The sequence below is a fragment of the Convolutriloba macropyga genome, chromosome 2 (genome assembly GCF_964194025.1).
Source record: "Convolutriloba macropyga chromosome 2, txConMacr16.3, whole genome shotgun sequence".
In the NCBI taxonomy this organism is placed as follows: domain Eukaryota; kingdom Metazoa; phylum Xenacoelomorpha; order Acoela; family Convolutidae; genus Convolutriloba; species Convolutriloba macropyga.
The window spans coordinates 28504143-28648321 of record NC_134469.1 but is presented as its reverse complement, the minus strand read 5'-3'; the positions used below and the strand labels follow the sequence as shown (position 1 = coordinate 28648321).

The following is a 144179-nucleotide window of genomic DNA, read 5'->3' as shown; positions in this document are numbered from 1 at the left end:
GGTTTTTTGCTTCAATATTTTTTCTTTTGTTTTCCTTTTGTTTCTATGATTTACGCAAATAGCTTAAAAGCTTCAATGAATTTCAACCAGCTTTTTAAATATATGGCGGAATGCTTTTAACCTAGCTTTTTCAGCGGCTTGGATAACCTTTTCATTTTATATCTGTATCTGATGGGAATCTGCGCTTCTGTACTCACCTTTATGATAAAAATTGTAGCAAATGAAAGGAAAGTCGGTGGTAGTTGGACTATGAAAAATTAACTTCAAATTATTGAAAAACTTTCTTGCTAGCTAATAATTTTATATAGTTTTCTCGCCAATTTTTCATGGAACTGCTCCGGTCAATGTGCACTAATTATTTCCCTTCAGAAAACGAAAAAGAATTGAAATATCTGTTTCTTTATACAATTTTAAACCAAAACCATTCCAATGGCATTGAGTAAAATTTTTTATCTGAAACCACTAGAAAAAAAAACATAATAATTAATTTTCAATAATTCTGAACTTCTCTGAAGATCAAATTGATTTCAAATGCAAGTTGGATTGAAATTTCTCTAGAGATCGAAGAGTTCCCCGCTCTAGATTGGTACAAACTTGGGGTTAATTCTTTTTACGCCAGCTGTGTACTTTTGGTTAATATGAGTTTTTTTCTTTGCTCTCAAGGGAACTTTGAAGCAATTATTGTGAATTTGTGTTTATCTGATTAATAGCCACCGTCAGCTTCTCCAACGGCTATTATTTAGGCGTTCTTCTTTTTTTTTTAATTTGCTTTATCTTTTATCAAGTTTTTCGTTTTACATAAGTCACGATTTTCACGTTTGACTTCTGGCTTAGGTCACTCACAACTGAATTGATTCTAAATGGGATGAACCGATTAAGGCCTGTCATTAAGTCTTAAATCATTAGATTGTCAAAGTTCATTAGAGTGATCGCTAGCGGATATTAAAAATAGGCTTAATAACCTTCAGTTTGGAAGCTTAATTAAGTATAGGTATAGAGTCTAACTGAAACTGTACACAGAATTAGAACAATTTTTGACACTTAGGAAAATTTTGTGTCAATTTCTATCTTTTTTTTCTGTTTCCATCCCGATGTGCGTCTAGCGCGTCAGCGGCGGCTATTTTCCGGCAATCTGTCGGCTATGTTCTGAATTGCTCCTTTGCTGAAATGAGTGTATTGCTTACATTGTTAACGATGAAATCTCAAAGCACCAATAGCTAAGTGTTGAGGTTTCAGATGGGTCTCCGGGAGGTCGCGATTTGGACCCCCTCTCGAGTTGGAAAAATTTCCAAGGTACTTCCTCTTTTTGGAATGGCCCGACTGTCGCTTGTGAGCAATTAATCTGACGTTAGTCGGTTGGTTGTTTAGTAAAGAAAATTAATGGTATTTGTAATTAATAGCATTCTTTATGTAAGCATTGTGTTTTTTTTGAAAAGTCAGTTCAGTCAAAGCTGAGAAAATTTTGGTAATTAATAGCCGCCCTCATCTTCTCAGCCGGCTATTATAGCGCTCCTATTTGTTTTTTTTTACTTCGTCGAACTTTTTTTCGCTTTACCATTTTGCCGCTTTTTCGACATTTTGCGTGAAATCTTTTTGACTTCTCTAGGCTAGTTTCTGCTAAGAGTGAATTTGAACATCAGTTGCTCAGCAAAGCAATTCAAAATGAACAGAGTCAGTATAAAAAATTGAAGTCAGAAATAGAAACGGGATAAACTCATAAATCCCGATTTTAGATGCCCGCTATTTGAACGTCGTTCCTATAAGTCTTAGTTACCATCTCTTATGCTTTTATGTATTGATAGTAGCCCCTGTAGCCTCTCTCTAAGAAACAGAAGTACGTTATGTTCAACTACGAAATGCCATCAAAATAAATCGGACTTAAAAAATGTTTTTGTACAAAAATCTTTTTTTCGATATCTTCTATTCTTTCAATCCCAATCATGCTTATTTGAATCAACGGCGGCTATTTTCCGGCAATCTGCCGGGTATGTTTTCATGTTTTTAGATTTTTTTCCTTAATGTTCATAACAGCCGCAGAGCAGTATCTAGCGCTATTTTTGGCTTCCTATGTTTTTCAATTGCAAAGTTTTGGTTCCTACCTTATGACATTAAGATCAATTCAAACAATTGTTTTTCCCTTCATTTATGTAATGTCGCCCGAATTGAGTCGTGACGTCATTTTTCTCTCTTAGAGGTGCATTTTTGTTCATTTGCGCCGTAATGTTGCACTTGGCTCTCACTTGACCTCACTCTCACAAATGACTCCTCGCTATCAAAAAGACTTCTTTACGTTAAGGTGAAAGGGTCAAATGATCTAATCGAAAGTTATTTGAGAGGTGCTAATTGAAGCAGCTGTAATTTATGCAGTTTCTTTATCCCAATGTTATATCTCACCAATTGATGAAAAAATAACAAGTTTTTCGGTCTTTTCTTATTTCTTTTTCGAAGCTGCAGATCTTGGACGCTATTGCGAATCTTTTTTGGCATTATAGCCGCTATGCTTAGCCTTTTCATAGTTTTTGCTTTTCTCTGTCAAATTTTTACGACCGTATGACGTCATGATGGCTTTTTGTTCATTCATTCAATCAATTTCGACTGATTGCGTGTGGCGTCATTTTTCATTTTTTGGGAATCCAATTTTTTTTTCATTTGCGTTGTCGTTTTTCGCTCTCAGGGGAGCAAGGTTTTCATTTTCATTTGTTACTTTAATTCACGAAGATAAGGTCAATTGATTGTTTGTCACTCTAATTGAAGTTTAGGCTACTTCAATTGTGCTACGGACTTTTTTCTTACCATAGTGATTTCTTGACTTTTGTATGTTCTGTAGTTTTTTGTGCTGTTTTTAAGTCTCATTAATGACTGGTCTTTATGGCTCTAATGAGGTGTAATAGCAGCAGTTTACTCGTACTAATCGATTTCTAAAGATTCTAACTACTTTGTCACATTTCGTTTTTAGAAATAACGGTTTTTTAGTCTTGCGCCGTTTTATAGATTGTTTTTTCCAATTACTTTATTGTTTTTCATAAATTTGTTGAAATTTGTTTTCAAAAACTGTTAGCGCAGTATTGAGTTTTGCGTTTATTTGTTGAATTTTTTCGTCTTATCAGACAATCTTATAAATGGCACATTTGTTGGCACATAAATGGTCGCATTTGTTGCTACTTATACGTAAAAAGTCGAAACAGTCGTGTAGTTCCCCGCCTATGTGTTCCATGACATTAATTGTTTTGAAAAGACTTCAGCGAATTTTAATTTTTTGCCCTATTTTTATTTAATTTTATTTTGGTTGTCTAATTTTTTCTTCTCATTAATGACAGGTGTCATGGGTTTCTGTTGAGGCTTATATGATTCTCGTTTATGACTCGAAATCTTAGCTTGGTTTTAACGAATTCAAACTATTTCTCCATATTTGCGGATTTTTTAGTCTTATCCATTTTTGTTGATTTTTGTGTGGTCTCGTCGCTTAGCCTCAAAAATAACAGTTCTTTTTGACTTTCCTTTGTGGCCTAATTATCGATATTTGATGGGAGTTAGCTTCTAGCGATCACTTTTTTAAGGGTTTTGTCGATTTTTTGAATCTTGCCTTCATTTGTTCTTTTTACCCTTTTCAACGGAAATTGTAATGTTTTACTGCTGAGATTAAGGGTTTTGCTATATAGTATTCTGTTTGTCTTTTTGCTGCCCATTTTTTTCAAGTTGATTCTGATTTTTGCCAAGTTTCTCAGTTTTTGGTAATACGTGCTCAATCTTAGTATGCATAATGTCAACTTTTATTTATTGTGTTTTTCCTGTTGATTGTCTTTAAAACTTTTCAGGAAAAAGTTTAATTAATTTCAAGATTTTTGTTTTCGGTTTATTTTAAGATCATGTGCTTTATCATAGTTTGATGTTGTAGAAAAAATGTTGATTGTCATGTCTATTTCGTTAGTTAATTCAATTATTTGGATTGAAATCCAGATATCTTCCTCTCATAAACGCCGCTTGCGGAGGACTTATTTTCTCAATCTCTCTTGCACGAGTTTTCAGATCTTTCTATCGATTTCATTTTTAACATTAAAAAAAATGCCAGTGATATCTGCTAAATGAAATTGACCAAGCAATATCATTTTAAAATTTTAATTTGTGTAAGCGGTGTCGCTTATTTTACTTCTATTTTTTTACGCGAAATCTACTAAAAGCAGGTCTCTTTTGTCTGCAGTTGAAAATAAATCGATTTTATTTTGTTTTGTTAATAGCCTCCGTCAGCTTCTCAACGGCTATTATTCAGGCGCCCTCCTTTATTTTTTTATTCACTTTACTTTTGATCACGTTTTTCGTTCTACATAAGTCACGAATTTCTGACTTAAGCGGTGTCACTTATTTTAATTATTTCTGATTTTTTTTCGTAAAATCTACTAAAAGCAGGTGGTCTCTTTTGCCTGCATTTGAAGATGATCGAATATGTTTTGTATTGTAAATAGCGCCGTCAGCCTCTCAACCGTTATTTTTTAAGTGCTCTCCTTTCTTAATTCGCTTTACCTTTTGATCACGTTTTTTGTTTCACATAAATCACGATTTACTGACCTATCTCACTCATTGTTTCATTTGAATGGATTTTAAGTTCTTCCACGCATTGAATTATGCAATGCAGTAATATGTTCAAAGTCAAAAGAGCAAAATCAAAAGATCAAAAGAAACAGGATAAGCATTTAAAAACCGGTCATTAAGACATAGTACTTTAGGTTATCAAAGTTCATAAAAGCGAGTGCTAGCTGGCATTAGTATTATGCTTAATAGCGTTCAGTTTAGAAGCTGAAATAAGTGTAATTTTAGAATGGATCCGAATTTGCTCACCAAATAAAAAAATTGACACTTGGAAAAATTATGTCAATATTTCTCTTTTTTTTCTCTGTTTTATTTTTGTCTCGTGTTTCAATCCCAATGTGCGTCAAGCGGGTCAACGGCGGCTATTTTCCGGCAATTTGCAGGCTATGCTTAGAATTTTCTACTTAAAAGTTTCGTTTAATGTATTATATGTTCTTTTTATATTAAATTTATCCCAAAAACGCAAGTTCATACGAAGAAGAGTAAAAAGTTTAAAAAATGACAAAGGCGAAATTTTTTGACTGATCTGTTTATCATTTTTTTATAGCTGCAAAGGCAAAGCAGTAAGCTGAGTGTAGCTATATTGCGGTGCTCTTGGTTTTGTTTAGTCGTCTGACGCTCTTTTCGTTTCACATTTTTTCTAGGAGATTGTTTCGCTTGACTTTTTCTTTAACTTTTTCACGCTTAATTTCTTGGTTTTTGCGTGAACTAAATTAAATCGCCCTCATTCAGAAATTACGCGTGTTCCTAAAAAAGTGTGTTGTCAGATAAACGGTGGCATGGGACTAATAGACGAGTGGCTAGCGCTTCTAATTATTTCACTGGGAATTGGGTTTCGAACCTCTCCGTCGTGGAAGCACTCATTATTGTTCTCAAAGATACACCCCTTTGACAAAGTTTTTAAGTTGGCCGCGATTGCTTTTTTATAGCTCATTTCTGTATCTGTTTCTATCTGTATTTCACGGCAGGCAAGTCTGTTTTGCAGCTTTTCCAAGCAGTCTGCTGGCTATTTTTAGTAATAAAAAGTCTGTCCATTGATTTAATCAATTTTGCGTGCAAACATTACGGCTGTCGTTCTAATAGTTATATTTTTTCAGCAAATCTAACGATACATTATTTGATTCAACTGGAATTGATGAAATTTTTCATTGTAAGGCAGAGTGGGATGTTTTTGTTTCAATTTCTCGTACTATCTAGTTAATACGGAACAAATCTGTGGAATAGTTGGAATCAAGGAGAGCAATAGCTTTTTTAATCAGTCTTGCAGATCCCAAAATAAAACGTGTCGTTCACGCGAGATCTTTAGAATTGTAGATAGTGTTTCAGGGATGTTGGGTCTTAAAAATTGTCTTTGGGGCGCCCCTTGCAAATCAACTGCTTTTTGACAATCTTCAATTTGATAAATTATTTGTGCTACTTACGCACGGTATGAACTACTGTAGGAACATCAAACTGAATTGAACTCTTGAAAGGAGCCTAACGCGGCATTAATGTTTATCCTCTCTCCAGTTGGGAGTACTTAAACTATTGTTTTGAAAGCAGTTTTTAGTAAATAGTAGAGCACAATTGTTTATTTGCAATACTAGACCAGTGCTCTGAACTAAATGTTGCCAATCAAATATGGTTTTGTCAGGTTGTCCCAAAGGAAACTTATCGTGTGTACCTATTTTTCAGAAAGAACAAGGATGAAAAAAATGTTATGCCTAAAAAGGGCGAAACATATCAATTACTTTTTATGTGTAGAACGATAATTGGGTACCATTGTAAGTTTAGATATTCATACTTCATCGGTGGAAAGGAAATAGCAACTTTTAAAATGAATTCTGTTTAGAGAGACATGTATGATCAGAGGGGTTGCGAATGTCCATCATGTGGCAAAGTATTCTATAACCTATTCCTAGAAGACCTAAAGATTGACACGAAGATTCTCCTTCTACAGAAGATAGCCGGTATCACAACGTTTGATACATCACATGCAGCTGGACAAAACACGAATGGACTACAAGGTTTGTACAGAAACCACAAGAGTTTCATTTTTGAGTCGATATTCAATTTTGAGCACTTATTGGGACGATGAAACGACGTAAATAAGCAGTATAGTTTCGAGAGTTGGTACAAATTGCCTGGAAAATTGAGGAATTGGTTGCAGTTTTGACATCCTATCAAATTTCAGGTGATTTAAGGTTTATTATATTTGCGCAGCTGCAAGTTGACAATAGCTAGATTGTGGTACTATTGGTGTTGTAAAATTCGAAGAATTTTCTAAGTTCAGCTCACACATTTTGCTGATTTCTGAAGTCATCTTTTGAGGCAATTATGCCCCCCCCCACCCCCCAACACACTCACTGCTGCCCAACCTCCCTCCCCCCCCCTTCATCAGCCCCCCATGCACCTCCCAGCTGCGCTCACCTCACGCCCCTTCAATAAAGCTAAAGCTAGCCTCACTAAACCCTGGGTAGCTACTGACGAAGCCAACCGCTCGACGGTCGTTTGAGAGCATTTTGCCCGACGTTAGTGGGTTATGTTCAATAACCGCGAAGTGATTGCAGCTATTTTTGGGGACATCGTGTTTTTTTTAATTGGTCGTCTCCATCGATGATTCATGCAACCATTGACTTTTCAATTTCGTTGACTTCTGCTTTGCAGTTAAAATTGGTGTTCATCATTTGTTCTGCTTTTAGGTCAATTGCGTGACTTAACTCACTCAAAAAAAGACTTCTGAGCTCACTTAATGAACTTAAAATTATATGAACGTTTCTTAGTTAAAGATCAATGGTGTTCATCTAAATTGTGCCAAACTTATTTGCCGTAATTTTTGAGTGTTAGTCTCGAGTTTTTGAATTCAAATATTAATTTTGAAAAAGCTTTTTTGGGGCCTTTTCCATATAGACCGGATGTGTCTCATCAAAATGACAGTCCGAATCTAACCCAAAATTTTTAGTGGTATATTAAAGGGCTGGTGGTCAATCTGTCTATCTTATTAATAGCCGGACAGCGATAGCTGGGGCTATTATCGGCCTTCTCTTGGTTTTGTTATTTTGTCGCGATTTTTGTTACGACCATATGACGTCACAACCACTTGAAATCTGCTTTTTGTTCATTCGTTCGTATAATTTCAACTGGAGTGCGGACGTTATTTTTCGCTCTTAGTGGAGGGATTTTTTTTTCATTTGCGTGATTAAATTTTGGTCACACTTGACTTACCTCACTCTCAAAATTGAATTCCTCACTTTGAAATTGACTTTTATTTACTTTAACTAAAGAGATAAGGTCAAATGGGTGTGTGACTCTAATTGAAGGTTATTAGAGAGCAGCTATTAGAGGCAGCAAAAACTGATAAAGATTTATAATCAAAATATAACATATCAGCCTTCAATGAAAAGACAAATTTTTTGGTCTGTCTTTTTTACTGTTTTTTGGAGACTGCAGATCTACGAAGCTATTGCGGCTATTTTCTGGCAATCGGCCAGCTATGTCTTTAGTTGTTTCAATTTCATGGAAGTCCACAAGCGTCTATCGCAGCTATTTTCAGGCAATCTGCTATGTTTAAATAATCCTTTTGTTCAGGATTTAATCTGCTATTTTTTTGACATCTGACGCTCATTTTCTGTCTTACTTTTTACGCGTCAGATCTCAGGGTCTGTTTTTGTTATGATTTCATGCGCTCTTCAGTTGCCTTTGCGTGTGTGACAATTTTTTACGCTCATTAGATTTGAGTTGTTAGCTGAATTGCATTTTTCAGCGAAATTGACCTCCATTTGGTCACCTCAAGCTTCTCTAAACCATTTCTTGGCCAATATAGGACCACTGGTTATCGAATTAAGCAAAAAAGTTCAGGTATCCTCAAATAAAAACTTAGTATTTTTTAATGACCGTACAGCGACAGCTGGGGCTATTATTGGCCTTCTCTTGGTTTTTTTACGACTCGAAGAGGAGTATTGGTTTTCTTAAGGTTTTTTTTACCGGAACTACTATTCGTTCAGACGCTGTTTTGACCTAAAAGCAAAAGTGAGAAAAATTGCCATGTGAACTAATTTTCTGAGCGAGAGAAGTTTTTTGATCATTCTCTTCGATCAGTGAATGACTTTTTGACTTTAAAAAGTAGTTTTTGACTGAGTGGCACATATAGATAACCGTTTTTAGACGTTTTTTCCTTCTAAGTGGCAGTTTTTTGCTTGTAATTTGGTTTTTTGCAGAATTGATTTTTTTCCATGCTATATTGAAATTTAAACTTCGGAAACTGATGCCAGTGTTTTGCAGAGTCTGAAAATGCGTTTCAAGTTCAAAATTGGCACATATTTTTAGATTTTTCAAGTTAATTTTTGGCTTTTTTCTATTATATTCATCATTTTTGGATCTTTCAGCCGTCTTTTTTTGTCAAAAATCAATAAACTATTGCAACTTTTTTTGATAATTCATATACCCAACGCCTCTTTCTACATCGATGTTTTTTGTGTTTTATACAATTGTACATATGATAATCCGATTTTAGTAGTTTTTTCCCAATTTTTCTGTTTTTTTTGTCAATATTTTGGTTTTAATTACTAGAAATAGTCTTTTTGTGCAACGTGAGAGACTTTAAATTTGTTTCAATAGAAATTCAATCCTTTTTTAGCGTTAAGTTTTTGAAAAACAGTTACAATTTTTGCAGTCCATTTTTCATAAAGTTTTTACCATTTCTTTTGCAAAATGCTTCGTATGTTAGAATTCTGTATTTTCTTTTTTCTTTGATGTATCTTTGTCTCGGAAGACTCGTTGTCTTTTCTATGTATCGAATGCTGAACAATGAAATGTATTCGTTTTTCTTGATTTTTTTGAATTTGATTTTTAACTTTCAAAATCAAGAATTAGTCTTTGTTACGGTGTTCCTTACATTGTGTCCATGTTCCTAATATTCTGGATTGTATCATTAGATTGTATCATTGTCTTGGCACCTACATTTATATTGGTTATATTGATTTTTTTTAGTTATTAAAAAATTTAATGATTTCATTTTTTTCTTAGTTTTTCGTCATTTCTGTGGTTTGCAATTGATTTCATTCTACATGAAGCAGTACTGAAAGTTTTCTAGAAAGTTTTTACCAAAATTTCTGCTTATTAATATTTATTGTATTTTTCTTCCGGCCTTGCTATTGTTTTTATGCGATTTTTTACCTTGCATGTTATTCTGTTGCTCATGTCTTTCATATGATTATTTTAATTTTTGGATTAGTATGAAATCATGTTCTCTAGCATATATACAACCGGGAAGAAGTATATGTTGCTTGTGTTTTAATTTCAGTGATTAGAAACCTATTTGTAGTGGTTTTCTGATTCTTAAATTTGAGTATTCATTTTTGAAAAATTTAACTTAGTTTCTAAGTAATTATTATCTGCCGTTCTTTCGCGATCTTTTTAAGATTAGAATCATGAATTATTAGAGGGCAATTGATAACCTTGTCAGCTTTTTCAGCCTATCACTGTATTTACCATCCTAATTATTTCGAACTTTTTTAACGTTGCCAAACGTTTTCAATGATAAAAAAATTTTGCTGCGTTTTGTTTCTCTGGGTGATAGTGGTTTGAATTTCACCAATTTTTAGATCAGACCTGGGGAGGTATTGAGTTAGTGGTTTAATACAAAAGGCAATGGCTTCAGCTGGTATTATGGTTTTTGGTGAAGTTTTGACGCTTCGAGTCGCTTCCGGAATTTTTCCGACTATGTTTCTTATTTCGGCGTCGCGATTTTTGTTACGACCATATTACGTCACAACCACTTCAAATCTGCTTTTTGTTCAATCGTTCATGCAATTTCAACTGAAGTGCGTGCGTGACGTCATTTTCGCTCTTTGTTCATTTGCGTGATTAAATTTTTGGTCATACTTGACTTACCTCACTCACAAAAATGACTTCCTCACTTTGAAATTGACCTTTATTTACTTTAATTCAAAGAGATAAGGTCAAATGGGAGTGTGTCACTCTAAATGAAGGTTATTTGAGATCAGCTAATAGAGACAGCAATAACTTATACAGGTTTTTAATCAAAATATAACATATCAGCCTTCATCAAAATATATCAGATAGCAGATTTTTTTTAAAAAAACTAGTGTTCATCAAGCTGAAGAAACATTTTTTAAACCAGGTTTCTATTATACAGAAAGTATGACCTTCTAGCCCAATTAAATTCGGAATTATGCGAGAATGATTTCTTCATTCGTCTTAGGCAACGAAATATTAACTATTTTAGGGAAAGACCTATCTCCAAATGGGAAGGAAAGTGTCGAGGAAGAGCTACTGACCATTGACGGCGCCAACAACGGAAACCTTCAATCGGGTGTGCACTTAGAAGGTTTAGACGACTCAGACTCGGATTTAGAGAACCCAGATGATGAAGTTTCAGATTCAGACGTAGACAGTTCTTTAGAAGATGAAATGGACGGTAATCTATCCGAGTATTTGTCATCGGAGAGCGAGTCAGATCCGGAACAAGACGAAAATCTCGAAAGCTCCAATCTTGAGGTTGTTCAACAGGTGTTTGATGACGATGAAATTGATCAGAGACAGTTTGAGAAGATTTTCCTTGAGAAACCTGCGATCACGAAGACACTCGATATTCGTCACAAAAGGGTAAATTTTGTTTGTTTGTTTTACCCGTGACGCACGTCATGATCTTCTTAGTTATCTGATCACGTGCTCCTCTTTTAGTCGACTAATAAGAGGAGATGATTTTACTCTTTTTTCATACCCCCAAGTGCAACTTAAAACAATTTACTAACGGAGGTAAATGCAGGATGTTGAAGCCGTTGCACGGTCCTTTTTTGCTTATTTAACATTGAGAGAATTAAATAATTTTCTGAATGTAATTTAATTGAAGGTGTTTGCTCCTTCTCAAACCAGTTTAATTGCCTCCGGCAGCCTCTCAACGGCTTTTATTTTGGCGCTCTCATTTTAACATTTAAAAGAATCTGAATTATATTCTGGCGCTGTCTTTTTTACGACTTGAGGGGTGCTGGTGGAACGTCTTTTTTATTGCGTCTTTTTGTGAATAGATCTGAATTCTTCAGTTCAACAGCAGTTAATCTAAACTTTGCTAAAGCTGGAAGGATTAATGAATGAATGGAGTCTTGTTTCGCCACTCTTTTCTTGTCAGCTCAAGAGTGGATTTTGTTTATCAGAATGCTTCACAGAATAAATAGGTCTTCAAATTCTTCCTGAAATTGAGATAATTCTCCTCTACTCGGACGTAAGCTGGAAGATGTTCCACACATTTACTCCAGAGAACGCAGAAGACCTTTGGGCAATTTTGGACCTTTGGGCAATTCGTCTTGAGGCGTTCACCGATGTCGAGTTCAGGGTGAAGAGGTCAGCTAGATACAGTGGACACTTTCATCTATGAGACACTCTGAACATGAAGCACGAGATCTTGAAACGTATTCTCTGTTCGACTGGTTGCCAGTGTAGAGCAGCTGGGACAGAGCTAGTACTCTGATCATGATGTCCTGAAACAAATCTAGCGGCAGATCGAAGTACACGATAGAGCTTTTTTAACAGATATCTTTTCATTCTGAAGTAACTTGAGTTGCAATAGTCTAATCTTGACAGAGTATAACATGTCTTCATGGTTTTCCGTTGTTCAAGTGATAAATACTTTCGTATCAAGTACATACTTTTCAATTGAGCATAGCACTATTGGCAGGTTTTATTGAACTGATTTTTTCCAGCGATAAATTGTCATCAAGAAAGAATCCAGGGTTTTCAATTTCCAGATTGTATGTTGATACTTCTTCAAAAACGTAAAAGAAATCCCTCAACAGACTAAGAGTAGATGAGTATGTAACCAGTTTTGTCTTCGAGTTGTAGCCTTTGAGTTTCAGAAATGAGCAAAATTCATTTGTTTCTAGTGTATCCGCAATTTTATGCTTTGAATAGGTTTCCAGGTCAAAGAAAAGTTGAATCATCTGCATAAAAATGATACGTTATTCCACTGGAATCCAGGAAGTCAAACAGTGGTATCAAATAAAGTAAGAACAACTTTGGTCCTAAGATCGACCCCTGAGGTACTCCTGTTGTTATCATTTTGGCATGCGAATTCTCATTTTCTATCATTACTCTTCGTACGTGGCGATTATCGAGGTAGGTCTCAGAAAATTGTTGTACAGAGCCATTTATACCGACTCTGGTTTTGAGATTTTCAAGCAGGACAGGATGACTAACTGTTTCAAAGGCACTGGAAAGATCAAGCGATAACAGTATTATTTTTTCTTGCATCCAATATTTTGAAAAATGTGCTCTTGTACAAAGTGAGTAGAGTGATGCGCTCTACGCTGACTGTTTTTTCGACCAGAAGTTTTTCTCTAGAAGATAATTGTCTATTTGGCATGGCATTTTCGATGAGCTTCGATAAGAGTACAAGGTTGGTTATCGTTCTAAAACTTGAAAGCAATTGCCAGTTCAGATCAGGTTTGCCTATGGGAGTAATTTTTCAATTTTTCAGTTACTGCGAAAAGTGACCAGCTAGTTGATTTGTGCTAAAGAGGTCAGCGAAGAAAGCAGGCTGACTCCTAACAAAGTATTTAAACTGCTCATTGGACAGTTTATCGTCAGGAGAACAACAGTATGAAAAATTCTAAAGTGAGGTAGTAGCAAATTCGGTATCAGCGAGACTGAAGGAGCTCCATTGAGTAGTGACATATCGTAATAAGGTTTTTGTTAATTCTGAACTTTAGAATAGTCATTCTCTATTTTCAAGATGAAATAGTCAACAAACTCGTTCGCAAGTGATTTCTTGTTTTTCTTGTGGGTAATTTCTGCTTTTGGTGGCTTAAGATTTTTTGCAATCTTTTGAAAAAAGAATGACCTCTCTGTTTTCCGAGTACTTGTTTCAGATAATTATCAGGTTTGCTGTCCAGGAGGACACGATAAGAAAAGAGATATCCTTGATATTTATAACGGTTTTCATCTGATGGTTGTTTTCTAACACGCCTTTCAAGTGTTCTTTTCTTACGTTTCATTGAAAAGCTTTCACTGTCGAAATGCTTTGGTTTCCCTGTTTTCGTGGTCTTTGCTTTGCAGGGCACAACTTCTTTTCTATGGATTTTCAACTATTTGAGCAACTATTTGAATAATATATAAACAATATTCGATTAGGCTTGTTGCAGTAGCGGACCATTTGAGAAACCGGTAACATTTTTCATGACCTTTTCAAGAAAAGCATCCAGTGTAACATTTCTCCATTTCCAGGAGACAGCTGTTGCTGTTCTTGTGGTACCTTTAGGTTTCTCTATAGGTAGAGTAAATAACAGACAATAGTGATCGGAGGGTGATGTTTGATTGGAGTTAACTACAAACGGAGAATCTCTTTTGCCAGTCACCAAAGTGTTCCCACTTTGGTGAGTTGCAGAATCTACATAGTTGGCTTAATGAAACTCTTCCAAACAGGACAGTAACATTTTAGTAGCAGGCAATTTTTTTAACGTGAATATTGAAGTCCCTGAGAATGTAGTAGTCACATCATTCTGGTAGAAAGCTTGAGATAACGTCAGAGAGACAGTTCAAAAACTCGGTAATTGATGTTCCTGAATTTTGTACAGCAAAGTGAAAACAAATCTATCTGTCGATAACTCTATGATGGCAATGTCAAGATTTTGTTCTATCAATTCCTCCAGTGCTTCTTAGAGAAAACGCTGAGATAGAGGAAACCAATGCGGCCTCCGGCCTTTTCTTGCCTGTTTAGACCATAGAACGAGTATTTTGGAGACTTGGCCAAATTAGAGTAAACTAAGTATCTTCCTTTAGCCAAGTCTCCGTTATAAAGAACAGTGAAATTTCATATGCAAGAGTAAAGTTTGGTAGAAAAGCTTACTTGCTGCAAATAGATCTTGCATTCCATAGTCAAACTTTGATTGGTTTCCAAAATTGCCAAGTGTCAGGAGACGGGTTGATTGTTGGAATCCCTGTTCGAGCTTCTTCACTGAGAAAATATTGACTCAGTATTACATGTTCCGGCCAAGTTTCAAAATCTTCCATGGTCTTTTTGCATTCTTCTTTCACAATTAAGTGGGACAATGTTAAATGTTTGCGCTTGCTGGGTAACGATCTTATTCCAATCAGATCAATGTTTATTTGTTTACAGTAGTCAGTAACTTGTTGGTTGGTTACTTTATAATCGATTCTACTTTACAATTAATGCAAGCGTGGGAGGTTTCGTGGAATGGGCTTGACCTTTGAGACCTTCTTGGTTATCTTTTTTGAAATTTCCAAGCACAACATTCACAGATTTCAGGACCGACGACAATTTTTTCGTTTCTTTTAAGATGATACGCTTGTTTCTGAGAAAACTCGATCACGTCTAATGAAAGCTGGTCTATCAAGTACAGTTGATTTGCTCCGAGCAAATTAAGCGAACGTTCTGGTTTCCTGCACTCGATTCCAAGTTGGGGATGGTGCTTTGCTTGATGCGAGCCACCTCAGCTTCAGTGACGTCAATACGTTTCAGTTTTGTAGTTATTTAATCAGTGATACAAAATATACTAAGCTTGTCGCAGGTAGAGCAATTCCAGGTGATACTTCACAATCGAGGGGCATTTGCAGTCACATCCAGACCCAGGCAGGCTTGTGCTATACACTTGTCTCCGCACAAATCACATTCCAAGGAGTTGTCGGGACTCAGAGTTGAATCACAACAGCAACCTTTGATCTCGTTGTGGGACTGATGAGCATCAGCCCACTCATTAGCCATTTTAATAAGAAAAAATTAATTTAGTTATTAAATTAATTTTAGGATGCCACTATTGTGCATTCTAATGAATCTTAGGATCAGAAAGCAACTTGTTTGTCGGTTCGCTGAAGACGATAGGAGTTCTATCACTAGAAAGCCTGCCAAGCGTTAAGTTTGTAATTAAATAGTTTTCGAGGTTTAAAGTTTTGTGTACATTGATTGATGTGTCAATAATTTTGATGAAAATGTTAAAAACTGCTGACCAAAATTCGTAATTTCAGTTCAGGGCTATGTAAGTTCACCCCTTGTTCTAAACGGTATTGAAGTGAAAATAGAAAACTCATGTCGTTATTTAGGCGTAATCATTGACAATAAACTATCATTCAAGCAGCATGTAAATTGCATTATCAATAAACTCAGTAGACAATGTGGAATACTGTGTAAGTTAAGACACTATGTTCCCCGAATGCTTTTACTACAGTACTATCAAATGAATATAAAGCCAATAATTCAACATGGCCTTTTAGTATATGGCTGTACATCTTATACAGCCCTTGTTCCTATTGAAGATATGCAAAGAAAAATTATGCGTATAATTCATTTTAAATCTTTCAAAGAGAGCGTTGCCAAGATAATGCTGGAAACTAACACCCTGACAATTCATGAACTTTGTTTACGAGTTAGTTAAGTTTTTTTTCCCGCTCTATCCTCAAGATGCACGCAGAAAGTTTTCTTAATAATTTATTTTCTTGTGAAAAAACAAGCATTTATTCAACCAGAAGATCAACTAAAAAACTATCTAAGTGTTCCAATGACAAAAAATAAATTACAGCGCTGCTCTATAAAGTATCGTGGAAGTAAACTGTATAAACTTTTGCTTGAAAATTCCGTCATCGACGGTGAAGACCTTACAAATCAAAACTTTTCGTCGACTGTTCATAGGATTAAAGATAATTATATTTTAGGAAATCAAGAGCTGTCAAGGGAAGTCTTCGGTCTGTAGTCGTAGAAATAATCATTAGCCATTATTCAGTTATCTATCATAGTTTCTAAGACCCTTTCTTCCTTAAAATATAAATAATCGAAAAATTTTTGGGCTAATTGTTGGAAACCCTGTTATCCTTGATGCGTGCTTTGCAAATTAAGATGATCTTAGCAAAAAATATTTGCGGTGCCTTCGTAGAAGGCACCGCAGTTCGATTTCTGCAGTCAAAATTTGATTTTTCTAAGTTCTAAAGATATTTTTTTAGGAGTTTTTGTCTTCTAATATGCAATTTTGTCAACACTTCCCTTTTTTTCTCTCCTTATTACTGAACGAAGTTTGTGTGTTCTCTTAAGTCAGCTCTTAAATACCATAGAAGCCGGAAAACAGAAATGAGTTGTTATAATATTTTTAAATTTTGAATTAATAACATTTTGTTTTGGAAAATCCAGTTTTTTTTTAAAAAAACATGAATAATGTTTTAATAACGTTTCTCGTCAATGATGAAATTAAAAATGTTTCTCGTTCTTCTGGGCACGCCGTGAAGTAGGTCGAACGACCTCGTTGCGTGTCCTATCCTTGCTTTAAGTTCAATATACTCTGCTGATTGTGCTATTTTATTTAATTTTTGTTATTTTGTATTTATTTTTTTTATTTATACTTTGCAAGCGAGGATAAATTAACTCTCTCTCTCTCTCTCTCTCTCTCTCTCTCTCTCTTTCTCTCTCTCTCTCTTTCAAGTGCAGCTTCCTATGAGAGTAATAGAATTAAAAATATATTGCAGCTGTTTTAGATCGGTATCTATCATGATTTATTTTGGATTCATTTTTTTGCTCTCGAACGAAGTTTGAAGCAATTATCGTAAACTTGTTGGTCTTCTTACGCAATATTTTCGCTTGACCACTTTTCACTTTCTTTCTAGAAGATTCTGACTTTTCAAGTAGTTTTTTCAAGCTTCACGTCATTTAGTGGGGTTTGAAATGCTCTCATGCTGAAATGAATTTTGTTGCCAATCTAAAATTGATAATCGGTTGCGTAACAACGCCGTTGTGGCTTAGTGGGTAAGGTGTCTGTCTGCTCTCCTTTATGTCGCGGTTCCGAACCGCTATCAGGTCTGAGTCGTGCACCCAAAAAATCCTAAGCTACACCCCTGAATTTAATTGCCTGTCGTTCGAGAACAATGCATCCGACGTTGGTCGATTTGCTGAGATTTGGAGCAATTGCGTTTTTTAAAATTGCCCAGAAATCATGGGACTAGTTTGGGTCTCATCGTGGATTTTTACAAAAAAAGGGATTCAACTTGTATTGACCCGCTGTCTTTTCATTTTTTTTTTTGCTTTTTTTATGCGAATTACAGACAAGTAAAACTTCATATCAATTAATAAAAGGTCCCGTGTATGTTAAACCAAGGCCAAATGAAAATGTTAGGACTTCAGAAAAGTGCGTATAGATTTTGCGTCTTCGACAAAGTGATTTTATCGCTGCATGCCGATCTCAGATATATTGCTGTGTTTCTCGTTTTCTTTTAGCCGTTTGACGCTTTTTTTTTGTCTTACATTTGTTCACGCAACAAAGCTAAAGGAGTCCAAAATTTCAGAATGACTTCTTTCTGTCACTGAAGATTTTAACTTGACGCCATTTTTCACTCTGTCTAGTAAAAGCCTTTAGGTTAGATGCTAATCATACTTGACTTAATGCACTCTAGAAAATGACTTATTCACTTTCAAAATTACGTTTGAGTTAAAGGTAATTAAGTAAAAGATTAAAAAAACCCTAAATTTATTTAAGGTCCCTAATAAAAGGTTTTCTGTTGTGTGAATTTGAACAACCTATATTATTTTATCATTTTTAAGTATTTTTCATATGGCAGCAATCACTTCTTCAACTCTCTTCGGTCTCGATTTTTGTCTGTTTTCTATGACCCGAAACTTCTATTTTGCAGCGGTTCCGGGCGTTCTGGATATTTTTGTGAACTTTTATTGAATTCCAGAGTTTCGCTGTACTTGACCTTTTTGTGGTCGTTTGACATATTTTGACTAATAACAGGTCTCATTATCGCCCTATGGAGATGCAAGTGAAGCGTTTTAATTCCTTCAATTGTTTTCATGTTTGAAAATGATTCGTCTTCTAAACTATCTGTGCATTTTCGAACTGTGCCTTTCTTTTTCTCAAATTGTAACTGAGTCTCGTTAATTGCAAGTCCCATCCACTTAATCATAATTGCGTTTGATATTTTGTTTTGACATATTCGCTTTAAGAAAGGCCCCATTGATGTTCAACTGAAGCCTCAGTTAATTCTTATCAGATAAAATCTTATGATTTTAATGACTTCAACACTGTTTTTGTAATATGAATGAATTTTTGTGTTTTGTCTGTTTTCATGTTTTTTGTAGTATTGTGACAGTCTTACTAATTACAGGTCCTTTTGGCTTCCTAAGGAGCTAGATGTAAAGCTATTTAGCTTTCAATTTGAAGGCTGATGATATTTATGACTTTTGAAACCATTTGGTTCCAAAGAGCTCAGTACGTTTGAACATTGCCCCTTTTTGTTCTCCTTTTTGTCGAAATGTTTTTTTCCATGCAATTTTGCTTTTGCTGTTAATGGTTTCAAAAAACACAGATTTTCAGTGTTTGCCTTAATTAATATTTTGTCGTTGTTGTTGTTGTTAATTGCTCTGAAACGAAAATTGCAGCAATTATATTAGTCCTGTCGGTCTTTTTTATGCGATTTTTCGCTTGACCGAATTTTCGTCTGACCCATTTGACTTTTCGTCCTCAAAAACGGGAAAAAAAGGTAGCACCCAGCGGGATTTAAGTGCTTTCAGAGCGTTTCAGCTCACTAGCGTCCAAGTATGCGATTCACAGAAACTGTTTAGGAGACTTATTCTTATGGTTTTAAGTGTCTTTCTTAGAGGTTGAAGACCCCCCTCTGTTGTCCCCCACTCAACCCCACTATTGCCCCACCCCACCCCCCCCCCCCATCAGCCCCCGGTGCACCCCCCCCCCCCCCCTCCCCGTGGCTAGCAACTGACGAAGTCAACCGCTCGCCGGTCGTTTGAGAGCAATTCGCCCGACGTTAGTCGGTTATGTTTGTTGTTGTTGTCTTTTATGTTTGTCTTTTCTCGTTGTCTGATTGGTGGCAGGTCTACTCGTACACCATTTTTTTCGAACAGCATGTAAATTTTTGAAAATTTTGTTAGCCTTCTCGTTTGTTAGACAATTAAATAAAAATATGTAGATGAGTGGGGCCGGGAAATTATGAGCAACTGCACATTACCGAGCGTCCTTGTTTGATTTCAGTACGTACCTGAGGGGACTTATGGATAAAAATTGATTAGAAGTCAAAGCGAAGTGCGGTTTGCTATGTGCCCAGATCAGATCGAGCACTGCTCGAGATCAGATCGAGCAGTGGTCAATCAGTTTTCGTTCCGTGTAGTGCTCAATCTTTCCTATTGCATAATTTTGCAGATGGCTATGTGAATGTTGATGAATACCATCTTTGAAGCCCTGGTATACGAAAAAGACTGATTTATATAAGGTATTTTATAAAAACAGACTGTGGAAGCGAAAGGAGGTACATAAGTATAAATCAACACACGTATAGTAATGTAGTTGCATCGTTGGGGAACTGATATGATTCTAAAACATGAAAAGAAGATAATGAAAGGTAGGAAAGATATGTATGAAGAAACATCTCAATGAAAGAAGCCATCTAAGAATCTTGGAAATCAAAAACTCGGTAATACAGATAGGATGTTTCATGACAAGTCAAAATGCTTTAAGATATAGTTTCATGCTTAGTGATGAGTGGGGAATGTTCCAGCAACATCTGACGCATGAAATTTGAGCTCATTAAAATCAAGCTACTTTTAAATTATCCTGCGTTATTTTCTCATTCGTATCTCGATACGTCTGTTCCTCCAGATGTTGCTGTCATTTGCCGTTGATGCTGGAATGTCTCAAGAGAACTAGTAACCTTTTTATGTTTCAGGAGTTGAAGGAGCCATTTGTACACGACCTCTCAATTACTCGCGATGGTAACGTTTTTGTGGTTGACATCAACAACAACGTAGTCAAGTGTTGCGATTCCGAAGGGCTCATTCTTAAGAAAACCCCGAAAAAATGGACTTTCAAACCCATCAGGTTGTGCGAGCTCTACACGGGTGAAATGTTGGTGGTGGAAATGAACAAATGTGGACGTGGGAAGATATCATCGCTGAAGAGGTCTCTCAGTAACAAAGACGGTGCAAACAAAGAGGTTCTCAGGTCACTCAAGAAGATTTGTGTTGTACGTCAGATGCCGGAAGATCGTAAGAGGTTCTACTGTGGTGACTCGGCCGGATTTGTTCATCGTGTGAACCTGAAGAGTCCGGAGATGTACCACAAGTTTCACTCGGTATTGCCCAGAGTGTATCACATGGCTGCTGCAAATAGCTTAATTGCGGTTAATGATGGAAACGTGCAAGGTCAGAAATGTTCATATATAAGGAAATTCTGGAAATTTGATCCATGTTTGTTTGTATGGTAATGTTAAAGAACTAGTATAATAATGGTAACTATCTTGAAGTAAATTAGCAAAAGCTACGAAAAATTCAGACCTTGTCGAGCAACAACTGTGTGGATGCAGTTCTTATTGATGGTTGTATTGATGATGCCTTAGCATTTGTGTTTCAAGCTGCTAATACTGCCTAGGGACGACATCCAAAATAGTGCGCATATTCGACGAGCAAGGCAATCTTCAGTGGTCTTACTCAGGGACCAAAAACCACCCCTTCATCTACCACGGAGACATGGTGTTCCACGGAGACTACCTCCTCATCTGTGATTTCTGGAGCTCCAAACTTCACATGCTCTTCTTGCCCAACGAGACACCGGCACGCGTTATGAATCTGAAGCAGGACCTGGGACTGGTTTTTCCCAGCTCCATCACAACTACGGTGGATCATAAGTTGGTCCTGGCAGCCCAGAAGGCAGGAGAGAAAGAGAAAAAGAGCCTAATCTTCACGGTTGATTACCTCTCATAACAGAGTTTACGTGGCTATCAGATGCTTTATCGAAATTTCCTTACAATACACGTTTGCTACGTTATGTTGACATTCATGAATTAAATTTTGATTTTTTTGCTATTCAGTTACAGATATTTACTAGTGACTAGTGCAATAATCTGAACGATTTTGAAAATGATACGATTGCTTGCAGTTAGTTGCTCTCGTAAGAAGTTAAAAAAAAGAACACTGAATTCCGAACCATGTCACGGATTATACAACTGATGTTAGTCCGGCAGTGTAAATATTTACAAATTACTAATTACTTCAACATTACAACAGAAAATATAAGTGAATTGCATTTTCGTGGCATATTAAAAGAAAAAAAACGCATTAAGTTTATACGTTTTTTACGTCAACCCAACAACAGTAAGTCTAGTCCATATTTCCAAGTTTAAAGTCAAGCCATTTTGAACAACTAACCTTCCACAAACAAGGGTTCAAGTTAAAAACTGAGCAGAGGGAAATTCTAAGCAGCTCGGGGAAATTTTTTGTCTTGTATAGCCAATCTCACAAATGCATTCTGCTGGAAACAAATTTCAGGTTCCGGAACATTTTTTTGTCCTGCTAGATTCATGAAGACTACAAGTGACTAATGGACATCGAGTTGGTGGTGTAAAAGCAGGTCGTAAAGTTTTTTTATTTTCCAAAAAAATTGTAATCTTTTTGTTCGCAAAAACAGTTTAACGAGCAGTAGGTGACTGCGTTTCATATCTTGAACAGGTTCAAATTTTTGTCTAAAATATGTTGCCCGTAACACCCAGTTTAGCTGTTTTTCCAAGGATACTCTTAGATTCTGCTCAATTGCATGGATGACAACTGCTGAATAGTGCAAATGACTTAATACCAGTGCACTTAAGACGAGTCAAAACTTTTTGTGGGATAGATTTTCTAATAGCATAAATTGTTTTTATTCCTTGGTCCATTTCTCCTAGGATATGTGTAATTTCCCACTTGAAATGTTAAGTTGCTGTCTACGTGAACCCCTAGATTTTTTACTTCAGGTTTCTCGACTATGGAAATTGAATTTATAATGATCTCCTCATTGAAGTCTTCCTTTTGCTCTTACCAAAAATTATGAATTCAGTTTTATGTGAGTTGGTGTTCCTGAAAATATTGAATTAGTTTGTTGGTGTTTTTTTTCTAACTCGGCCTTGCTTTTGTCATTGGATGTACTTAAAGTTAAAATAACAGTATCGTCAGCATATTGTATAAGTTTAGTTTCTTTTTCAAATGGTTTTGCCATATCTTTAATATAGATTAAATAATAGCGGGCCAAGTACTCTTCCTTGTTTTACAGCTCTAAGAAGCGTTATTTCATCTGATATAAAATCTTGTAGTATAACAGATTGGCGACGGTTTGTAAGGAAACTTCTTATTAGATTTTTTGAGCTTTCATCAAAAACTTAATTGTCCAACTTGATATTCAAAATTTCGTAAATGATTGAATCAAAAGCTTTTGAAAGATCAAGGAAAGTGGCAGTGACAAAATTGTTTATGTCATTTTTGCTTTTGATGAATGCTGTGCAAAATTTTGAGGAATCAATTGTTGAGTGTTTTCTTCTAAAACCATATTGATTTTTACTTAGTTGTCGTGAAGGTACTGACCAATCTGATTACTCAAGATGGTTTCAATATTCTTATATAGGCTCGGGGTAATGGAGATTGAGCGAATTATTAAGTTCTTCGGGGTCTTCTTACTTGTACAGTGGAACGACTTGTGCTTGTTTTTTAGTTTCATTGGCAAAGCAAGATTTTTTGTTATAGTTCAGAAAAAAATTTAGATGAGGTACAATTACAGAACTTGAGTCTTTAATAGACCATGCTGGAATGTTTGATGGTCAATTGGTTTATTTTTGCCAGTGGTGTAATTGCATCATGACAGTCTTTTTCCGTTGCAAAGTGAAATCTAAGTTTTTTGGTTTAGAATTTTCGTTGGACATCTGTAGTGGAAATTCGGGGCCTTGTAACTTTCCAAGTGAAGAGAAAGGATAGTTTAGTAGGTTACCGATTTTTCTCGTTTGCGTTATGTAATCATCAAAAACAATTCTCAAACTGAAAATTCTGGGTTTCAGAGTTTCTTATCTCATTTATCAGCATCCACTTTTTCCTGTCATTTTTTTGCTGCTTCAATAAGCTTCCTATGAAACCTGTAGAAATCATTGTCATTAGAAATACTGAATTTGTTTTTTAGAACTTTTCATAGTCTTTATCTTTCAAAAATCTAATTCGATTGATCATCATTTGTCTTGACTTTTTGAACGTAAAAAAATTTTGTCATTTCTAATAAAACACTTTTCAAGTGGAGCGTTTTGTGACAGTGCTGCCCTAAAATTTTGAGTAAAAACTTGTAGTGAGCAGTCCGTGATATGTGAGCAGTCCGTGATATTGTAATCAACACGGCTTTCGGTATTGTTCGCCCTGTTTAAACGAGTAGGAATGGTTTTGTTCTTGACATGCATGTCATACTGAGGTATTACTGTTTCGAGCTTAGATTTTTCAACTAATCTAAGTAGTTGATGTTTTAATCATCAAAGGAAGTATTATCTATCCGTTTTTCGTAATTGCATTATCAATGTTATTCGCTAGATGGTCCAAAAAAGCGTTGCTTTTTTGTTTACTGGGAGTATAGTTAACATTCAATAATACAGACGCTCAAGTTGGTAGCTTCGATTTCCATAAGCTCCCGAATTTATCCGTGCCAAGATTTAAATTTTTGCAAACTTTTGGAGAAAAAAATCTTCGGCACAAGTATTGTAACTCCACCACCTTTTCTGGTTTTCATTCCGACCGAAGAAATACGGTCAGTTCTAAAACAACATACTCGTTCTTTGTCAGGATTGAAAAAATTTGTGTCATCATTTTTACAGAGCCAGGTTTCTGTGAAAAAAAATGCATATGGGTCCCAGATCGTGTACTAGAATGCATAGTTAATCTTTCTTGCTGAGAATGCTTTGTACATTTAGGTGATAAATTTCAATTCAGTCTCTTTTCTATGAGTTATCCTGATGGACTCATTGCATTTTAGAACAGGTCCTGGGTTTGTTTCGATGTCACCAGCCCTTAGAGGCATTGTTAAGATAATGAAATGATGAATTAGACTAACAAAAACTCAAAACCTATAATTATTAACCTTGTTTGTGGAAGGTACATTAAAGCTTTATCAAGGCCTTTGATAAAGGTTTTTTGTTTTTTAGTGAGTAATGTTTTCCACTGTTGACGTGGGAATTCTTGAGACCAAGAATAGCAAAACTAAATAAAAACATTGCGATTGTTGGGTTGTCGAACAGCAACTATTCAATGTCAATGTTTGAGGCAATTTTTATTAGCGTGTGTCTTTTTAAAAGCCGCACAGCGATAGCTGGGGCTATTATTGGCCTTCTCTTGGTTGTTTTTATTTCGTCGTCATGATTTTTGTTACGACCCTATGACGTCACAGCCACTTTTTGTTCATTCGTTCATGCAATTTCAACTGAATTGCATATGTGACGTCATTTTCTGCTCTTAGTGGAGCGAGTTTTTTTGTTCATTCGCGTGATTTTATTTTCGGTCACACTTGACTTACCTCACTGTAAAATGACTTTAAAATTTACTTTTCCTGAATTTGTTTACTTTAATTCAAAGGGATAAGGTCAAATGGGCGTGTGTCAATCTAAATGAAGGTTGTTTGAGATCAGCTAAAAGAGGCAGCAATAACTTATACAGATTTTTAATCAAAATATAACAGATCAGCCTTCAATGAAAATTTTTTGGTCTGTATTTTTTACTGTTTTTTTTAGACTGCCGATCTACGAATCTATTGCGGCTTTTTTCTGGCAATCTGCCAGCTATGTTTACGAATTGAAGAGGAGTATTGGTATTACATAATTTTTTATTTGGCTGAAGCAAGTTTACTCACGAGTTTAATTTTGACTTTCTATTCAATCATTTAGCTCTGTTTTTGAACGTTGGACTCTAGCGTAGTAATTAGGAGCTCCTCGTAATATTCTGTTTGAAAAGATCATTTTGAGAATTTTTGATCCTATGTAAGTCCCCATATAAGTGTAACATCTGAGCGATTCATAAAAAGAAAAGTAATTACTTGCTCTCGAACGAAGTTTGTAGCAATTATTTGTCCTGTAGTCTTTTTTTGATGATTTTCCATCTGACCCATTTGAATTTTCGTCCTCAAAAATGGGAGAATTAGGTAACGCCCGGAGGGCATTAAGGGCTCTTTGCGCCTTTCGATTCTAAGCATGCAATTCGCCGAAACGGTTTTGGAGACAAGAATTCACGGTGTGACGGGCGGTTCTTACAGTTGTAGAGTTTGATCTCCACTCCCACCCCCCCCCCCACGGCGTTGTTCAGTTATGTGTTCTTTTTTGTCGATGTTTCTTTATCGTTTTCCGACTGCAGTTCTACGAAGCTATTGCTGCTCTTTTGTGACACTCTGACAGCTATGTTCTGATAACTGACAGGTGGAAGACTATTGCTGGGCATGCTCAATCTGTTTTTTATCTCTAGCGCAAGCATAGATTCATCCCTAAGACCATGGTTCTATGAAGCATGACCGCCATGCATATCTCAAGTTCTCCGTTTTGAATTTGTAAGAACCCAGCTCTCGAATTGTTTTCTTTGAAAACCGTTTTCCTAGCGCTGCAGTTTGAGGTGATGATTGCTATGATCACCATTGCAGAAGTAATAGCAATAGCAGTTGTTTTTCTCCCTTGAGTTTTGGTTTTTGAATAGGTCGTGTTAAAGCTGCAAATAAATACGTTCGTAATTTGTTGATCTAGGTTTATGACAATGTGCGCTGAGATAATTGTAGTACTTTTCATTTAAATAATTGATTGATCGATTGTGCCCAGTGACAAGTGAAGCTCCAACAACTTGCCTGCTTTTCCCGTTTATCTGTTTGAGAGATAAGCTTGGTTCCAATAACTTCCGGCAAAATAAATCCAATAACAGTGCGTTGAAAATAAGTTGACATATTTCAAGTGCCTGCTGGAAATTTGAATGGCTACAGTTTTTGCGTCAAGCAAGTATTTCAGTGGCCACAGCAGATATCAATCCTTTTTTAATTAATGTTCAATACTGATAAATCGTCATTTGCGTTTATTTTTATGGGCTTGAACCTACTGCAACTCTGACTTTTTGGATTCTGTGCTATTTTGTTTATTCATTTCAAAAATAATTTTTTACGGTGCGCTCTTTTTTACGACTAGAAGAGTATTAGTGGAGCGTCTTTTTTGACGGTAATTTTGTCGACGAGTGTATTTGGAACAGGAAGTGAAAGGTGTGAAAACAAGGTGTTTAGGTAAAATTTCTGAAGAGTTGAGAAACGATAATAGAGTGGTGTTTTGTTCATGTCGCTTTTTGGAGAGAAAGAGAGAGAAAGGAAGGTGTGAAAAAACTTTTCACTGAGCGAGTGGAATTTGATCACGTGTGGCTTTTTTAAAGTTGTTTTTTTAGCGTTTACTCAAAAATCTTCAGTCAAAAGTATATATCTCTCAATTATCGAAACTGGTAAATGGAAGCTTTTTTTAACCATCTGCGTGGAAGTGCTTTTGAAAGCTTTTCGGCCATCCGAAGCAATTTTTAATTTTTTAGTGAACAAAGCCTGAAAAATTGCATTTAATCGTTTTTCAGAGAGTTTGTTTGAATTTTATTGAGAATATGGTTTTGGTTTTTTTTCCTACACCTTCAACTTTCTCATTGCTCCTTTTTTTACTTTTGAACCTGTTAAGTTGGCAATTGGTAATATCTGGTTACGAACTACCTGTAGTCATGTATTGCAAAGTCTTTCCATCAGTACTTTTGGAGTCGCAACCTAAATTAATGGACAAATTATCAGATGCTTTTCAGTTTTTCGGCTATGTTTTCCTTTTTTAAGATCTCTGGACACTTTTTTCGAACTTTTCTTGTGAATGAGGAATGAAATTGGAGTAGTGATTTTTTATTGAAGTGAGAGATTGGTGTTTAAACAAATTTTTATTTTTTGAGAGCGAATTTTTTTTCACGTTCTGCAATTTTTCCTGTTCTTGCTGCTTTTCTCGTCATTTTTGAACACTTCTAAACGGTGATACGTGCATTCTAAGAATGCACAGTTGAAGTTGTTTAAACGGCCCAAAAGGCAACTAATTATTTTTTAAGACTAATAGTTTTTCAGGTTTTTTTGTTTTCTTGAATTATATTTCATTTTTTGGAGTTTGCCTGTTTTTGTAGTTCGTTTTGTTGTTTTGACATCAATGACTTATCTCGAAGGGATATTCTAGTTTATTTGCTGGTTTGAATTGAAATCTAATGGTTTTAACGAATTCAACAGTTGTGTTCAAAAAGTATTATCGATTTTTTGATTTTTTCGCTCTTTTTCGATATTCTTATTCTGTCACGTGGTTGGCTCTCTTTTGAGTCTCGTGTTGATCGATTTGAATGTTTTCGTTCATAACTAACGGTTTTCACGACTTTAAAACGAATTACTTTCACAAATCATTAGTCTTTTGGTCTGTACCGCTTTTTCTGTAACTTCTTCATATTAATGATATGTCTCCTTCGCCACTTTTATTAAGTATATGTGAGCTAATATATTGCTTTCGATGCAAATTAAGGTTTTTTGACTTTGACACCGCTTGTTTTCAAAAATTATGGGCAATTTTTTGATTTTGCGTATTCTTGTGTTCATTGTTGTCACTTAGGCTGACTCGTTTTATTCATAGCTATCAGTTTTCACGACTTTGACGCCATTTATTTTAGAAAGTATTTGTGAGTTTTTTGGATTGGAGTTTGTCAGTTTTTATTATTTTTTTTGTTGTTCTGTCGCTTAGTCGTTAATGATAGTTCTCATTTGCTCTCTACTTATTCATAATTGGATCCACTTAAGGTTTTTTGCTAATAAATTTTATCTTTGACGCCGTTTTTAAAAATTTTATAAATTATGATTGGTGCCTGCTTTTGTTGCTAATTTTGTCAATTTTATTTCGTGGTTCCCGACTTGTTTTAGTTAACGTTGATAGGTTCTTTAAGTCAATTATAGAGTTGAAGCCCAACAGGCTGAAGCCTGATAGTGTTTTCTTCAGTTTTTTTTCAATTCTGAATGGTAATTCAGGAATTGTCCTGTGTTTTTTACAAATCAAAGAGTTTGAATTGTATTGGGGTGCTGACTTTTTTACAACTCAAGGAATTTGAATTGTATTGGGGCGCTGTCTTTTTTAAAGATCTGTTCAAACATTTTTATGAAGTCAAAATGGGGTAGTGATTTTGGCCGCGGCGAAACAGGAAGTGGAGCGAAAAAGTGAGTGGTTTTGCGTTTTTCTCGCCAGTGGTTTTTTGTTACATGCGGCAATTTCTCTTTGATTTTTACTGTTTTTTTGCGATTTTTTGGATCATTTTTTTCTTAATGGTTTTCCCAATTCATTTATTGTTCATTCTAGGCGTAGTTCTTTCGTTTGAACCAAATTTCCCTTTCTGCCTAGAGGTTTTTGTTCCCATGCGGCATTTTAAACTTTGATGTTCTATTTTTTTATTTTTGTGATCTGATTTTTTTGGAAAGGGTTTCCCAATTCACTCTTAGTCCGTTTTAGGTCTAGTCTTTTGTTTAGTCAATGAAAATTCTTTGAATTGTAGGTCAGGACTTGTCCTGCTATGTTTTTTATTTCAGCCGAACTCAATTCACACCGAAGCTCGCAAATGCATTATCTGAACTCAAGGGTACAATTTGCTCCTGAGACTGCGGATTTTTAAAGCTTCTTCTGTTCCGTGGTTGTAATTATGTCGCATTAAAACAGGAAAATTGACGGCCTAAAGTTGTTACAATGTGCTAATGATTAGAAGTGTACTTGAAGTCGCAACTGACCGCTTTATTGAATTACTGATTACATTGTTTGAAAGGTAATTTTTGTTGCATTCTCCACTCTTTAAGCAATGCCAAGTTGTATGAAGTTGAATGGTACAACAGTTTTTTGTAGTCATTCTTTTAGCAATGATTTTTGTCGCGAGGTGGTGGAGAGCTTCGCCTGCAAATTAATAATCTGCCATCGGACTGATAGGACAAATTACATAATCTGCGATTCGTTTTGTAGGTGCTTTTATGGCTGTGCTGAAAACTGGTGTCACATTTTGCCTGCACAGCTGTTTTCTGCCGATATTAAGTTCGCACTAATCTGGGGGCTGCTAACTCCATATGAAAAGCGTTTAAGATGCCTTATGGCGATGGATATCACCACCAGCAATTAGGGAAAAACAAGCCTGAACATGGGAGCACTTGACCTCGTTAAATTTTTAGACTTCTCCTTTTAGGCTCCGAGGAGACTTGGATGTTCTTTTTCAGATGGATATAGGTTTTTAATTTGTTTCGGTTGTTTTGTTTAATAACCGCACAGCGATAGCTGGGGCTAATATTGGCCTTCTCTTGGTTTTTTACAATTCAAAGAATTTGAATTTTATTGGGTCGCTGTCTTTTTTACGCTGTCTTTTTTTAAGATCTGCTCAAACATTTTCATGATTTTTGAAGTCAAATTGAGTAGTGATTTTGGTCACGCCGAAACAGGAAGTGGAGTGAAAAAGCGAGTAGTTTTGCGGCGTGAAAATTTTTTGCCCTAAATTTAAAGTAGACTGAGAAAACGGTGTTGGAACAAAAATTCGCTTTCTCGCTAGTGGCAATTTCACTTTGATGTTTACTGTTTTTTCGTTTTTTGGATCGGATTTTTTTCTAAACCGTTTTACCAATCCATTCATTGTTCATTCTAGGCATTGTTCTTTGTTTGCACCAAATTTTTATTTTTCGCTTCTGGTTTTTTGTTCACATGCGGCTTTTTGACATTGATTTTTTAAAAAATTTTTTCATCTGATTTTTTGGAAATGGCATTCCGAATTCACTCATTGTCCGTTCTAGGTCTAGTTTTTTTGTTTAGTCAATGAAAATTCCCTGATTTGTACGTCAGGACTTGTCCTGCTGACTTTTCGTTAAGATCTCTTCACACATTTTTATGATTTTTGAAGTCAAATTGGAGTAGTGATTTTGGTCACGCCGGAACAGGAATTGGAGCAAAAAAGCGAGTGGTTTGGCGGCGTGAGTTTTTTCACTCGCATTTTAAAGTAGAGTGAGAAAACGGTGTTTGAACCAGATTTCTTTCTCGCTAGTGGTTTTGTACAAATGCGGCATTTTGACACTGATTTTCAGGTTTTTTAAATTTTTTGATCTGATTTTTTCCATTTCCATTTCTCACCAAATTTCCATTTGTCACTAGTTGTTTTATTCACATGTGGCATTTTGACATTGATTTTCTGTTTTTTAAGTTTTTTAACTGATTTAGAACTGGTTTTTTAGAAATGGTTTTTCCCAATTCACTCATAGTCTGGTCTAGGTCTATTTTGTTGCTTAGTCAATGAAAACTCTTTGAATTGTACGTCAGGACTTGTCCTGCTATGTTTTTTTATTTCGTCGTCGCGATTTTTGTTAAGAGCATATGACGTTACAACCACTTCAAATCTGCTTTTTGTTCATTCGATCATGCAATTGCAAGTGAATTGCGTGCGTGACGCCATTTTTTGCTCTTAGTGGAGCGAGTTTTTTTGTTCATTCGCGTGATTTTATTTTCGATCACACTTGACTTACCTCACTGTAAAATGACTTTAAAATTTACTTTTCCTGACTTTTATTTACTTTAATTCAGAGAGATAAAGTCAAATGGGCGTGTGTCAATCTAAATGAAGGTTGTTTGAGATCAGCTAATAGAGGCAGCAATAACTTATACAAAATTTTAATCAAAATATAACAGATCAGCCTTCAATGAAAAGAAGAATTTTTTGGTGTTTTTACTGTTTTTTAGACTGCAGATCTACCAAGCTATTGGGGCTATCTTCTGGCAATCTGCCAGCTATGTTTACGAATTGAAGAGGAGTATTGGTTTTACATATTTTTTTATTTGGCTGAAGCAAGTTTATTCATGAGTTTAATTTTGATTTCTTTCTATTCAATCATTTACCTCTGTTTTTGAGCGCTGGACTCTAGCGTAGTAATTAGGAGCTCCTCGTAATATTCGGTTTGAAAAGACCATTTTGAGACATTGTCTTTGCTGGCGCTGTGGAGCCATTCAATTGATTTTTTATTCTGCGAGCTTAATAGAGGCACCAACCTATGGACAGGCTAAGGCCTTTTTGGTGACCTCTCGAATGTGTTGCATATCTATCTATACACTAGTTCGGAAATAAATTGTTATAATCATCTGTCTGGGTCATTTTTTGCTTGCTGCATTGAAGTCGCTCTTTTCGGTAGGCTTGTCTTTGCCTGATTTGCAGTGTTAAATTCTGTTCTAATTAACATTTACTTGCTGCTTTGCCGCCTTTTGCCGTTTTGCCGCGTGGCTTGCATTTGAAAACTTCAATGCGTATGTTCCATATGGTTGATATATGCACCCTTCACTGACATTTTTAACCATTTTGGTTTATCGGTGAAAAATTTTAGTTGGCTTTTATTACTTCTGGTAACTACTTTTAATTCGTGAACTTCCAAATGTTCTTATCAATATTTTTCTACGTAGTAAAGCAGAAGTGAGGAAATGCTAATGAGGCTTTTATTTTCAGCCAAAAATCACTTGAACGGAACAGATGAGAAAATCAAGCTATTCCTGTAAATTGAAAATTGTGAAAAGTACAATGCTGTGAAATCGTTTTTCTATGTACAATTTCGCGGAATTCGAATGGAAAAGAATTAAAATGGCATCTTCTTCTTTTAATATTTTTCAGGCTGCGTTTATTAGACATACTTGTTCCGAACCCCTATTTCGTGGGTGGTAGGATACACTTTGCTCAACTGCTTTTTTTGTTCAGCCATTTTTAGCCGACGATATATGTCGGAGAAAACATGAGGGGGAATCATCAGAAAGCTCGTCGAGCGTAGAAAAAATTAATATGGTTTTTATTAGCCGCCTTAGCTTCTCAGCCAGCTATTATAGCCAGCCTCCTTATTTTTTTTACAATTCAAAGAATATGAATTGTATTGGGGTGCTGTCGTTTCATGATTTTTGAAGTCAAATTGGAGTAGTGATTTTGGTAGCGCCGGAACAGGAAATGGGGCAAAAAAGCGAGTGGTTCTGCGGCGTGAATTTTTTCACTCGAATTTTAAAGTAGAGTGAGAAAACGGTGTTTGAACCAAGTTTCTCTTTCTAGCTAGTGGTTTTTTGTTCAAATGCGGCATTTTGACACTGATTTTCAGGTTTTTTTTAAATTTTTTGATCTGATTTTTTGGAAATGTTTTTCCCCAATTCACTCATAGTCCTTTCTAGGTCTAGTTTTTGTTTATTCAAGGAAAATTTTTGGAATTGTACGTCAGAACGTGTCCTGCTATGTTTTTTTTGTTTCGTCGTCTGACACTTTTTTTTTGTTTTACATTTGTTCATACCTCAAAGCTGAAAAGATTTTCTGAATGACTTATTCCTCCCACTAACTGCTTTTGCGCGCGTGACGTCATTTCTCACTCTCTCTGGCAAATTTTTTTTTTTGCGTGATTAGATTTTGATCATAAGTGACTTACCTCACTTATGAGGTCAATAAAATTACTTTTGCACTTGAAAATTTATGTTTATTTTGAATTAGTTTAAGGTCAAAGGAACTCATATGCGTAATGAGGGTCCCTAATGAAAAGGCTTCTGCGCAATGAATTTCAACAAGCTTTTTTATTTTGTCGTTTAATTTTTTACGTACCTTTTCGAGCGGGGTCGATAACTTTTTCAACTTATATCTGTGTCTGTTTCTATCTCTATCATACGGCACGCAAGTCTTTTCTTTTGCAGCTATTCCAGCAATCTGCCGGCTATGTTCTCTAATTACTACAGAAAATGATTAGACATTAATTTTTCAGAGCTGAAATTTCGATCTTGCGTAGCTGTGCTCCGTCAAACAGGAGTAAGAAACGATCCAGCTGAGTCACTTTTAGCCGACTAGTTCCTTTAAAGCAGAAATATGACCCATTATTGAATAAGTTTTTAAAACGTAATCAGCCGTCGACGATACTTTTTCAATTTTCGGTTTCTCGAGGGATAATTAAGGCTAAAATATTCCAAATTTTCCCCTCGGCTTCGGCCAGATTACTTAAATACGTTAAGAAATTCAGTTACTAACATGATAATAACCAAACATTTTGTTGATAGATGCAGACTGATAGCGAGGCTCTTAATGTTCTCGTGATATTAAGTTCTACGGCTCGATCAAATTTCCGTGCTGTCGTTTAATAAAGCTTGAACAGCTGAAAAAAGACTTTATCGTATTTCTTAGAGAAAAGATGAAATAAATGGAGAGAAAATATTAAAATTTTCGATACTAAAATGTTTAAAATATCGTGTACATTTTTTTGGGGTTGAGACTGGTGTGTTTCAGGCCTGTTTCTGCATTTAATTCTTTTTAATGGCCACTAGAGGACTCTAATATAACGTGACTGAAATGTAATAATTTCTATTGAGTGTTCCCATAGATTTTTGTGCAGCTGAACACAATTGGGGGAAATCGGGATAAACAGGAACGCTGAATGGGCGTTAAGTTTATTAATTGCCTTTCTGGCTCTAGTAGTTCCTCAAGTGCTTAATGACCTAAAGTTGTTGGAATGTTGTTGTTTTTTGTTCAATGGGTCTGAAATGAGTTTGGTCAAATTTCAGGATTGTTCCTGATATATGTTTATTTTTTGTCTGTTTTCGAGCTATATGTTTAATAGCCGCCGTCAGCCTCTCAACGGCTATTTTTTAGGCGCTTTTCTTTTTTTACAATTCGAAGAATTTGAATTGTATTGGTGTGCTGTCTTAAAGATCTCTTCACACATCTTCATGATTTTTGAAGTCTAATTGGAGTAGTAATTTTGGTCACGCCGAAACAGGAAGCGGAGCGAAAAGGTGAGTGGTTTTGCGGCTTGAATTTTTTTCGCTTGAATTTTGAAGGAGTGATAAAGCGGTGTTTGAACAAAAATTCGCTTTCTCGCTTCTGGTTTTTTGTTCACATGCGGCAATTTCTAATCGATAGTTATTGTTTTTTCAATTTTTTGAAGCGAATTTTTCTCCTAAATTGTTTTCCCGATCTATTCCTAGTTCACTTTAGGCCTAGTTTTTTTAAAACCAAATTTCCATTTCTCACTATTTGTTTTAATCACATGCGGGATTTTAACATTGATTTTCTGTTTTTTTTTTTATTTTTTATCTGATTTTTTTAGAAATGGTTTTTTCCAGTTCACTTATAGTCTGTTCTAGGTCTAGTTTGTTGTTTAGTCAATGAAAATTCATTGAATTCTACGTCAGGAATTGTCCTATGTTTTTGTTAAGATCTCTTCACTCATTTTCATGATTTTTGAAGTCAAATTGGAGTAGTGATTTTGGTCACGCCGGAACAGGAATTGGAGCGAAAAAGCGAGTGGTTTCGTGACGTGAATTTTTCAATCTAATTTTTAAGTAGAGTGAGAAAACGCTGTTTGAACCAAATTTCTCTTTCTCGCTAGTAGTTTTTTGTTCAAGTGCGGCACTTTGACACTGATTTTCAGGTTTTTTAAAGTTTTTGATCTGATTTTTTTTGGAAATGGTTTGTCCCAATGCACTGATAGTCCGTTCTAGGTCTAGTTTTTGTTTATTCAATGACAACTTTTTGAATTGTACGTCAGGACTTGTCCTATGTTTTTTTTTGTTTCGTCGTCTGACGCTTTTTTTTGTTTTACATTTGTTCACACCTCAAAGCTGAAAATCTTTCTGAATGACTTATTCCTCTCACTAACTGCTTTTGCGCGCGTGACGTCATTTCTCACTCTCTCTCTCTCTCTCTAGCAACAGTCTTTTGCGTGATTAGATTTTGATCATAGGTAACTTACCTCACTCAATAAAATTACATTTGCACATACTTAAGGTCAAAGGAACTCATAGATGTAATGAGGGTCCCTAATGAAAGGGCTTCTGCGCAACAAATTTTAAAAAGCTTTTTTAATTTATCGTTTATTTTACGTAGCTTTTTGAGCGGCGTCGATAACTTTTTCAACTTATATCTGTATCTGTTTCTATCTCTAACATACGGCACGCAAGTCTATTCTTTCGCAGCTATTCCGGCAATCTGCCGGCTATGTTCTCTAACTACTACAGAAAATGATTAGATATTAATTTTTCAGAGCTGAAGTTTCGATCTTGCGTAGCTGTGCTGCCTCAAACAGGAGTTGGAACCGATCGAACTGAGTCACTTTTAGCCGACTAGTTCCTTTAAAGCAGAAAATATGACCCATTGTTGAATAAGTTTTTAAAACGTAATCAGCCGTCGACGATACATTTTCAATTTTTGGTTTCTCGAGGGATAATTAAGGCTAAAATTTTCCAAATTCTCCCCTCGGCTTCGGTCAGATTACTTATATACGTTTAGAAATTCAGTTACTAACCTGATAATAACCAAACATTTTGTTGATAGATGCAGAATGATAGCGAGGCTATTAATGTTCTCTTGATATTAAGTTCTACGACTCGATAAAATTTCCTTGCTGTCGTTTAATAACGCTTGAAAAGCTCAAAAAACGTACTTATCGTATTTGTTAGAGAAAAGGTGAAATAAATGGAGAGAAAATATTACAAATTTTCTATACTAAAATATTTATTATATCGTGTTTTTTTTTGTTTAGACTGGTGGTCTGGCCTTTTTCTGTATTTGATTCTTTTTAATGGCCTCTAGAGGACTCTGATATAACGAATGCTGTTACTACTAGGGCATCATGACTGAAATGTAATAATTTCTATTGAGTGTTCCCATAGATTTTTGTGCAGCTGAACACAATTGGGGGAAATCGGGATAAACAGGAAACGCTCAATGGTCGTTAAGTTACATTAATTGCCTTTCTGGCTCTAGTAGATCCTCAAGTGCTTATTGACCTGAAGTTGTTGGAAAGTTGTTGTTTTTTGTTCAATGGGTCTGAAATGAGGTTGGTCAAATTTCAGTATTGTTCCTGATATATGTTTATTTTATGTCTGTTTTTCGAGCTATATGTTAAATAAACGCTGTCAGCCTCTCAGCGGCTATTTTTAGGCGCTCTCCTTTTCTACAATTCAAAGAATTTGAATTGTATTGGGGCGCTGTCTTAAAGATGTCTTCACAAATTTTTACGATTTTTGAAGTCATTATTTTCATGATTTTGGTCACGCCGAAACAGGAAGTGGTGCAAAAAAGTGAGTGGTTTTGCGGCGTGAATTTTTGCGCTCGATTTTTAATGTGGAGTGAGAAAGCGGTGTTTGAACAAAAATTCGCTTTCTTGCTGGTGGTTTTTTTGTTCACATGCGGCAATTTCTAATCGATTATTTTTTCAATTTTTTTAAAGCGGATTTTTTCCTAAATTGTTTTTCCGATCTATTCATAGTTCACTTTAGGCCTAGTTTTTTTCCAAATTTCCATTTCTCACTAGTTGTTTTATTCACATGTGGCATTTTGACATTGATTTTTTGTTTTTTATGTTTTTTAACTGATTTTTTTTAGAAATGTTTTTTCCCAATTCACTCATAGTCCGTTCTAGGTCTAGTTTTTGTTTAGTCAATGAAAAATCATTGAATTGTACGTCAGGCCTTGTCTTGCTTTTTTTACTTCGTCGAATAAAAGTTTTTCGCTGTAACTTAGTTCACTTGTTCAACATTTTGCGTGAAATCTTTTTGGGCTTCTCTAAGCTATTTTTACTCTGCTAAAAGTGTTTTTAAACAGCAGCTTCCCAGCAGTTGCTCAGCAATTCAAAATGAACAGAGTCACTATTAAGAAACAAATCAGAAATAGAAACGGGATAAACCCATAAAGCCCAATTTTAGATGCCCGTTACTCGAACTTTGTTCTTAGTTACCATCTCTAATGCTTATTGGTATAGATAATAGCCCCTTTGTGGTCTCACTACGAAACCGGAGTACGTTCAGCTCCAAAATGAAGTCAAAATTTTTTTTCACTAGTTATTTCTCTTCTTTCAATTCCAATCTTAGTTATGAGAATAAACGGGGGCTATTTTCCGATTTACGAGTTTTCCGAGTTACCGATTTTGGAGGTCCTGTGAACATTCAGGTTATTTTTAAATGCTCCTAAACGAAGTTTTTATCAATTATATTAGTCTTGTGGTCTTTTATGCGTTTGTTTGTTTGACCTTTTTAACTTTTCGTCCGCAAAATCCTGATAAATAGGTAAAGACCGGAGATCATCAAGTGGGTGAACATCTCTCTTAGAGCCTTACGCTCTACTATTCTCTATGCAATTCACCTAACTTGTTTTGGAGACTTAAATTAATGGTGTGAAGTGCGGTTCTTAGAGCCCCTGCAAATCGTTCGACCCGTAGCCAATTAGGGTAATCCTTTTTATTAAAAAAAAATGTGCAATTGCCCTTTTGTAATCTTTCGAAATAATTTAAATGTCTTTTTTGCATTGGAGATTGGACAACAATTTCAGTTTAATATTTTGTTAATAAAATATTCGGAGAATACATTTGGAGAACTTTGTGATACTTAATTGATTCAAAGAACTTTTGGGTCTTAAAAGTAGCTCCATCATTTTTCAATAAGTTTCAAATGTGGTTGCATAAAAAACTCAGTATGTACTACCATTGAATGAATTTAGTGTACTCAAATTGTCAGTCTCTTGTAAGGTGCCAATTGTTGTTTTTATTTTTCTCGAAATTTCGCACTTGAGATATTTTAAGCTTGCTAATTTCATATCGGACTTCAAAGCGCCAATTGTTTCATAAGAGCACAATAAGGGGTAGGCAAAAATTTAGCATTTAATCTTTTTAGTAGCACGTTTTGCATTGTTTCATCATCAACAGGGAGCAGTTTTTTCTGTTCATTCCAAGAGAACTTCACTGAAGTTCCTACCATCTGCTATTCATGAGAAGTTTCTGTGGTCTTTAGCTACGATTTTACTACCATCTTCTATCTCTTTTTATTCATCTGAGATGGAAATATAATTGTTTCCACACCTGAGACTAGGAAACTTATATTCCAATAGTAAACTAACATAAAATAACTATTTTCAAAACAAATTTTCGGACTGAACACTATGATGATGCCGTTGGTTTTGTAAGCTCGAGAATCAAAGTTCCAAAAAGCTCCTGAAATAGAAAGTTTGAGTTTCTTGTTCAAAGTTTATACAGTTTTCTCGAGTCTTACTATCAAATTATTCCGATTTGTTTTTTCAGTTTGTTGTCTGGATTTCGTTTGCTAATTTTCCGACTCAGTGACCCTCGTATCAAGACAAATTGACTGAAGATAGACTACTTGTTGTTTCTATATAGCGTCTCTATTGCTTTTTTCTTAATTTATTGATAATTCTTGATAATTTCAGAGCATGAAATGACAGAGCTAGTCACAGCAAATACGCTCATTGAGTTGCTTGAGAGATTGAAAAGGCTGCAAGGGGAGCAAATATCTAAACCAGTAGAAAGGACACGCGATGATATTTTAAAATGGAAAAATTGGATCAATTCTCGGGAGTTGAAACGTAAGTGCCACCGATATTTTCCATGCTTGCTTGATGGTTAAATGGATAATGTAGCTCTTTCGATACTTCTTGACCATCTAAATTATTGACTACCAAAAAGTGTTACAGTTCTTGCTGATATAAATGAGTTTTGGGCTTTAACTGGCGGTGACTATTGTTTGTTACTGAACTGAGATATTGTATTGACCTGAGATACGGTATCCGACAAAGTCACAAAATATGCTTTAGCACTTAGAAACGATCACAGAAGCATCAAAGAACTACGACAAACTTTGCCGGATAATTTTGACTGGCATATCGCAACTGGTTTTAACCAGTGTGGCTCAGCCGGGCAGATCAGACCCGAAACAACGGTATCACATACGTTGAATGAAGGACAGGGCCAAAGCCATTCAATTAGGGAGAGTGAAATATCTGTTTCTGCAGAAAACGATGCCCCGCATACATCACATGATGATACAATGTCCTCTAGCATTACTTTACGAGAAGGTAATTACTGCCCATATCTATCAATGGCGATAAAAGATAACAATTGAACGTAAGCAAACCATTTTTGTGGTGTGACTTTTATTATGGTTGCGAAGCTCTAAGCTGAGCGGAGCTATATTGCGGTGCTCTTGGTTTTTTTTACAATTCAATGAATTCAATTTTCATGATTTTTGAAGTCAAATTGGAGTAGTAATTTTGGTCACGCCGAAACAGGAATTGGAGCAAAAAAGCGAGTAGTTTTTTCACTCTCGCATTTTAAAGTAGAGTGAGAAAACTGTGTTTGAACCAAATTTTCTCGCTAGTGGTTTTTGTTCAAATGCAGCATTTTGACACTGATTTTCAGGTTTTTTAAAGTTTTTGATCTGATTTTTTTGGAAATGGTTTTTCCCAATGCACTGATAGTCCGTTCTAGGTCTAATTTTAGTTTAGTCAATGAAAATTTTTTGAATTGTACGTCAGGACTTGTCCTGCTATGTTTTTTTGTTTCGCCGTCTGACGCTTTTTTTCGTTTTCATTTGTTCACACCTCAAAGCTGAAAAGGTTTTCTGAATGACTTCTACCCCTCACTAACTGCTTTTGCGCGCGTGACGTCATTTCTCACTCTCTCTAGCAAAATGTTTTTGCGTGATTAGATTTTGATCATAAGTGACTTACCTCACTTATGAGGTCAATAAAATTACTTCAGCACTCGAAAATTTAAGTTTATTTTGAATTAGTTTAAGGTCAAAGGAACTCAAATGTGTAATGAGGGTCCCTAATGAAAAGACTTCTGCGCAATGAATTTCAACAAGCTTTTTAATTTATCGCTTAATTTTTTATTTAGCTTTTCGAGCGGCGTCGATAACTTTTTCAACTTATATCTCTATCTGTTTATCTCTATCATACGGCACGCAAGTCAATTCTTTCGCAACTATTCCCGCAATCTGCCGGCTATGTTCTCTAATTACTACAGAAAATGATCAGACATTAATTTTTCAGAGCTGAAATTTCGATCTTGCGTAGCTGTGCTCCGTCAAACAGGAGTTGGGACCGATCCAGCTGAGTCACTTGTAACAGACTGGTTCCTTTAAAGTAGAAAGTAAGACCCATTGTTGACTAAGTTTCAAAATCGTAATCAGCCGTCGACGATACATTTTCAATTTTTGGTTTCTCGAGGGATAATTAAGGCTAAAATATTCCAAAATTTCCCCTCGGCTTCGGCCAGATTACTTGTATACGTTTAGAAATTCAATTAGTAACATGATAATAACCAAACATTTTGTTGATAGATGCAGACTGAAAGCGAGGCTATTAATGTTCTCGTGATATTAAGTTCTACGACTCGATCAAATTTCCTTGCTGTCGTTTAATAACGCTTGAAAAGCTCAAAAAAGTATTTATCGTATTTGTTAGAGAAAAGGTGAAATAAATGGAGAGAAAATATTAAAATTTTCGATACTAAAATATTTAAAATATCGTGTACAATTTTTTTGGGGTTGAGACTGGTGGTCAGGCCTATTTCTGCATTTAATTGTTTTTAATGACCACAAGAGGTCTCTAATATAACGAATTCTGTTACTACTAGGGCATCGTGACTGAAATGTAATAGTTTCTATTGAGTGTTCCCATAGATTTTTGTGCAGCTGAACACAATTGGGGGAAATCGGGATAAACAGGAAACGCTCAATGGTCGTTAAGTTACATTAATTGCCTTTCTGGCTCTAGTAGATCCTCAAGTGCTTATTGACCTAAAGTTGTTGGAAAGTTGTTGTTTTTTGTTCAATGGGTCTGAAATGAGGTTGGTCAAATTTCAGGATTGTTCCTGATATATGTTTATTTTATGTCTTTTTTTCGAGCTATATGTTTAATAGCCACCGTCAGCCTCTCAAATGGCTATTATTTAGGCGCTCTCTTTTTTACAATTCAAAAAATTTGAATTGTATTGGGGCGCTGTCTTTTTTTAAGATCTGTGCACACATTTTCATGATTTTTGAAGGCAAATTTGAGTACTGATTTTGGTCACGCCGAAACAGGAAATGGAGTGAAAAGCGAGTGGTTTTGCGACGTAAAAATTTTTGGCTCTAATTTTAAAGTAGAGTGAGAAAACGGTGTTTGAACAAAAATTCGCTTTCTCGCTTTTGGTTTTTTGTTCACATGCGGCTGATTTTTACTGTTTTTTTTTTACTGTTTTTGCACTGATTTTTACAGTTTTTTGTTCGATTTTTTGGATTGGATTTTTTAAATGATTTTCCTAATCCATTCCTAGTACACTCTAGGCCTAGTTTTTTTGTTTAAACCCAATTTCAATTTTTTACTAGTGGTTTTTATGTTTACATGCGGCTTTTTGACAATTATTTCCTGTTTTTTTTTATTGATTTTTTTAGAATTGGTTTTCGCAATTCACTCATAGTCCGTTCGAGGTCTAGTTTTTTGCTCAGTTGATAAATATTCTTTTAGACTGCACGACAGGACTTGTCCTGCTATGTTCTTTTAGTTCGCTTTACCTTTTGATCACGTTTTTCGTTTTACATAAGTCACGATTTTCACGCTTGACTTTTCTTACCTCACTTACCGTTTCAACTGAATGAATATCAAATTCTTTCACGCATTGAATTACGAAATTTAATGAATGCGGTCAAATACCAAAGAGCAAAATGAAATGAAACGGCATAAACCGATAAAGCCCGGTCATTAAGTCATTGTGCATTAGGTTATCAAAGTTCATTAGAGTGATTGCTAGCTGACTTCAGTATTAACCAAGAACAAACGGGTCAGCCGAGGCCTAGAACAGTGATTTCGTGAACCTAATTTTCACACAACCTCCATCCTTGCCAGAGTTGATCGAGAAGTTCAAAGAGAAGTAGTTAAATGCCGAAATGCTTTTAGGGAAAAGAGCTGTTGTCAGCAAGTCAGGATACCGAAAGAATTACGCGAAAATTGATGCAGGCTGACAGGATCTCGTTCAAAAGTACCAGTATCTGAATTTGATGGATTTTTTGAGAGCCTGCAGTTTTGGTTTTAAACTTAAGAAATGTTGATGTTGTTGTAATCCATTTGTTTCTGTAATTTAATTCCTTCATTTTCTATTTTTAAATAGCAAAATAACGATAGAAACGCTCTGATTATTGGAAAATATCTATCATTAACAATTTTGAATTTTTTTGTTTCTCTCACATCAATTGGTAGCTGGGTGCTCCATGTTTGACCCCCTTTTTTCTAGTCTCACCAGTTTTCTGATCCGATTAGCCCTCATTTTTCTATTTTTGCAAATTTTTTACCGCGAATTTACGTTGATTTTGTTCTTCAACTTCAAAGCATCCTTTCTTGATTAATGGTGTGTTTTCTACGTTGATTTTGTTCTTCGACTTCAAGGCATCCTTTCTTGATTAAAGGTGTGTTTTCTTTTTGATCTATGTAATTGGCGCATTGACCGAGACTGTTTCATCTGGGACTTTTTGCAGTTTAGGACTATTTTGGCTGGGACTGTTTTATATGTTCGCCTTGAACTTACAATAGTTAACGTGTACGGTAATGAAATGTTGAATAGGCGAAGTTAGCAATGATCAACTTTCGGCTACCTTGACCAAACTGTTAGATGAACAAAGGAAGATCCAATCACAGTTGCAAGAAGACATGAGGTCACAAGAGAATCAGTTCAAGCAACAAATGGCAAAAATAGCCGAACAGCAGAGGCGATTAATTGAGAGAGATGCGTTGAAAGATATTATTCATCAGCAGCAGCAAATCTTAAACCAACAAATGCTCAATGCATCGGCGGGTACGTGTTTTCAACTTAAATTTCCGAGAAGGGCGTTTGATTGTTCTCAAACGAATAATTATTTAGCAACGTATTAACTATTTTAGCCATTACTGAAGATGTTGCCCCCACTCTCCCGTTGTTCTGAGAGCAATTCGCCCGACGTAAGTCGGTTATGTTTAATAGCCACCCTTGCACTCCTAGTTTTACAATTCGAAGAGGAGTTATGGTGATCTATTTTTAATAGCAGCCGTCAGCCTCTCAACGGTTATTATTTAGGCGCTCTCCTTTTTTAAATTCGCTTTACCTTTTGATCGCGTTTTTTAACACTTGATGTCTGACGCACTGTTTCAACTGAATGGATTTCAAATTCTCTCACGCATTGAATTACGCAATGTTCTGAATACAGTCAAATTCAAATGAGCAAAATCAAAAGAAACGGGATAAACCGATAAAGCGCGCTCATTAAGTCATATTGCATTAGGTTATCAAAGTTCATTAGAGCAATTGCTAGCTGACATTGGTATTAGGCTTAATAGTTTTCAGTTAAGAAGCTGAATGAAGTTTATTTTAAGAATCTACCACAAATTAGAACACTTTTTGACATTAGAAAAACAGAAAATCGGTCAATTTCTATTTCTTTGTTTGTCTCAACCCCAATGTGCATCAAGCGCGTCAACTGAGGCTATTTTGTGGCAATTTGCTGCCTGTTTTTTAATTGGTGACTTCTATTTTTAGCTATGTGTTTTAGAAATGCTTCAAAAGAAATGTTTAGGTCAAGGCAGAGAGAGAGAGAGAGAGAGAGAGAGAGAGAGAGAGAAAGATAACTCTAGTCAAATTTTGGCATATTTTTGTTTAAGTGTTTTGCCGATTTTTTCTAAATAAGCGTTTTTCTATTGCTTTTCTTGTTCATCATTTAATCTAGAGCTATTATATAGGTATTAGGGTTTTTGTTACTAAGAGGTGGAACTTCAAGGTTATACATGGCCATTTTTACTGAAAAAAAGTACGTAAGTTTTAAATTTTTATCGGGTTTTTCGTTGTTACTTTTTTGATTTTTGATTAGCATTTTTCGGACTAGCTTTGTTTTGTTTATCGAGCGCCCAGCAGGATGGTTTTAAGTTCCCTGGCCTAGTTGTAGGGAGGTTGCTTCTTAACTTTTTTTCGGCAATTTCGTAACAATTGTCATTTTTCCTTTCCCTATCCTGGTTTTTCTCTATGTAACCGCTGTGTCTCTTGTTTTTTTTTATCAGATGGTAGTCATTTATTGAAGGGTGACTATCTGTAGTGGAAGCTGTTATGCCAATAATTGTTTTGGAGTCGCAATTTGTGAAAGAATTTTTAATAGCCGCACAGCGATAGCTGGGGCTATTATTGGCCTTCTCTTGGTTTTTTTTTTATTTCGTCGTCATGATTTTTGTTACGACCATATGACGTCACAGCCACTTTTTGTTCATTCGTTCATGCAATTTCAACTGAATTGGGTGCGTGACGTCATTTTTCGCTCTTAGTGGAGCGATTTTTTTTGTTCATTCGCGAGATAAAATGTTTGGTCACACTTGACTTACCTCACTCTCAAAAATGACTTCCTCACTTTGAAAGTGACTCTTATTTACTTTAACTCAAAGAGATAAGGTCAAATGGGTGTGTGTCACTCTAAATGAAGGTTATTTGAGATCAGCTAATAGAGGCAGCAATAACTAATACAGATTTTTATTCAAAATATAACAGATCAGCCTTCAATGAAAAGACAATTTTTTTGGTCTGTCTATCTTTTTTACTGTTTTTTTTAGACTGCCGATCTACGAATCTATTGCGGCTATTTTCTGGCAATCTGCCAGCTTTGTTTAGATTTGGTTAATCATATTTGGCTTCACTCACGTTTTTTTATTACCGTGAATTTTTCGAAATGATTAGTGAATTAATTATTATGTTGATTTCATTTAGTAAGGGGATGGCTATTGAATGTCTGCTGCTTGCTATTATAGCGCGCCTATTTTTTACTTCGTCGACCACAATTTTTTTCGCTTTTCCTCATTTTGCCGCTTTTTTTAAGTATAAAAAAATACAAATTCAGAAATAGAAACAGGATAAACCCATAAAGCCCATTTTTAGATGCCCAGTGCTTGAACTTTGTTCTTATAAGCCTTAGTTGCCACCTCTAATGCTTATTGGTATTGATACTAGCCCCTTTATCCTCTCACTATGAAACAGGAGTATGTTCAACTACGAAATTAAATCGAAATAGTTTGCACTTTAAAAATGTTCTTTGTACAAAAAATCAATTTTTTTCTTTATCTTCTATTCTTTCAATCCGAATCCTGGTTATAGGGGCTGGTGGCTATTTTCCCGGCAACCTGCCGGAATTTTTTTTACTTCGTATGCTCAGTAACGTAATCTAAAATGAAAAGATTCAGCATCAAAACACGGAATCAAAATAGAAGCGGGATAAACCCATAAAAGGCATTTTTAGAAGCCTGTTAGTTGAAGTTTGTTCTTATGAGTTTTAGTTACCATCTCAAAGTAGTTCGCACTTTAAAAACGTTTTCTGACATCAATCAGTTTTTCCATTTTTCTTCTGTTCTTTCAATCCCAATTGGGGTTATGGGAGTCAATGGTGGCTATTTTCCGTCAATCTGCCGGGAATGTTTATACTTTAAGTCTAATTTGGAACTCATGCTTGAAGGAACTCGAGTCCGAGTTTTTTGGTCTGATAATTCTCTACGAAAGTATTATCAATTGGCCTTGAAAATTTTCTAGCCAATTAATTATAGAAATAAAAAAACAAAAGGAATTTCATCTGCTCTTTCCATTCTTTCGTGGATGTTAAATTTTTACCCAGGGGTTCCAATGATTCCTAACGCGCCCTTCATGGCTCCCAACCTTGTCAATCCTGCTCAAAACTCACCCCTATCTCAGCCACCTCCTCCAACATCAGCCATGAATGCCATGTCATTCAATGGAACAAACAACATTACCAACTCCTTACAATTAGTACCACCAACTTTATTCAACCCTGGAGCATTGACAGTTTCTAACCTGGGTTTCACTGGTGGTACTAGCGCGGCAGCTGGATCTCTTTCAAGTCCTTTCCTGGACCTCGTGTCATCGAACTCTGGCGCTGCTCGAGGTCCAATGCCTTCAATATCTTTGAACTCCACGCGGTCAGAAATTATGGAAAATTGGGCGCCCGCTTCTCAGTATGCAGGACCTTCCATGACATCTAAAAGTTCGACTAAGGTTAATATCAAACGTAATCTTTTTGTGGGAAGGTCAGACGTACGATGGAAGTTTCTTGCAATCTCATTTTCTGTTACCAATAGTGTGGGCTAATATGTGTGATTTTAAAAGGTTTTTCTGGATGCCAAGTATCGAAATGCTCCCTGCGTAAGATACTCTTTGCTGATTATGGTATTGTTGCAAAAAATGGCACTTAATTTTCTCATTCTGTCAACTTTTTGTTTCGACTGGTGGATTCCTATCATGTCAAATCAGTAATTGTTCAAAACAGTATTTTTTGTCAATCCGTCTGTATAATTGTTTTGTCTCACAAGACTTACCTCACTCACAAATTGATTTTCTTCTTTCTCTTATGCCTGCCTGCCCTCTACTTTTTAAATAGGGAACGTCCAAGTCAAATAAGGTATCACACTCTAATTGAAAGGTTATTTGAGAGCATCTTTAAAGTACATAAGTCGAAATCGATTAAAGGCATCACATCAATTGGTAGAAAAACCAATGTTTTACTTTATATCTTCATTTTTATAGCCGACTACAGGTCTATAGAGCAATCGGTGCCAATTTCTGGCTATTTATTTGAGCTCTAATGTCATTTTTTGTTCAATAGCCGCGAAGCGATAGCTGTGGCTATTATTGGCCTTCTCTTGGTTTTTTTAAGACTCGAACAGGAGTATTGGTTTTCTTAAGATTTTTTTTAACGGAAGTACTATTTGTTCAGGCGGCGTTTTGACCTAACAGGGAAAGTGACTAAAATTGCCGTGTGAACTGACTTTTTCTGAGCGAGAGAAGTTTTTTGTACATGGCGCTGCGTTCAGTGAATGACTTTTTGACTTTGAAAAAAGTTTGGCGCATATAGATTGGCGCATATAGATGAGTTTTTAGCCGTGTTTTCGTCCATTTGGACCAATTTTTTATGGTAACTTGATTTTTTAGAAGAAAATTTTAGTCGAAGACGCATAAATGTGCAACCATCTGAAGTTCTGAAGTCGATACCATAATGTTTCTGAGAGCTTAATAATGCGTTTCAAGTGAAAAATTGGCCCATATTTCTTCTTTTTTCTTCAATTTTTGGCTTTTTTCATTAATTTCGTAATTTTTGGCTCTTTGAGTGGACTTTAAAACGAAATTTAGTAAATATGTAAATTTTTCAACTTATTTTTAATAATTCCTGAATTGGATGCCTCTTTCACGTGAGGTGTTTTTTCACGTACAGGTGAAAACTGTACACGTACTAATCCGTTTCTGGCAGTTTATGTCAAAATTTTCTAAGTTTTTTATTTGTACTTTGAGTTTATTTACCATTAAATGTCTTTTGGTGAACCATCGGGGTTTCTGGTTTCGTATTGTTGCTAATTGCATTTTTTTGGCGATAACTTAAAATTCAGTAAAAATTTTTACCATATTTTGAACATTGTTTTTTCAATTTGTTTTACTGTTCCGCAATTGAGCTGTTTTCACTTCGTACTGAGACAAGATGGCTGTGTAATTGTCATAAACCTCGATTGCTTAATAACTTCTAATCCATGTTTTTACCTCAATTTTTGTATTTTGTTTTTTAATTAGTTTCCAATTTAATTTTTTGATTTTTCAGAAATTGCGAATTTTTTTTTTAAATCTTTTTCACAATGTATGTATGCTCCACATTCTAGTGTGTTTCTTTCTGACATTCTCCTAACACCTATATTTTATTCGGCCTGCCTTTATTCAATTGAAATTTATCGATACGAACAAATAGTTTTTGTCTTTTCCTTTGAATTTTTTAAAGTTTTTTTGTTTGCAAATGATTTTATTTGAAATAATTTGGCACGAATTTTTGCTAGCGTCAATTTTACTAAATTTGAACAATTTTCTTTTCCTGTAAATTTTCTTAGGGCTGGGTTTTGGTAACATACGAATTTTGGAGTTTGAATATTGTTCTGTCTCTTTAGTCTTTTTCATGATTAATATCGATTTGACTATTTTTTGGTCATTGTTTAGTTTTGTCTCATTCTTTATGATTTAAAACAACTAACGTTTATAGTAATTGATTACTGTTTTTATATTACAAAATGGTGTTTCGGTTGAGAGAATTTACGGAAATTGATGATAAATTTTGTAACAATTTTTGGCTATTTCTTGCAGTATTCACATTTTTTTCCAAAATTAAGTTTTTGGGAGCCTAAAATGGCTTGACTTTTGCTGCTCGTGTGCTTCGACATTTTCAACGCCGTAAACAATTTGTCTTGTTTTATAGATATTAATGTAATTTTTTAGTTCAGTTGGTTTGGTGGGCTTTCTATTTTTTGACTGATTTTTTTTTCGAGTCGTTTCCAGAATTCTCCCTGCTATGTTTTTGATTTCGTCGTCAATATTTTTGTCAAGATCATATGAGGTCACAATCACTTCAAATCTGCTTTTTCACGCGTTCATGCAATTTCAACTGAATTGCGTGTGTGACGTCATTTTACACTCTCAGTTGAGCGAGTTTTTTTTCATTCGCATGATTGTTTTTGTTTACACATGACTTAACTCACTCTCAAAGATGACTTCTTCACTTTGAAATTGTTTTTTGTTTACTTTAATTCAAAGAGATAAGGTCAAGCGAATGTTTGTCACTCTAAATGAATGTTATTTGAGAGCAGCTAATAGAGGGTTTATAACATCTCAGCCCTTAATGAAAAGAATAAGTTTCTTTTTTTGGTGTTTTACTTTTTTTGAGACTGCAGATCTACGAAGCTATTGCGGCTATTTTCTGGCAATCTGCCAGCTATGTTTTTTATCGCTCTTAAAAGTAGTTTGTAGCTATTCTTTTAGTTCTGTTGGTCTTTTTTATATGATTTTTGTTGAAGCGATAATTCGGTCTGACCGTTTTTACGACCGGCCAAGGAATAATCGCTGAAAAACTGTTCATCTTGAGAAACTGGGTGAGCTGGTGGAAAATAAATTGCTGAGCATTTCTCCTAATGCTTTACTAGTCTCTGTTTGTGATTCACCGAATTTGCCCAGAGACAAATCCACGGTGTGAACCGCGATTCTTTTTTATAGCTGTTGAATCCGCACAAAACCACCAGACCATGCTCCACTAAACTGTACGGCGTTGGTGTAACTTTGCCGTTTAAAGAGCAACTTTAGGTGGTTTCGATACCACTCCCTTTTTGCTGTCCTTATTTTAAGCTTCTCCACCTCACGGATGGAAGGTACGCTACCTAAACTTATGCCAGCAACTAGTGGAGCTAACTGTTTGCGAGTCGTCTGTGGGAAATTCACCCGACATTAGTTTGTTACGTTTTTATTGCCAAACAATATTGTACCATCTTTGAAAACCTATTATCTAAATGAGGATATACTTCAGCTTAACAAGGGCTCCATACCTAGCTTTGACCTCAGGCCACCGAGATGAAACAATGTTTGCTTTTTTGCAATAGAGAGCTGTTATTTACCTACTCTTGTTGTCAATATTTTTTTACTACTATGACATGTTTACTTCAAAGAAATTTTTGTTCATTCGCTAGTTGAAGTTTTTTTTACTACGTTGTATGGGTAGTTTTCCCTCCTATTGGAATGAGTGACTTTTTGCTTGCCGTGAATAACCTATGGGTCTCGCATGATTTAGTCTCTCTCAGAATAACTTCTCTTCGTTTCAAATTGCCCTCGCTTACTTCAGTGGGAGAAATTAAGGTCAGCGGAAGAAATTTTTCTTTAAATGAAGGCTATATGAACGTAGCTTTTGGAAATCTGCAAATCTCTGAATCTTAACAGGACTCTTAAGACCACACCAATTATTTACCAAAAAAACTGCAGAAAACTTATGAACTAAAATTTTACTGCTTTGATTGGAGGACGACGTAATTTAAATACATCACATTCAAATTTAAAGTCAGCGGATGGCCGGTTGATGAGATCATCTGTGCCTGAACTATTTTATCATGCCGGTTGTTGTCAAATATAAAGTTGAAGTTTTTTTACTACGTTATATGGGTAGTTTTCCCTCCTATTGGAATAAGTGACTTTTTGCTTGCCGTGAATAACCTATGGGTCTCGCATGATTTAGTCTCTCTCAGAATAACTTCTCTTCGTTTCAAATTGCCCTCGCTTACTTCAGTGGGAGAAATTAAGGTCAGCGGAAGAAATTTTTCTTTAAATGAAGGCTATATGAACGTAGCTTTTGGAAATCTGCAAATCTCTGAATCTTAACAGGACTCTTAAGACCACACCAATTATTTACCAAAAAAACTGCCGAAAACGTATGAACTAAAATTTTACTGCTTTGATTGGGGACGACGTAGTTTAAATACATCACATTCAAATTTAATGTTAGTGGATGGCCGGTTGATGAGATCATCTGTGCCTGAACTATTTTATCATGCCGGTTGTTGTCAAATATAAATTTAAAGTACTTTAAAGCTTTCTTGTTTTTAATAGCCGCACAGCAATAGCCGAGGCTATTATTGGCCTTCTGTTGGTTTTCTTTACAATTGAAAGAATTTGAATTGTATTGGGGCGCTGTCTTTTTTTTACGACTCGAAGGGGAGTATTGGTTTTCTTAAGGTTTTTTTTACCGGAAGTACTATTCGTTCAGACGAAGTTTTGACCTAAAAGCAAAACTGAGTAAAATTGCGATGCGAACTAATTTTTTCTGAGCGAGAGAGGTTTTTTTATCATGCGCTGCGTTTAGTGAATGACTTTTTGACTTTGAAAGTAGCTTTTGATTGAATGGCACATACAGATTACCGTTTTTGGCCGTTTTTTCGTCCAAATGGCCCATTTTTTTCCTTGTAATTTTTTGTAGAAATAATTTTTATTCGATGCTATATTTTAAAACTGGGAAATTGATACCAGTGTTTTGCAGAGCTTGAAAATGCGTTTGAAAATTGGCACATATTTCTTGATTTTTTAGTTAATTTTTGGCTTTTTTCGTAATTTCTTCATTTTTCGATCTTTCACCTATCTTTCTGTCAAAAATAAGTTAATATAGCAACTTCCCTTTGGTTATTTGTATACTCAACGCCTCTTTCTATCTCGATGTAATTTTATAAAACTGTATATATGCTGATCCGATTTTGGTAGTTTTTGTCCAATTGTTCTCAGTTTTTTGGTTGTATTTTGGTTTTAATTACTAGAACTAGTCTTTTTGTGCAACACGAGGGTCTTTAATTTCCTTTCAATAAAAATTCAATCATTTTTTGGTGTTCAGTTTTTGAAAAACAGTTTTTTTCTTTGAATTTTTTTTTAAAATGCGGTCTCAATAAATTATTTAACATTTTTTTGATTTCTGATTTTTCCTTTCTTGTTCCGTTCAGCAGGATAGATCTTTGTCTCGGATGACTCGTTGTCTTTACTATGTCTCGAATGCTGAACAATAAAATGTATTCGTTTTCTTCACTTTTTTAATTTGATTTTTTAACTTTCAAAAACCAAAACTGTTTGTTACTGTGTTCCTTACATTGTGTCCATATTTTTCACATTCTAGTTTGTATCATTCTGGCAGTGTCCTGGCACCTACACTTTTATTCGTTATTTTTATTTTTTTCTGTTAAATATAGATTTCAGCATTTTCTTAGAGTTTCGTCATTTCTTTGGTTTGCAATTGATTTCATTCATCATAAGTTAGTCCTGAGAGTTTGCTAGAAAACCTATTCCAGAATTTCCACTTATCGCTACTTATTGCAATTTTCTTCAGTCCTTGGTGTTGTTTTTAAACAATTTTTTGGCTCTGAGTATTATTTTATTGCTTGTCTTTTCTATTAATTTAGTATTTGAGTTTAATTTTTGAATTAGTATGAAATCAAATTGTCTGGAATATAAACATAAAGGAAAAAGTATGTGTTATGTTTGTTCTAATTGCAGTGATTACAAATCTAATTGTAGTGGTTTTCTAATTCTTAAATTTGAGCAATCTTTTTTGAAAAATTTCACTTAGTTTCTCTGAGTTTTATCTGCCGTTTGCTTTGGCGACCTTGAGATTAGAATCATGCATTATTTGAGGGATATTAATAACCTTTCAGCTTTTTCTGCTGACTAGTATTTTAGCCATCCTAATTATTTCGGAGTCTTTTAACGTTACCAAACGTTTTCAATAATATAAAAATTTGCTGCATTTTGTTTCTCTTGGTGATAGTGGGTTAAATTTCACCAGTTTTTGGATCAGACCTGGGGAGGTAATGAGTTAATGGTTCAATACGAAAAGTAATGGCTTCAGCCGCTTTCGGAATTTTTCCGGCTATGTTTTTTTAAGATCTGTTCACACATTTTCATGATTTTTGAAGTCAGGTTGGAGTAGTGATTTCGGTCACGCCGAAACAAGTATTCGGGCGAAAAATTGAGTGGTTTTGCGGCGTGAAATTTTTCCGCTCTAATTTTAAAGTAGATTGAGAAAATGGTGTTTGAACAAAATTTCGCTTTCTCGCTACTGGTTTTTTGTTCACATGCAGCAGTTTCACTTTGATTTTCACTGTTTTTTCGATTTTCTGGATTGGATTTTTTCCAACTGGTTTTCCCAATCCATTCATAGTACATTCTAAGCCTAGTTTTAACCAAATTTTCGTTTTTGGCTAGTGTTTTTTTGTTCATATACGGCATTTTCACATGATTTATTTTTCAAAAATTTTTTGATCGATTTTTTTAGAAATGGTTTTCCCATTCACTCATTGACCATTCTAGGTCTGTTTTTTGTTAAGTCAATGAAAATTCTTTGAATTTTACGTCAGGACTTGTCCTGCTATGTTTTTTTATTTCGTCGTCAAGGTTTTTGTTACGACCTTATGACGTCACAACCACTTCAAATCTGCTTTTTGTTCATTCGTTCATGAAATTTATTTAAAGCGCGTGCGGGACGTCATTTTTGGCTCTTATTGGAGCGAGTTTTTTTTTGTTCCTTCGCGTGATTTAATTTCTGGTCACACGTGACTTACGACATTCTCCAGAATGACTTCCTGACTTTGAAATTGACTTTTATTTACTTTAATTGAAAGAGTTAAGGTCAAATGGATGTGTCACTCCAAATGAAGGTTATTTAAGAGCAGCTGATAGGTGCAGCAATAACTTATATAGATTCTCAATCAAATTATAACATCTCAGCCTTCAATGAAAGGCCTATTTTTAATAGCCGCACAGCGATAGCTGGGGCTATTATTGGCCTTCTCTTGGTTTTTTTTGTTTCGTCCTGATTTTGTTACGACCATATGACGTCACAGCCACTTTTTGTTCATTCGTTCATGCAATTTCAACTGAATTGCATGTGGGACGTCATTTTTCGCTCTTAGTGGAGCGAGTTTTTTTTTGTTCATGCGTGTGATTAAATTTTTGGTCACACTTGACTTACCTCACTCTCAAAAATGACTTCCTCACTTTGAAATTGACTTTTATTTACTTTAATTCAAAGAGATAAGGCCAAATGGGTGTGTGTCACTATAAATAAAGGTTATTTGAGATCAGCTAATAGAGGCAGCTAATAGATGCAGCAAGATTTTTAATCAAAATATAACAGATCAGCCTTCAATGAAAAGACGAATTTTTTTGGTCTGTCTTTTTTACTGTTTTTTTTAGACTGCCGATCTATGAATCTATTGCGGCGATTTTCTGGCAATCTGCCATCTATGTTTTGGTCTGTCTTTTTTACTTTTTTGAGACTGCATATCTACGAAGCTATTGCGTCTATTTTCTGGCAATCTGCCAGCTATGTTTTTTAAATTTAATGCATTGCCGGTGAATTAGCTTTAAACAGAGTTTTAATTTTTGAAAAATGGGTTTTCAGGTTATCAATTACATCTTAAAAGCTTCTAAAAGACTTTGTTGCTTCCGTTTTTTTTTCTTATGAGTCTTTATGATTCAGGCTTTGTTTCAGGCATTTCTGGCTGCTACTGCAAACGATACAAACTCTGTAGCAGACGCTGCGGCAAGCGCGAGTGTTAACAAAGGGAAAACTACTATCTTACAGCACCTTCAGTCTATGCAGCTGTCAGACTCAAGCGACGATGAAGGTTTGTCTCTTCTGAGCCACAACAACACATCACTGAATCACAACACTTCACGACTGACAACTTCAGGCTGTGATAAAACTAATGTAGTGAAACAGGAATGGGCTCTTATACTGTCGAATCCTGAGCATGCTTGGAGATGGAAAATTGTTGTTGCTGTTATGAAGGTATGTATACAGTTGTTCAATTTCTGCAGACGCTACGACTTTTTGTATCAAATATTGTTGTTTCAGTTTGTATTAATTTTTGGTTAATTTGAGTTTGATTTTCTGTGGTTAAGGGACTTCTAAAATTCCGTCAATATTATCTATCAGAAGCACGCATAGAACGAAATTTGGGAGCAATGTCTTGGCTTTTTGTGGAAACTTGCTATTCACGACACAGTAGTGTCTACTTCAATGGTCATATTTAAGGCTCCGGCAAAAGGTTTGCACAATACAAACTAAATTCGGAGGACTTTGAAAAAATAATCGTCAAGATCTAAAAACGTAACGTGGTTAAAAGCGTCTCTACAACAACAATGCATAGTATTGACCCAGGTATGCAACGAACCACAAATAATCGCAAAAGAACCCTGGATGCAGCTCATGGGTCTAGTGCATTACAGGTTTTCCAGCATAAATCATGCTAGAAAAGGTGTTATTCTAAAAGTGCACACTGAACTTATGGAATCCTTAATAACGGCTTGGGTTATCCAAAACCTATTTACAGCTTTTGTAGAGCCGAACCTTGCCCAGAAATTGTATGTTTTGGAATCAACCAAACTCAGAGGCATTTTCTGGAACTTACCCTTGGCTGTCTCATGAGTGTTCCATTGTACATCGAACTGTTGATACCTGATGAAAGTTGGCAGAACAACAACCGTTGTGATATAAACTTACAACAACCCTATGAGGGGACATGTTAATCTGATGCTGCCAGATTTAAAACATTTAATTATAATTAAGTCTTGTCCAAGGTGAACTCCAGCGAGTTTTAATACCAATAGCAGACTTGTAGCAAAAGTTATGACATTGTTTTTCTTGTTTTCTTTCTGCTATCATTTGTAGTTCTACACCTTTTGTTGTAGGGTTGGATGGTGCGGCGTCTGATGCGAACTGAAAAGGTGCAAGGTCTTGTAACTACCATCCGGGATGCCCGTGATTTCCTTGCTGATCTGAGGTATGCTGAGGAGGAGTACCCCGAAATGACTGATGCCAGAGACACCCAGCTGCAACAGAGAATCATATCTCAACTCAGGGCTGCCATTTTTGAACTCCATCACGTTTTCTTCGATATTCCACTGAGGACAAAATTGGATCTAATTGCCAACTCAAGACGACACATTTTGAATAAAAGGCTGCAGTCCAATACTTCTCAATCGTCTACGCGGGAATCACAAGCAAACGTATCAGCTGCAACTTTGAAAGCACGAGAAAGGCGGCTGCATCCCTCGGGTTCTGTTGATTCAGATCGACCTCCCTCCTCATCTCGTGAGAAAAAAGTTCCGAAAAGAGTGGATTGTGGTTTTCGAGACGGCGTTTTGCCCAAAAAGGAGCCACATCCACCTGTTAAATTGGATCCAAGAAAGTTCTATAGTAAACATGGTGAGACAGATTTATCACTTACCTATAGTTGTTTAAGTAAGAAATAAAATTTTCTAAAATTAAGGTATTGATTCTGATAAGACATTGACTTGATAAGACATCGTTCAATAGTTCTTCTAGTGACCTTAATATGCGTAACAGTCGGAGATTTATAATTTTATGTGTTATAGAAGAGCAATTAGCTCTCGTAATAAATGTTTGGAAGTTAGAACAAAATTTATGGTGCGACATTTTCCTCTTACAGCATTTTCGAACTCTACAAACCTACAAGAGGGCTCTTGTAATTCGATAATTGATTCTTCTTGATGTGCTCTTTGAATTACCGTGCCGACTTGTTTTAGGGAAACATCGGCCAAAAAGCGTGGAGCGCACATAAAGTCAACTATTTTGGCCAAGATTTGAATGCTCAGTTTGAAGGATGCATTGGTTGCACTTTGGAGCTAATTTTGTTTTGTATGTAGATTCTTTAATTAGATGCTTCGATTGATTTGTAATAATTCAAATGCAAATGAAATAACGTTTTTAATTGCTCTCAAACGAAGTTTGTAGCAATTATATTAGTCCTGTCGGTCTTTTTTATGCGATTTTTCGCTTGACCGATTTTTCGTCTAACGTTTCTGACTTTTCGTCCTCAAAAACGGGACAAACAGGTATCGCCCAGCGGGCATTAAGTGCTCTTAGAGCTTTTCAGCTCTGTTTCAGCTCAAACTGTTTTGGAGACTTATACTTATGGTGTGAAGGGCGGTTCTTAGAGGTTGAAGATACCCCCAGTGTTAACCCCCTCCCCACTATTGCCCCCTCCCCCCCACCGCGCTGCTGCCCCCCCCACCCCACTGTTGCCCACCCCACCCGCTCTCTCCCTATCAGCCCCCCGGTAAGCCCGCCGCCCCCGGCTACGTTCGAACAATCGATCGCTAAAAAACACGCAATTTTATACTCATTTTTTTCAAGCTTACGGAAAATTTTTGTCATTTGAGTTCATTCAGCCCTAGGTGTCAAGAAACCTTCTCTTGGGTTTCATAATAGGTTACTGCATAGTTTCTAGTGGTATTGGAATGGTTCCAACGTTTTAACATACCAAGTTTTAACATTTTTTTGACAAACGTGCGAATTTTCTCAATTTTTTGACATTTATTTTTCATTATTCACGTCTTTCCAGAAGCCTCCTTAAGGGTTTGATAATAAGTTACTAAAAACTGATAATAAGTTACCCTTTAAACGTAGTTTGAAGCAATTATTATAGTTGCGTGTCTTTTATATGTAAAATGTTTGCTTAACGGTTTTTGTTCCAGAAAACTTTCTCGCTTGGGAGATTTGATTGTTAGTCAAAATAAACAGATTAAAAACGCATTAAAATGGTGTGTAGCTCTTGGAACATTGATAGGCTTTAAGTGATCCGTTTACCAAAGTTTCAAGTAACGATGAACTTCATGTTGTTAAGGGCGAAATTGTTTGTTGTTGGGCATGGACTGCCCGGTTGTTCAAGATTATATCGTTAGAGAGAAATTCCCCCTATGGTTTTCAAATCGGTTGTCTGCCCAACTGGCTAATTTTGCGCTCCTCTTTTTTAAATACGCATACTATTTATTCTGCTACAACTAATTTTGCCGCATTTTCAATTTTTGAATTGCTTAACTGACGTTCTCTAGTGCCACCTAAAGAGATCTGTTTCTAGTATTTCTGGCCAATGAAAAGGCAAAATTGAACATTGTTAACTTGTAGAGAAGTGCTAAAATTTAGTTGCTCTGAAGTTTTCCGCTGCTAATAACAGCAGCCGTCAGTTTATCAGACGGCTATTTTGCGTTCATTTTTTAACAGACTGGTCTTATCGGCTTTATAATGAAAGCATAATTGAAAGTAGTTATGGTTTCGGTTCTGGTCCATCTGTTGTCATGGCTATAACGAATCCAAAATTATTAGTGAGTTTTTCGGTCTTGCCAGTATTTGTTGTTTTTTTTTGGTTTTCCGGTCTTTTAATGTCCTTAATGATAAGTTTTTGCTCCTTGATAATGACACATGAATGAAAGTAGTCATGAGCTTAGTTGTTAGATATTGTTCATGGTGACTTTAATGCTACTTGTTTGCGAAAGTTGTGCGCTAGTTTTTGTGACTATTGTTTTGTCCTGTCAAGTAACGTTGTTCTTGACAAGTCTTATTGGCTGTCTGATGAGTCTTCATTGAATGTACTTAATGGCTTCTTTTCTTGCAGGTTTTTTATGGAGCATTATTGAGTTCATTTAGGTCTTTCAGTTGATAGGTAATGGTATTTCAAACTTTGTTTTTTTTTCGTAAAAAGCTATTGATTTTTTTGAGCTGAAACTTTATTTGCTGTTCTTTTGCTTTGGCTAAATACTGACAGCTTTTATTGGCTCTTTGTTCTTGTATAATTGTATTTGTTCTGTTGTTTGAGATGATAACTATTGCGTTTCGTAAACTTTTGATGGTTCTTCAAAACAACTCTACTTGTTTTGATGGTTCTTTAAATAATTTTTTAACCGTGTTTCCTGTTTTTGTTAGTGAGCTGTGTTAAGCTGTGTTAGTATTGAAAATTCTGTTCGGCTCTCTAATGAGATATAAAAAACTGTATTTGAAAATGTCAGTTTATCTTTTTGTCTTCCCTCACTGACACTCTTGCTTTACTACAATAATAGTCATTTTTCCCTTGTTCATTTTTTTTCGTTTTTGTGTCACTCAGTCATTTTAGGATACAATATCGTTTGATAGGGCAGTATGATTAGGCGTAACACATTATTTTCAATGGTTTTATTTTTAAACTGACAGTTAGTCACTTGACATTAATTGTTTTCATAAAATATTATTTTTGATTTTTGCCTGTCTTTGTTGTTTACATCTTCTTGTCACTTAGTCTCAATGATGAGAAGTCGCATTGGCTATATGTGCTCTCTATTGTCCTGTCCCAAATCAAAAAATTGAAATCAAAATTGAAAAGGGAGTAAAGAGGCTGAACTCGGTTTTAGATGGCTTTTAATTTGATTTTGAGTTTTCGATAGCATTCAAACGAAGTTTACCAATTATATTGGTATTGCCGTCTTTTTTATGCAATTTTCTGCTTGACAAAATATTTGCCTGTCCATTAACTTTTCGTTCCAACAAAGGATAAACCGGTAATTTCCGGTGGGCATTAAGTTCTCATAGAGCCTTTCGGTTTAGTAGATTCCAAGTATGCAATTCACCGAAACTGTTTTTATACGTAAACACATGGTTTGAAGGGTGGGTCATATGGTTCTAGCCGTTACCCACCCATTCCCCACTCCCTGCAAATTGTAACAACTGTAACCCAGTTAGCTTTACCCCCCTTTAAACCGTAGATAGCTACTGACGAAGAACTCTAGCTATTCACGAAGAACACCGCTTGCTCGTCAATTGTTTGAGTGCAATTCGCGCAGAGTTGTTTGTCGGTTATGTTTATTAGTTTCTCTTGCTGCAGAAATTAATTATAAAGTGGACTCTTACTGTCCATAAGACCTTAAAAAGGTTTACTTTGCAGGCCAATTGAAAGGAACCGATTGGCTTTTTTTGTCTTGCTACTATCTTCATTAGTTATCCTCATAGTTAGTGTATGTAATCTGAGAACCGGAACTCGGAACGGTATTTGAGATTTTGTTTTCGGTTGTTGTTATGAGTTTGGCACAACTGATTTTCTGAAAGAAATGAAAGTTGTTTCTGTTATGAAATTTCTTTTGTTTTGCTCATATTCTTATAATTTCTTTTATGCTTTTATAACCATCGAGATGTGGGCATGTTTTGATAAATGGTCTGGTCTTGATTTTATTCAGTTCCTGGGATTGTATTTCGAGAATTGTTATTGTTTTTCGTCAAGATTTTCATGGTTGTTGGAACGAGTTGTTTCAGTTGCGCGATGAAATCTGGGCGTGGAACGGTTAGTCATTGATCATTGAAATGCAATGAAAGGAGAACAAAAATACAAGTACGAGTAAAACTATTAGAATAAAACAATTATTTCATGAGAACTTTCAAGTCAAAATCATAGAAAATCATTCGGTGCCAGTGATCAATTGAAAAAATGTTTCAGCTTTAGAGCGTTTTTTTTTAGAAATTGGAAGAAAAAACAGGCGAAACGGCAGTCGAATTCCGCATTGAAAAATTATCTCAAATTGGTGTAAACTATGTTCTCAGAAAAAAGTTCATCTCCTCTCCTCTTTGAAATCCATTTGAAAAAAAATCCGTTTACAATGGCATCTCCTTGATTTGATTACCTTGATTGAAATTTTGTTGATCTGAGATTGCTCCACAATATAATCCAGATACTTTTAATTATAAAAACCGCACTGAGACATAACACACTCAGCATTGGTTCGTGCGTTTATTAACAGCACAAATTTATTGCTTATAGTAACATAAATGGACAAATTGTCTGAAATTGGTCAAAAATTACTGAAAGTGAAATTGGGCAAAGCTGAACAAAACTACGGTCCAAATTGGACAAATGGAACTATTAAGTTCTGGCTAGGACGGCAGTTTTTTTTTTATCAAAAGCTGCATTAGCTATTTTTGCGTCAGAAGTTAAGAAAACTGGGCTCAAAATAGCTGATAAGACGCCAATTTGGATGAAGAATTGGTAAATTATCAAAAATCTGGCACAACTTGTTTCGGGCAACGTTCTTGATCTGGTCGTTAAGAATGAAGAGAATCATGTTCGGTGTAGAGTTGATAAAAACTTTGTCTCAGATCATTACTGTGTCATTTTTCATTCACCAGTGAGACGTATAACCACAAGAAGAAGGAAGCAAAAGTAAACACCGGCCTTTTTGTTCATAACTGCTTCGAAAAAATTGAATTGGAGATTCTTAAACTTAACTTCGACTCATATGAGTCAGAAAAACTTTTAATTAGTGATATTTTTTAATCAACTGTGCTTAACGTTAGTGAAAGTTAGAGATCAGCAAGTTACCACAGGAAGACATTTGCAATGTGAAGGCAAACCCGGGTATTTTGATACTGAATGCCTGAAAATGAAGAGACGAAAAAGAGTATTAGAACGAAAACTGAGGAAATACCCCACAACAGAAAATGAAGAAGTTTGAAAGCTGTCTGAGTGGGTACTACGAAATTTTGAACTTAAAACGATGCAAATTCTTATCTCAACGACTGAATGACTCGGCTAGCAAAATACGATATCGAACATTTGATGAGCTCAGAAATTGGCTGATAATTTCAACATTTTTTTCGCTGAAAAGGTTAAATCGATATCTGCAACTTTTGGGTCGAAAACGTGGGAACCAGTGACTACGAATGCATTTGTGTGGGAAGATTTTAACCAAGTAACTAGTCTGGAAGTCAAACACACGTGCAGGGCAATTTCTAACTCTACATCCACTAATGACATAGTGCCGCCAATATTCTCAAAGCCGTGATATGCTTATATCCGGAGTTTTTGCCTCACTGATAAACAGCATTTTATTAAGTGGCATTTTTCCATTATCTCTTAAGGAAGGCATAGTCAGGCCTCTCCTCAAGAAAGGCGGCGTCAATGAGATAAACAATTACAGACCAGTAACAAACTTAAAAACTGTCTCGAAATTGATCGATAAAATTATTCTAAAACAACTAATGTCGCATCTTACGATAAACTCATTGTGGCCTGTCCGTCAACCGGCATACCGAATGGGCTATTCAACGGAGTCTGGAGTTCTTTTCTGTTCTGAAATTATTGCGAAATTACTAATTGAGGGTAAAATTGTGCTCCTGAGAGCACTTGATTTGAGCTCAGCATTTGATACTGTCGACTTTACTATCTTACTTTAAATTTTAGAACATTGTCTTGGAATAAAAGGCACCGTACTAAAGCTTTTTACTGCATACCTGCACAACAGGAAAACACGTTTAGTAATTGAAGATAAATGGTCTGGAGAATCACAACGCACACTGGCTTACCACAAGGTTCGATACTCGGACCCGTTTTATTTACCGTATATTTAATTCCGTTGTTTCATTTCTTGGGATGGTTTGAACATTTACTATCACTTTTATGCAGATGACAACCGATTTTAACAACAATCAATCTGAAATTAGCGAAACATTTAGAAAAATCAGTCCTTGAATCCTTGAAATTAAAAATCAACCAAGAAAAAAGAGGTTATTATCTTTAAAAGCAAGAGATCAACTTTCCGAGTTCCTTCTGAAATGGACATTAATGACACTAAAGTGAAGGTCTGTGCGGAATTTTGACTGCTAGGAATTACACTGGATGGTCATTTCAATTATGCAACTCAAGTGAATAAAGTTTGTAAACAATGCTAGATTCAGCTTCGGAAACTATACTCTATCAGAAAGCATGTTAAATATGAACAGCGGACAGAACTTGCTACATGCTTTATCGTGTCAGGCCTGGAATACTGCAATTCAATGTATATCAAACTTGATAAGGCCTCCTGCAAAAACTGCAAAGAATCCAGAATGCTGCAGCAAATTTTGTATGTGGATACACAAGTTCCAAAAGCGCCACTGCGCTGTTGAAAAAATTACATTCGTTACCCGTAGAGTTCCGAATATCATATAAGATCCTATGCATGATGCACAAGGTGAATAGCACAACAGCACCCTCGTAAAGAAGCTTTAGCTACCAAGGAGCGAAACAATGGAACGAGCTACCTGAATATCTACGACAGACGAAAGACTATTCGACTTTAAAAAATTGCCTGAAAACCCATTTTTTCTGCCAAGCTTTCCGAAAATATGACATTGATCTCCAACAACAACCACTCTTGGGAACAGAAAAAGTTGTCAAAAGCCCTTTCATCATCATCATCAGAGGTTTCTAATGATATCACTGAGGTTTTTCTACGTCAAATTTATTGCTTGGAAAGAATTGAGTGAACAAAAAAGTGAGGTCGGAACAACATTGTCGATTTAATTTAAAGGAAATGTTTTTATTGTTGATGTCGAGTGGTTTTAAATAAAAATAAATTAGCTCTCCCTTCAAGAGGTTTTTCTCAATGCAATGTGGATACTGCTGTAGTAGTAGACTAGGGTTTAGGGTTAGGTCCACGGGTTTTCACCCTGTTGATGCAGTCAGAATTTTCTTTCGGTTATTAGTTTGCTCAAGGGGTTACAGCTTCAGCATCTGCAAAGGATCCTCCACGTGCATTTATTGTCTGGTGTGAAGAATCTGTGAAAGAAATTGCAGTAAATTTTCAGTAGCCTGTCTTTGTTGAGGTATTGGCCATAGCTTTTGTATTTTCTGATCATTTGATTGGAGAGTGTTTTTGTCCGGTGAAAAAAGTTGTCTTCAGTTTTAGTCAAGCGGTTTTTGTCGGTTTTGAACTCTCCCCTAAGTACTTGTCTAGTTTGTTCAGCATTTGAGTTGTCACTCTCTAGGCTGATGTCTACTTCGTAGTCTCCTGTTTGCAATGCTAAAAGGTACAGTAAATCATGCAACTCAATGTACATGCATAGGGGCAGTAGTTTCAATTTTGTCAGTCTTGTTTTGTATGGTTCAGTGCTACCCAGAATCCATTTAGTTGCAATTTTTTGGACCCTCTCTAGTTCTTGCATGTTCGTTTTATTTGGCATCTATGCCTGAGAAGCGTATGTTGCAATAGGCTGAACGTAACCCACGTAGGCGTTTAATTTGGTTATTCTGGAGCTTAGATCACTGATGTTACGTTTTATTTGGAATAACGCGCCGATTGCATTAGTGGCTCTAAAATGACAGTTTTCATTCCAGGTTAGGTTGTCTTGTACTATGATGCCTAGGTCCTTTTGCGAGCTGGTGGGAGTCAGGGGGTATCATGGATGGCTGCCACTTGTGATTTTTCCACTTGTGGCACACCACTTGTGGCACAAGTGGTGTGCCACACTTTGATTTTTCCACTTGAGGCACACCACTTGTGATTTTTCTGGGGCTCGATAGTTCTTTATTAATTTTAACCATTTGCTTCCGTTCATTTAAGAATGAGCAGATAAGACTAAGTAATTTTCCGTCTAAGCCAACGTTTTGTAGCTGTTAAAAGTGTACTTCCAAAATTTCTGAGTTGTATAATTAAATTGTTTGGATCCTTTTTTTTCAATTTTGCCGTTCTCTGTCTGAGTTGGCGTGGGTGGCGTTGTTCTTTTTCTACTACTTTTGAGACTTTCCTTGACAGTTGTGATAGCTGATCGTCGCTGTGCAAGGCTAGGCGTGTGTAAATTTCCCCAAACTGGAATACTAGAGTATATCCAAAAATAGAAATTAACGACGGAAAAAATTGTATAGATAGGTAGTCTTGACTTCGTTCTTATTTTCAGCTGAAAAATGACGTTTTAATCCAATTTTGACCCATTTTAACATGCAACGTTTTCGTCGTACGATTTAGTCTTTTCGAGGTAAAACGCGTTCCAGAAAATAAAAAGCTCTCCGCGACCAGAATGCACAATTACGTGAACATGCTAAAAATTCATTGCTGAGATGCTGTGTTATGTTCACAAGGGAGGTATTTTGAAATGAATGCATCGCATATATGCCATTCTTTTCCCATTTTGGAAGGGGGAGAAGAAGGAAAGGAAGGAAGATTGTGAATATATGGAGAAGAGTGCTGTGGTGTGCTGTAGGAGTAAGTTGTAACCATAAATCATTCCTCTATTCTATCGCTTATCAGAGGCATTGAAAAATACGAGTGCATGTTCCCCTTCCCTTTTCCTTAAGCACTGTTAGCAAATTCCCAATTTTTAGCACTATTTCGTTACTACTGTTTCCTTTATACGTGCGCGCTCATATTTACGTGTAGAATTAACATACTATATTCTATTCAGTGTTATGTAAGTATTGGGTTATTGTATACAGTCACCGTGCGTCCAACTTAGATGTTTATATTTGGGTAAACAGCAAGTCCGGCTCGTTATATATATCCCACCGTGTATTCTGTATATTAGCGCATTTTCTGTGACAAGTTTCCTTTACCTGTTATTTTCCGTCCGGCCATTTCAATCGGGGTCATCTCTCAAAGACCTGGTAATATTATTGGAAATTAGGGTAACACAATTTTGGTGGCTGGGCTCCGTCAGGCACTTGAAAAGAAATACTTGCTTGTTTCTGGGCTGCTTCTGCTTCAAGGCAAATCTGTCTGGGTCTCTTTCAAATTTATCAATTGATTTATCACTCTTACCATTGTGTCCATATATCCCCCGGCGCTTGAGCTAAAAAAAAACTTGCATTATTTTTCGCAGACTTGATCCAAATTTTGGCCCCTGTGGAGTGTTTTTGGGTATTCCATTTTTGCCGTGGGTGCTTCAACACATTCTAACCGTTAGCATAGTGTCCTTCAAATTTTGACAAGGTGTGGGAGTGGTATGACTTTAGAATTGTGTGAGACAACTGTTTCTTGGTCCCTTCTTTTTTTTGAAAAATTGCTATTTGAATAAGACTAAATGGGTATTATGATAGTATTTCTATGGTTTTGAATGCTCGTTGATTTTTATTATCTTGGCTTTTTAACACGAGCTTGTATTGTATTGAAGAAGCTTTTTTCACGATACGTAATATTGTTTCTATACGTGTTTTCTCTACTAATTTTAAAAGTATTTGGAAAAAAGATTAATTGTTTCAGTTTTGAGGTACAGATTGGACAGTTTCCAGTAGTCCTCCAGGAACATTTTTCTTCCCGTCCTTCAAATTTTAAGTTCAATTTTAATTTTCGACTGGCTAACTATTGTGTTTGACGTCGTTTGCTACTTAGCGAACTTTCTAAGTCAATAGCCTGACTGTTTTCATTTGCTCTCAAAAGAAGGCAGTTATATTAGTTCTGTGGTCTTTTGCGATTTTTCGCCTGATCGATTTTCGTCTGGTTCTTGACTTTTCGTCCTCAAAAACGGGATAGAAATGTAGAGCCTGGAGGGCATTAAGTCGCTCAGCAGCTCTTAAGGATTTACGTCTCTATGTGTACAACTCACCGAAGCTGCTGAGACGACATTGTTTGGTTCCTGTGTATTATAATAAAAATTGAAAGCATTGTATCTGAAAAAAAAACTTGAAACTTAATTTTGCAGTGGTCTTTCAGATTTGTTGGTTGTGGATATCTGTGTGTATATTGTTACTGCTGCAGCTGTATGTTATATATCTACCTGTAATCTTCTGCAATCAACTACACAATGGCACCAGCACGGGTAAGTTTAACCCTTTTATGTTCCAATTATGTCCTCTCCTCTGTTTAAGAATCTCAAAACCATACAGCAGCCATTCTTGAAACGACATTTGATTAAACGGCAAGAAGATTTGAGCGCCCCAATAAAGATCAGAACAAATGCTCGATAATTATTATCCGAACTTATCCCATTTTGGCACTAAAATTTTTTTGCTGCAAACAGCAAAAGAAGCCCCGTGAAACCAGACTTGCTACATCTTACCGAGACATGCAAGATCTTGATTTTCTTTACCAAACTTTGGATACCATAACAAGATCGTGTTCATGATGAATCTTGACATACTTTGGGGGAAAATCTTAGTAATTTTTGTTCTGCAGCGCATGCAAAGATATTATAAGTTTCGTTATATTGGGCGACCATTTCCATTTAATGGATCTTTTATGTTCGAACTTTTGATATGATTTCTGAGAACAGAAAAACAATCATATGAACTATTCAACTATTCTATAAATTTTCTGCATTATTAATTGTTTTTTTGCTAATTAGTCGCTAATGAGACATTGACGTGTTATTTTGGTTGTAAATTCGAGCAGTGGTGTGATTAAATCAAGTTCTACGGCTAACATTGTGCAAATTGTAACACAAAACGTTTAATATATGGTCTATATTGGTCATAAACTGGTTCACGCACAAACTGGTTAAGACATGAAGATTTGGTATAACAGTTAAGCGCATATATCTCCCACAGTTGTTTAGTTTTAGCCGAGAAATGTGAAAAAGTCTGTTCTTCCCATTCCTTTTGTCAATATTAGTTCATGTGGAAAAGAACTGTAAGCTATAACATGTGTTTACAACATAAAAGATATTTGCATTAAACTGGAAACATCTGCAAGCTTTTAATCGGTTTATGTCACTGTTATTTAATCAAATCGTTATATTGCTTCTTTGTAACTGAGTTGTAATAACCTGAAGTCATATCTATTACTTGCTACCTGCTTTATACTGTTTGCTTTTCATCGAAATGCCTAAAAAGGTCAGTTCAGATTAGTTTTTTTTGTATTAAGTTGTTTTCACACAATGAGTAGAATAGATGGGAATTGAAATGGTTGAGTTTTTTATCACCAGCTATGGAAAATACTTCGTATATTTTTTTATCTGATTCGTACATATCAATACATATAAGCTACATATGAATGATTTGGCCTACTACAGATACTCAAAGATATATTCTAATGAATGAGAAGTTCCTTGTGGTTGACGCCAGGATAAAAACTGAAGCTGATGAAGAAATATTAGGCATAGAGCCGAGAAAAACAATTTTACATCATCGTTTCATCCAATTAGTGGCGAGACCTGAAAACCAACTTCGAAAAACAAAATTGTGCAGGTCCTGGATTTTGCGCTGCAACAGCTCTGAAATGTGCGAATTATTTATTCTATCGAGTATAAAATGTTGAAGCCAATAATTCACTCGCTTCAATTTTATTCAGTAATTAAATAAGAGAGGTTGTGGAAAATATTCAATGCATGAATTTGATGCACTGGGATCAGCAATCGATCATTAAATTTGACTGGACAAGGCGGCTCGGTAATGTGCGATGGCACATAAGGTTCCGACCCCGCCCATCCACAATTTTGGCATAAATGTCTACCAAATGAGGAACAGATAGAAAAACCCAAAAAATATTTTTTGCGAATCCCAAAAAAGTCCAAGTCTTTTTCAAAAAATTCTGTATGAACGATAAGATAGCCTCCAAAGCAAATAACTCAGTGGAGTAAAAATTGATGCATTAGATTGCTGTAATATGTCAATATTAAGAAAGCGAGTCAAGACGAACAGCAAAATCAAACAACAACAACAACAAACATTAATTACATCAAAAAATTTATGTCCCTCTTAAAAACTAAATTTAATAAAAAAGTCAACATACCGTCAGATAAACCTAAAACTAAACAAAGATAACTTATAAATCACCAGAAAACATATGCGACCAGTCCATAAAAAGGTTTGGTAACAATTATACAAAAAAGAACAAAAACAGTAAAGTAAAAAAAATTAACTTATTTTTTTGAAACAGTTAACTACAAAGTAATAAATACCATTATGAATCAATTAATATTACCACAAATTTACGATTACCACTGTTTCTATAGAAGGGCATTAGGACCTGTCCTTATTCATTTTTTAAAGCGGCTAAAAAGAACAACAAAAAAAAACAAACAAAATTTCAATTGAAACTTGCCAGAAAACGCTGTCAAAACCGTCAAGCCATATTTTGGCCCTCAAAATATATTCGATTGCGCCTTCTTCAAACAGCTATAATGTATTACGTGGCCATTCATTAGTAAGACTAAGTAACAAGTAGACAAAAAAGCGAAGTGCTAAAGTATGTAATATTTTTAATTTTTTTTTCGAAACAAAATTACATTCAATGTCATGAAAGGCATTAATTACAAAAAGAGCTATTTAATTAGGGTCGTTTATTCATGAAAAGGAAGCCCTCGAGACCTGTATTTATCCAGAATATTTCTTGCATCTACAAAAAGAACGTCAAGTATGACAAAAATCAAATTAATTTACTTTTTTTTGTGAAAAACTGGTGTCGAAGCCAGTAAGGTCATAACAAATTCTTTAAAAAAAGATCACTATACAGGAAATTTCATACGACCGAAACGACAAAGTATAAATGACAGTTAGACAAAATTTAAAAAATTCAATTGATTTCTTCAAGAAAGATGCGTCGAGGCCGTTAAAACGATGATGTATATCTTTCACGATTTTAATATGTGCCTTATTTTGAACGCTAATAATTTGACATGAGAACTGTGATAATGTGATAATGTGACAAAATTAAAAAACGTGAAAAACTGGCAAATATCAAAACAAACAAAAATCTGAAATCTTGTAGTATCAAAGCCAGAAAACAATAACTTCAGGCTTAAAACTGCAACCGAGAATAAATGTTAAATCAGTAGAAAGAAGAAGCATTCTTTCTTTGCTGAAACTAAGCTGGAAGTTGAACAAATTAAGAAAAAAATAGAGGAAAAGTTAATTAAGCCATTATTTATTGAAAAGTCAATTATATTAAAAAAAAGAAATTACCATAAACTTTCAAGTAAAAAACTAAATGCATTCGCCTCGAGTTGCTTAGTAAGTGAATTGGTTGGACCTATCACTCCTGAGCTTTGATTTGATATGTTCTGTTCTTTATTATTAAAAAAAAGGTCTTTTTTTAAAAAAAGACCGACTGATTACAACCCGATTTTTTTTGGATTGTAACAGTCCAAGAATGGCCCAAAACTATCCCTGCTAATGCTTATTGTCCGTTAGGAACAATTGATTTTTCTTGTTAGTTGAAAACTCAAAATAAATTCTGCATTTTTGATAATCAACGAATAAAGTTAGCAAAAAAGGCAAAGTTTTAACTACAGAGCACTCTCAGCGGACTCTGAAGTAGATATAGCCACCCTCTGAGTCTACAAAGATTGTATGAGTGTTGTTTGGGGGTGTAATGTCGGCAAATTTAATCAAAGTGGACTAAAGTAGCTTATTTCGTGCTGTTTTTGATGAAAAAGGCTAAATTTTGAAATGTTTATCCAGATTTTTTGACCCAAAATTTAAATTAAAACAATCAACAATGCTTGTTGGTCTTCAAAAATAAAATAAACGACACTATTCCTAAAAATTAAAGCAAATTTTAGCAAAACTGACGAAAATTTAGGCAAAAATTCCGGAAAATGTGAATAAAAACAACGTGAATTCTCTCTACTTTTCTCAGAAGTTTAAACCTCGATAACTCCCTGTAGAAAACGAAAATTAAAAAAATCTTTTCAATTCCATATTCTACGCTGGACGAGCTTTCTAATGATACCAGTCTCAACTCTCTACGATGAATATATCGATCGGCGAAAATTCACGGAACAAAAAAAAACCCATTTGAGTATATAGTTCCTCCCCCCTCAAGAGGGTCGGAACAATAAGTATCAGAGGAAGAGGTGAATGGGTCAAATTATTTGAGTTAGAGAAGTCGGAACAAAATTTTCAGCTATAGTAATTATCACGTCATCAGAAGACGAGATGCGTTATTTTTGTTATTTCAGCTGATGAGGGGTCTTTTGGTTCCAACAGCAGTTGCTCCTTTGATTTCGACTACTTTTTGGAATAGTTTGGCGAGTAGTCTTACGGTTCGAAAAAGGAATATGGGTTTTTTAAACGTTTTCACAGGAGTCACTATTTTTTTTAGCCCCGACGAAACCATTGGGGAAAATTGCCGCGGTCAACAATTTTTGCTGAGCGAGAGATTATTTCGGTTACTGCGGTGCGTAGTACCTTTTGAGTTATGGCGAGTCTTAAGAATGCTTCTAGGTTACGATGATGAAATAATCGAAAAGATTGAAAACATGTCTAATGCCGAAACAAAAAATGTCTCTCATCAATTTCTAGATAATTATATTTTGGGTAATGAGGACATTGTCAGACTGTTGTATGGGTTTTAATATCGCAACTCAAAGGCGTTCCAAAACCAGAATAATGATTTTACTGCTAGGTTTAATGGTACCTTGACAAACAGTGCTTCCTCTTTTTCTTCTTTTTTCTTTTTCTTCTTTTTTCCATTTCGAATCAATTTCATCCAGATAAACTGAATGAGACTCTTGAGAACGGGCCATCGGCCCAATAGTGCTCTCCCACAGTCAAATATGTGATTGTATCTGTATAGGTAATTGTGAAGCTACTTATTGACTGATGGAAACAATTTATTATTATTATTTATATATTGCTATGACTTTGAACAGGTTACCTGTAGAATATGGTTGTGTTTTAAAACAGTTTATTCTTAACTTGAGCTTTTGTTAGCAGCATATGTTTCTAGTGAATCTTGTTGATGCTTTTAATGACAAAATTGATTTAAAAAACTATATTTGTGCTTGTAAACGTATTTTTGCCAGTATTTGTTAGTAAAAATTTATTTTTCTGCGAAGTGTTTAATAGCTGCAAAGCGATAGCTGAGGCTTTTGTTGGCCGTCTCTTGGTTTTTACGACTCGAAGAGGAGTATTGGTTCTCTTAATGTTTTTTTACAGGAAGTACTATTCGTTCAGAGAGCGTTTTGACCTAAAAGCAGAAATGAGTGATATTGCAGTGTGAACTAATTTTTTTTTGAGCGAGAGAAGCTTTTTGATCATTTGTTGCGTTCAGTGAATGACTTTTCGACTTTGAAAAGTGTTTTTGACAGAATGGCACATACAGATAACGGTTTTTTCATCTAATTGGCGCAGTTTTTTTGGCTTGTAATTTTTTTAATGGAAATAATTTTTATTCGACGTCATATTGAAATTTACCCTCGGAAATTGATACCACGGTGCTTTGCACAGCCTAATAATGCGTTTCAAGTTCAAATTTGATTTTTTTAGTTAATATTTGGATTTTTCATTGATTTCTTCCTTTTTGGATCTTTCAGCCGTTTTTCTTTTCAAAAATCTGTTCATGTGGCAACTTCCCATTGATAATTCATATACTGAATGCCTGTTTCTACCGCGAGGTAATTTTGTTTTTATGAAATTGAGCACATGCTAAACCGATGTTGCTAGCTTTTTTTGACTTTTCCTTTTTTTGTAATTTGGTTTAGTTTACTAGAAACCGTCTTTTTATGCAACATCGGGGATTTTAATTTCATTTTTATTAATAAATGAATTGTTTTTTGGCGTTGTATATTTGAAATACAGTTGAATTTTTTTCGTAAATGCAGTTTCAGATTTTGTTGATCTTTTTTTGCACAGTATTTCAAGTTTTCCAATCTTTGAATTTTTATTTCTAATTTTTTGTCTGTGCAGGAGGATGGCTCTTGGTTTATTCTAAGTCTAGAATGCTAAATTTTGAAATGTATGTTTTTCAATTTTTCCTTTAAATTTGATTTTTCAACTTTCAAGAATCAAATATTGCTTTTGTTTCTGTGTTTCTGACATTGTGTCTATATTCGGTACATTCTAGCATCTATCATTCTAGCAATCCTCTAGCACCTAAAATTTGTTCGTTTTGCTTTTTCAGTTGTTTATTGGTTTGCAATTGATTTCATTTAACAGAATACAGCCGCGAGAATTTACTAGAAATCTTTTGCAAAATTTGACTGATTACTACTTTCTTAAATTTTTGAGAGGCTTTGAGTTTTTCTTGCCTTTGATTTTTTTTTTACTTTTGTTTTTTTCTAGGAGCAATTTAATTTTGAAATAGTTTGAATTCATGCTGTCTATCATATCTCCAAGAAGGAAGAAGAATATCTTATTTTTGTCTTATTTGTAGTGGTTTGAAAACTTAATTAGTGGATTTCTCTAAGATGTTTATCTGCGGTATGTTTTCAAAATTTATTTTTGGTATTTGTGATTGCGGTTTTTTTTCAAGACCAGCATCTAGAGGTATTTCATGCCGATTCACAGCGCTGCCAGATTTTTGAGTCTCATTGTTTTGACCATCCTAAGAATATTGAACTTTTTTAACGTTACCAAATGTTTTTAATAGACTCGTTGTGATTTCGGCATGAATTTCAGCAATTTTTTAAAGTCAAACAAGGTGAGTAAAGAGTTGATGGTTAAGTATGAAAGGTTATGGTATTATATCAGCTGCAATTACGGTTTTTTTTGAAGCTTTGACGCTTCCAGTCACTTCCGAAATTCTTCCGGCTATGTTTTTTTCGTTAAGATTTTTTTTACGACTATATGACCTCACAATCACTTCAATTCTGCTTTTGTCTCCAAAGGAAGCTACAATCAAACCCGTTTCCTGCTTGCTGTAGAAGGCTACTAAAGAATCGTTCAAAAAAATTTGTCCGACGTGAATCGGTTTGGATTGGTCTTAAAAAGACTGATGAAAAGTGTATATTCTAAAATCTTTATGGACAAAAATTTTATTATCTGAGTTTGCAACTTTTTAAGAATATTTTTACTTCTCGTTGAAATTTCTGCCCGAAGTGCTGGTAAAGTGCGAAAGAAAACGCCATGTGTAGCATGATAACCAAATAAATACATTGTGGCGTAATGTCTTTGTTTGGGTTTTCTATGAAGAAACTTGTTTCAGCTTGCAGGATTTCAATGTTATTTTACCAGATTAGGAGGAGCTCAAAACAGTCTGTAGATAAGACGTACCTTTATATGTCCGAAGGTTAATAACCTAGTTTGTCTACTTTTCAAATTCGCGCTCTGTTGATCTATATCTGTCGAACATTTTATTATGCTTGAATTTTTCTTTCTTTGAGTCTTTCTCACGGTTGCAACATTGATCCGTAGACAACTTTCAACCTGATTCAGGAATTTAGAGTTCTCCTAGATTAATCAAATTTGTACATATTAGGTCATTGATTTGTCGCTTTGCGCTCTCAGAAAGCAAACAACTCTTGCAAGCTCTACTATTAATTGTGTGGGAGGTAGAACAAACAACCTTATCGCTCAATATATGTCTTGTATGTATAGGAGGCGTTTAATCCATTATCGAGTGCTGATCAGGTGCTAAAGTGGTTCCCTTGTTCCCTGATTGTGTGAATTAAGTTCTTAATGCATATATATAACCATTCATATTCCATTCTAGTCAATGGAATTGCATTCATTTAACTGTACATTGATTGAGCATGTTTACCTTCGCTTAGAGTTAAGTATTCAACACAGTTTTGTACCATTGTATCAAACTTTCTTGTGAAGTAATTCACTGTTGATTTTATAAAGTCATAAAATATCATCTGAAGCTTACAAAAGTAATTCTATTTGATAAATTGTTTTCGCTTTGATTCTTTTAATTATATACACGCAGGTTTAGTCTTCGTTAGTGCAAACTAAAGATCGTTTAGTCAGTTTGCTGTTAAAAGAGCCGCAACCAGTGTTCTCGGAAGATTTTGATCAAATGTCGGTTAGTTACTGCAGTTTGTTGTACGTTTTTATAAGGAAATTTATTTATATTGGTAAAAACCTGAATATAAGCAATTATTTTGACAAATAAGCGTAAGATGACGTTTTTAGGTGCCAAATGTTAATGAAGCAATTTAAACACGTGTGACAAGGAGAGTAAAAGGACCTACAAGATTTGCATAAAAGCAAAAACTAATTTTTATTTTAATGGGTGGGGTCCTTTGTGCAACAAAAACTAAGCATAAGCATTTGAAGATAGACTTTGAACAGTTAAGCAGAACTGGTCTGACGCTTCTGCGTCTTACCAAGAAGGTTTTTAATACTTCAAGACTTAGATTTCAAAATTAATACCAATACATCAATGTTGAGTTAATATTTATTTAAAATTGATGAGATGAGCTTTCAAGGCTACGATAAAGCCTGATACAAAAATTATATCGCTCATTTTTTAATCTCAAACATAACCACGAGGTCAAAGTTGCATGCCGTTATATTGCAAATAAAAAAATCATTTTTCCTCTTAATAACTAAATAATAACTCCATTGGAACTCCTTCATGTCTTTTGTGCTTCTCTTTTTTCAGCTTTTCTTGATTTTTTATTTTTCCTTTCTTAGAACTCTGGACTTTTTTCCATTTACGAACAAAGTTAAATATCTATCAATAATAACACCCTAATACCTGCATTCAGCACTTGGATTCAGTTAGTGACTTTTGAATTCGACGCAATTGACAGTTGGAATTATTTCATTTTTGAGACCCATTAATTCTATTTTTCATTCACAGAATTAGCTTGTTTTGTTTTTTATATTCTTCCGTTGACATCAATATTTTTAGCCCTGACTTTAAAATACTGTGCTTTTTCTTGACAGAATTGCTGTATCATCTGCGATTTGTTAACCTTGAAATTCTTCTCTATTGCTTCACTGAAATCGTTTACATAAAGTATTCATCGTTTACATAAAGCAGTGGCCCTGTTACAGTACCTGGTGGAACACCATGATTGTTATCGTGCAGTCTGATTCAACTATTTGGTTGAATCACACACGTTATTTCCAAAATTGTATTTTACAATTTTTTGTAGGAAAATGTCCAAAGATATTGAGTTAACTACTAATTTTGATCAATTTAAATTGTTCTTGTTATATTTTAGCCTTATTCAATGTTATTTTAAATAATTTTTAGAGTATACGTGCCATAAGGATAGAATTCATCAAATACTTCTCGGAAATCTTCGTATTCTTTTTTGTTTAGCCCTGTTTCGAATTCTATTGACGAAGAACTTTTTTCGGAATGAAAATTTGAACTACTAGTGTTTGCCGTGAAAGACAGGTTATCTCGTGTTTTAGATTCGACAAAGTGAAAGAGAAGATTGATTTTCTCAAATTATAAATATGTGGCTCAAAAAATTGAGGATAAAAAAACTGAAAAAAAATTACGAAGTTTTCTTGAAATGCAGTTTTTCAAGTAATGCAGTTTTTCAAGCAATGCAGTGTTTCAAGTAATGCACTTTTTCAAGTAATACATGTTTTCAAATAATGCAAGGGTCTTGATCAAGAAAATTGGTTGCAATTCATAAGAAGGATCTGGATTGCATTGGGGTTCCACAAAGTGTCGTTAAATACATGTTTCAAATCTTTATTTATTGTAAATTTCTTGGAAATTAAATGTAATTTCCTGAGATGTTTTTGGAATGAGTCTTTGAAAATACGTGAAAAAACATTAAAGTAGAACAGATAACAAAAATGATCACGGATGGCTGCACTTATCAGGAGAGCCATGTAATATTAATTAGGTACAGAGTAGCTCCTGATAACCAGAAAAGCCCTATTTGACGCTTCTCATAAGTTTTTTGTTTCGAATTTTCTGTGGCTCACAAAGTCTATCGAAACGTTCCTTTATTTCGCTATTATAATAAGATCTAAATTATGCCGGGCAGTAGCGCTTCATTTAACAGAGGTGATGGAAATGCTAACAATTGCGAAACGAAATACGACTTGGTCGCTTTGCTTGCTTGCAAGCTCAACGATTTATATTTGAAGCCATGTCTATAATGTGATACAATTGATCGTCAAAATATTGGCACCTACTGAATGAAATTATGGAAACGTTTGTAACAATTTTCATATCATGTCTATTTTCAACAATTTTTGAGTACTATACCCATGTGAGCACTATACCTCATTTTTTGAGCCCAATTTTTGAGCACTATACCTCATTAAATATCTCTAATTTGGTTGATGTGAAAAAAAACGAAAATAGGTCATGCACAATTTTTTTTACGCGATACTTTCAACACTTTGCAAATTTCGTTAAGATTTTTCGTTATTGGCTGAATTTCGCCTGTTTTTTTAACTGAGAATTTTTTTTTTTTTGGAGCAAGAGTAAAATGGACAAAAATCAGCTGGACACAAAATTTTTTTCTGTAGTTTTGATGAGTCGTCCTTTTTGGTAGACGTTTTTTTATTTTTTTTATCTTTAAGATTTGTGCATTCGTGTGTGTGTGAGCGTGTCTGTGTGTGCGTGTTTCTCAGGTTATCTTCGAAAAACATTGTCTGTGAGAAACGAGTTGGATAAATTCATTAAGCGGTCAAAATCTTTTAACTTGTCTTTTAATATTAATTGTGAACGGAATGTTTAGGTCAGACTATTCTGGTGGTCTGTACTAAAAGGCATTATTGGCTGCACCAGTTATGGATTTGTGTTGTTAAACTGAGTTTTGACGCCACCTCTAAGAATTGAAAGGTTTTGTCGCAAATGACTTTCTGGCTACCTTTGGCCACTTTTAATGCTTTTCGAAGTATCGAGTTGCTAATGGATTGAAACGAGGCCGAGTGAAAATATTAATTGTGACAGCAGTAGTCAATGTGCTTAATGTTGCATATCTGCGTGTTTGTCGCGCGCCTGTTGTTATATAGTCTATAGATGTTATGCGAACAGGACTGTTCATTGATGCTGAAAGTTAGTCTACTGTCCGAGAATACATCCTTTTATTGAACATTTTGTATAATGCCCAGTATTAATTGGATTGTTGACGTCATATTTATTAGTGTTAGTGGCCAGTTTATATGGTGGTACTGCTTCATTAACGGATATAAAGATCAGCCACATGTGTCAACTAAAACAGTATGACTGAAAGATGTTCATGCTGATAGATACTTTTGCGTCTGTTTTCGTCTACGCTGCATTTGCCTTGTGAAATATTGAGTGTGAACCATTGATTCAAAAATGGGACCACTGTAAAATCAAGAGAGGGAAGGCATGTCAGGAGTCAGTTGGTTTTTGATCTCGGACATCTGTATCGTTAGTGTCGTTAGTTGATGAACCAAAAGGTATGTGATTGTTCCAGTCGAACCAATCACGAGTGCTGATCAAAGGTGGCAAAGTGGTGAACCATGACTTTGCAGAGAAGGCAGATGTGTACATAGAGGATGGTGTCATCCAACAGGTGGGCAAAGACTTGTCTGTCCCAGGCGGAGCCACAATTGTGGATGCAACCGACAAGCTAGTTATACCAGGTAAATGGCTAATGTATTAACCGCTGTTGCTTTTCTTGATGTGTTTGTAGATGCGGTAGCTCTTAAAAGAGCTACAATTCAGTGTTATCAATAGTAGAGAACAGTTTTGCTACAGTCATGTTCTAAAGCTGACATTCTTCCGGACAAACCTTTGCCGTCTATATTTCATCTTTGATGTTTGCAATTATCAATTGCTCTTGAACGAAGTTCATAGCAATTATTGTAAATGTGTGTGTCTTTTTTTATGCAAAATTTTCGCTTGACAATTTTGAATTTTCGAGTGACTTTTACGCCCTTGACTTTTTGCGTTTCGCGTGATCTAAAATTCCCTCTCAATCACAATTTCAAGCAGCTAAATTCAATTGGCGGCAATTTAATACTAAAATTCAAATGGAAAGTGCGCCGAAACTGGTGCCATTTTTTACTTTAAATCTTAATAGTGGTATATGTTAACCTCTAATCTGACTATTTGAAGCCCACTATTGAACTTCTTAGTCTCATTTAAACTCACCCCCCCCCCCCCCGACTGAAGCAGGCTGCAATTGATTAAAGCTCGCTCCAACGTTTAGTCGATTATGTTTATCAAACGACTTTTAGCAATTATGTTAGTCGTATTTGTCTTTTAATGCAATTTTTTGCTTACTCTTTTGTCTCACCGTTTGACTTTTCGAGTGACTTTTTCACGTTTTGCTTCTTGATTTTTGGGTGATCTAAAATGCCCTCCTTCAGAATATAAGCAGCTGACTTAATTAGCGGCCTTTACTACTAAAAGTTTCTAATACCATCATTGTATGCCCCTTGCTGACATTATACACTTTCTCCGGTTTAAGTAAGGCACTATTGACCCCCTATACTCTAAAGCAAAATGATTTTAGGACTAATCGTTTTATCCTCCATTTAAGGTGGGATAAGCCTAAGTAGTATTCATTAACTTGAAATTGCAAGTTTTCATATTTTGTTTTGTTTTCAAATGCTTCCGAACAAATTGTAAGCAATTATTGTAGATGTCGTCTTATTTGCAAAATTTGTTTTAGATTGTTTTAGCAATTTGTTTTTGTGTTACAAGGTTTTTGCCCGCTTATTGATTAAATCTTTCGTCAAAAGAAACGGAGAGTTAATGGGTGGTTGTCGGAGGTTTGGACGATACCCCTCTCCCGCTCACTTTTTAAGAACCAACGTTAGTATTGGTTTTAAGTTTTCTTTTTGCTCGGCCGTTCGACCGATGTGAGAGCTGCAATTGTTTATTGTGAAAGGTAATATCATTCTTGGTTTTCTCCAAAATTGTTACGTATTTGAAGTGTAATTGTGATTTTTTAAAATTCGTTTTTAATAGCCTGAAAGCCGTAGCTGGGGCTGTTATTGGCCTTTTCTTGGTTTTTTTTGTCCCGAAAATTTTTGCTACGACCATATGGCGTCACGGTCACTTGATATCTGGTTTTTAGTTCATTCGTTTATGCAATTGTGACTGAATTACGTGCGTGACGTCAAGTTTTACTCTTATTGGAGAGAGAGTTTTGTCCATTCGCGTGACTAAGTTTTCGGTTACACGTGATTTACCTCACTCTCAATAATGAATTCCTCACTCTCAATGAGACTTTTGCTTCACTGTAATTGCAAGAGACAAGTTCAACTGAGTTTGTGTCAATCTAATTGAAGGTTATTTGAGAAGTTAATATATAGCATCTCAGCAATTAGTAAAAATAGGAAAATATTCTCTTTCTGTCTCGGTCTGTTTTTGTTATTTCTTGAAGTGTAGATCTACGAAGCTATCGCTGCTTTTTTCTGGCAATCTGCCACTTATCTTTCCTTTTTGTTTTCAATAAGTTGCCACTTTTATGTTTGACGTTTGACTTACCTCACTCAACGTTTTAACTGAATGGAATTTAATTAATAGCCGCCCTCATCTTCTCAGCCGGCTATTATAGCGCTCCTATTTTTTTTTACTTCGTCGAATAAAAAAATGTTTCGCTTTACCTCATTTTGCCGCCTTTTCAACATTTTGCGTGAAATCTTTTTGACTTCTCTAGGCTAGTTTCTCTCTTCTCTCATTCTGCTAAAAGTGATTTCGAACATCAGTTGCTCAGCAAAGCAATTCAAAATGAACAGAGTCAGTATAAAAAATTGAAGTCAGAAATTGAAACGGGATAAACCCATAAAGCCCAATTTTAGATGCCCGCTATTTGAACGTCGGTCCTACAAGTATTAGTTACCTCTCTCTAATGCTTATTGTTATTGATAGTAGCCACTGTAGCCTCTCTCTAAGAAACAGAAGTATGTTCAACTACGAAATGCCATTATAATAAATCGAACTTAAAAAAATGTTTTTGTACAAAAATCTTTTTTTTTTCAATATCTTCTGTTATTTCAATCCCAATCATGCTTATTGGAATCAACGGCGGCTATTTTCCGGCAATCTGCCGGGTATGTTTTTCATTCGGCAAATGTACGCAAATACGGTCAAAGTCAAAGGTGAAAATACTGATATTAGTATTAAGATTATTGTCATCCAATTTAGAGGCTGAATTTGCCATTTTTATTGAGTCTATAGAAACTGCGGACCAAATTATAACACTTCGACCAAACAAAATTAGGTAATAGTCTTTTCGCTATTTTTCGGGAACTGTTTCAATCCCAAAGTCGGGCAGTGTGGTCGACGATGAAAATCGTCCGGCTACCTTAGATAATACATTCTTCTGTTCGTTTGAGGGTTTTTTACTTTTTTATTTTTCCATTAGTGAAAACTCATTGCAATAGATAATTTCACTACTGTATTCTCATAGGATTTGCTAGTTTTCGTGTTTCAGGTTTATAGATAGAAGAAACGCTTCATTCTTGTTCCGGGGTCTTTTCTTCAATTTTCGCAAGTCAGTTTGCACCTTTGACTTTTGAAGTATCTCGCTTTTTGTTTGTTGAATGAAATTTTAAGTCATTCAACAAATTTGATCTTGAATTGATTATAATGAAGTCCACAATAACGCAATCTAAAGAGACGGTATGCATTGATAAAGCTCAGTCAATAAGAATTCGTTGATTGAGATTCATTATTGTTAAGTTAAATGATTAATGCTGATTTTCGATTTTCGCATCATATTTATGTAATCAAGCTATGAGCTAAATTGGCACATTTTGTGACAATAAAAAAATAGGGTTGTCAATTTTTACAAATTGGCTTCCTTTTTCTGACTGAATCACAGTGTGTGTCATTGAATACCTCTTATGGTCAAACAGCAAAATAAAAAGAATTGGTATAAATCACTAAAACTCGGGCACTAAGACAATGTTTGAGGACCTGACTTAGTGCTTTAAGTTATCAGAGTTCCTTTGAGCATACTGCTCTCTGTAATTGTTATTAAGAGTAATTAATAATCTTCTATTTTTTAGGCTGAGTTTGCCATATTTATTGAATTTAACTGCGAACCAAGTTAGAACTTTTTTTACACAAAATTGGGATGTCCTCAATTGTTTTTCTCTATTTGTTTTAGTCCCAACGTCGATCAGTTAGAGGCTTTTATCCGGCAATTTGCTGGCAAGCTTTTGAGTTAAGTTTCCCGCTTGTGTTATTAATAGGGTTTGCCCTCTGAGACAAGGAATTAGGCATTTTTGAATTAAATAAGCTACTATTGCCTGTGTATATTGGTAACGTGAATCTGCCCGAAGTCACGGATCTACTTGTGGTGCTTAACGAAAACCGCTTAGAGGTCGATACGTCGGATTTTTAGACACTCGATTTTTCTGTGACTTCTGCAGCGTCACTCAGCTTTTTGAAGACACATGAGGAAGTGCGGAAAGTTTTTTAATTGCTAATTATTGTACGCGAATGTGTCTACAAAATTTTTGGTCGACAGATTTACGTTTCCAGTGACTTCTTGTGTTATGCATAAGATATGAGCACTAAGCGAGGATTCGAAACAGTATAGATTCAATTTTGGGATCTATTCTGCCCCCCCCCCCCCCCCCCCCCCCCCCCCAGCTTAGTGGGCTAATATTTTTTACGCCCTTCAGGCGCACGTGCTATTTTTTTTACATAGTAAAGTGCTATATAACAACATGTAATGGGGGGGAGGGGGGGGGGCGTAAAACACACTGGGGGCCGAAACAGAATAGATCCCAATTTTGTAACCAATTTAATTAGTCTTGAGAAGGACTAGGTTGTGAGTGATTCGAGTTTTGTAGGTGGTATTGACACGCACACACACATGCAGCTTCCCTTCATGGGCCAGGTGGCGATAGATGACTTTTACAGTGGGACCAGAGCGGCTGTTGCAGGAGGAACTACCATGATCATAGACTTCGTCATCCCACAGAAGGGAGAAGGACTCCTACAGGTAAGTAAAAGATCTAGTTTGTTGACATCAATCATTAATTGCTCTTGAACGAAGTTGATAGCAATTACTGTAAACGTGTTGGTCTTTTTTATGCAATTTTCTCGCTTGACCATTTTGCGCTTTTCTTCTAGAACATTCTTTGACTTCTCAAGTGACTTTTTCGCGCTTTCGTTCTTCATTTCGATCTCTATTGCTCTCACTCTGAAGTAAAGCTTGTTGCTAATATAAAGTCGGTTGCAACAACCCTAAAAATTAGGGAAAATAGCACAGTCGGCAGTGCATTTGGTTATGATATGGGAGGTTAATGGTTCGAATCCTGGTGGATGGTGGTTCGAATGTTTTTCCACCCGCCTGTCGTTCGAGAGCAATTCTTCCGACATTAGTCAGTTTATGTATAATGATTGTAGGCGTACGACAAGTGGCGTCAGTGGGCAGACCCGAAAGTGTGCATTGACTACAGTTTCCACGTGGCAGTCACCTGGTGGTCAGAGGCTGTCAAGGAGGAGATGGAGACACTAGTCAGGGACAAAGGTACAATATAAATCCATAATTCAAGGGCCACACATCAAATCGGGCCAAATTAACTGAAATCTTTAAACTTAAATTAGTTGAAGCAGCTCCTTTACTTGTTTTTTGGTGCTCCTTTTTGGTACAACTCGTACTCGTATGCACTTCTGTTTTGACAGCTCTATTGCAGTTTCGACTAAAATTGGAAATATGCGCAAATAAATTCTCAGTTTACTTTGACAATGTACTGTATTTAGAATGCAAAAAAGTTTGACAAGGGTGGGATTCGAACCCACGCATCCGAAGATACTAGGGCCTAAACCTAGCGCCTTAGACCACTCGGCCACCTTGCCGTTGTTTCTGTGATAATGTGTGCTTATTTGTTCCAGGAGTGAATTCATTCAAAATCTTCATGGCATATAAAGACGTGTTTCAATTGAACGATACACAAATGATTGAGGTGTTCAAAACGTGTAAAGAACTAGGAGCACTAGCAATGGTGCACGCAGAGAACGGAGATATGGTGGCTGAATTGCAGAAGCAAATGAAGTCTATGGGCATTACGGGCCCTGAAGGACACGCCTACAGCCGACCAGAAATTGTAAGTCCATAGTTTTCACTCTTACAACGTCTCCGACTTAAATAAGCTAACATGAAACTCAACTATGTTTCTTGTTGTAAACTTAAAAAAAGCTGAAAAAATTGATTTGGAACTTTATTGTGGAACTTCAATGATATGATTATCAGGATATATTTCTATGCTCCACGAAACGAAGTTGAGTGAAACCTCAAACAGCGGTATGAATACGTTTTTGGTTTGATTTTGGGTGTCTTTCCCATTAGCCCCCCCCCCCCTCAGCTTAGTGGCCAGATAACCTATAGCCCCCCCCAATCATGGTAAATAAATATACCATAATGGGGGGCTGGGGGGGGGGGGGGGGGGTATAATGGGAAAGACCCGATTTAGGTACACAAATTTGTCAAAACCACACCAAAACCATTTTTCATCTATTATGCAGATCTTGGGAGATCACAGGTGCCAAATTTTCAACAAGACAATCCACACATTTTTGGGTTAATTACGTGATAATCCACACAATAATAAGTCGGTAAATGTGGCGAAAAGGAATAACTTCGAAAATACCCTAAAATGAGTTTTTGTATCGTTTCTCACACCACAAAAAGCCTGAAATTTTAAGTCTTTCTCATTATAGCGCCCCCATTATGGGGGAGGCTATAGGTTATCTGAGTAATGGGCTATATATTTTTTTGTTTTCTCTTGAAAGAAGTTGAGTGTAGTTCAAATATTGGGGACTTGCTGGTCTTTGGGTCTATCTCATGCTGGGCGTAGCTATATTGCAGGACTCTATTTATCTTTTTTGTTTCTTATATGTGAGTTTATTAGAGTATACTGCCGTGGTCTCGAGCACAGGTCGAAAGAATTCATTAAGTTGAATTTTAAATTCAGTTTTGAACTGAGAATATATAAAAATAAGCTCGTATGTATAGTACTTATCTATGCAAAAATATACAGAGAAAATGTAGATTAGCTTAAGATCTTTAACCTGATCGAGATGCAAAAAGATTTTAGTGCCAAAACCCGGTCGCAATTTTCTATTTTCGTTACCTTTCATGAGAATCGTACGTGGCCCTGGTACAATCGAGTTCTTCTGTTGGAGGTCCATGGATGTTAAAGTCAGATTTGAATAGGTGGGTATATTTAACTAATGACATCTGATTGATAGGTCAATAAGACAATGATAGCGCCAATACAGAGTTCGATTTAGAATCAAATTCAGTTTTTGGCAATTATTTATCGACACATCAATAAGATGCCTCGCTTGGTCTCAATAATTTAATAAATTTCAGCAAAGAAAACTAAGTTTCTTGATGTTCATTCAAAGCCATCACCTTTTCTTTTTTTTACAGCAGTTCGTGGGAAATCGATTTTCCAAATCTATCTGCTTGTTTTTTCGTAAACAATTATTGTAAACGTGTCTTTTTTATGCAAAATTTTTGCTCGACGGTTTTGACTTTTCGAGTGACTTTTACGCCATTGGTTTTTTGCGTTTCGCGTGATCTAAAATTCTCTCTCAATCACAATTTCAAGGAGCTGAACTCAATTGGCGGCAATTTAATACTTAAAGTCAACTAAAAAGTGCGCCGAAACTGGTGCCATTTTTCACTTTAAGAGTGGTATATGTTAACCTGTAATGTGGTTATTTGAAGCCCATTTTTGATTTTCTTAGTCCCATTTAGCCCTTCCCCACCCGACTGAAGCAGGCTGCAATTGATTAGAGCTCCCACTAGTCGTTCGTGAGCAATTCTTCCGACGTTTAGTTGGCTCGTTTCTATTTCTTGTTGAGGTATGTAAAATGTCTAATAGCTCAGATTGTAGATGGTCTGCAGTCGGTGTTGCAGGACCTTATTGACATGAATGTCACAAATCTGTGATCTCAACTTGTGGCCCTTATTGGGATATGGTCTCCTGCAGCGGTGGTTCCGTGTTCTCTTGCCCTCATCTGATTGTCGCTCACTATAAAAGTCCTATTTGCATGAAAGAATTGTTCAAGTCCTTTCTGAACCCTAAAGTTGCTGGAACTGTCTTTTCATTGGCCTCGAAGAGAATATGCACGCATAATTCGAAGTCAGCTCTTGCTGGTAGTCTCACTCCGCGTCCCGTTGGTAGTTCAATTAGTATTTTGCCCCGCGTCTTTGAAGTGTTCTGATGTGTCATCGGTGCCTTTTGCAGGAATACTTCAAATGACACGTTGATGTTTGGACTCCACACTTGAAGTGCGCGCTTCACTGTCTGAGCTGCTCTTTAAGGTAGTTCATAAGCTCCTGGTTGGTAGACAAGTGATTTAATTTTCACACCACTAGTAAATAAGTTGTGATCATAAGATGACACTTGAATTGATAGCTCAGTATAAGAGAACATAGTATGATTCTAGCAGTCTGGACCAGTTGGCTCAGTGGAGTTCAGGATCGCAATTAAGAGATTGGGGTTGAAACCTGCAAAGGTCCCAAAGTTGGGCAACAAAGTTTTCTTTTTGCTTTTACAGAATAACACTTCATCTCTTAAAAGGGATAATTCAAGGCCGTTTAAGAACAAAAAATATACTAGTATTTGGTGACATCTGTCACTAGTCAGTCACATTAGTTGATAAAAGACATAATAGGTTTTCAAATTGTTCAAACTTCAGTGCGTCTTTACTCCCGCACGCTACGTCCCAATCTTTGCAAAACCAAGGAAAATTAAAGAAGAGCCGTAAAATAGTGTTTTTGTTATTGTAATATAATTTCTTTTCAGCTTTTGGCCAATATAGTGAGAAAAATTGTCATTGATTAAAACTGAATATGACCCATGCTCAAAAGTTATAAATATTTTCTGTATTTTGAAACGTTTGTTTCTTGAAGACATGTGTTCGAGACATTCGACTACTGTATATTGTCAACTTATTTGGAGTATTGCTTTCATGTAGTTTATATGGTCTTCGCCTAAGTTCCAGACAGCTTAAGACAAAAATTTTCTTTTTTTAAATTTTGTGACGATATTATGTGCACCTGTATCAGTTTGATATCCCATTTCTCGCGGTCTTGTTGAAGCGGTTTCATATTCATCGAGTGGTGGCTTTAAATTGAAAAATTTTCTGATGATTTTTTGCGAGTTCTCTGAATTTTCTTTTGTAAACGCTTCCAAAATCAGTCTATTTCACAGCTGTATTCCGTTGTCTATCTCTTTTTTGATAGAACAAATTTTTGATCTCGAAGTCAGTCATTGATATCAGCTAGTCCTTAGCGAAGTTTGATGCAGCTATTGTAGCTCTTTTGCGAATTTTTTTGTCGGACCGTTGTTATTCTAGAATGCTCTTTCTCTCGCTTGAGTGATTTCTTTTGTCATCAAGAGAGACGGGATAAATTGGTAAAGCCCGATGTTATTAATTTGCTGAACAGTGGAAGTAGAAATTAATGGTATGAACGACGCTCTTTGGTCAGCTGGCTAAGTTCGCTCAGTGGTCCAAACGTTGTAAACTTCAATAAACAATTATCCTCCTTAAAGTGAGTTAAACAGAAGAAATAGTCACAACTGTCAGTCTAAATGATGCTCTAAGGAATGTATCGCGAAGCAATGCTTCTGAGGACTAGCATCTTCTAATATGTCTCTCTTGTTCAGGTAGAGAGTGAGGCGGTGCAGCGTGTAATATCGATGGGCAGTGCCCTCAAAGTGCCTGTTTTTATGCAAATCACGGGCAGTTCTTCTGCTGACCTCATTCAGAGGGCAAGACATGCAGGTACTATAGTGCATGTGGTGTTGTATACTAATTATCTTCCGTATCAAGTCGGGTGATAACTGGGAATAGTTCGATGGAGAAATGTACGAAATTTTGAGAATATGAATATTAATGAAAAGTATATTTAGAGCTCTCGCTCTTTAGAGAGACATGAAAATCATATATTCACACAACATTAGCTAGTTTCCGTTACGTTTCTCATACGAGCTTTTCGCAGTTGTCGCTTCGGCCACGATAGATACCTCCACCCAAGCATGTTTGCTTTGGGACCTCGGCAATCGTGCGACGAGGTCTTCATTGTCAATATCTTGTATTATTAAAGTTAATATATGGGAACTTTTTCTTGGTCTCAATTCATACCATAGCCATCTTAGGAAAGAATAATTGGTTCATACCATCGCCATTGCTTATCTAATTTGAACAGCTAGCTCCAATGATAATTCCCAAGGCGATGTGAATATCTCAACATTTATTATATACGTACCTCGTATAGTACGTACAAAACTTAGGAAAATTTCCCGTATTGCATGCTGCACGTTCTCAGTTTTCCCCTAAAATGCATGTTTGTAGCTTTTCCCTAGTTCTAGCTTACCATTGCTGATCTGCTTAGTTTGTTTGCACATTTTTTTCTTTCCAGCTTCGTTGTGAAGATGACTTTGACTCAGCGTTAGCCTATGTATAGTTATTAGTCCCTTGCAACAGGGGACGAGACTGATGATAATTAACCATTCTTTCGTCGATGTAGTTATCGTTTTGCAAAGCTGTTTTTTACAGAACTAATGACAGCATATTACCATACAAGGTTCCAACAAAAGCATTCCAGTGAGATAGAAATGATTCTATTTGCTGTTTTAACTTCATTATAAATTCTTTTTTCCTCACAGACAATGCTGTATTATAATATTAGTGAGTTTTTTATTGCTCTCGAACGAAGTTTGAAGCAATTATTGTAAACGTAATGGTCTTTTTTATACAAAAGTTTTCGCATGACAGATTTGAATTTTCGAGTGACTTTTGCGCCCTTCCCTTTTCTTTTTGCGTGATCTTAATTTCTCTCATTGACAAATTCAAGCAGCTGTACTCAAGTGGCAGCAGTTCACAATTAAAAATGAAATGAAAAGTGCGCCAAAATTGGTGTCATTTTTTCACATTATATGACCGACTGAAGCAGACTGCAATAGATTAAAGCTCCCACTAGTCGTACGATAGCGAATCTCCGACGTTAGCTGGTTTTTAGTCGTTATTTTTTAGTTTTGCCCTTGTTCGTTGTTTTTTTGTTTTCTTTTCGCTCAGCCATAATGACAAATATCATCTTATGAGGCCTCAAGAGTTGAAATACTGGAATTTGTTTAATGGGTCCTGTCTACAACTAAAACTTTGACGTTACTTGTTTCACAGTTTTTATGACTCTGATGTTACTTGCTTCATAAAATCGTCATGAGTTTTTTGATTTTTGGCCGCGTTTGTTCGTTTGTCTTTTCACGGAATGTTAACAATTTCATTTTGTCTGTGTTATGATGTTTTGAGAATCTGCGGATACCTGAAACCGCAGAGAAACGAATCTAAAAAAGGAAAAAAATGACAACAGAGATATGTGATACAATCTGACGGATTGCGATGAAGACATACTTGCAATTAACTTAGGTCTATGAGTTGAGGTCTGATTGTCTATTTGTGCTCTCAATGGCAGATAGTTTGACATGGTTAAGGGTTTTAATAGATTGGTACGTATCTTAATGAGTCTGGCGTTACTGTTTCAAAGACATAAGTAAAATTCTTTGTCGTTTTTTATCCTACCTTCTTTTCATTGGTTTCATTCAAAGTTTCTCTTTGTTGCTTTGTGCGGATAGTCAACGGAAATTCAGATGTTATTATCGGATTTATTGACTTCGACAACTTTGGTTTACTTGACAACGATTGCTAGTTCTTTAATTGCTAATTATAGAGATCCTGCGCTTTTTTATGGATTTTTTTTGAGACTTTGTCTTCAAATATGAGATATACACAGCCTGCACATCGTTCCACTCGTAGCAAGCCAGCACGCTCGAACCCCCGCCGTGCATCGAACTCCTTCGTGGGCTCACTCCACGTTCCTTCAATTAAGCTAAAGCTAGCCTCCCTAACCGTAGCTAGCTACTGACGAAGCCAACCGCTCGCAAATCGACCAACATCAGTTGGTTATATTTTTCTGTATATACTGTTATAGGTTTTCATAACATTATTAATAGCCGCCCTCATCTTCTCAGCCGGCTATTATAGCGCTCCTATTTTTTTTTTTTACTTCGTCGAATAAAAAAATGTTTCGCTTTACCTCATTTTGCCGCCTTTTCAACATTTTGCGTGAAATCTTTTTGACTTCTCTAGGCTAGTTTCTCTCTTCTCTCATTCTGCTAAAAGTGATTTTGAACATCAGTTGCTCAGCAAAGCAATTCAAAATGAACAGAGTCAGTATAAAAAATTGAAGTCAGAAGTAGAAACGGGATAAACCCATAAAGCCCAATTTTAGATGCCCGCTAATTGAACGTCGTTCCTATAAGTCTTAGTTACCATCTCTAATGCTTATTGGTATTGATAGTAGCCCCTGTAGCCTCTCTCTAAAGTAGAAGTATGTGCAACCACGAAATGCCATCAAAATAAATCGGACTTAAAAAAATGTTTTTCAACAAAAATCTTTTTTTTTCAATATCTTCTGTTATTTCAATCCCAATCATGCTTATTGGAATCAACGGCGGCTATTTTCCGGCAATCTGCCGGGTATGTTTACAATTGAGAGTTGTTACTCTGATTCGATTGATAGTCGTGGTTTTATTTAATTCTCGGGATTGTGGTTCAGCTCTTGTCCAGATATGTTTTTACATAAGCTTTCGTTATACATAAGGCACAACTTTCACATTTGACTTCGGACTTACTTGTTACGACTCGAAGAGGAGTATTGATATTCTACAGGTTTTTGTTAGCAGAAAGCAAGTTTGTTCATGACTTGAATTTTGACTTCTTTCTATTCGAGCTTTTACCTCCGTTTTTGATTGTTGACTTCTGTTTTCAAACATTGGACTTTAACAAATAACAATAGCTTAGTTTGTAATGTATAGCAATTGCTAACAGTCTGTAATTCAAGGTGAAGAGGTCAATTTGAGAAAATGTGATCACATTTAACTACATGCCCCCCAAAAAAACTACCCCCCCCCCCCCCCCCCCCACTTACCGACCAAGTCCCCCCCCCCCAACGTACCTACCCCCCCCCCGTAACGTACCTACCTACACCCCCCCCCCCACCAGCACCTACCCACACCCCTGAACTGATAAAATTTTAAGGCTTTTTATGTTATATTGGTCTACTATTTTTGTTATTTCTAGTGTTTTTTTTTTCGATATTCTGATTTTGTCCAAGTAAGGGTAGAGATTATTTTGCACGACGATTCGAGTCGTTTCCGGTATTCTACCGGCAATGTTTTTTTTAGCAGAAAGCAAGTTTGTTCATGACTTGAATTTTGAATTCTTTCTATTCGAGCTTTCACCTCCGTTTTTGATTGTTGACTTCTGTTTTTGAACATTGGATTTGAACAAAAGCTTAGTTTGTAATGTATAGCAGTTGGTAACAGTCTGTAATTCAAGGTGAAGAGGTTAATTTGAGAAAATTTGATCCCAATTAACTGCCTACCCATTCGCCATTTTTGTTGAAATCTAATAAATCTGTGTACCAAATTAGAACACTTTTTGAGACATTTGTTGAAAACAATTTGGCAGTCGGCATTTTTTCTTCTACTGTATCAGCCCCAACGTCGCTCATTGGGTCAGCGTTTGCAGTTTTAAGGCAATCTGACGGCTATATTTGGCTGTATTAATTTTAATGCATGTATCCTTTCATTAGGGAAAAGGAGTTTTCTTAAATAGGAGATACAATCAAAATATCACGCACTTGTAAATTTTTTTGAAAAAAAAAATGATTTTTAATGTTCTTGTTTCAATCCCATTGTGGGTATGGGAATGGAGGCCCTTTTCTGACAATCTTTTGGTTATGCTGTCTTAATCAAGTTTCTTGCACTTTTAAATGTGGTGTGCTGTGTTATTTATTTAACCCCAATTGCATGTGTGAGTGAGTGAGTGTGGTTGATGTGCATGTGAGTGTAGGTGGAGGCCGAGGCTGTGAATAGGGCCATAATGCTCAGCAACCAGTCCCACTGTCCCCTCTATGTCGTCCATGTCATGAGCAAGAGTGCTGCTGACTCCATCACCCTCAACCGGGAGAAAGGTACCCGCCCCTCGCATCAACTTCTAGTCTAGTCCATGAACTAATATGTGGGTAAATTTATTGTCATGCCGTAGGTGTTAATCATAAATATGTTGTAGGATCTTAAAATGTTTGGGCGTTTCTGTCAGTAACTTTGCTCGAACTAACCCTTTTGCATGTTGATGACTCTTATTAAAGGAAACATCAATGTTAACAATTGCTGTCAAGAAGTGTACGGAGAAATGAATTTAAGTAATTCATGGTCATGACTATAATACAATGCAATAGACAGTGACCATTACTCGTCACTATGAATCATTTCTACTCACCTCTCTTATGGTAATTGTAGCAGCTGATGAAATGCAATATTGATATTACGTCTTATTGGAAATTGATGACCCTTACTACCGGGAAGAGGGTTAATTTTTCGTTACGATGCCTCTAGGAACATTTTTGGAGACAGAACGCTAAGTTTCATCTCTAGCCTCTTCTCTAATATGCTCCCATCAGCGTTTTTTTTTTCAACTAGCACTGCATTGTTCTGACAATATATGACTCTATAGCTAATGGAATTATGAGCAGATACACTGCGTCAAATAGTTTCATTCGCAGGAACACATCAAAATTGCCAATTGCTCCCCGGGATTCAACTCAAACAAAGCTCATACCAACTGACTGAAAGAAAGAAAAACTGTCCGTGTCTATCAAAAAACGTTTGCTTTGAAAGATCTCGTCTGCATTATTTTGTTCTCGTCTGCTCTGACTCATCAAAATATTGTGAAATTTGTTTCACGATTGTATGAGGATTTAAAGCACAGTGTGGAAACAACAGTAATATCAATGTAGAAAACATGAGCTAACACTCTGCGCCTCAGCTCTTGGTCTGATTTCCCCTGATCATTGTAACCTCTTTGTTTTCCTTCTTGATTTGCATGAAATAAAAGTTTTTGTTTTGTGAAACCGAGAACATTTTCTCACTCGTTATAACTTAATCATTACTTTGATTAAATGGAATTGAATCTTTGTTTTGTGATGTAGGCCAGGTAGTGTTTGGTGAGCCAATTGCAGCCAGTTTGGGCACTGATGGCACCAACTATTTCCACAAGTGTTGGGCACACGCAGCTGGTCACGTGCTCAGTCCCCCTCTTAGGCCAGACCCCACCACCCCCAAATACCTCATGCAACAACTCGCCAAGTTAGTTCCGTGTAAATTAAATGTCCGTATTCTTACGTTTAATAATTAGTTAGTAACACTTACCAAGATTTAAGTCAAGTCGATTGTCAACGTGATGAACACCCAACCACAAACCGAAGTAATTTCTTAAACTAAATTGCTTACTAAGATTATTTGAGAGAGCGAATGAATGGCATTGATATTAGACAGAGAGGTGCAGTATAGTGTGAATATTCGCAACTAGTAGCTCCGTTTTTTGGGATAAAATTTTGTAATTATTTTGGTTCAAAACACAGTGCATATTTGAATGCTAATCTGCGTTTAGTGGCAATCTAGACTGCGTTGGAACTGACAACTGCACATTCAGTACAGAGCAGAAGGCACTTGGAAAGGATGACTTTACTAAGATACCCAACGGGGTCAATGGAGTAGAAGACCGCATGTCAGTCGTGTGGACAAAGGGTGTCCGCGATGGCCTCATTGACGAGTGCAAGTTCGTGGAGGTCACTTCATCTAAAGCCGCAAAGATTTTCAATCTCTACCCGAAGAAGGGCAGGATCGCCCCTGGAAGCGATGCTGACATCGTTGTCTGGGATCCCAGTGTCAAGAGAGTCATTTCGAAGGAAACTCATCACCAGGCTAGTGGAATTTGAATGTTCTGATCACATTCTACAGTCTCGTCTCTTAGGGATCAAAGAATGCTATCGGCTCTTTAGTTATGCGACAAATAAAATCGCGGTTGAATTGTCTTATCAGAGACGAGAATGAATCCATGGTTTTCATTGAAAAGGAATGCAGCTCTTTGCATAAAAATTTTTCACGAAAAAGCCGCTAAAAAGCACGCGCCATCAGCTTAATATTTATACGAGTAGTATGAATAATAATTATACGAATAGTTTTTATAGTACGAATATCTCTAAGCAAACTATGACCACATTCGTTTCGAACCGTGAGGGAACTAAATTTTCCGCCTGATTCTACCTTGTACCATAAAATATTAAAGGTTCTGTAATCGTTAAGTACAAGGAGGTAATCGAATTCGAACTACAAAATGTTAGTATATTGGGCCTCTCATATTTGGTTGTGTATTGATGCTCAACTTGGGTATGTCATAATAGTAATAAAAAGTGGTTATTGCAAACAGTCTCATTTTATTCTAACTTTGATGTTGAAACCTGTTATTCGGAGTGGTTCTGCTGCTGATTTTTTTAAGTGGTTTTGAATATTTATGCATTTTTAACTTGAGTTTCATTGTCAGAGTTTTTGATCTGTCATGTTATAAACGCAGCCTAAGATAGTGCAGTAAAATAGATACGCGATTCTTAGATATTATTTGATGCACTAATTGTTCCGACCCCCACTTTAGTGGGGAGGGAGGAACTATATACTCAACTGGTTTTTTTTTGTTCAGTCAATTTTGGCCGATCGATATATTCATCGTAGAGAATTGTGAGTGGTATCATTAAAAAGCCCGTCCAGCGTAGTATACGGAATTAAAAAGATTTTTTCAATTTCCGTTTTTTACAGGGAGTTATCGAGGTTTGAAAGTTTTGTGAACATTCGACTGTTTTTGTTCACATTTTCAGTAATTTTTGCTAAAATTTGGCACAATTTCGCTAATAAACTTTAAAATATGTTAAAATTTTTTAACAAAAGAGTGTTGTTGTCACCGTTAGAGATAAAGAGAGTTGTTGAATTCTTTGATTGAAGTTTTTTTGGCTAAAATTTTTGATAAAATTTTCAAAATTCGAACTTTTTTGGCATAAAATATGCTTTTTTTTGTCCAATTTGTTAAAGTTTGCCGGACGTAGTGACCTAGAAACCTCCACACAGACTCCCTAATCAACAAAAGAGCGCTAGTTGCAATCAGACGCCGTATGAAAGTCTGGAATTAAAATTATATTGCCGTTTTTTGCAGATTTAACTCGATATTTATACAAAATGCATCCTTGTTTTTTTTATTTTTGAAGTATTTCACTAACAATTGGTCTGATTCGCAAACACTTGGAGCAGTTGGGCAGTTTGCTGGGCGCGCGACCAATTCAGGGAAAGGTTTGATATTATCATGGATTCTTAGAATCGGAAACTTTTTGGTTTTTATTTTGGTGCAGCCTTTTTTCAAAATTTTTTACTTTGTTTTTTTTTTAATGTTAATTACTGAAAATATTTTTTATTCACGGCTCCGTTAATGACAGCTGCAATTTACTTAAATTTGAGGCCACATGTAGATAGTTTGTTTTCAGAGAACCAAAGGGTTTTTTAGCGTTGAGGGAGAGTTCTAGCAAAATTTAACTGAGTTCTTGTCTTTTGCCTTCAATTGTTTTTCTTTTGGCAGTCTAATTTTTAAGCCTAACCACTCAAAGATCTAAAATTCTTCCTCAAGAGGTGTAATTGAACCTTTTCTATGCATTCGGTTGTTACCTAGTGTCTCTTATGTTATTAAATTTGTTTGTTTTAATGAAACTTCTGTGATTTTTTGAACTTATCATTTTTTTATTTTGGACATTTTGCTTATTCTCAGTGTGTACAGGTCAGCATTTCTCCATTTTAGAATACAAAAAATTTTTGTGGGCAGTTTTTTTAACATAAGTTAACCTTGCTTTTGTTAATACGAGTTTTCCTACAATATTTTGTGATTTTTGTGCATAATTGCCCATTTTTGCTGTTGTTTTTGTTTCTTTGGTAAATTGTCACATTATTTAACAGTGTAACTTAAAAAAGCTTTACATCGTTTGGAACTGAAGATAGTTGTGGTTTTTATAACATATGGTTTTAGGGGCTGCGGCACCGTTCCTTTTAGAATTTGGTAGTTTTTTTTATTTTTGACCTTCATTTGTTGTGAATGAAAAATGAGAACAGTTCTGGTTTGCGTTTTTTTCGTATTTTAAAATGTATCATTTTCATAACTTAGCCCCCATATTTAGAGCTCTTTTATTGTTTTTAGAAGCAAACAATAATTTTTCTCTTGTTTAAACGTTTTAAATGATGTCTTCAGGGCTTAGACAATTTGTTTTTTTTTACTTTCGAATTAAATTTCTGAAAAAAAATGAGAACAGTATTCTTCAACTTATGCCTTTTTGTTCTGTTTTGCGTTTTTTTTTTCGTATTTTACAATGTATCATTTTCATAACTTTACTTCCATAATTAGAGCTCTTTTTATTGTTTTTAGAACCAAACAAATTTTTTCTCTTGTTTAAACGTTTTAAATGATGTCTTCAGGGCTTAGACAATTTGTTTCAGAAGAATTTTGTGAAGTTTAAATACTTTTCAGTATTTGCGGTTCTTTTTGCTGTCACTTTGTGATGTTCGTTTTACAAAAAGACGTTATGTTGATCAAAAGAGAGGCAAATGAAGATTTTCTTCTCTTGCGGTTAATATTCTATAAATTTAACGGCTTCAAAACTGTGGTTTCGTAGAGTTGTTTGTGAAACTTATTAGTTCAGCTTGTTTTTAATCGTATTTTGTGTTATTATGATCAAGTCTCACTAATAAGAGGCACAATTAGTTTTCCAAGTAGTTGCAAGACAAACTGTCTACTCTATTAGTCGAAAGCTTATGTTGGCTATGATTTTTGAAAATTTTTGATTTTAAAAAAAAGACTTGAGATAGATTTTTGAGATTTGCCATTTTAATTCTGTTAATTTGTAGCTGGGCCTCTTATAGACAAGTGGTGTCATTTATGTATTGAAATGCAATTTGCTCTTCATAACGGCTTTATTTTCCTTAAAATGGTCTTCGTTCTTGGTACAACCATTTTTCATAAAATATTCATGATTTTTACATATTCGCCTTTTTTGTAGGTTTTTTGTTTTCTTTTAACAGTATCACAATGATGGGCGTCATTTGATTTACAAATTTTGTCACTTGCAAAAAACGCAAACGAAGATTTTTAATGTTTTTAGTGATCAGCTTCATATTTAATCGTTTGGGGGGACATCGTTTTCGTGCATAATTTGTCGTGCAAATTTTCGTTTTTGCCTGTAATTGTCGTTCTTTTTGTAGTCGTATGACATATCCTGGATAATGAAAGGCCTCCGTCGCTCTCTATTGAGGTATAAAAGACTCTCTCAATGATTTCATTTGAAGCGTAATCTTTCTAATCAGTTCGAATATAATTCTTTTTTGCCAAGTCGCAATGAGGAAAAGTCCCATATTTTGTTCCAAAAAAGTGCCGGTTAATCTTTGGAGTATAATTTTTATCTGATGCCATTTTGATTTGGTTTTTAATGGTTTTCAGAAAATGGGAAAGGAATTTTGATCGTAATTAATATTTGTAACTATTTGATTTTTATCGCCGTTTTTTATGTTAGTCATATTATGGTAGCCACAGGTCTCATAGGCCTTCTAAGTTAGACGGTTTTATTCTTTTAGTAGTTTGTTGAACAATATGTTGATATGTTATTTTTTTTATATCTTCCTTATTTGGTAGACAATTAAGTGAAAAATGTAGATGAGCGGGGTCGGAACTTAATGTGCGAACGCACATTACCGAGCCTCCTTGTTATACTTATTATTCAATATGCAGATTGATGCACTAATTTGTGATCTCAGATGTATCCAATAGCAATAGAGTGTATGAGAATAAAGGATCTAGGGCGCTCTCATATTTCCTTCAATTTCAAATCGACTTTACGGCGGCCTATCGATCTTTTTTAAAAGGACGACTGTTTATTCACAAGGATGCCGTTTATTCAGAGGCACATCCGAGTAGTTCAAATGACTAAAACTGAAGAATTAAGAGTTAGACTTCTTTTGTGTCGGTAATTATCCGTCTTATTGTATATAGATTTTTTATTCTGCAGATCGTCTTTCGCAAAATGGCTTTCGCTCCATCTTGATATGTTAATGATTGGAGGTACTTCATAAAATAACATGTGGAATTGCCGTATCGTGTGCATCTTGAGCTAACAAGTATTCGTTTGCTGTTGTGATTTGAATCATCTAAATACTGGTTGAATAGCAAGGACGCAAGTGTTTTTCCAACTTCTCTCATTGTGACTGCGAGTTGTAATATATTGCAGCCACGTTCATGTTTAAGCAGCAGTCAAAACTAACCGTAAATTTTTGTGAAGCTGAAAAGGTAGTAATATTGCAAGAGGGATGTTTTATATTCCTGTAAAAGTTATAACTATATATGGGATTTTTGTCATCTGATCTCGTTTCAGACCCCTTGTAGTTGATGGAACTTTTGATGTTTAGGCAGTTAACTTCAACATTTTCGAGGGTCAGACAGTGTATGGGAAACCAGCATACGTGTTCAGTCAAGGAGTGGCCGTACTGGAGGATGGGAACTTGAGGGTGTCGCAAGGACATGGCAAATACGTGAGCAGGAAGCCCAATTGTAGCCACGTGTACAACATCTTACGACACAGGGAACAGGTAAATTCAACTCAGCGTCCACGGAGGAAATTTGGCTGATTTCGGGCGCGTTGTTGCACAAGAACTAATTGGTAGCCTTCAGTTGGCGGGAATGTTGATTGGTGATAGTTTCTTTGACTTTTTCAGTCACATTAGTGGCCGAGAAAATACATGCCCAAAGGGTTTATCTTCTGCCTGTTTGATCGGTCTATTAATAAAGCGTATAAAATTTTAGGAGTCGATTAGAAAAACTCATTGATTGTAAATTATTTTTGTTGGAAGGTGTTTCGAATTTGATAGTGAGAGTTTTGGGGCCACGCATGTGACTTCAATTTTGGACTCAACAAATTGAAGGATTCGCCGTGACACAAATTTTGCATTCTGTAACATTATTGATAGCCACCTCTACTCGAGTGTTGCTTGTTTAGGTGCTCGGTTTTTTTGTATTTCCATGATTATATTGCGGTCTCCTGTTTTCTTTTTCGAAGAATTTGACGCATGTTATTCGGTAACTCCAATTTCGAACTGCGTTAAACTGGTTCAGCCCGAGAGAGTTAAATTATGCTGAGGTCTCGAAGCTTTCTCCAGTGTTCTAAGTACCTTAAGTGTTAGGAAGGCATACATTTCAGGTCTCATGGTCAGTTTTTAAAGCTTGTACAGTCTCCGATGGTTCATTTTGTCAGGTCGTCTTGCTATTCATTAACATTTTTAGCAAATTATTCGTTACTTGAGGTCAGTGACATTACTTATGGGTCTTGGTTTATTGACTGTTGTTTATAGCTGCGAAGCTGTAAGCTGAGCGGAGCTATATTGCGGTGCTCTTGGTTTTTTACGACTCGAAGAGGAGTATTGGTTTTCTCTCGGTCTCTTCTTTTTTCAGGAAATAGATTTGTTCACGCGGCATTTTGACCTAAAAGCGAAATTGAGAAAAGCTGTCTTGATGAACATATTTTTGCTAAGCAAGAGAAGTTTTTTGATCATGCGCTGCGTTTAGTGAATGACTTTTTGACTTTGAAAAATAGTTTTTGACTGAATGGCACATATAGATAACCGTTTTTAGCCGTTTTTTTTCGTCTAAGTGGCCCAATTTTTTTTCTTTTAATTTGGTTTCTTGTCGAAATAAATTTCATTCGATACTATATTGTAATTTCAGCCTCGTAAACTGATACCAGTGTTTTGCAGAGTCTGAAAATGCGTTTCAAGTTGAAAATTGGCACATATTTCTTGATTTTTTTTAGTTAATTTTTGGCTTTTTTTTATTAATTTCTTCATTTTTGAATCTTTTAACCGTCTTTTTTGTCAAAAATCAGTTAATATGGCACTTTCTCTTTGATAATTCCTATACTCAACGCCTCTTTCTACTTCTATGTAATTTTGTTTCATAAAATTGTACATATGCTAATCCGATTTTGGTAGTTTTTTTCCGATTTTCGTCAGTTTTTCGTATTTATTTTGGTTGTAATTGCTAGAAATAGTCTTTTTGTGCAACATGAGGGACTTTAATTTCATTTCAATAACAAATCAATCATTTTTTGGCGTTAAGTTTTTGAAAAACACAAAACTTTTTCATAAATGCAGTCTTAAAAGTTTTTATCATTTTTTTTTGCAAAATGTTTCAATGTTTCGTATTTATGAATTCTGCTTTTTCCTATTTTTTGGTTCTTCTCAGGAGGATAGATCTTTGTAACGGATGACTATTTATCTTTTCTTTTTCTTGAATGCTGAACAAGGAATTGTATTCGTTTTTCTTAAACTTTTTAAATTGATTTTTAACTTTCATAAATCAAGAATGTCTTTGTTACGGCGTTCCTTAGATTGTGCCCATATTCTTCGTATTCCAGTTAGTATCATTCTAGCTTTGTCCTGGCACCTACATTTATTTTCGGTATATTGATTTCTTCAGTTGTTAAAAATGAATGATTTCAGCTTTTTCTTAGGTTTTCGTCATTTCTTTGGTTTGCAATTGATTTCATTCAACATAAAGCAGTACTGAGAGTTTACTAGCAAGTCTTTGCCAAAATTTCCGCTCATGACTATTTACTGCAACTTTATTCCGGCCTTGTATTAATTTAAACAATTTTTTGCCTTTGAATATTCTTCTGCTGCTTATGTCTTTTCTATGATCAATTTAATTCTTTAATTTGTCTGAAATTATGTTGTCTAGCATATGTGCAACAAAGAAGGAACAAGTATGTGTTGTTTTTTGTCTTAATTGCATTGATTAGAAGTGTATTTATGGGTGTTTTCTGTTTCTTAAGTTTGGTTTTTCTTTTTTGAAAAGATTTAACTTAGTTTCGAAGATTATTATCTGCCGTTTGCTTTCACGATCTTTTTCAGATTAGAATCATGAATTGTTTGAGGGCAATTGATAACCTTTTCAGCTTTTTCATCCTATCAGTCTTTTTTTCCATCTTAATTATTCCGGATTTTTTAACGTTACCAAACGTTTTCAATAATATTAAATTTTGCTGCATTTTTGTTCTCTTGGTGACAGTGGTTTAAGTTTCACCAATTTTTAGAGCAGACCTGGAGAGGTAATGAGTTAATGGTTTAATACAAAAAGTAGTGGCTTCCACTGCAATCACGGTTTTGTTAGTGAAGTTTTGACGCTTCGACTCGCTTCCGGAATTCTTCCGGCTATGTTTTTGTTTCGTCGTCTGACGCTCTTTTTTCGTTTTACATTTGTTCACACTTCACAGCTGAACAGTCAAATTTTTGAATGACTTCTTCCTCTCACTAACTACTTTTGCGCGCGTGACGTCAGTTCTCACTCTCTCTAGCAAAAGTTTTTTTGGGTGATTAGATTATGATCATAAGTGACTTACTGAATAAAATGGCTTTTGCACTTTAAAGTTTAAGTTTATTCTACATTAGTTTAAGGTCAAAGGAACTCTTATGTGTATTAAGGGTCTCTAATGAAAGGGCTTCTGCGCAGTGAATTTTAACAAGCTTTATTATTTTATCGTTTTATTTTTTTACATAGCTTTTTGAGCGGCGTCGTTAACTTTTTCAGCTTATCTGTATCTGTTTCTATCTCTATCATACGGCACGCAAGTCTATTCTTTCGCAGCTATTCCGGCAATCTGCCGGCTATGTTTATGATTGTTTTGAGGTGTATTTAGTACTTTCCGACCACTTTACGTACTATTTACTTGCAAATCTTCGGTGAATCATCTTGGCATAATTATTACTAATAAGTTGAAATGAGACAGTCATATCACTCAGCGGATATCGAGGGCACAACAAAAGCTTTTTTTGAAGAGAAACGTTGCCTTTTCTACAAAAACGAGAGTAAAAGTAAGTTTATACAAAAGTTACATTTTATCAATTCTCTTGTACGCGTCAAATGTATGGTTCTCGAATTGTCCAAATTGCAGAAAACTAGAAAATATGCAAAGACGAGCGCTCAAGTGGGCTTTGAATAATAAATTTTTAACCGATAGTGACTACAATTAGAGCCTCATTTACCACAATTTGTTGTCACTTAGTTTTCTTTTGATCTTCTTTTGCTGAACAAAATTTACAACTGTGATACTGCCCTTAAGTTTGATGATTTTGGAAAGTTTTGAAGGCACCACGCAGTGTAACCGTTCTGCAGCAAAATAATTTTTGAGGAAAAATTTTAATTGAACGAAATCAGTCAAATTTGAGGAGAATTTTGTGAAATATGCAAATGTTCTCACCCAACGAAATGACATCTCAACTTTTGATTGGACATGTCCAACAGTGTTATTTCGGTAACAGTTGAACTCTCTTTTGAAATTAATGGCTGTGAACTTTAAATACTATCAGTATTCTGTAAATTGGTCCTGTTTTTGTAATTAGTTAACAAAGTGATTCCCGTATCGCGGGTACCAAGTCAATTGAATGATAATTATAGTAATAATTTATAATTAACTTTAATTATAAGTTAATTATAAATTATTATTATTATCATTAAATTGACTTGGTACCCGTGGTATGGGAATATTCTTTATTTCGTTACAGTAAAACCATTATTTATATGATTTTGCTTGTATGAAATAAAAAACTTTGTCATTATTTCTGGTTTAGAAATTTGTCATTAATTGATCTCAAACGAAGTTTGAAGCAGTTATATATTGGCCGAGAAAATACATGCCCGAAGTGTTTATCTTCTTTCGTTTTGATCGGTCTAATAATGAAGCATATAAAATTTTAGGCGTCAATTATAAAAATTTATTGGTCGTAAATTATTTCTATTGGAGTTAGTTTTTCGAAAAATTTGACGCATTTTATTCGGTGACTCCGATTTTGAACTGCTGTAAACGGGTTCAGCCTGGAAGCGTTGAATTGCGTTGAGGTATCGAAGTTTCTCAGTACCTTTCTCAGTGTTCTAAGTACCTAAAGTGTAGGAAGGCAAGAAAGACATGCATTTGAGGTCTCATGGACAGTTTTTGATATTTACGGTCTACGATTGTTCATTTTTTCAGGTTTTCTTGCTTTTCATTAGCGATTTTGGCAAGTTGGCCTTTACTTGAGGTCGGTGATATTACTTATGGGTCTTGATTTATTGACTTGCGAGGCGCTTTTTTACGTTTTTTACCTGTTTACTTTTATTTATAACTTAACTTAATAATTAATGATTTTACTGTTATGAATTAAAAATTTTTGTCATTAATTCTGATTTCGAAGTTTGTCATTAATTGATCCCAAACGAATTTTGCAGCAATTATATTAGTACTGAATAAGTATTGAGAAATTGTATTCAACGGAGCAGCTAACGCCTAATACTAGACGACAAATTGTAGCACTATTTGACACTGATGTCAATGTTTTTATTCTTTTTACAATCCAAGAATTTCATTCATTTTGATCGTTCGAAACGGGATAAACAGGTAAGGGCCAGTCGGCATTAAGTTTCTTTCTAAAACTGGCTTTGGTAACCTGTTGCGTGCTTGGAGTGTTGTTTCTAAAACTGGCTTTGGTAACCAACCTGTCGCGTGCTTGGAGTGTTGAAGCTGCTCGGAAGGCCTTTATTCAAGGTTAAAAGGTCAATGGAGTTTTGAGACCAAAATGGTGCAATATCTCGTTTTTTCGTAATTTTTAGATTTTGCGTGATCACTCTTCAATTTGTTTTTGTCAAAGTTGATTAAGGGCTTTTGCATCACATAATTTTTATAACCATTTTTTGGGCTATATGTATTCGTACTGCAAACATAATCACACAAAATGGTTAATTATTTTGCAATTTTGAAAATTTTTGTCACTTGAGTTTTTCCAGCCTCAGGGGCCAAAAAATCTTTGTGGGGTCTGATAATAGTCATTAGTGGCAATAGGATTGATTTAAGCATTTCAGTATCACGAATTTAAGCAACTTTTTGATAAAGTTTGCCATTTGTGTTGTTTTTATTCTCTTGTTTAGTTTTGCTTGCTTCAGCCGCCAGACAATCCCAGGGTTTGATAGTAAGTTACTGTATAGTTGCTCGGGGTACGGTATGGTTTTTGAATCATTTTGGTATCACGAATCTTTGTATTTCTTGATAATTTTTTTTTTCAAATTTTTTGAAAATTGTCATGTTCCTAGTTTATCGATCTTTTTGAGCCACTGATATTTTTCAAGGCTTGAAATTGGAAACAATGAAATGGTTCGGAAGAAATTTGTGTCTCAAATTTTCTTATACATTTCATTGAAATTTACAATTGTTTTCAATTTTTTTAAAAATTGGTTGTCATTTTTTAAGTTTATCGAACTTTTGGGCCATTGAAACATTTGTAGGTCTTGCAGACGTATTACTGGACTTACTGGACAGATTCCAGAAATATAAAAGTGGGTTTGATTATATAATATTGCGACATTGAGAATTTTCCTTAAGTTTTGCTATTTGCAATTTTTTAAGTATTTGTCATATATCATCTTTAATGGTCAATAAACTCTTTCATGGCTTTTGCGTGGGTTCTTTGAGTTTATTAAAACGCATTTAAGCATTTTAGTATCACGAATTTAAGCAACTTTTTGATAAAGTTTGCCATTTGTGTTGTTTTTATTCTCTTGTTTAGTTTTGCTTGCTTCAGCCGCCAGACAATCCCAGGGTTTGATAGTAAGTTACTGTATAGTTGCTCGGGGTACGGTATGGTTTTTGAATCATTTTGGTATCACGAATCTTTGTATTTCTTGATAATTTTTTTTTTCAAATTTTTTGAAAATTGTCATGTTCCTAGTTTATCGATCTTTTTGAGCCACTGATATTTTTCAAGGCTTGAAATTGGAAACAATGAAATGGTTCGGAAGAAATTTGTGTCTCAAATTTTCTTATACATTTCATTGAAATTTACAATTGTTTTCAATTTTTTTAAAAATTGGTTGTCATTTTTTAAGTTTATCGAACTTTTGGGCCATTGAAACATTTGTAGGTCTTGCAGACGTATTACTGGACTTACTGGACAGATTCCAGAAATATAAAAGTGGGTTTGATTATATAATATTGCGACATTGAGAATTTTCCTTAAGTTTTGCCATTTGCAATTTTTTAAGTATTTGTCATATATCATCTTTAATGGTCAATAAACTCTTTCATGGCTTTTGCGTGGGTTCTTTGAGTTTATTAAAACGCATTTAAGCATTTTAGTATCACGAATTTAAGCAACTTTTTGATAAAGTTTGCCATTTGTGTTGTTTTTATTCTCTTGTTTAGTTTTGCTTGCTTCAGCCGCCAGACAATCCCAGGGTTTGATAGTAAGTTACTGTATAGTTGCTCGGGGTACGGTATGGTTTTTGAATCATTTTGGTATCACGAATCTTTGTATTTCTTGATAATTTTTTTTTTCAAATTTTTTGAAAATTGTCATGTTCCTAGTTTATCGATCTTTTTGAGCCACTGATATTTTTCAAGGCTTGAAATTGGAAACAATGAAATGGTTCGGAAGAAATTTGTGTCTCAAATTTTCTTATACATTTCATTGAAATTTACAATTGTTTTCAATTTTTTTAAAAATTGGTTGTCATTTTTTAAGTTTATCGAACTTTTGGGCCATTGAAACATTTGTAGGTCTTGCAGACGTATTACTGGACTTACTGGACAGATTCCAGAAATATAAAAGTGGGTTTGATTATATAATATTGCGACATTGAGAATTTTCCTTAAGTTTTGCCGTTTGCAATTTTTTAAGTATTTGTCATATATCATCTTTAATGGTCAATAAACTCTTTCATGGCTTTTGCGTGGGTTCTTTGAGTTTATTAAAACGCATTAAATTTGTTTTCCAGTATAAAAGCTTCTGCAGTCTTAGCAGTGATTAAATTTTGTTGATGTTGTTTGATTGTTTTTGTTTCTCAACTTTTGAGATTGTTTTCTTTTTTGCTGGCCTTGTACAGTAGTTACAAGTTTTTCGTTCAGTTATTTGGATTGTATGTTTTTTTTAATTCTGACTTACAAAACGCATAATTTCTACTGAATGGAGTAAGAATTAACGTTCAACTGAATGGAGTAAGAATTAACGTTCAAGAGTAAGAATTAACGTTCAACAGTGAATGGAGTAAGAATTAACGTTCAAGAATTGAGTGAAATTGTTTTTGGTTATCAAAAGAGTTTGGAACTCATTGTAATCTGGTCTTTAATAGCCTTCTGTTTTAAAAAATATTCAGCAGAACATATAATCGCTAAACTGAAAAAAATATCAATAGGTATTTTTCGTGAGTAAATGTGTCGATGGTTGTTAGGGGATTCAACTGTAGCCAGTTTTGGCAATCCACCGGCAATTTGCTTCGATCGCGCATCTATAGAAGCAATTTGCTTCGATCACGCGGTAATTTTTTTCTTGGTCGCCGAAAGTTAAAAAGAAAAAGACAATAATCGGGGTTTCAATAACCAAAAGCTATAGTGTCGAAAAAAATCATTGGCTGATTAGTTGTTCAGAAAAGGGTCTGTGACCAAAGACTTCTTCACAAAAGGGTCTGTGACCGAAAAGCTTTTGATACTGAAAAGGCGAATGATCGAAATTGTGTCAACACGAAGAGGGTGTATGACCAAAAAAAACATTGTTTTTTTTTGCACTTCATTGTCAAAAAATTGTTGTTGATGAAAAGGGTTGTCTTGAAATTTTTTGAAGGAAAGTTCACTCACCGAGAACGTAAATGATTAAAAGATGGAATTTGTTTTTCAAAGTTTCATTATACGAAATTTTTTTTTAATTCAGAAGAATTCAGCGAACAAAATTTGTGAAGTGTAAAAGACCCAAAAGGTGCCGATGCAAAAACCAAAATTAGATGCCAAAAACTTTTATATGACAAAACTGAGGTGTTGAAATAAATACAAATTTTAAGCACTCAGTAGTGGACTTTTTCATATTAAGAGCTGTTACTAATAAACTATTGCATACAAAAAATGATAGGTATATAATTTTACTTCTTTAATTCTTTCGAGGAAAATTTTGTTGGTGGCATTAGCCAACGCCTTAACTCAGTTCTTTATTTGTTGACTTCTTAAAAGCATTCGCAAAGGCTTGCCAAGGATTGGTTTTTATCGGCACATCTCTCGTCTTGGGCAGGTCCTTCGTCTTCTCATTATCATATTCATCCTTTTAATAAGAACCGGAGTTCATTGTCTCACCCAGGATCTGTTTTCTCTTCTTCTTTGAATTTTTGTATCTCTCCCTCTCTTCTGTTTCTTTCTCTGTCTTTCTTTTTTTCTTTTGTGCGATCTTCTATTTTTTCTGCTCTTCAAGAGTTTTTCTCTGTGATATTTTCTTATTGCACTCTAATTTTTTGCTTTTTGCGCTTGCTCACCATCTTGTTGTTTTTGTACTTTCTCTTATGATTTCGGCGTCTTTTTTGCTGTCCCATTTTCCTTCATTATAAATTCTTGCGTTCGTTTTTTCTTGCGTTCTTTCTCTCGCTCACTTTCCTTTTCTTCCTTTCTCTCTATCACTTTTTTTTCTTTTCTCGGTTGTTTATTAGTAACTTCGTTTCTTTTGTCTGTTTTTGATTCAATTTTTTGTTTCCTATTGTTTACTTACGGTGGGTTTTTGATAATATGGTTTTGTTGCATTAGATTCTCTCTGTTGTTTCTTTCATCAATTTCGATTTTTTCTTCTCTTTTTCTCGTTAATGCCCCTTTTTCGCTTTTCGCACTCGTTGGCTTTCTCCCAGACTCTCGTTTTTTTTTTGTTTCCCTTCTCTGCTTTCAGCCTGCTTTTGTTCTCTGTCTTGGTTTTTTCGTGTCTTCAATTCTATTTGCTCTCCGACTCATTTTATATTTCTGCTGCCTTCGAACTCTCACTTTCTCTCACTCTTTATACCTCATTCTATCTCCTTTGATTTTTCAATGCCCTGTGAGAACGACTAATACTCTTAACTTGCATAAAATCTTTCTTTGACATTTTTGGCCCTCTTCAATTTTTGCTGGTTTGTCCACAGTGGTTTTGCAAAAAAAATTCATTGAAACGATTGCATGTTCACCAGTTATCACGAATAAGTTTTCAATGAGAATACCGATTGTTAAAGATTCAAGATAAGATGCATTCAGATAGCCTTTACGGACCTAGTTGTAATGAATTTGTTGAAGTAATGTTTCGCGCTGAATTAGTTTACTACTTAGTAGCAGCTTTTGTCACGTAAATTTTTCTTTTCGCAGGTTTTATTTTGCGGAGCCTAAGCGGTTTTACTTTTGCTTCGGAGCAGGGCCGACAGCTAAAACTTTTCCTTGTTGAAGAAAAGATTTCTAAGACTGAATTTTCTGACTGCCGATCTTTAGCTTGTTAATTCTGGTTGTTTTGCAGATTAATACCTTTTCAAGATCCCGGGGCCGTATTTACATGCCCGGGGGCCTTATTTAGTAATCATAAAACAGATACATCAAGATTAACTCAAGATAAATAGAACTTCTGACACGTGCTTCTGACAATTATGGCGCATAAAAGCACATGCTAATTATTTATTGCTGGAAGTTTTGTAAACATTCTTTTTTACGAAGCATCAGATCATTTTTTATTACATTAGGAGTAATCTGAGAAGAGTCTTTTCCTCGTTTTTCAATCTTTGTGATCATGTAATAATTTTGGTCATTTATTTATAGCATGAGTAACTTAATGTGGAATGTACCGACCCAGCTTCATTATTTTATAACTTAGGTCTGTTGTAGCTGAGTACCATGCTTAAAGTGTAATAAAAGTGCACGCTCTCTTTGGTACGATTTTCTTTCAAACTTTGTTGCGGACAAAAAACAAGAAAGATTGAAAAACCAGGGAAAGGCTATTGAAAATTTTGTTTAATTGCTCTTTAACGAAATTTGTAGCAATTATATTAGTCCTGCTGGTCTTTATGCGATTTTTCTTACTACCGACCTTTCGTCTGTTAGCTTTCTGTGGCTGACTAATTGTTTTTTGTCCTCAAAAATGGGATAAACAGGTATTAATTTGTGTTAGAGCCTTACGTCTCACTAGTATCTAAGAGTACGAATTCAACAGCTCGCCAGTCGTTTATTTTTAACAGCCGTGTCAGCAATTCCAGGCGGCCATTATTGCGCTCCTAATTTTTTTTATCGTCTAACTGATTTTTGTTTTGTCTTACCCTGACTTCTTGGAATTGACTTTTTCTATGACTTCAGTGACTTCTACTGCTTTGCAGTTAAAATTTCGGTTCTTGACGTCTTTTCTGCTTTTAAGGCAATTGCGTGACTTACCTCACTCAAAAAATGACTTCTGAACTCACTTATGGAACTTTTACGAACATTTACTAATTAAAGGTCAATAGTGTGCATCTAAGTAGTGCCAAACTTGTATGCCCTAATTCTTGAGTATTAGAGTCTGGTCAATCTGTATCTTATTTCCTTAGTTGTTTCAATTCATGGTAGGCCACACGCGTCTATCGCGGCTATTTTCCGGCAGTCTGCCGGCTATGTTTGATGTACTGGCTCTTCAGTGTCCAGAAAAGGGGTCAGTACGTAAGGGGTCATTCACCTTGCTGCATTGAATAATTCTTTGACGAAATTCTAACCATATTACGTCAGAATCCTACTGTTTATCTATGGCTTTGTGATCAGAAAATGGATGTTGTTTTTCAGACTCAAAAACCAGAGGCGGTGCAGCGTGATGCCTACAGTGGGGCAGTGGCCGATGCCAGCTTCTCTAGTCCAGTGGGAAAAGGTGCCAATTCTGCCGCCGGAGGAGGGGGCACTAGTCCAAGGTATGGGGGATCGGGTGATGAGAATGGGCCGGGATCCGCGGGAAGGAAGACAGGACCTCCTCCTGGACAAACTGACATTCATAAATCTGGATTCAGACTGGACGGTTTGATATCATTCATACTATTGCTATCATGTCTACCATTCACTATCAGGAATTAATGCCTTGAATCCCCCGCTCTCCTTTAGCTCCCAGTTATGCGAACTCCTCTCGCAAATGATCATCAACCAAAAAGATCAGATTGCATACCCTGTCTCCGAAAAAATTTTAATGGGATGAAAACTGTAGGCGATTTATTGAGCGAGCTTTGTAAGTGAAGCAGTTAATAGAATTGAAATGAAATGTGAAAATTGGTTTAAATGCTCAAAATCAAAAGTTTTGTGTATATCCTCTAAAAGTGTATTTTGTCACGTAATTGGAAGAAAGTATAAATTTACAGAAACAAAATTTCATGGCATTTATTATATACCAACTGAAATACTGAAATGAACTGTTTCTTCTTTTACTACCGACGCCGCAAATGTTTAGCCCCCCCCCCCCCCGACGATGCATTTTTGTTTTCATTTGACAGCTAAGTATTTGCATTTTGTACTGGCAATGTATTGAAGGTACGAGAAAACGCGGGTTTCAGAAACAGTTATAAAGTTAAAAATAACGTAAATTAAATGAAAATTTTTTCCATCACAGGCCGTATGGCAAAATCGCCGAACTTGTCTACAAATTGTGAAAACAACGTTCCAGTTGAATACTGGCAATTAATTACAGATAAGGCTAGCTATCGTCATTGTCGTCTGATGTCTGTTGAGCACTCGATTCATCGTCTGACATCCAATGTACAGCATGTTCTTTTGCTACATAAACGAACTCATGTGTATGAGTGTCCTTCTCCAAGTGAACAACATCTGGAATCGTTTTCATTAAGTCCTCTAGTCTAATCCAAAGGAACAACCGCTCTTTCAGTTTCGTATAATTTTTTCTCTTAATTTATTATTTTGTCGCCTCTTTCATGAATATCGTTCGCTCGATTTCTCTACGAAAATATTTTGTTCTCAATTTAAGGATAGGTACTTTCGATAGGTCATTAGTTTGCTAGTAGATTTCAAACTTTTATCTTTTGGCTTTACCGAATGGCTTTGTTTTGTCGTTGCTGTCGAGCAAATTTCTTACTAGCATTTATTTTAAGCTTATCCCCTTTTTCGCTGTTTACAAAACAAGTTGAAAATTTTGGAGTTTAGTTGTTTAATTGAGATTGTTTTACGACATTGCAGACTTTCATGATCAACCTACTGTAGATTTTTTTAAATAGCCGCCATCCTAGCAACGGCTATTTTTTATCCGCTCTCCTTTTTAACTACTCGAAGAGGAGTAATGGTAATCTATTTTCTTAAACCGGTGACTTCTATATTAGAGGATGTTTTTTTAGAGGAAATCGAATCACGCACGTGATAAGAAGTGTTTAGGTCAATCTGCTAAACAAATGTCAAAAGCAGAGAGATATGAGAGTGGTTTTCGTTCATGTATTATTCTGAGAGCGAGAGAAAAGTACGTGTGAAAAAATTTTCGCTAACCACGTGATTATTAGTTTTTGTTATCTTATTCTATTTTTTTAATATCTAGGGAGTTTTTTTGTTGATCTTAGTTTTTCAAAGGGATTTAGTTGGTCCCTTAAAATCCATTAAAATCCATTTAATAGATTTTAATTTTGAGTTGTGTTGCTTTAAAAAATGAAGTAATTTTTATCTAATTTTTGCCTCTTTTCGTTATTAAAGTTTTTTGGTTATTTCTTCCGAATTAAGCATTTGGCAATAACTTTTCTGGTTCACTGTTTAACCTAGAACAATTATATAGGTGATGCTGCTAAGACTTGACAGTTCAAGGTTTTGTACCTTGCAATTTTATAAATATGTATTTTCTTTCCAATTTTTCGTTGTTTGCCTATTTTTTTTTGTTTAGTTGCGTAGTGCACTGATCGAGCAGAAGAATTTATCAAAAGGTTCCCAGAATAACAATCAAGAGCTAGCTTTTTAATCTTCTTCGGAGTTACTTTTTTAAAATTTCATTTTTTTTTTTTTCATTTTCTTCCCCTTTACTTGGTTTTCTCTGAATGTAGCGTTTCTGTGGTTTTTTTATATCAGAAGGTGGTCAATTATTGAATGAAGATTATTTGTCGGTGCTCTCGCAATAGTGTTTTGGCTGGAGCGCGACTTGGGATGTTATTCAGATATCCTTTTTGGGGCGTTCTCGTGTTATCTCTCCTCTGTGATTGTTTCAAAATGATTCGTAGATTTAATTAGCCGGCTCAGCTTTTATTTTTTGAGTGGTTGTCTGGGCCTAAAGAAATTTGTACTTCGATTCAGCTCCGAAGTGTTCCGGCTATGTTTTATTCGCTTTACCTTTTTAATCATGCATCACGTTTTTCTCGTGACTTACTTCACTCACTGTTTCAACTGAATAGTTTTTAAATTCTTTGACTCATTGAATTACCCAACGTAGTGAGTACGGACAGTGTCAAAAGAGCAAAATCAAAAGAAACCGATAAAGCCCGTTCATTAAGGTCATTAAGTCATAGTGCATTAGGTTATTAAAGTTCCGTAGAGCCATTGCTAGCTGACAGTATTAAGCTGAATAGCCTTCAGGTTGAAAGCTGACTGAATTATAGTTTTAGAATCTAACTGAAACTGCACACCACATTAGAACATTTTTTGACACTGAGAAAAAAATTCTGTCAATTCTATCTCTTTCTTTTTCCCGATGTGCATCAAGCGATTCAGGGGTGGCTATTTTCCGGCTCTGTTTGATAATTTTCGTTTTTTATATATATTTTTATAAATAAGAAAAATTTTAACCCATCTTTGACCTTTCGTATTTTTTGAGTAAGGGGAACCATGATTTCGTTTTATCCCCTCATGCTCCACAATGTGTTAATTTTGATTTAATTTTCAGGGGATGAGACAGAGGTCAAGTGTTTTGACATGTTTTCTTTTTGTGGTTCTCGGTGGCATCTTTCAACTACTTAATTAAGCAGTCTATTTCACGGCTACTCCACCTGGAGATTGTGTCTGCATTTTTAAAAAAAATTAAGTAATATAGGAGCTACAGTTGGAGAAGTGTGCGTTTGTTCAAATAATTATTTTCAAGTGCAGTGGTTATTGTTTTGATGGTGACAGAAATTTGATTTAGAAATGGAAGTATGTCCAACGGGTAGGACAGTGTGGGTACGTTAAAAAATAGAGTAATTTTTGGTAGTTTGGTTGTCATTTTGTTTCCCTGTCTTGTAAGTGACAAATTTTGATGGAGATTTTAGTTCGAGACGCCTGTCAAGTGTTGTTTGTCGCTGTTCTCAGTGGTATCTTTCAATTTCATAATTACGCAGATTATTTTGCGGGTACTCCACTTGGCGATTTACACGTATCTGCAATTATTGTTATTTTTAAGTAATTTAGGATCTATAGTTCGACAAAGGTTGGTTTTCTTTATTCACACCCCAAAAGATTGTCGGTTTTTTTGGTTAAAAGTGTTGAAAGTAAATTTTTACGACTACTGTGTTTTGAGGTTGTATGACAATTGTTCTAACATAAGTTTAAAATTTATTTTTACATAAATATACGACAATCTCCCAGTTAAAACAATCTGAACTAAAGTAACTTGCTGTCACAAATTTGCACTCTCGCTTACTCTGTCCTATCCGTAAATGTGTATCGCAGAAAATTGTGACAAGTGCGAGGATATATAATATACTTATCAAAACAGCTGTTTAAGAAGTAATGAGATACTACAATTAAGGTTTTTTTCAATAAAAGCACTTGTGCGTTAAGGTTTAACTTCGACTGGCTTCGAATGTGTTATTATTTTGGAAAATTAGCTAAAATACAAAAAATTTTTTCCCGACAAAATCTTATTTTGATAACTATTTTTTAATAGCCGCCCTCATCTTCTCAGCCGGCTATTATAGCGCTCCTATTTTTTTTACAATTCAAAGAATTTTCACAATTCAAAGAATTTGAATTGTATTGGGGCGCTGTCTTTCTTTTTTTAAGATCTGTTCACACATTTTCATGATTTAAGTCAAATTTGAGTAGTGATTTTGGTCACGCCGAAACAGGAAATGGAGCGAAAAAGCGAGTGGTTTTGCGGTGTGAATTTTCGCTCTAAATTTGAAGTAGAGTGAGAAAACGGTGTTTGAACAAAAATTCGCTTTCTCGCTAGTGGTTTTTCGTTCACATGCGGCAATTTCACTCTGTTTTTACTGTTTTTTTCGATTTGTTGGATCGGATTTTTTTCTAAGTGGTTTTCCCAATCCATTAATAGTTCATTCTAGGCCTAGTTTTTTGTTTGAACCAATTTTCTCTTTCTCGCTCATGTTTTTTTTTGTTCACATGCGGCAGTTTGACATCGATTTTCTGGTTTTTTTAATTTTTTTTATATGATTGTTTTTAGAAATGGTTTTCCCAATTCACTCATAGTCTGTTCTTGTTCTAATTGTTTGTCTAGTCAATGAAAATTCTTTGAATTGTACGTCAGGACTTGTCCTGCTATGTTTTTTAATTCGCTTTACCTTTTGATCACGTTTTTCGTTTTACATAAGTCACGATTTTCACGTTTGACTTCTGACTTATTTCACTCACTGTTTCAACTGAATGGATTTTAAATTCTTTCACAATCTGCCGGCTATGTTTATTATAAGTGTAGGTTAAAAATTTGTGTTAGGTCAAAAATTTGTAACAGACCCCCGCAGAGCCCTTATTGAAATGTGTACACCCTTGTGAATTAGACTGTTATGATGTTCATTTAAACCAACAGCAGTTTTAACGTCCCCTTCTGCTATGTTTTTTTTACTTTAGTTGCTCAGCAAAGCAATTCAAAATGAAGAGAGTCAGTATAAAAATTGAAGTCAGAATTAGAAACGGGATAAACCCATAAAGCCCAATTTTAGATGCCCGCTATTTGAACGTCGTTCCTATAAGTATTAGTTACCTCTCTCTAATGCTTATTGGTATTGATAGTAGACCCTGTAGCCTCTCTCTAAGAAACAGAAGTATGTTCAACTACGAAATGCCATCAAAATAAATCGGACTTAAAAATGTTTTTGTACAAAAATCTTTTTTTTTTTCAATATCTATTCTTTCAATCCCAATCATGCTTATTGGAATCAACGGCGGCTATTTTCCGGCAATCTGCCGGGTATGTTTATTTTTGGGGCATCTCGATACAAAAACAAAATTCCAGCTTTTCTCAATATGGGCGCCTAAAGTTAGTAGTATTAATGCAGTTGCTCCCTTTGAAAGCCGAGTGACTCGATATCTAGCTTCTGTCCCGTAATCTCTCTGTACTCAGCCAGGAATTGGTTGTTAGCTACGCCCTCGCCACCTGCTACGTACAGCACCATTCTAATATTTGACTTTACAATATCCATGACTAATGATTAAAAGCTAACCAGAGAGGGAAACCGATAGTGAAAAATGGAGAATAGCTTCGAAATCTAAAGAGTAAACAGTGAGCTGGGTAAACAGAGATGTAGCTTGAAATGAGATAACAAAATAAGAATCAGTTGTAAATGGAGGCTTTCATGTGTAAATTGTGAGCGGTTTGCTCAGAAGCAGCTGTTAAACACGATTAGTGGTGAAAAATGGGTAAATGAGGGTATTAAGCCTTGAGTAACTACAAAAGCGAAAAGATGTTTTTTCCTGAATCTGAAGAAAATTGATGCCGGTTTGCACGGGGCAAATTGTGTATGGTGTTATTTGACCGCTTCTGCCAAGCTAAGAGTAGTTTACTTTATAAAGTGTAAACAAGCAAGAAGTTTCGTGTTTTGAGTCTTTGAAGAGTTATGGAGCTGAAATGTCAAAACATATCAAGTGAATGGAACTAGGAGATATATAGTAAGGTTGTAGTGGCTGATAGTGAAAATGAGCTGGCTTGTTTGAATTTGGAGTTTGTTCTTTAACAGTAACTGGGGATAACTAGCTGGGTAGAGCAATAGCTAAGTAGATCTACTGGAAGTTGTTAATCCTTGCTACCATTGCAACCAATGTTGGGGCGCCTCATAAATATAAAATACCCGCGCCTATTTTGCACGGTATCTATGGAAAATATTAAATCTATTTAACACACTTTTATAGTAGCTCTATTTCTTGTTGTGGAATTTTGGGCGCTGGATTGAAGTTGGATTTTATATTGGTTTGTTGGAGTTGGTTTGAGAGCTCAAGTGCTAATGCCTTTATTTGGAACTGTAAAGCATTCGGAGTGGAGTCACGCCGTGCGTGCAATCTTTTGATTGCTTTGAGGTCTCACCACTGATCTCAAGTCGCGCTTTCAAGTTCCTTTTTGAACATAGGTTGTAGACTTGATCACGCAAATTGGTTTCCACTTTGATAGCGATACCATTACGCTTTGACTGATGTCATTATTCGAGAGCTTCCTCTCCAGTGTTTTTGATCTGGGCTATATATTAAAAAAGCTGAAAATGCATCGAAGGAATATACTTTACCCTATATGCTAAAATTTTCAGTTATGTTTCTAAATGCTGGATCTATTAACTAACGGAAGGGTGGAAACTGTGACACTAGCCGTGGTTTCAAAGAATGCGCGGTGGATGTTGTTGACGTCTATTTTTATATTCTTTATTATGGGCTTTTTCCAAACTGTTGCTGATTTTCTCTGGTATTGGAGTTGCAACTGACTTGACTTGTTAGAATATTTTAATAAGTCCGACCTATCAACGATTTTGAGAAAAGAGTGAACATTAATGTTTTGGACCTTCAAAATTATTAAAGTTATCTGTTGAAAGGTTTCTGCGATAAGTTTCTCAATTTTAATTGTATTTTTTGAAATTAAGAGCAGTTTCCATGTTTTTCTTTGAACCATATTGGTTATAGATTTTCTCTTTAGTCTGGTTGAGATTGGAGGCCATATTGAAAACTAGAGTAAAACTTCTATTAAGAGCTGTATGAAAAGAGGCTCTCAATCTTTCATTTCTCAGAACTCTGTTTACGTTTTTGGTTCTTCAACTTTACTAATTACTCTGAAACAAAATTTGCAACAACTTTGTTGGTTCCATTGGTTTTTTTACGCAGTATATCAGATCCCGCGATATATCGTCCGAGCAGGCTGACTATTTCGCCCTATACTGGTCATCTAATTTGCTCTATTCAGAAACCTGCTGAATTAAAAATTGCGCAAAGAGTAGTTCATCTTTTATTTTATATTTGTTTTATGATACTTAAAAGGACTATTTTTTTGCAGATCCTCATCGAAGTAACTTCTTTTGCTTTAGTAAGCTTGAGTCGACCTCCAAACCAAAGTAAGCTAAAATCGAACCCCCTCAGCTTTTCTGTCGTTTGTTTGCTTATAATTGAACAAAATCAATTGGGGCTTCACAGCGTGATGGCGCACAACGAAGTCACTTCAAAGAGCAAGAGTTCTTCTTTTGATTGAAATTTAGAAGTGCTCAAATTGAGAGCTTCAGACAAAAATTCAACTGCCCGAAGTTGCTGAAGTGAGAAACAAACAATGGAATTGCTCCACATAATGCTGTATATAGTCTGTTGATTAAATCAAATAAAACAGTTACAAACTTGATGTACGTACGCTCATCTTTGATGCAACCAAACAACGCAAAGGATGAGAACTGTCCACAGAACGAAGAAATGGCTGCGATTTCTTCCTTAATGGCGGTTATCAATTGCTCTCGAACGAAGTTTGAAGCAATTACTGTAATCGTGTTGGTCTTTTTAATTCAGTATTTTTACTTCACCGTTTTGACTTTTCGAGTGAATTTTGCGCCCCTGACTTTTTTCGTTTGTGAACTCAAGTCGCGATAGTTTACTGCTAGAAGTCAAACGAAAAATGCCCAAATTGGGGTAATTTTTACTTTAAATTTTTATTAGTGGTTATATTGGTATATAATAACCTCTGATGACGTCATTTGAAGCCCTCTTTGTGATTTTAGTTACTCCCCCCCTGAATGAAGCAGTTTGCAATAGATTGGAGCTACCGCTAGTCGTGGGAGAGCAAATCTTCCGCCGTTAGTCGGTTATGTTTAATACCAAAAATTATTAACCCAATGAGCATTGAAGATGCCGCAAAGTGGTTTTGTTTTTCAGTTTAGTTAACCAAATTTGCTCACAATCATTTTTAGGTACTGTTATTAAGTAAATAAGCGCACGAGATTTCTGAGAAATATAAGCAGCGAGAAAATAAGTATATGCGAGAAATATTCCAAAATGCGTATACCTCGGAAAATGTGCAAATTTCAAGTAAATCTAATCATGAAACCTATCCATTAAGACAAGATTCGCCTCTATAATTTTCGGCTTTTTGGCTTCATCGGTACAAACAATGACCGGCGTTGAACTGAATCGTGATCAGACAGTTTACGGGCCAATTGAGCATCAAAAATTGCCGTCTAAAACCCAATTGTTGCTATGTACGTACCAAAGCTAATACGTTGATTTATTGTCATTTCAATGTATTAAAAACCTCTTGATTGCTATTTACATGGATGAATTGAATCTACAAGAAAGAGTTTTTTACACCTTTATATGTACTCAGTCGAAATATCAGGTTTCACAGTTTATTGATATTTTTGAGTTTGGAAGAAAAGCAGAAAACAATGCTTTCTTTGGCTGAATAGGAACGCGAAGATTATTTGATCGCACTCTAGCCACCCGGCATACAAAAAGTCATTTGAAATGAACTGCACTCAATTACAGCTGAAAAACAGGAAAATTGTTAACTGCAGTAGTTTTTCATCGGAATAGTTAGATGTTGGCAGTAATGATGTAAAAAATTAAAAAGCCGTTTTGCAGATATTGTGGTTATTTTTATTTAAGAAGTCCTTTTGTATTTTTGAACTTGTTCCTAATAGTTGATTCTTCAATTTTGTGAAAAAATTGTTCAGATGGTGATCTTTTTGCCGTCAGCATTTTTCAATTGACAGATAAGTTTTCCTGGACCAAAAAATTTGCGTAGCATTGTTCGATCCCCATTCTATCATAGATTATTCCCCATTCTATAGGATTTGAACTGATCTGATAACCATAATTATATCGTTGATTTTAAAAATTGCCCAGGCTTAGTTAGAAAATGTTGACAGGCTTGTGACGAACGTTTTCTTTTACGAGCTTAGTCGCTTTCGGACTATAGATTGCTTCTCATTCAAATTGATTATCTACTGTTTTCATTTCTCACTGAAAACAAATCCAAGCTGAACAATTTGTGACAAATGTGGATATCTGATCCGGGTTATGACTTTGTGCTGTTTAGGTCGGCAGTCGGACGATGATAGACCGATTAGGCCGTCTAGCCGGGTGAACAGGGAACCGGGTGGCGGCTCTAGCTTCACGTTCGGCTAAAGGTGACACTGGCAACAATTAATACACTACTACTACGACATTCGATTAAACCAAGTAACATTGGCCTCAGGATTCATTGAGGGACGTTGAGAAAAACTCTTCTCAGCTCCTCATTTCTGTAATTTTGCATTTCTCTATCTTTTCCATTTTACTACTCAATGCCAAATTCTCAAACATAATAGACAAACGCGATGCAATCTCAGGAGGGAAAGGAAACAAACAAACAAACAAAGCAGGTGAAAATGTCTCCCATTTTTTAGCAAAGTGATTTATTGAATGAACATTAGTCATAATGAATTCGTTTGTAGTTCTTACACAAGGGTCTGCTATCATTTTAAACATGTATTATATAATTGACCTTTTTGAATTGTTCTCGTGACCCCTTAACCAATTTTAATTCCATAATTACACAGATTTCGATGTAACAACGTAATTTGCAGTATGAATTTATCATGATTCTTTTTTCCTTTCGCAGTTTTGTCATGTACTGTAATGATAATGAATACTGAATGATGGATTGAATTTTGCACGAATGAACTGTGGTGATACAAATTTAATTTTCTGACCTTTCTAGTTTCCTTTTCTCAAATATTAAAGGGGCATTGTTAAATTTCCAGGCGTGTTTAACAAAAAGTGATATTTCATCCCGCAAAAATTCGGCAACTAAGAGTTAAATATGCACTAAACAGCGGACTTGAAGACATTTCTGTCTACTGATAACATTCTAGCAATGCGAATTGGTGCAGGTTTGCATTCGATTGTAAGTAGCCATCAGAGTTTATTGTTTCACGTGTTCTTAATTAAATGTTCTCAAACGAAGTCAAGTAACTATTGTAAACGTGGGTGTCTTTGTGATGCAAAATTTCTACTTGATCGGTTTGACTTTTAAATTCTTTTGCCTGAGCGATAGAGTATAATTTTTTTTCTCATTGAGAAATTGAGTCTGGCTATTGCTAACTCAAAGGCGATTGAGCTAAACTAGGATATAAATGGCACAGGCGGTTCTAAAGGCGAAAAGACGTAGTCGATGAGGTCGCGCTAATTGTAGTCCGTAGACCGTTGGTGCGAACCCCAATACAGGCGGTACTTTAGTAGTGCAATTCACAAGGGTTAAATCTGAGTGTTCATGTTAGTACGAATAATAACAGCGACAAAAGTCCAATATGCTTATAAGCATGTTAAGAGGCGTGATAGCCGAAAGGTAAGGTGTGTGATTCACACGACAGATTGAAAGTTCAATCCCCTGCCTCCGTGAAGTTGTATGTGTGAAGACGATCTGTTACTTAACCACAGCCTCAGGTTGACCATAGCCTGTCCAATGTTGGCTGCAATGATGGTACCACGTCAAAGTTTCTGACGCAAAAAAAAAGTGAGCATAGTCATCAAAAAAGAGAAGTGCTGCTCATCAAAAGAACAGTCTGAAATGTTCGGCATAATAAGAAAAAGGGCAACTGAGAACAGGCAATTGTGGCTTAATGCTGTTCCGCTGCGATAACGCAGGAACCACAATTGTTATTAATAGCGGCATAGCGATAGCTGGGGCTATTATTGGCCTTCTCTTGTCTTTGAATAGCCGCACAGCGATAGCTGGGGCTATTATTGGCCTTCTCTTGGTTTTTCACAATTCAAAGAATTTGAATTGTATTGGGGCGCTGTCTTTTTTTTTTAAGATCTGTTCACACATTTTCATTATTTTTGAAGTCAAATTGGAGTAGTGATTTTGGTCACGCCGAAACAGGAAGTGGAGCGAAAAAGCGAGTGGTTTTGCGGCGTGAATTTTTTTCGCTCTAAATTTAAAGTAGAGTGAGAAAACGGTGTTTGAACAAAAATTCACTTTCTCGCTAGTAGTTTTTTGTTCACATGCGGCAATTTCTCTTTAATTTTTACTGGTTTTCGGATTTTTTGGATAGGGTTTTTTGGTAAATGGTTTTCCCAATCCATTCATAGTCCGTTCTAGATCTGGTTTTTTGTTTAGACAATGAAAATTCTTTGAATTGTACGTCAGGACTTGTTCTGCTATGTTTTTTATTATTTCGTCGTCATGATTTTTGCTACGATCATATGACGTCACAACCACTTTTTGTTCATTCGTTCATGCAATTTCGACTGAATCGCATGTGTGACGTCATTTTTCGCTCTTAGTGGAGCGATTTTTTTTGTTCATTTGCTTGATTAAATTTTTGGTCACACTTGACTTACTTCACTCTCAAACATGACTTCCTCACTTTGAAATTGACTTTTACCTATTTTAATTCAAAAAGATAAGGTCAAATGGATGTGTGTCACTCTAAATGAAGGTTATTTGAGATCAGCTAATAGAGGCAGCAATAACTTATACAGATTTTTAATCAAAATATAACAGATCAGCCTTCAATGAAAATTTTTTTGGTCTGTCTTTTTTACTGTTTTTTTAGACTGCCGATCTACGAATCTATTGCGGCTATTTTCTGGCAATCTGCCTGCTATGTTTTACAATTCAAAGAATTTTGAATTGTATTGGGGCGCTGTCTTTTTTTAAAAGATCTGTTCACACTTCCATGACTTTTGAAGTCAAATTGGTGTAGTGATTTTGTTCACGCCGAAACAGGAAGTGGAGCAAAAAAGCGAGTGGTTTTGCGGCGTGAATTTTTCGATCTAATTTTGAAGTAGAGTGAGGAAACAGTGTTTGAACAAAAATTCGCTATCTCGCTAATGGTTTTTTTGTTCACATGCGACAATGTCACTTTAATTTTTCCTGTTTTTTCGATTTTTTGGATAGGATTTTTTTGTCAATGGTTTTCCCAATCCATTCATAGTCCGTTCTAGATCTAGTTTTCTGTTTAGTCAATGAAAATTCTTTGAATTAAACGTCAGGACTTGTCCTGCTATGTTTTTTTTATTTCGTCGTCATGATTTTTGTTACGACCATATGACGTCACAGCCAATTTTTGTTCATTCGCTCATGCAATTTCAACTGAATTGCATGCGGTACGTCATTTTTCGTTCTTAGTGGAACGAGTTTTTTTGCGCGTGATTAAATTTCTGGTCACACTTGACTTACTGACTTACCTCACTCTCAAAAATGACTTCCTCACTGTGAAATTGACTTTTATTTATTTTAATTCAAATAGATAAGGTCAAATGGGTGTGTGTCGCTCTAAATGAAGGTTATTTGAGATCAGCTAATAGAGGCAGCAATAACTTATACAGATTTTTAATCAAAATATAACAGATCAGCCTTCAAGGAAAAGACGATTTTTTTTGGTCTGTCTTTTTTAATGTTTTTTTAGACTGCCGATCTACGAATCTATTGCGGCTATTTTCTGGCAATCTGCCTGCTATGTTTTACAATTCAAAGAATTTTGAATTGTATGGGGGCGCTGTCTTTTTTTAAAAGATCTGTTCACACTTCCATGATATTTGAAGTCAAATTGGAGTAGTGATTTTGTTCACGCCGAAACAGGAAGTGGAGCGAAAAAGCGATTGGTTTTGCGGCGTGAATTTTTCGGTCTAATTTTAAAGTAGAGTGAGAAAACAGTGAACAAAATTTCGCTATCTCGCTAGTGGTTTTTTTGTTCACATGCGGCAATTTCACTTTAATTTTTACTGTTTTTTCGATTTTTTGAATAGGATTTTTTGTAAATGGTTTTCCCAATCCATTCATACTCCGTTCTAGATCTAGTTTTCTGTTTAGTCAATGAAAATTCTTTGAATTGTACGTCAGGACTTGTCCTGCTATGTTTTTTTTATTTCGTCGTCATGATTTTTGTTACGACCATATGACGTCACAGCCAATTTTTGTTCATTCGCTCATGCAATTTCAACTTAATTGCATGTGGTACGTCATTTTTCGTTCTTAGTGGAACGAGTCGAGTTTTTTTCATGCGCGTGATTAAATTTTTGGTCACACTTGACTTACCTCACTCTCAAAAATGACTTCCTCACTTTGAAATTGACTTTTATTTAATTTAATTCAAATAGATAAGGTCAAATGGGTGTGTCACTCTAAATGAAGGTTATTTGAGATCAGCTAATAGAGGCAGCAATAACTTATACAGATTTTTAATCAAAATATAACAGATCAGCCTTCAAGGAAAAGACGAATTTTTTTGGTCTATCTTTTTTACTCTTTTTTTAGACCGCCGATCTACGAATCTATTGCGGCTATTTTCTGGCAATCTGCCTGCTATGTTTTACAATTCAAAGAATTTTGAATTGTATTGGGGCGCTGTCTTTTTTTTAAAGATCTGTTCACACTTCCATGATTTTTGAAGTCAAATTGAAGTAGTGATTTTTTTCACGCCGAAACAGGAAGTGGAGCGAAAAAGCGAGTGGTTTTGCGGCGTGAATTTTTCGGTCTAATTTTATAGTAGAGTGAGAAAACAGTGAACAAAAATTTGCTATCTCACTAATGCGGCAATTTCACTTTAATTATTACTGTTTTTTCGATTTTTTGGATAGGATTTTTTTGTAAATGGTTTTCCCAATCCATTCATAGTCCCTTCTAGATCTAGTTTTCTGTTTAGTCAATGAAAATTCTTTGAATTAAACGTCAGGACTTGTCCTGCTATGTTTTTTTTATTTCGTCGTCATGATTTTTGTTACGACCATATGACGTCACAGCCAATTTTTGTTCATTCGCTCATGCAATTTCAACTTAATTGCATGTGTGACGTCATGTTTCGTTCTTAGTGGAACGAGTGTTTTTGTTCATGCGCGTGATTAAATATTTGATCACACTTGACTTACCTCCCTCCCAAAAATGACTTCCTCAATTTGAAATTGAATTTTATTTACTTTCATTCAAGGAGATAAGGTCAAATGGGTGTGTGTCACTCTAAATGAAGGTTATTTGAGATCAGCTAATAGAGGCAGCAATAACTTATACAGATTTTTAATCAAAATGTAACAGATCAGCCTTCAATGAAAAGTCGAATTTTTTCGGTCTGTCTTTTTTACTGTTTTTTTTAGACTGCCGATCTACGAATCTATTGCGGCTATTTTCTGGCAATCTGCCAGCTATGTTTTACATTTCAAAGAATTTTGAATTGGGGCGCTGTCTTTTTTTTAAAGATCTGTTCACACTTCCATGGTTTTTGATGTCAAATTGGAGTAGTGATTTTGTTCACGCCGAAACAGGAAGTGGAGCGAAAAAGCGAGTGGTTTTTTGGCGTGAATTTTTCGGTCTAATTTTAAAGTAGAGTGAGAAAACAGTGTTTGAACAATAATTCGCTATCTCGCTAGTGGTTTTTTTGTTCATATGCGGCAATTTCACTTTGATTTTTACTGTTTTTTTATTTTTTGGGTCAAATTTTTTTCTAAATGTTTTCTCAATCCATTCATAGATCATTATAGGCCTAGTTTTTTGTTTGAAACAATTTTTTCTTCCTTATTAATGGTTTTTGTTCGCATGCGGCTTTTTGACATTGTTTTTCAGATTTGTTAAGCGTTTTTTTATCAGGTTTTTTGGAAATGGTTTTCCCAATGCACCCATTTTCCATTTTAGGTCTCGTTGTTTTTGTTTAGTCAATGAAAATTCTTTGAATTGTACGCCAGGACTTGTCCTGCTGTTTTTTTAATTTTGCTTTACCTTTTGATGACGTTTTTCGTTTTATATAAGTCACGATTTTCACGTATGTCTTCTGACTTATTTCACTCACTGTTTCAACTGAATGGATTTTAATTTCTTTCACAATCTGCCGGCTATGTTTATTATAAGTGTAGGTTAAAAATTTGTGTTAGGTCAAAAATTTGTAACAACCCCCCGCAGAGCCCTTATTGAAATGTGTACACCGTTGTGAATTAGACCGTTATGATGTTCATTTAAACCAACAGCAGTTTTAACGTCCCCTTCTGTTGAGGTATTCCCGTCATATGTTCCGTCGGCGTCTTTTTTTGTGAACTCGGAACAACTTTGCTTCAACTGCCATATTGGGTGAATCAATCAAAACTTATCGTTTAATTAGGTGGCAAAAATGGAAGGTGAGCTTGATTCACAAACAGACAAATGTTGAGCTATTCCTCGTTATAAGCGAGCCTGTTTGCTGTAAAAGAGACAATGTGCTACTTGTAGCTTTGCACAAGTAATTAAGCAAACTTCTCAGAATAATACTTGAAGCTCTCTGGAAAAATTCTTGGAAAACCAGCTATAGCTCAGTATTTTAATTTACGCAAGTTTTCAAAAATAGTGCCCTATATTTTGATAGGCTGAAAATGGGCACAGGGTTCTATGATAGAAATGTTTAACGTACCGGTCTCCCAATATTCATTTAATCTACCGTTTGCCCATGTTTTTCATATAGTAGAACAGAATTGACAGTTTTGCCCAGAGAACGGTGAAAAGAAGACACGAAGAGCGACGCAATTCACTCAACAAAAATGCTGCATGACTGAAAGGCAAATTCAGTTGAGCTAATTTAAATACAATTGGTTTTTTGTCACTTTCTATCAAAGTGAAGTCACTTATTATACTATCTTGTAATCGTCTACGTCACAAAACAGGCAATTTTGGTTCTTAATTTTGGTTTCGTTAATTTTAATTAAAAGCCTTGAGATGGCTCTGCATTTCAATTGGAAACATACTATAACATAATTTTCCGGAAATATACTATAACGTATAAAAATTAACTTGGTTACCATGATAAAACAGCAGATCACCAGTTTAACAAATCAATTTTCAACAGTTTATTTTAGTTTTCCAGGTATGCAAAATATGTTTCTATTCTCTCCACTTTGGTCAGGTAAGAATAAAAACTAATAATTAATTAAACTTATTAAATCAATCGTGTTGTCAGTTGGAGTAGTAAAACTCACACAATCGAGTTTTCAACTAGGATAATTGAACCCACACGATTTGGTTTGCAAATGGGATACCGAAACCCACACAATCAAAGGTCATGAGACAATAAGGAGGCTTCTTTTGCTTGCAGCTGGCTCACAATTCTGCGCTTTTTGCTATGATTATTACAGCGTTTCCTCGCATTAGTGACTGAAACCGATTAAGCAAGCCTGCTGCAAGCAACTGAAAAACCAGCTGAGTATAAACTTGTTGTCAGTGAGCAGAGCTATTCGCTTCAATTTCTTTCTAACCAATTTAGAGAGTCCACCGAATGATTCAAAAGCCATGAGAATAAACTGAACAACTATGTTGGCACATTGTTGGGAATATTGCTCCAACTTCCTGTCTTCTCCAGCTCTCGGGGCAAAATCAGTTTTCCTCGCCCAATTTGAAATAATAGTGGGTTGCAGTGGGGAGGTAATGGTTATATCCAGAGCTGCCGGTTGCCCAGCAGACCGACAAGGTAAATACACATCTCCGGGTCGAGAATTTGTTTCTGGTATCAAGTTTTTCTGCTGGCAGACTGGTGACAGGTTGGCTGCGCTGCAAGCTAAAATTTTATCGCTTAGGCGGTCGTGTCGCGACATCATATTGCCCCGCCCATGACAAGCAACAGCATTATCACCAAGGTCATGTTTTACAATAGGGACACTTCCTTTCTTTTTCATATATGGGATCGCCCAGTCTGTACTTCACAGCTGCACGAAACTCGTTTGGCAAGCCGGTATGGGAGTTGCCGATAAACATGCTCCTGATTTGTCGAGGACTTCCTGTATTTTCCTTCGAATAAGCTGCGATATTGACAAACGGATGATTTCATCAATCATTTTGGTAAAATTGTGATCTGCTGTCGGACTTTGGCCAGTTATAGACTCTACTAATTTAGCAGACTGTGATATCGAACCAATATAGGCTGCTTTTATCTGATCGGACGCTCGTCGGATTCCAATTCCAGTTTAACTGATAGGCAAACATGCTTGATGCCAAGACTCATTGGACAAGACTGTTCCCAGTATATTCTCGAAAGTTGTATTTTGAAGCCCGTCAAATTCCTCAAAAATATTTACAGCTTCCTCTGATGGTGTTTTGCAGCGCAGTGAATACACCATTTTTGATGCACTCATGCACCTACGTAGAATGCCAAGAGCACACTGTGGGTCGCTTTTGTACTCCAGATCGCTTTTGATCTGTTGAACACGTTTCTGTATTGAGGAAGCAACGAATCGGGGGAACCCACAGCAGCACCCAGTTTTGCAAGTCAATCTTTGCTGGTTCTGTAAATTCTGCAATCGATCGTGCTCACAGCTCCTTTTGACCAGATCTCACATTTGTGTAGGCCGCCGCATATTTTGTCCAAGACAGTCAATATATCTAAAGTCTCGTTCAGTTCGGGTTCTGTTCCAGCAATAGTACCATTGTCAAGGTACCAACAGTGCTGGGTAGGATTAGGTATTTTTTATTCAGTCTCCTCTATTATAGGCCACAAGGTTAGTGAGAACAACAGAGGACCCAAGGGATCTCCTTGTTGCACTCCAGATTGACTTGTTACAGCTTTGTTACTATAATAAAGACGACTGTGAGTAGCAATATATGGCAAATGATACATATGATACTTTCAGCTCCATCCTTTACTCCTAAACCAAGCTGTTTATATGAAAACAGTTTGGCAGACTCTGTTTGTGTTTGTTTGACTATGCATTTTGCAATCAAACGTAGCAAGACCTCACCCGAAGCTATCGGACGTACACCACATTTTAGTTTACTTAAAGCAGTTAAAAAAGCACTGCAGAAAACTGGTGCCACTGGCACAAGGAGCTGACTTCTGCTGGCCAGATTCACTAGCGTTGTTATGCTTGTAATAGTTTGTGTAGATTGTTCAGAAGCAGCGCAATTAATTGCGTACAAAAGGTGTTCGGGGTTTATTTTAGATGAATCAGCAGGTTAGAAATTGGGGAAGGCTTCTATCAGGCCAAATACAGTTGGCTCATCAAACTGATGAGCTTCAGAGCTGTAGTGTTGAAATTGTAGCCGAGGTTCTTCTTCCAAAGGGTGTTGACTTTTAAGCTCTCTGAATGTTTGGATATTATCTGGCGCTACTCCATCGGATGTGAGAGTTTTTGCTGCTCTCGCGAAATGGCCTTGGAGTCAAAGAGCCTTAGCACGAGTTGCAATTCTTCTATGGTTTCAGGAACGGTTTTTCTGGAATGCTTCATCGATGCAGCTTCATACCAAAGTCCGGCGTAGTCCCCCGCCTTCCAGCACTCAACTCGTTTTGACAATAATTTTTCCTGATTTTTTTTGTGTTTCTTTCCACCCCTATTAGATGCTAGTAATATGCATTTACTAATGGCAAATAGCTTCTTCCAGTTTTCTGTGCAATTTGGCTCTGAGATCCATCAGGCGATAGTTTTGGTGAGAACGTCAGACCAACTGAGTCGAAATTTGACAGGTATGTATACTTGTAAAAACAGTTTGTTGGTGTTCGTGCCTCTAATATGGCCTGCTGCTGGATTTGGATGCATCACTTATTGCAATTGGTTCAACTTACTCGATTGCTCGCCCAGTAGTCCGAAAAAATTTTCCGCTCAAAACAAAAGAATCGATTTTTGGAATCTCTAAAAGGTTGCCTTCATTAAAAAATTTTTGGTGATCAATTGCGGAAAAGAAGATGGAGATATTAGTTGAAAATTTAAATTGCTCTCAATGCAGTTTCAAACCATTGTGAGCGTTATGGCTTGTGTGCAATGTTTTTTCATGCAGTTGACGTTCGTCTTCAACTCCATTTGTGATCTTTTGAACGCTTGCCCTCCTATTTTCTGCAAGATCTAAATTGGTTCGGTTAAGAACTAAGCAGTTAAATTATATTGAGCGCACTAACAGACTGCTCGTTCACATAAAACTGAAATCCAAAAGGCGGTGAAAGTAGCCCGATCGTTTATGAAACCACTTGAAAGCTGACAGAAAAATAATTGATCTAAACATCTGAAACCCTTTATGATTGGTGGAGCTGAGCTTGCGTATTAAGGGAAAAGATGATTAGTTTTAAAAATGCTTTTAGGGTAAGGACAGCACTAAACGCGCAACGATGACAATCAGACAGCAGCTTCTTTTCTACAACTCAGCAAAATTATTGCTATAAGAAACTGATATCGAGCAGTAAACAACGCGTTCTTGTGGTTGGTACTCAAAAAATTCTTAAATAAATAAGAAATGTGCTATGTTTTGAGCAGTGAACTATTGGCTATTGCGTCTTGTATTGAAAATTACATGAACAAAAATGAATTAGAACAGTGTCTTGGTTCTGATCATCAACAGGTGATTAATGTCGCGAATAGTTAGAAAACACACATTTAGCTTTAAATTATGACATTTCTGCACCAAACAGGTCTTAGGCCTATTCTATTCTCGTCGATTTGTTAAAACTGCTAAAACGTACAATTCAAACAGACTTTGAAGTGCTGAAATCAGCGGGGCGTTGTGGAGCTTTCGTTGTCACAAGTGGGAAAACAGCCGTTACAATCAATTCATAATGGAAATGGAACAAAAAGACATGCAATAAACTTAGAAAAGTAACTGAAAGGTAGATTCATTGCTCTCGAAGAATGTTCAAATCAGTTTCTGAAAAAAACTTTCTCATATAGCCAACGAAATATTCAGAGCTTAATGCCATTGTTACATTGAAAGCGTGCTTGAGAACAGAGGCCGTGTTTGGTAAGTATTATTGCCACTCAGACAACAGATGGTTTTTATAGCAGTAGATGAATATTCTTATCTTTTGCTGTAGTGTATTGCAATAACTAATTAGAGTTTGGAGAAAACTTTTCACCGAGTTAAGTAAATCTGTTTTAGGAATATCAAAATTTGCTAATGATTTTCTGACAGTATTGAGAGCAAGTGCTTTCACTTTTGAATTCTGATAACAAATAGGAAAAATTGATTAATATTGTGAATTTTGTTTTGGACATTTTGTCAGTTTGATTTGTTTTATCGGGTTTACAATACAAGCAAATGAGTGTAATTCTGCGAAATCTGTTGTTAGATCTTAAAAAATAAAGAGGAGACATATTTTTTTAAACTGGACAAATTAGTGATATTTGAAGTCAATACACGGTTTCCTATCAGTTCTAAACAAAAGTTTTCCAGTTTTTCAGTTTTTTGTTAATAGTTTTTAAACTCACATTTTTTTTGTTTTTTTTGTAGTATTTGCATCGTAATCAGATTGTGTTTGTTTGGCATGCGTTCTGCAAGAACAAATAGTTGTAATGGGTGTCATTTTAACACATTTATGCTCGTTTTTGTACAAAATCAAATTTTTTGTATTTTGGCTGCTTTTCCTAAGTATTATAAATTTTTCAACTTTTCAAGGCTTACCACTTTTTTTTCTAACTGTGCTTTTTTAATGGTCTAAGGTGAAGTTATTGTATACAGTTATTTGTTTGTCTGGATATTCGATTTCGGTTGGTCTGGATATTCGATTTCGGTACAACCTCGTCTTACCCTTTTTTGTCTGACCAACTAGTAAAACTCGAAGGCATGAAGTTACTGAGCATTTCTTTTATCGCTTTACTAGTGTCTAAGTACGCGAACAGTGTGCAGGTAAGAGCATGTGCAGGTAAAATTTACCTGCACAATTTTCCCCAAAATTACTTACCTGCATACCATTCAGGTAAATTTTTTGTAACAAAAATTTAGTTTGTAATGCGTAAATTTAAAGCAAAAAATTACAGAAAAACTGCATTTTAACAAAAAAAAACGATTTGCAAGTAATCTTCTTATGCAGGCAAAACGTTTTCATGAGGCGTATTTATGATTTTTCCCAAGCTAAGAATTGAACCGTAAGTTTTACATGTTTATTATTCAACTACTTCTATAACACTTCAAAATTTTCTATTTTGACTCTGGGACTTTTGTATTGGACAGGAATTTTTTATTTGTAAAATAATTGTAAAAGTAAAAGTACAATTTGTTGTGCCCACTGCAGCGGAGATTGGTTCGGTAAGCTTAAATTAGTATCTAGCAAAGTGAACCCTCGTTTATCGTCTGCGATCAATTGGTCCGATGTTAGTTGGGGACTATTTGGCTGCGATTAAATAATGATAATGCTTAGCATTAAACAGATATCATTGTAAATTATGTTTGTATATCTTCATTTAGAAGCAAAATAACAAGGATGACAACAAAGGGCGATATCAATTCTTTGTTTGCCTACACTTAGCATATGATGTAACGCTTAAGATTGCTCTTCTCATTTTCTCTGCTTAACGTACGTTCTAAACGTGGACTATCGAATTTCGAAGTAGGTTTTGATCACGATTTTAAATGTTTCTTTTAATAAACATTTTCACAATTTTAACCCATAGAATAATTGCATACGTAACTAAAAAAAATCCTTTGATTAATTTCATGAAATTTGTGACAGGACGTTGCTCGTCAAACTTTTTGAGGTCGTTCGAGAGGCTCGAAACGGTATGACATGAAGTTCAAAGTGCATAGTTAATTTGAAATCATTATCATTTTAGGTTGAGTTAATCGTGGGTACAAGGTTATTGTAGAAATCATTTGATTTATTTATTTTTCCACTGTTTACGCTTCACTCACAGTTAACCTAGTGTTTGTACGGTGACCATTTAACTTCGAGCCAGTTGATTTGATTTTTGGTTTTGGTTCATATTACAAAGGGTATAGAGAAGCAGTACAATGAATTCCAACTCTGAAATTGAGACTGCTTTGAAGCAAGTAGGGCGATTTGGTAGAGCCCAAGTTTGGATGGTCGCCACAACAATGATTGTCCAGACATTTTGCGGCTGGCCTTCGATTGTGGCAGTTTTCTTCTCTATCGAAGTGCCTTTTAGATGCGCCAACTTCACAATCGGCTCAACTTCTGCAAATGAAACGGAGGAAGCCGGCTACCCAGAGTTTGACAATGTATGCCGGCCAGGTTGCGAACTGTACGTATACGACACAAAACCATCGTCAATAATCGCCGATTTCGATCTGGCTTGTGGCGATGGCCCCTTCTGGACATCTTCTGCTAACTCTGTGTTCTGGATAGGGTTTCTAATCAGCTGTTTTATCAGTGGACCTTTATCAGACACTTTTGGTCGACGTACAGTTTCCCTGGCTACCTGTTTGGGATATCTTCTGTTCACAACGATTTTGCCGGCATCTCAAAACATTTACGAGTTTATTACTATTCGGTTCTTTTGTGGATTATTTCACTACCCTTTGACTGCTATTGTTTATATCCTTTTCACAGAATGGATTGATCCGGAAAAACTTGCAACTCTTGCTTTGACATCACTTGTTTGCTTCGATTTAGGAGCCGTGGTCTGTGCGGTATTTGGACATCTCTTCATCTACTCCTGGCGACTCCAATTACTCGTCATATCAGCTGGTCTTTGTTTTGTAACTTTACTCATATATTTAAACCTTCCCGAGAGTGCCCGATGGTTGTACGAAAAGAAGAAGTTCGATAAATGCATGAAAGTGTTGCATCAAGTGTCTAAGAGAAATCAAACCAATTTTATTTCGCTCCAAGCCAATGTAAACTACAGCAACGATTACTCGTCGTTGGAAAACGAGGTGGCTATGATTGAAGGAATTAATACTTCGGCTGAGAATGAGCACACGCGCCTAATACATCCAATGACAAGCGCTGACAATTGCAATGTTTCAAACATTTCTTCTGAAAAGGGGCTAAACGGATGTTGGTCTCTATTTCAAACGACCCGGTCATTTTTGCTTATGGTATTTAACATATCCGCGTGGTTCTCATCTAGCTTGATTTACTTCGGCTTAGCATTCAATGTCTCGGCCCTAAGTGGCAACGTGTACCTTAACTGTGCTCTCTTAGGGTTAACTGGAATTCCTTCGTGGTTTGTTTGCATTCCCATGGATAAATTAGGCAGAAAGTCAACTTATATGCTATGTTTATTCATAACATCATTTGCTTGTTTGTTCATTCCTATTGCAAACAACCAATTTCCCACACTTTCCCTCGTCCTAGCTCTGTTTGGAAAAGCTGCCGCTTCCGCCGGATTCGGTTTGCTGTTCGTTTACACACCAGAACAGCTTCCCACGGCTCTGCGCAGTAGCGGAACATCAATTTGCTCGGCGGGAGCTCGAATAGCTACGATTACAGCACCTTTTATTATCCAAGCAGACATCGTATCCATTTTCATACCGTATACCATAATCGCCACCTGTGGCTTCATATCATTTGGCATTTGCCTCTTTATTGCCATTGAAACTCTCAACAAACCGCCTCTAGAAACTGTGAAACAATATCTTGAATTCGCCAATAAAAATCGATAGATTTATTAACTTGGACAGAGCAATTGACCGCTATAAAAACTGCTAGCTGTTACTATGCACCTGGAAATGAGAAGCCAATGATTTGCAAATAATAATTTACCCTTAAATAACGAATCGAAACTTTATTCCCTTATAGCGATATCATTGAGAAACCTTATTTGATGTTTAAAACTTGACAGAATCTAATTAGAGGATGATTTTTAAATTTAGGTTATAATTATGTCAATTGGCAATTTTGCATGTTTGAAAAAAATAGAGTTAAAACATGGAACTAGTTAGCTTTTGCTCACCAACAACTGAATTCAAATGAGTTTATAACGATTACAAGGATACTCGTTAATGTGCGTTCGCACATGATGTTCCGACCCGAGCTCATCTACACTTTTGACTTAATTGTCAACCAAATGAAGAGATATTAAAAAAAGATGTTTGAGTTTAAAAAAACATTTAAAAACCTAACCACTCATTGAATTACATAATGCCATGCCTCATTACAGCGCTGACGAGATCTGTCATTGAAAAACTAAGAGAAAAAAATAAACAACAAAAGAAGCAAATCAAAAATTCCACGGCAAAAACTAATTATCTAAAATTGAACGCATCTAGTAACAACGCCAAAAAGCAATCGTATGAAACCTTAACTGCACAAATTTACTTTTTCTATATTATACAGCAGATTTCCCTTAATGAGACTAGGTAACAAAGTCGACAAAAGGAAGTAATAAGGCGAAATTGAAAAATCAATCAACTTTTTTTTAAACCAAATAATTTCTAACAAAATTAACGAAATAATTCTTAATTAGCTTACTGAAAATTCATTATGAAACCAATAGGACCTGTTGTTTGTTAGATTAAGCCATAGGACCGGACTACAGAAGCAGGAAGACTCAAAAATTAAACAATTTGCGAATACACAAATTATTGAAGCCATTAAAATCATTAGCTATTACCTGAATACTATGTAATCTTCCTTCCACTTTCATTCGTACTAATGCAACTAAAATTTTACTGAAAGATTAAATAAGTGGATTTGGGCCACATTTTAGAATCAATGGGCTCTGTTATTACGCGAATGTGCTAAAAGAAGAGAAAAACACAAGTACACAACTAAAACTTTTATTTAAACGCATATTGTCCACAAACAAAACATCAGTTACATCATGGTATTAATGGACACTTCAATTGTTTGAATACAAGAAACTGAATGAGACCTCTGAATGATGAGAATAAATTAAAAATTGACGGAAAAAATCTCCAAAAACTGAAAATTTAAAAAAATCTTTGAAAATGTATATTATCATAAAGTTTGAGACTTTTCGCTATAAAATGACTTCCTCGGGAGAAATCAATCCATGAATAATCAATTACAGGTTTTTGAGACCGGTCAGCATTTTACGCTTACTTAAAGATTTAAAAAATTAAGCAAAAATCCCTAATTCAAAAAAAAAATTGAGCGAGAAATGTGCCGAAGCCATTAAATAATAACTTTTTCGGTGATTTCTATCATTGATTGATTATTTAACAAAACGACGTTTTTTCCAATATGACTTGAAAATATCAATAAAAATGAACAAATACATTAAAACCACGAAATTTCTGAAAAAATTGGTGTTATCAACGCCGTTAAACTCAATTGACTTCAGCGAAAGGCAGTAAAAGCGCTCGATGGGAGCATAAGAGTTGTGCGTCGATGGGACGACAAGGATGTTTGTCATTGACAAGTCATTGATACGATAAGACATTACAATAAGTCATTGACCAAGAAAACAACAACAAATACAGGCAAAAACCAATAATGCAGTTGAATTGTGCGAGAAGAAAGTGTCGAAACCATTTAAACCATAAGCTTTTCTTTGAAAATTTTATCTATGATTCATCGAACGTCCGTTCTAAGTGAATTGGAACTAACATTAATGGGATTGTGAGATGAGATTTCAGAAGAACCAAAAACAAACACAAGATTTTTCCCAATTTCCAAAAAATTTTTAAAACTCGCGCATCAATTTTATTAAACCAATTTGAAGATAAAATTGCAAACTAAAATAGTGTTGTTGAAGTAGGAAAGAAGTAGTTCCGGTAATTGCTGAGACCTTCGTACAATTCACAAAGATAAGTTTACGATCGGATAATGTTCAAAACATTTTTTTCGAAATTTTTTTTTGAAGTCTTAACAGCCATTGAATTCAATAGCTTTCAACAGAAGTCAACAAATACGCTCAGTCATTACTAGATAGAACGACAAAGATGTGTGCTTTGCATGTGTAGTCAATAAGATATCACAACAAGTCTTATGACTATGAGAACAAAAACAACTACGGAAACCAATAAATCATTAAAAAAGTGCTAGAAAAAAGTGTCGAAGCCTTTTAAAACATATCTTTTTAACTAAAAAATTTAACTAAGCTCCATTTAACGTTTTTTAAAAGCCAATGGGAGCTATCAATATTAGGATAATGTGATAAGATTTCAACAGGAACCAAAAATACAAAAATTCAAAAGTTTATTTTTTTTTGAAACTTTGTGGGATCGAAGCCGTAAAACCAGGAGTTAGAAAAAACGGTAATCAAAATAATATAGACTGCTGTATAATGAAAGAAAGGAAGAAGTTTTGGTCATTACTGAGAACTTTTTTCAAATCATGAAAAATTTTAAAATTGGTTAATGTTCAAAAAATTTTTTCGAAAAATTATTTTTAAACTCCTAACAGACAATAAGTTCAGTAGCTTTCAACAGAAGTCAATAAATACGCTCAGTCATAACTTGATAGAAAGACAAAGACAATTGTCATTCATGGGTAATCAATACGATATCACAATAAGTATTATGACTATGAAAACAATAACAAATACAGGCAAAAAACCAAAAATTCAGTAGAAAAGTGCGAGGAGAAAGTGTCGAAGCCACTTCAATCATAAGGTTTTCTCTGAAAACTTATCTATGATCTATTTAATGTCTTGGCTAAACCAACGGGAGCTATCCAAATTAGGATAATAAGATAAAATTTCAAAAGGATCCAAAAATACGAAAATAACCAAAAAATTTAAAATTGTGTTCGAAATCTTGTGGCATCGAAGTCGTTAAACCAATAGTTAGAAGATAAAACCGCTAATCAGTTTAGTTTCGGTTGCAGTAGAAAGGAAGGGGATCTTGTCAGTAATGAGTCAGGAAACTGACTTACAGTTTACAAAAATAAGTTTATGATCGGTTAATGATAAAAAAAATTCGAAAAGTGATACATAAATTCTTAACAGCCATTAGCTGTCCAATCAAAGCACTGAATAGCTTCACTAATGCTCATTACAAAATTCATTGCACTTTTAGTTAACGATTCTATGCCATAGAGCTCCAAAAATTCAGTAAAACCTCAAAAAGAAAATCAAAATTATATTAAAAATTACAAAAGCTCAGAGTCGAAGCCATGAAAAACATGTGCGATTCCTTGAAAACGTGTTTTTTGTTCTTTAAGCGTCGTTTTGCTGTAACTCAGGTTTATCAGTAACCAAACATCGATATGAAAAGTGACCAGTGTCTAGGTGACCTAAAAATATGAAGTTCTCTAAAAAATACAGCTCTCCAATAGAATTCGAATTTGTTTTATAGTAAACTTCCCTATGAGACCAGAACTGGTCCTTTTATCACCATTCGGGTAATAGGAATACGAAATTGGTTCCTTGTGTGGCGTGAAATGTAATTTTGAATGAAAATTTTTTAAAGAAAAGATCATAATTTGAAGAAAAATTACACTAAAAGTGAACGAAATCATACCAAATATCACATGTTCACTTCAAACTTCGATCCTCGATATCTCCTCGAAGAATATGAAATTCAAAAAAAAAATTAATTTCAAATTCTAGGCTGGACGAGCTTTTTAATGATACCACTCACATTTCTCTACGATGAATATATCGATCGGCCAAAATTGACTGAACAAAAAAACCCATTTGAGTATATAGTTCCTTCCCCCACAAGTGGGGTCAGAACAATAATTGCTGTTTTACCTGTTCAGATGTTTTTAAAGTTCAAATGATCTCCGAAAGTCTAAAGCAGAGTAGTCAGATCTCGAAGGTTAACAGAAAATTATGACCAAGTCCCGCAAACATACTCCTTGAGGCTGGAACAGTGAATTAACTGCTTGGATCAACCTAGAACGAATTTGTCTAATTCTTTTGGTATTTAATTGAGGTCCAATGCAAAAATTGCGTAACCAAATTAACGGTATGTAATTTACGAATTAGGCTTTCTTCCCTTTTTTAAATAATTGACACGCTTGAAATAACTATCATGGAAAACAGTGACAAATTGAGCAATTTTACTCCAAGGATGTGCACACTTTAAGGCGTAAGGTTGGAATATTCAAATTTTTAAAATCTAAAAATTATATACTGAACGGCGAAAGTAATTTTGATGACAGTTTTTACACTATTGATCCCCTACACTAGTCCTCTCACTTACCTATTAAATTCCGATAAAACGCATTGCTCACTTACCCGAAATCCCAATGTAAGTTCAATTAACTCCATCCAAGTCTCACAAGAAAAAGAAAGTTGTCCCGATATCACATTTTGATCACAGCGTTTCTGCCAAATACAAACTTATTCATAGTTGAACAAATGTGAAATCATATCGCATTGTAAGACAAATTTTCTGATTGAGAAACTGTGCGAAGTTCATTGCGATCTCTGGGAAGTGGGAATTGCGTTTCATATGAATTGTTCATAGATAGACGAGAGGACTAGTGTAGGGGATCAATGGTGTGAAACTTGTCTCCGAAATGTGGTTTCAAATTGGAGTAATAATGCTTCAAAAATTGAATGTTTACTTCGTGAAAACAGAAGTGCTCAGTTTACTTTTGTCGTTCAGTATAAATTCATTTTTGATTATTTGTCATTATGGATTTGGTTTTCAATTTGGTTTTGTTATGTTTAAAGTTTTGAAGCACTCATATCTTAATTGTTTATAAATTGTTTATTTAAAAGTTGATATTTGAATGTTTCATCATAACAACGGCCTAAATTCACTGTTCATGTCAACGATAGATGTCTAGGACGGTTATCTAACGGCCAAAGGGCGAATCTCTGACAACTTTTGTTACGAGTATTTTTCTTAGTCTTTAACTTTTGTTTCAATGAAATTATTTTCGTTCTTTCTGCAGTACCTTTGGTATTAATTTCCTTCTGCAACTTATCAGATAGTGTTTGGGAAAGATGTGATTATTGCTATTTGTATAACGAAGCTGGTGACCTTATTGTCAACTGGGTGATTGAAAGAATTCATTAAGTAGTTTAATATAACTGTCGATTTGAGCAATGACCGTAAGAAATTTCAAAACTTTGAATTTTAATTTAAAAAAGAAACCAGAAACAAGAAAAATTAGATTTTAAATTTACAGTCTTCGTTTCTCACAGCTAATAGTCTTTCCTGTGCTTTGATTTTTCTAAGTTCTTAAGAATCTTTGGTATAGTCCTTGTAGACTCAGAGATTGAATAGAAAGCTGAAAAAAAACAAGGAAGCTCCTTCGAGAAAACAATTTGATTGATTCCTGCTCTGGTTAATTTAGGTTATCTAAGGTCTGCAGTAACTTGTCAAGTTTTAAGCCTGTTTCCTTAAACTGAGAGTTTGGCATTAGTTCAAAATACAGCAAAGCTGTTCTAGAACATATACGTGGTTGTATGGTTGTAGGGATGTCAACGAACTAATAGGTAAGCAATTTGAAAAAAATTAAAAGATTCATTTCGTAGGTATATCCCAAAAATTGTACTGTTTATTGTTAGCTGGAGTTAGTTTTTGAGAGATCGTTGTGTAGTCAAGAAAAAACTTATTTACTTTTGTATGCGTTTTTCCTGCTAGATCTTAGCAGAGAAAACTTTCCTGTTTCTCACGTTAATCACACTTAAAGCAACACTTTAGTGGCTGGTGCGCCGTCAATTCCTTTTACTTCCCTAGCAGAGGCTTTGACTGCTTTAAATGAAGTAGGAGACAAATTTTGGCGATGGGGGTATAGAAAAGCAGGGCAAATGCATAAAATGGGCCTGAAACACTTTGAACAGCCAAAATTTTTATAGTGATCTTCAATTAGAAACCAGTATACGCGGAATTTATCGCCAAAGATGGGTTCAACGCACTAATAGACTAAATTGGAGAGTTCCCGAAAGGGAGCTTTGAATCAATGAATTTGACCCTAGTTTCAGAAACATGAAGCAAAGAGCAACCATGTGATTGTGAATAGAGCCTAGATTTTTGTTTGTGTAATGCCTGAGAATTTGAGTTCTGTTGATTGTTGACCAAAAAAGAGCAAACAAACTGAGAAAAACTACTGCGGTGACTGTTGTCCAAATTATTTTTAATAATATGCATTGTATAAGTTTTGTTCCCTTCTGTTTCTTTTATTTTGTTTTTCTCACTGTGCGGGAGAATAATTAAGTCCGAGTAGGTGGTAGAGAAAGGGAATTTCAAACTTAAACTATCTAAGGAATTTAAGAAAACTTTAGAATTATTAGAAAAAACAGTAAACTTGTGTTACTTCTCTGATGCACCGAATTAAAGTGGAGTGAGAAAATAAATTAGGATTTCTTAGGTGGTTCATTCAACAGACATTGAACTTGATAAGTAATGGCAGTTCTGACTTTTTCTCACCCGAATAGATTTAGAAATTGAGATTTTTTTGGGACTCTTAGCATAAGATTAGTTTTAAAATTAGAAAACGAGCTTGATCTCTTTTGTTTATATTTGCGGAGTATGTATACCGCTTGATTTTTGTACTTTTTCAAAGCTTCTTGTTGATTCCAAGTTTTTTGTGTGAAGTACATTCTGTGAGTTACTTTCTGTTGGTTAGACAGAGAGTCCACACTTAGAGTCGGCATATTTTGATGTATTTTTCTTTGTAATTATGGGTACCATAAAGTTAATTGGTGTGTCTCAATTTCGGCGAAGTATGGGATTGTAACCGTTTTTTTTAAGTTAGTTAGTGCACAAGGTCTTTAAGAGAGTTAATGTCATCTAGAGGGCTAACTCTGAAAAAAGCAATACTTAGAATTTATGTTTAAAATTTGTTGGAATTTAGAGGCTAAGGCTCCCGAACCTCCGTAACTGAAATCTGAAGTCCGACAGTATCTTGATCGAAAGCCGTTTGCCCTCATATAACTTTAACCAAAATAATAAGACATGGCAGCACAATGGCCTGGCTTTATTCATATCACATCACACTTTAAATTATTTTCATGTCCTATTTGTTACTGCCAGTGAAGGTTAACAGAACAAGGGAGAGTTTTTTGGGCAATCGTTTTTCGGTTTTTTTACTGAGTAGAGACATTGCCACATCCAAGACTACAGAATGAACAATAAGTGGAATTAATGTAATGTAAAGTTGGTAACAGAATTAAAGTGTAACTGTTTACAAAATGCTATATTTGCATAAAAGCCAGAAGTTAAGAAAAAATGAAGGCGGCCCAAAAACAGGAATTATTATAATATAATTTTCGGCCTTTTTTGTATTTTTGTTCTTGTTGTTAATTTTCCAAATACCTCGGTAATCTATTAAAAAAATTTTTGGCAAAGTTTTGTTGTGAAAGCAACAATTTATACCAAACAAATCATTGTAAAATGATGCAAATTAAAGCTAAAAGAAAAAAATTTCGGACTTAGTGACTGGACAGTAGCTGATTTCTCTCGACCTTAAATATTTTATCTCGTTTCAAAAGGAAATCATCAAAAATGGATGGCATCTTAGAAAAACAAAGGATAGAGCAGCCATCAGTTTCAATTATTTTAGATTTGAGCCGGAACTTACTTTGTGCGAGGGCATTACTGAGTTTTTGTGAGTTTTTTTACGTTTTGATATCCTGAGATGACGCGAACAGAAAAAAAAGTTTCATTTAAAATCTGGAATAGTGTAAGGATCTGAACGTGTTATAAAGATTAATGACGGTTTGACCAGTTAAAAAATTGCTATAGGCTTAAAGATAAGGAATCTACAGATTCACAAAAAGTAAGAACACCGTAATAATAAATCTCAATCAGTCAGATCCCGGGTCGAGAAAACATCGGAAAAATATGTAGGATAAGCGGTGAAAATTTACTCTTTTTTCACTGTAAATTTCGTACATAATTTTGCGGTGTAATGCAGTGAATGCGGTGAAATTATGTAAGTTCACCGTTAGAGTAAGCGGTGAACTTCACCACATTACACCGCTTACTACACTTTACCGTCCTTGCACAGATTCAAACTACTTCATCTTCCACTGCGCCACTTCTCACTAAAATCTAGCAAATTTGTTTTGAATTTAAATCAAATTCACTCTACTTTTTGTAAAATACGCGTTGAGTTTTCGTAAGATAGAAAATAGGTGAAAATACAAATTTTATCGGTGAAATGTGATGACTTTTTTATGTTCACCACTTACTATAGTGGTGAAAATTCATAAATTCACCGCTCAAAAAAGCTTCAAAAAGATGTATGATTATTTTTGGGTAAATTTTCCTTCCTTGAACAAAAGATAATTCGAAGCGTTTTCCAAGCGGTGAATTTATGTTATTTCACCACTAAGTTGAGCGATCTGGCACAATTTTAACACTTTTTAAGCGGTGAGATTATGTACTTTCACCGCTAAGTTTAGCGGTTAATTTAAGTAATTTCTCCGCATTAACTGCTGTTCTCACACAATTTTAACACTTCTTTCTAAGCGGTGAGTTCATGTAAGTTCACCACTAGATTAAGCGTTGAATTTATGTAATTTCATCGCATTCAGGCGATAAGGGTTTTTTCACCGCAATCACCGCCTGATTTATGTAATATCACCGAATTAATCGCTTATCTTACAAAATTTTCCGCATTCACCACTTATCTTACATAATTTTGCGTTGAATGGCGGTGACACCTCGACCCGGGATTTATTATTATATATATTACTCAGATCTTACAGACGTTACTATGAGATTCTTCATTTGCACTTTCACCAAATGAACTCCTTGAATTTTTGTTTCCACATTTTTTGAAAAATAGTTAGAAATTTATGCCAGTTTGCAAAAAAGCAATTTTTGTTATCATTTCCTGATCATTTAGCTGAAGTTTTGATCCAATTTTCCCTTCTTAGTTCTCATTTCAATCGTTTCAGGCATTTAACTACGTTTTAAGCGCATCTGTGAGCATATTTTACCTTATTGTTACGACCCACTTGTGGGGGAGGAACTATATACTCAAACGGGTCTTTTTGTTCAGTCAATTTTGGCCGATCGATATACTCATTGTAAAGAAATGCGAGTGGTATCATCAGCAACTGTTCCAGCTGGAATTGAAAATTAAAAATATTTTTTTGAATATCGTTTTTTTTCGAGGAGTTATCGAGGATTGAAGTTTTGTGTGAACACGGGACATTTGAAATGATTTTGTTCACTTTTATTGTAATTTTTCAAATTAAGATACTTTCTATAAAAATAATATTTTAAATTAACATTTCATGCCACAACATGAACCAATTGTGTGTTCCTAATAGACTGAGGGCGTTAAAAAGACTATTTCTGGTCTCATAGGGAATTCGACAATAAAAAAAATTGAATTCTGTTTGAGAGCTTTTTTTTAGAAAACTTATCAGTTTTTTTTGTTTTTTAAGTCAACTAGAGACTAATCACTTATCAATTCAAGGTTCCGTTAATGGCAAACTTTACAGTCAAATGAATCCCAATGTTAATTTACAGTCAAATAAATCCCAATGTACAAAAAAATTTGTTTCCAAGCAACTGCTCAATTTTTTTTGGCTTCGACGCTGAGTTTTTGTAATTTTAAATGAAAATTTGACTTTCTTTTTGAGGGTTTACTAATGTTTTGGAACCCTATGGCATAACCTCATTGACTAAAGGTGCCATATGTTCCGTAATGAGCATTAAGTGAACATATCTAATGCTTTGAGTGGACAGCTATTGGCTGATAAGACTTTAAGAATAATATTTCGAAAATTTTTTTTGAACAATAGCCAATCATACACTAATTTTCATGAGCTGTAAACCAGTCCCAGTAATGACAGGACCCTTGTCCTTCCTATTTCAACCAAATTGTATCTGGTTAGCGGTTTATCTACTAACTGTTGGATATATGACTTCAATGACTCAAGATCTCAATTTTTTTCAAATTTTTGTTTCATTTTTGTATTATTGGTTACTTTTGAATTCATATCACATTATCCAAATATTTATAGCTCCCATTGGCTTAGAAAAAATGATCAGTGGATCACTGATAAAATTTTCAGAGAAAAACTTATGGTTTAAATGGCTTCGGCATTTTCTTCTCGCATTTTTCTACAAAATTTTTGTTTTTTTTACCTGTTTGTGTTGTTGTTTTAATAGTCATAAGACTTATTATGATGTCTTATTGTTTACCTATGAATGACAGACGTCATTTTCCTCACATTGGGATATAGTTTAGTCTATATATTGAATTCCGTTGAAAGCTAGTGATTTTATTGGCTGTCAAGACTTTGAAAATAATTTTTCAAAAATTTTTTCTGAACATTAACCTTAAAAGTTTTTTCGCGAACCGTTAGTCAGTCTCAGTAGTGACAGGACCCTTTTTTTCTACTGCAACTAAAATTAATCTGGTTAGCGGTTTTGTCTTCTAACTATTGGTTCCATGACTTCAATGACAAGATTTCAAATGTTTTATTTTTAAATTTTTGTTTATTTTCGTAATATTGGTTGCTTTTGAACTCTTATCACATAATCCAAATATTGATAGCTCCCATTGGCTTAAAACCGACGTTCAGTTGATCAGAGATGAAGTTTTCAGAGAAAAACTGACGTCTTAAAGGGCTTCGGCACTTTCTTCTCGCATTTCTCTACTGGATTTTTGGTTTTTACCTGTTTTTGTTGTTGTTTTCATAGACATAAGACTTATCGTGATCTCTTATTGATTACCTATGAATGAAAAACGTCATTGTCTTCACATCGGGATATAGTTTAGCGTATTTATTGACTTCTGTTGAAAGCTATTGAGTTTAATGGCTGTCAAGACTTTGAAAATAATTTTTCGAAAATTTTTTCTGAACATTAACCGATCTTAAAGTTTTTTCGTGAACCGTTAGTCAGTCTCAGTAGTGACCAAACCCTTTTTTCCTACTGCAACCAAAATTAATCTGGTTAGTGGTTTTATCTTCTAACTATTGTTTCTATGACTTCAATGACAAGATATCAAAAATTTTATTTTTAAGTTTTTGTATATTTTCGTATTATTGGTTAATTTTGAACTCTTATCACATAATCCAAATATTGATAGCTCGCATTGACCTAAAAAAATTTCAGTGAATCACAGATGAAGTTTTCAGAGAAAAGCTTATGTTTTAAATGGATCCGACACTTTCTTCTCGAATTTTCCTACTGAATTTTTGGTTTTTGCCTGTTCTTGTTCTTGTTTTCATAGTCATAAGACTTATTGTGATGATTTTTTGATTAACTATGCGAAACATATATCCTTTTTTCCATTGGAGCATATCGGAGTGTTTTCATTGACTTCCATTGAAAGCTATTGAATTTAATGGCTGTTAAAGTCCTTTAAAAATTTTTGCAAGAATTTTTTAAACATTAACCAAACTTAAAATCTTTGTGAACTGTTAGTCAATCTCAGTATTGAGAGGACCCCCTTCTTTTCTACTGCATACAAAAGTAATCTGGCTGCCTGTTTTATCTTCTATCTAATAGTTTTAAGACATCAATGCCACGTGTTTTCATAAATTTTTAATTTTTGGATATTTTTTCTTATTTTGGTTCCTTTTGAAATCATATTATGCTACAACTGATAGTTCCCATTGGTTTAGGGAAGAAATTCAATGGATCATAGATAAAGTTTTCAGAGTAGAGTTTATCATTTAAATTGCTTCGACATTTTCTGCCGGCACTTTTCTACTGAATTTTTCGTTTTCGCCTAAGTTTGTTGTTGTTTTCATAGTCAATGACGTCTTGTAAAAGATTATTGATGAAACATGAATGGCGAGCAACCTTCTAGTCCCATCAATTTAGCGTATTTACTGGCTTCCGTTGAAAGCTATTGAAATTTATGGCGTTGATACTACGAGTTTTCTCAAAAATTTGTGGTTCTAATGTATTTGTTCATTTTTGATGATTTTTTAAAGTTATATTGTTAAAAATGAAGAATCCCATTGCTGTTAGAAAAACTATTTGATATTAGAAAAGTTATTATTGAAAAGTTCACCTTTTACTGCCTTTGACACTTTTTCCCTCAATTTTTTTCCGGACTTTACTGTTTTTCCTTTTTTTATCTTCAAGTAACCGCTAATTGCTGACCGGCAGCATAAGTTTGTAGTTGAAGATTGAATGAATGATGTTACCCAAAGCACTCAGTTTATAGCGAATAGTTTTAGAACTTATTATATACATTTTCAATTTTTTTCGAACTTTTCAGTTTTTG

General features: G+C 35.3%; 4 protein-coding genes, 1 long non-coding RNA gene and 1 other non-coding gene across 13 annotated transcripts in view; 4 read left to right on the top strand and 2 right to left on the bottom strand.

Annotated features, from left to right (window-relative positions):
* LOC142358602 (uncharacterized) overlaps positions 1–21388 on the top strand; it is a 31690-nt gene extending 10302 nt beyond the window's left edge. Inside the window, exons 2-5 of the mRNA XM_075410041.1 lie at positions 6416–6590; positions 10811–11190; positions 20254–20728; positions 20955–21388. Coding sequence (XP_075266156.1) covers positions 6416–6590; positions 10811–11190; positions 20254–20728; positions 20955–21286 — 1362 coding nt within the window. The 3' untranslated portion in view covers positions 21287–21388. The remainder of the gene's footprint in view (positions 1–6415; positions 6591–10810; positions 11191–20253; positions 20729–20954) is intronic.
* Positions 21389–38586: 17198 nt separating this feature from the next.
* Positions 38587–56269, top strand: LOC142358592 (uncharacterized). Its single transcript, XM_075410020.1, has 7 exons — positions 38587–38746; positions 38975–39235; positions 42762–42992; positions 45814–46211; positions 54034–54333; positions 55236–55752; positions 56094–56269. Exons 1-7 carry the CDS (start codon positions 38599–38601, stop codon positions 56126–56128), a joined length of 1890 nt encoding a protein of 629 aa, XP_075266135.1. The 5' UTR covers positions 38587–38598; the 3' UTR covers positions 56129–56269.
* A 9467-nt stretch (positions 56270–65736) lies between these two features.
* Positions 65737–118209, top strand: LOC142358593 (dihydropyrimidinase-like). Of its 8 annotated transcripts, none has more exons than XM_075410027.1 (12): positions 65737–65874; positions 77089–77257; positions 81431–81582; positions 81990–82113; positions 82479–82690; positions 90516–90636; positions 91654–91810; positions 92115–92427; positions 96989–97168; positions 108166–108287; positions 115560–115586; positions 117551–118209. In XM_075410027.1, exons 1-12 carry the CDS (start codon positions 65860–65862, stop codon positions 117567–117569), a joined length of 1611 nt encoding a protein of 536 aa, XP_075266142.1. In that variant the 5' UTR covers positions 65737–65859; the 3' UTR covers positions 117570–118209. The 8 variants fall into 8 exon arrangements, with proteins under 8 accessions (XP_075266142.1, XP_075266136.1, XP_075266137.1 ...); XM_075410021.1 differs by having other exon boundaries at positions 108166–108391; XM_075410022.1 differs by having other exon boundaries at positions 92115–92431; positions 96993–97168; positions 108166–108391.
* Positions 82361–82442, bottom strand: Trnal-uag (transfer RNA leucine (anticodon UAG)). The gene has a single exon. It is a non-coding gene; the product is annotated as a tRNA-Leu (tRNA).
* Positions 113473–114218, bottom strand: LOC142358595 (uncharacterized). Its single transcript, XR_012761836.1, has 2 exons — positions 113721–114218; positions 113473–113653 (listed from the first exon to the last, which is right to left on the bottom strand). It is a non-coding gene; the product is annotated as an uncharacterized LOC142358595 (long non-coding RNA).
* Positions 118210–126790: 8581 nt separating the features above from the next.
* On the top strand, positions 126791–131804 carry LOC142334877 (solute carrier family 22 member 15-like). The gene is made up of 3 exons (XM_075383202.1): positions 126791–126905; positions 129692–129752; positions 130309–131804. Exons 1-3 carry the CDS (start codon positions 126791–126793, stop codon positions 131768–131770), a joined length of 1638 nt encoding a protein of 545 aa, XP_075239317.1. The 3' UTR covers positions 131771–131804.
* The last annotated feature ends 12375 nt before the right edge of the window (positions 131805–144179 follow it).

Excerpts from the sequence above, each read along its gene's own strand:
- LOC142358592 (XM_075410020.1), top strand. The coding sequence starts at position 38,599 with ATGACAGAGCTAGTCACAGCAAATACGCTCATTGAGTTGCTTGAGAGA. Across the intron at positions 39,236-42,761 it reads TAGCATTACTTTACGAGAAG|GCGAAGTTAGCAATGATCAA; the intron begins GTAATTACTGCC and ends AATGTTGAATAG. Across the intron at positions 55,753-56,093 it reads AAAGTTCTATAGTAAACATG|GGAAACATCGGCCAAAAAGC; the intron begins GTGAGACAGATT and ends GACTTGTTTTAG.
- LOC142358593 (XM_075410021.1), top strand. Across the intron at positions 82,114-82,478 it reads GACACTAGTCAGGGACAAAG|GAGTGAATTCATTCAAAATC; the intron begins GTACAATATAAA and ends TATTTGTTCCAG. Across the intron at positions 82,691-90,515 it reads CCTACAGCCGACCAGAAATT|GTGGAGGCCGAGGCTGTGAA; the intron begins GTAAGTCCATAG and ends ATGTGAGTGTAG.
- LOC142334877 (XM_075383202.1), top strand. The coding sequence starts at position 126,791 with ATGCATTTACTAATGGCAAATAGCTTCTTCCAGTTTTCTGTGCAATTT. Across the intron at positions 126,906-129,691 it reads ACTGAGTCGAAATTTGACAG|ATTGCTCTTCTCATTTTCTC; the intron begins GTATGTATACTT and ends GTAACGCTTAAG. Across the intron at positions 129,753-130,308 it reads GTGGACTATCGAATTTCGAA|ATGCGCCAACTTCACAATCG; the intron begins GTAGGTTTTGAT and ends AGTGCCTTTTAG.